General features: G+C 44.3%; 1 protein-coding gene across 1 annotated transcript; it reads right to left on the minus strand.

The window, feature by feature from the left end:
• Positions 1-1,924: 1,924 nt before the first annotated feature.
• ddhd1b (DDHD domain containing 1b) lies at positions 1,925-113,962 on the minus strand. The gene is made up of 13 exons (XM_086003202.1): positions 113,363-113,962; positions 78,981-79,154; positions 60,027-60,128; positions 58,694-58,822; positions 55,798-55,945; positions 43,257-43,369; positions 38,757-38,863; positions 33,333-33,592; positions 21,030-21,105; positions 19,769-19,918; positions 17,692-17,965; positions 8,649-8,834; positions 1,925-2,915 (listed from the first exon to the last, which is right to left on the minus strand). Exons 1-13 carry the CDS (start codon positions 113,904-113,906, stop codon positions 2,740-2,742), a joined length of 2,439 nt encoding a protein of 812 aa, XP_085859328.1. The 5' UTR covers positions 113,907-113,962; the 3' UTR covers positions 1,925-2,739.
• Between the last annotated feature and the right edge of the window lie 30,217 nt (positions 113,963-144,179).

Genomic DNA, 144,179 nt, shown 5'->3' on the forward strand with positions numbered 1-144,179 from the left:
AGCCATTCAAGAAGGCGGCTCACCACCATCTTCTCGAGGGCAATTAGGGATGAGCAATAAATGCTGCCCTTGCCAGCGATGTCCACATTCCATGAATGAATAAAAAAAAAATTAGACAAGTTGGGACATTGAGCAATTAGTTCATTAAGTTCACTCATTGTCTTTATGGTTACTAGAAACACCAAGATAGCAGTTTTTCACATACGTACAGGTAACACGTTTTAAAATTGGATATTAGGAACACGGTAGGGATTCTTTGCTAAGTAATTTTGCAAAGCAACGTGGATAGTTTGGATTTGGCCAGTTTTGAGATTTGAAGTTCTGGTACTATACCGAATCTTCTTGGCAACATTGCCAATCTCCATGCTCTCCAGCACCAGAAAGATTTCCATTTAGAACTTTTGTCATAGAGAGCAAGAAACTAGCAGCCACTCCAATGGCTATTGTCCTTTCCCCACCCCCTCATGATTTTCTACTTGTGCAAATGTGATTTTCTACTTGTACAAATGTTTAACAGATATTGTTCAAAACTAATGTAAAAATTATTGGTGATGCAAACTTAACTCAGGCATACATGATTTTCTTCAACTGACCTACATCTTGCAGTTTCTTAGATGGTGGGTGTAGGAAAAAAATGGATTCATGCACTGATTTGGAATATTTCTTGAGCTTAATCGTGAAAGGAGTCAGTGCTTTATCTTGATCCTTTAGAGATTGCTTGAAATATGATCTGCGGCCTTGGACTGATGGAAGGCACTGAAGATGGCGTTTACTAAAATAGCCAATATACATTTTGAAATCAGATGTGTCAAATTAGAAGGCTTTGAATTAAAAATGGAGCCAGCTAATTATCCAAGAATACTTTTTGTTCTAAACAGGCCACTATTTAGAGAAACTGATCCCTCTCACTTGCCAGATAATGATGGCAGATTAAAAAACAAATTACATGGGAGTGAACGTTGAAGAGTACAAGAAAGAGTAATCGTGCAGTAGGATAAGAGTTAAGATACTTGGGCCTAGAAATTCATTAAGGCGCTGCCAGCTTTGCGCCCAGTTAACGCCTAAAGGGTGATTTTGCGCCAAAAATGAGTTTGCGCAGATATTCAGCGCAGCGGTATTGGCGGCGGTAGCCGTTAGCGCTGCGCCGGCACCGATGACGTCATCGGTGTGCGCAGTGCCCCGGTTCCGCCCCGAAACCGCGCCGATCCCCATATTTAGTTGCGGCCGCCTCCTCCGAAGCGGCCGCAAACAGCGACCAGAAAACGGGGCCGTCCTGCTGCCTTAGTGGGGCGCTTTAAAGCGGAAGGTGCGGCCGGCCGCTTTTGCGGCGGCCGCCTGCCCGCACCTCCTTCCCCGGGCTCCTCCACACCCCCCCCCCCCCCCCCGCGGCATTGCCGGCTGCTTTCCGCGAGCCCGGCACTTCTCCGTGGTGCCGGGCTCATTTGCCGGCACTATCCAGCGGCGATCTCCCCGTTGCCGGCAGCTCCCCCTTAAGAGGAGGAGGAGGCCTGCAGTACCGCAGCCTGCCGCTGCGCAGCGCCTGGCGCAGCGGCGCCAAGAGCGCTGATATTCAGTGTCAGCGCACCAAGCGGAGGCGGGCACACCCTGGTATAGCGCCCGCTTCCGAATTGGGGCGCTAACAATGAATATCTGACGATCGCTATAGGCTTCCTGCCCAGCGCTAACTTTTGGGCGCTAGGCAGCTGGCGGGGCCATAGTGAATTTCTAGGCCTTGGAGTTTTCTGAATTTGTCTGATTTTTATGAATGCAAAAGAAAAAAAAATGTACGGTATACAGAAAACTAAGCTGCTAAATTATAAGATTTTGAGAGCTGAAAATTACACGTTAAAACCCAGAGAGGGAAGTTAGTGGAAGGAGGTTTGAAAGTTTTACTAAGGAAGGCTTGAAAATGATCTCTGCATAGTCCTAATTGGCAGTTTTTTTAATATAAAAAGAGAAACACCCTTCAGCAGCAACATCTTTGAGATTATACAGTATCAACTACATTGTTGTATAAAACCACCAGGGCTTTTACTGACTGAAGAAAACCCACAAAGCACTGAGAAAATGACTTCATGCAGTGCCTCCTGCACTATACAATAGTACAGTGTAGCTTTCCGTTCCAGCACACAATTAAAAAAACCATATTTATACATGAACCAGAACCAAAAAAGTGAAAAAACATTAGTGATATTGAATTAACAATTATAAGCACCAAAAATACATTTTTATACTTCAAATATGTAAACAGTTCATTGTTAGCCACATTGCCTAGTTGTAAGACGAGGACTGGAGGTTGGAAGTATAAAGTGCAAACTTCAAGTCAACATTCATAGTGGGTTATGCTCCTTGTAGAAAACATTTAAGTTTTTGTATATAGTTTGCACATTTGAAACAAATAAAAATCAACAGATTTTAAATTATAAGTTCCACCCTAGGTGTTAGTTGCTGTCAAACCCAGTTTGCTATAAACTTAATGAAGTACTTTACATATCTGAAATACAGTGAATAATGACAAACTGTTAAGGGGTAGGAAAGGAAGGTGTTTGACTTCTCAAATTTGAGTACTTTATTTAGAAATAGGTCGATCATACTTCATCCAGTATTCATTGTGGATTCTAGAAAAAAAATAAAAAACACAAACAAAACCGTGATTCTTAGTTTTTCATTGCACTTTAAGCAGCAGTACCAATAGTTTCTCTATACAGTTCTTCATTTGTACACAGTGTCTCCGGACAATCAGGTGGTTTCTGGGTGGTCTTCACTTCTAGGTGGTCTGTGTGTGTACAAAAACGAGAGGAGGAAAAGAGCGACGTCTAGGGATGACCAATAAGAAGTGTGTGATGTTACTGCAGACCAATACCTGCTTTCTACAAGGCCCTCCCGCAGTTCAAAATCAAGGCGATGTTCTAACTCTACGAACAGAAAAAAAAAAATATTGTCAGCACTTCAGAATTTTCAAGTAAAACATTCAATAATACAAATTTCACATTAATCAGAATGATACCCGGACTTCAAGGGTTAAGTTAAGAGGAGAGATTACACAAATTGGGTTGTATTCCCTAGAATTTACAAGGTTATGGGGTGATCTGATCGAAGTTTTCAAGATATTAAGGGGAACAGATAGAGTAAATAGAGAGAAACTATTTCCGCTGGCTGGGGATTCTAGGACTAGGCGGCATAGTTCAAAAATTAAAGCCAGACCTTTCAAGAGTGAAATTAGGAAACACTTCTACACACAAAGGGTGGTAGAAGTTTGGAACTCTCTTCCGCAAATGGCAATTGATGCTAGATCAATCGTTAATTTTAAATCGGAGATTGATAGCTTTTTGTTAACGAAAGGTATTAAGTGATATGGGCCAAAGGCGGGTATATGGAGTTAGATCGTAGATCAGCCATGATCTCACTGAATGGCAGAACAGGCTCGAGGGGCTGAATGGCCTTCTCCTGTTCCTATGTTCCTAAGCTGACATGATTTCTTTTGACATTCACAAGTTGTGCATTGTACACCCATTTAGGGCTCAATTATACCTCACTGGGCGAGGGGGGTTAAAATCGACTCCATAGAATCAAACCAGGGCTTTTGGTCTTCATGGCTTACTGCTCCACCAAGTGGTGCCCCGTCACAATTTCCTTTCTCCTTTTGCTCCGATACCTACTACTGCTCCTAATTCTTATGTTGATTCTTTAGTGTAGGTCTGAACAGCAAGTTCGATAAGGTGCCACAATAAAAGGTTGTTGTGCAAGATAAGGGCTCATGGGGTTGGGGTTAATATATTCATGGATAGAGGATTGGTTAACGGACAGAAAAAAAGAGTAGGGATAAACGGGTCATTTTCAGGTTGGCAGGCGGTGACTAGTGGGGTGCCGCAAGGATCAGTGCTTGGGCCTCAGCTATTTACAATTTGTATTAATGACTTAGATAAAGGGACCAAGTGTAATATATCCAAGTTTACTGATGATACTAAGCTAAGTGGGAAAGTAAGCTGCGAGGAGGACACAAAGAGCCTGCAAAGGAATATAGACAGGTTAAGTGAGTGACAATAAAGTGGCAGATGGAGTATAATGGGGGGGAAATGTGAGGTTATAGAAAAATATATATTTTTTTAAATGGGGAGAAACTATTAAATGTGGTGTTCAGAGAGATTTAGGTGCCCTCGTACAGGAATCACAGAGTTTGCATGCAGGTACAGCAAACAATTAGGAAGGCAAATGGCATGTTGGCCTTTATTGCAAGGGGGTTGGAGTACAAGCGTAAGGAAGTCTTACTACAATCATACAGGGCTTTGGTGAGACCACACCTGGAGTACTGTGCACAGTTTTGGTCTCCTTATCCGAGGAAGGATATACTTGCCTTTGAGGCGGTGCAACAAAGGTTCAATAGATTGCTTCCTGGGATGAGGGGGCTGTCCTATGAGCAGAGATTGAGTAGATTTGGGCTATACTCTCTGGAGTTTAGAAGAATGAGAGGTGATCTCATTGAAACATATAAGATTCTGAGGAGGATTGACAGGGTAGACGCCGAGAGATTGTTTCCCCTGGCTGGAGAGTCTAGAACTAGGGGGCATAATCTCAGGATAAGGGATTAGCTATTTAGGATTCAGATGAGGAGGAATTTCTTCACTCAGGAGGGTTAGGAATCTTTGGAAATCTCTACCATAAAGGGCTGTAGATGCTGAACTGATGAGTATATTCAAGCCTGAGATAGATAGATTTTTGGACTCTAGGGTATGCAAGGGATATGGCGATCGGGTAGGAAAGTTGAGTTGAGGTCGAAGAACAGCCATGATCTTACTGAATGGCGGAGCAGGCTCATGGGGCAGTATGGCCTACTCCTGCTCCTATTTCTTATGTTCTTAAGAAATAGCTATAACTTTGTGTACTCCAAATCCAGCTGAATTAGTCCCTCCAATGGCAGACTTGTTCTCAACCATATTCAAAGCTGAACTGTGGAGTGCTTCACTTCTGCAGGCCCTGGTTAGCCAAATTGAGATGACACTATGAGCATTTCCTTATCCCCCATAATAATTTCTCCCATCTCAGCTTCTAAGGGACCAATGCTTACTTTTGCTACTCTCTTCCTTTTACATACTTGTAGAAGCTCCAACAATCTGTTTTTATATTTCTTGCTAGTTTACTCTCATTCTATTTTCTTCCTTTTTATCAATTTTTGGCCATCCTTTGCTGGTTTCTAAAGATCTCCCAACCCTCAGGCTTACTACTATTCTTCACAACATTATAAACCTCTTCTTATAATCTAATACTATCCTTAACTTCTTCAGTTAGCCACTTTTCCCGTGGAGTTTTTATTTCTCAGTGGAATGTATATTCGTTGAGAATTTTGGAATATTTCTTTAAATGTGTGCCACTGCTTATTTACTGTCTCACCTTTTAACCTAATTTCCCAATCTACCTTAGCCAACTCGCCCCACATATACTTATGTAATTGGGTTTATTTAAGTTTAAGACACTAATCTCGGACTTGGGTATTTCACTCTCAAACCCGATGTGAATTTCTATCATATTATGATCACTCTTCCCCAGAGGTTCCTTTACTATACTAATTACCCTGTCTCATTACACAATACAAGATCAGGGCAGGGACAAGGATAAGATCAAGGACTTCCCAAAATTAACGTAAGCAAAATAACAGTAATGAAGAAAATAATGGCACTAAGGAGCGACAAATCCCTAGGACCAGATGGTTTCCATCCCAGGGTTTGAAAGGAAGTAGGTGAGAACATTGCAGATGCCCTAACTATAATCTTCAAGAGTTCTCTAGATTTGGGAATCGTTCCTTTAGATTGGAAAACTGCACATCACTCTGCTATTTAAGAAGGGTGAAAGAAGGAAACCAGGGAATTATAGACCAGTTAGCCCAACATCTGTTGTTGGGAAATGACTAGAGTCTATAATTAAGGATATCGTGACTGAACTCTTGGAAATTTTCAGCTGATCAGAGAGAGCCAGCATGGATTTGTAAAGGGTAGGTCATGCCTGACAAACCCGATTGAATTTTTTGAAGAGGTGACTAAAGTAGTGGACAGGAGAATGCCTGTGGATGTTATAAGGACTTCCAGAAGGCATTTGATAAAATCCCTCCTAAGAGACTGTTAGCTAAAGTTGAAGCTCATGGAATTGAAGGCAAACTATTGACCTGGTTAGGAAATTGGCTGAGTGGCAGGAGACAGAGAGTAGGGATAATGGGCTGGTACTCTAATTGGCAGGATGTGACTAGTGATGTCCCGCAAGGATCTGTGTTGGAGCCTCAACTATTCACAGTATTTATTAACGACTTCGATGATGGGATAGAAAGCCATATATCCAAGTTTGCTGATGATACAGATTGTCAGTAGCGTAGATGGAAGTGTAGAATTACAAAGAGATATTAATAGATTAAGTGAATGGGCAAAACTGTGGCAAATGGATTTCAATGTAGGCAAATGTCAAGTCATCCAACTTTGGACCTAAAAAGGATAGAACAGAGTACTTTCTAAGTGGTGAAAAGCTAGAAACAATGGCAGTCCAAAGAAACTTGGGGGTCCAGGTACACAGATCATTAAAATGTCATGAACAGGTGCAGAGAATAATTTAAAAAAAGTTAATGGAATGCTGGCCTTTATATCTAGAGGACTAGAATACAAGGGGGCAGAAGTTATGCTACAGCTGTGCAAAGCCCTGGTTAGACCACACCTGGAGTACTGTGAGCAATTCTGGGCACCACACCTTAGGAAGGATATACTGGCCTTGGAGGGAGTACAACATAGATTTACCAGAATGATGCCTGACTCCAAGGGTTAAATTACGAGGAGAGATTATACAAACTCTAGTTGTATTCCCTGGAATTTAGAAGGTTAAGGGTGACTTGATCGAAGTTTTCAAGACATTAAGGGGAACAGATAGGGTAGACAGAGAGAAACTATTTCTGCTGGTTGGAGGTGTCTAGGACTAGGACTAGTTTAAAAATTAAATATAGACCTTACAGGAGTGAAATTAAGAAACAGTACTACACAAAGGGTGGTAGAAGTTTGGAACTCTCTTCCGCAAATGGCAATTGATGCTAAATCAATTGTTAATTTAAAATCTGAGATCGATAGATTTTTGTTAACCAAAGGTATTAAAGGATATGGAGTTAGGTCACAGATCAGCATGATCTCACTGAATGGCGAACAGGCTCGAGGGGATAACTGACCTACTCATGTTCCTATGTTCCTAAAATAGCCTATTCTCTGGTTGGTTCCATGACGTATTGTTCTAGGAAACTGTCTTGAATACATTCTATGAACTCGTCCTCCAGACTACTTTTGCCAATTTGATTTCCCCAGTCTATATGAAGATTAAACGCCCCCACAATTATTGCATTACCTTTGTTACAAGCTTGATTAATACTCTGTCCAACAGTATAGCTACTGTTAGGGGGCCTATAAACTACTCCCACCAGTGTTTTCTGCCCCTTGTTATTTCTCATCTCCACCCATACTGATTCTACTTTGTAATCTTCCGAGCCAATATCCTTTCTCACTACTGTCCTATGTCATCATTTATAGTTAATTAAGGGCTATTCCCCCTCCTTTTCCATTCTAACTGTCTTTTCGAAACGTCAAGTACTCTGGAGTATTTAGTTCCCAATCTTGGTCACCTTGCATCCACTTCCCTGTAATGGCTATTAGATCAAACCCATTTATCTCTACTTGTGCTACTAATTCGCATATCTTGTTATGAATGCTTCGTGCATTTAGATAAAGAGCCTTTAGTTTTAACTTTACTATTATTCCCTTCTTTCACCTTATTTGCTGACGCACTATTACTGTTAACTCTGTCCCTTCATGTCACACTCTGCTCATCTTTACACTGCTCCATTGCCTTAACTTTTCTCTTCAGATTTCTAAATTTCCCTTCATCTGACTCTTCCCTCCCCCCGCCCACCCCATTTTAGTTTAAAGCTCTATCTACAGCCCAAATTATTCAATTTACCATGAGCCCCTCCCAACGGATTAGCTCCCTCTTTCCCCAGTACTGGTGCCAGTGCCCCATGAATTGAAACCCCTTCCACCTACACTACTGTTTGAGCCACACATTTAACTCTCTGGTCTGCTTATCCCTATGCCAATTTGCATGTGGCTCAAGCAACAATCCAGAGATTATTACCTTTGAGGTTCTGCATTTTAATTTAGACCCTAGCTCCTCAAACTCTCCCAGCAGAACCTCATTCCTAGTTCTACTCATGTTGTTGGTTCCTACGTGGACCACAACAACTGGAACCTACCCCTCCCACTCCAAATTCTTCTCCAGCCATAAGGCGATATCCTTAACCCTGGCAGGCAACACAGCCTTTGGAACTCCCAGTCGTGGCTGCAGAGAACAGTATCTATCCTCCTGACTATACTGTCCCCTACCACTACAACATTCCTTTTGGACCACTATTACTCCAACATCAAATATTGGAAGCCCAGGAGCAAGAGATGACCAATTTTTAAAAATAATTTCCAGTATCCCTTGCAAATTACCAAGTTCATGGAAAAACACAAATTTAGCAACAATAGCAGTTCATTTTATCAAATACATGTAGAAATAACAGTAGGAAAAAAGTATTTGTAAATTTTTTACTCTGCAAGAAACTTTAACAAATAATTCTTGCATATACTAACCTGTACCATACAAAAGACCAGAGTTATTGCGCGACAGCATCTTTGGACTGAGGTGAACTTCAGTTCCCTTCCTCTCTTCTGCATCTGTTACATCCCTGAAATCCTCAACGATTGGACTACTAACAGTAGCACGTGTGAATCTTGCAAACAATATTCCACCAATACCTTTTCCTATGTGTGCAGCTCCTAATAGCAACACAAAAATGAGAATTAAGTAAAGATGGAAAAATGTCTTACTTTCTGAAAGATGTGTAAAACCTCACAAATTAGCTTTTAGTGACCTCGAGAAACTATGCTCACCATTTTGATCAGGAAATAAAGCCGCTTGTAGAATATTTAGTTGTTAGGCTCAAGGAATGGTTTGGAATTACAGATTAAAAGGCTTCAAATTTGAAATGATAGGCAGTGTTTTAATCTGACCTATCAACAGATACAAGGTCACGAACATTGCAAACAATCCATTTGAAGGGTGAGTGTGTCTGGGCCACTTCGAGGTCTGTAGAATTTGGGCAGGTGGATTTAACAGCTGAATTACAGGCACAAAAATTAAATGGTGGATTGAAATAAAAATTAAATTCAATTTTGAAATTTCCCTCAATAGACTGCAGTGCAAAAATTCAAGCTAGTGATGGTAAGGCAGAAGCAGTTGATACAGTCAACCATTTCTTTCTCTGGTTCTTGAATAAAAATTGAGCGGATCCATGAAATATGATGTTGCAAGCTCAAAGACTGAGCACAGATTAACAGCAAAGGTTCTCCCATAAAGTCAACACAGTCATGATTCAAGATCAGTTCCTACAAACCAAATTCTGGGTTCACAGAAACACAGTACTGAGGAAAATTCTTAGCTGGCATGAGCATTTGCTTGGAAATGTCAATGATTTGTGCAACACAGAAATGCTGGAATTGGATATGCAGGGCAGCAGTAAAACTTTCTGATTAGGGCATTTCATAAAATAAACAAAATCCTTTAACATTCACTCCCTTTACTGTCTGGTAACAATTTAGAGCTCACTATTCATTTTAGGTTGCTGTTCAGAAAACTGAGCCTCGTGCTTTTTCCTATGGTGAGTAGAGCAGAGCATTACTGAATTCCGCACCCAAAGCAGGGTGTCAACTGTGAGGTTTATCGGTTTCAAAGTTCTGATCCTTGATTGTGAGAAAAGCAATGCTAATGAAATAGGCTTTTCGCTTTGTGGCACAATAAACCTAGATTAATAGAATTAAATGTTTTAAATCATAAATATAAAATCAGTCAGAATAGTTGCACTACTAGACTTTATGGTCTCCATTCTTTTGAAATAAGAACATAAGAAATAGGAGCAGGAGTAGGCCAATGAACTCATTCAACAAACACCCATGCCTATCATGCCACCTTGTGGACCAAAAGTATTATGGGATCAGATCATTGAAACATGGTTTTAAAAGTTAGTAGCCAATGATAGTATGTGGAATTTGAAAGACTTTATGTGGCTCCATCAATCATACACTGTTTTGTCCCTCCCTATCTCTAACCTGCTTCAGCCCTACAACCCATCTTCCAAACTCTCTGTCCCTCTGACTTCTTATACAACCCCTGGCCCACCCCAAAAAAATTAGAACGATCAGTAAAGCATTCTACAAATATCAGTAAAAAGAGAATTGTTAAACGAGAGATGGGACCCAAGAGAGGATGGAGAGTTAGTAGAGGATAAACAGAAATTGGTGGGGTACTTAACCAGTACTTCACATCAGTGTTTAAAAAAGGATATTGGGTAGGAGATAACTCCTAAATTGGTTAAAAGTGAGATGAGAGATGTCATAATAAGTAAAAGGAAAGTATTGGAGAAGTTAGTTAAGCTAAAAGGAGGATAAAGTGCCAGGATCTGATGATACATCCAAGGATCCAGAGGGAAATGGGAAAGAAATAGCAGAGACCCTAGAAAATATATTTCAGGGTTCTATTGTGTGTGGATGTGTCCCAGAGAACTGGAGAGTGGCCAATGCATATCCATTTTCAAAAAGAGAGGCAGAGCTTACAAAGACAATTACAGACTAATTAGTTTAACATCTTTGGTGGGGAAAATCATGGAATCTTCAATTGAAATTATTAAATACGGAGACGAATACAGAATAATTAGAAGCAACCAATACGGACTACACAGGCAGTGGTGTCCAGATTTGCAAATAATACCAAAATAAGAATCGTAACCAATTCTGAGGACGAAAGGAAGTTGCAAGGAGATATTGATAAGATGGTGGAATGAGCAAAAAGTATCAGATGGAAATCAATGTCAGCAAGTGTGAGGTGGTACATTTTGGTTAAATAAAGAGTAATAATTACACTTCGAATGGGGGAAACTGGCTGATGTGGAAGAGCAGATCGATTTGTGGGTTCAGATTCATCAGATATTAAAAGCAGCACCTCAAGTGGATAAGACTTAAAAAAAAAAAAAGCTATGGAATACTGGATTTCTGGCAAGAGATATGGAATATAAAAGTCAAGATATAATGGTGAATCTATATAAAGCCTTAGTGTGACCACAGTTGCAGGGAATACTGCATACAGGAAGGATGTTTAGGCAATAGAGAGGGTACAATGCATTTTCCCTGGGATAGCGCTTATGAGGAAATACAAATACAAAGGAGAGACTTGGGAAAAAAAAATGAGGCTGGATTTGTTAGGACAGAGGTAATTCAGTGTGAGACGAGAGCCACTTCAGCACTAAGAGGCTCATATATTGAAGTGGAGCAACCAGCCACTTCACATACTCTTGCCATTCAGGTTCTGCTTAAGGAAAACAGTAGATTCAGCATACAAGATGGAAAAGCATAAATTGGCACCAAGGGGAAAGATTGCACTTAGAAAGAGAGAAAATATTGCACTAACATCTGGAGACTTGTGCCAAAATTGGGAGAGATGTCCCACAGATTAGTTAAGCAACAGCCTGACAGTCATACTCACAGCATCATAGCCATCAGCCAACATCCCAGACTCCTCAATCACCATCCCTGGGTATATCCTGTCCCACTAGAGGTGGCGATACAGTCGGGAGGGAGCGGCCCTGGGAATCCTCAACTCCGGACTCCATGAGGTCCCATGGCATCAGGTCAAACATGGGCAAGGAAACCTCCTGCTGATACCACCAACGCCCTCCCTCAGCTGATAAATCAGTACTCCTCCATGTTGGACACCACTTGGAAGAAGTATTGAGGGCAGCAAGGGCACAGATTGTACTCTAGGTGGGGGACTTCAATGTCCATCACAAAGAGTGGCTCTGTAGCACCACTATTGACCGAGCTGGCAGAGTCCTGAAGGACATAGCTGCCAAACTGGGCATGTAGCAGGTGACGAGAGAACCAACACAAGGGGAAAAACCTACTTCACCTCATCCTTACCATCTACCTGTCGCAAATGCATCTGTCTATGACAGTATTGGTAGGAGTGATCACTGCACAGGCCTTGTGGAGATAAAGTCCCGTCTTCAAACTGAGGACACCCTCCATCGTGTTGTGTGGCAGTATTACCCTGCTAAATGGGATAGATTCAGAACAGATCTAGCAGCTCAAAACTGGGCATCCATGAGGCGTTGTGGGCCATCAGCAGCAGCATAATTGTATTCTACCACAATCTGTAACCTCATAGCCCAGCATATCCCTCACTCTACCATTACCTTCAAAGCCAGGGGACAATAGTGGAAGCAGCATACTATAAACAGAGCTAAGCGAACCCACAACCAACGGATCGGATGAAAGCTCTGCAGTCCTGCCACATCCAGTTGTGAATGGTGGTGGACAATTAAACAACTAACGGGAGGAGGAGGCTCCATTGAACATTCCCTTCCTCAATGATGACAGAGCCCAGCACGCGAGTCAAAAAAACAAGGCTTGGGCTGATAAGTGGCAAGTAACATTCGTGCCCCACAAGTGCCAGGGCAATGACTATCTCCAACTAGAGAGAGTCTAACCAGCTCCCCTCGACATTCAATGGCATTACCATTGCCAAGTGCCCCACCATCAACATCCTGGAGGTCACCATTGATCAGAAACTTAACTGGACCAGCCACATAAATACTACAAGAGCAGGTCAGGGGCTGGGTATTCTGCAGCGAGTGACTCATCTCCAGACTCCGCAAAGCCTTTCCACCATCTATAAAGCACAAGTCAGGAGTGTGATGGAATACTCTCCACTTGCCTGGATAAGTGCAGCTCCAACAGCACTCATGAAGCTCAACACCATCCAGGACAAAGCAGCCCGCTTGATTGGCACTCCATCCACCAACTTAAACATTCACTCCCTCCACCACTAGCGTACTGTGGCTGCAGCGTGCACCATCTACAAGATGCACTGCGGCAATTCACCAAGGCTTCTTCAACAGCACCTCCTTCTACCTGCAACTTCTACCACCTAGAAGAACAAGGGCAGCAGGTGCATGGGAACACCACCACCTCCAAGTCACACACCAGACTTGGAAATATATCACCGTTCCTTCATTGTCGCTGGGTCAAAATCTTCAACTCCGTATGTAACAGCACTGTGGGAGTACCTTCACCACACAGACTGCAGCGGTTCAAGGCAATGGCTCACCACCACCTTCTCATGGGCAATTAGGGATGGGCAATAAATGCCGGCCTTGCCAGAGACGTCCACATCCCATGAATGAATTAAAAAAAGTTGGGGAATAGAAGTTATGGTAGCAGTAAAGCGGAGGTGTCTGCAGACATTGCTTGTGGGTAGTATGGGAAAGGGGTTTGTTAAGTGGCTTCAGAGAACAGTCAGTGCATCAATGCATCTTTTCATCGAGAAAGGGGGAGCTGGTCTCAGGGCTGTTCATGGAGTGGACACAATGGCCCAGAAATTCGGGTCTCCACGGGTGAGTACGCACGGGGTACTCACCCGTAAGCCCAATGGAAGTGCCGGTTTCGTGCATGCACTGCGCATGCGCGGGAAACCGGCACTTCCGTTCCCCTGAAAGGGGTTCAGAGGTGGAACGCGTGCGCAGGAGAGGCAGCGCGTGCGCATCGAATATACGTTTTTTTTCCAGGTTTTCCCGGGAGGGTAAGTCTCCAGCAGTTACACTTTTAAAAAGCAGGCGCAAAGCCTGCTTTTTACAAGGTAAGTGGTGAATTAATTAAAATTAAAACATTTTTTCCACAGGTTTATTATTTTTAAATACTTTAAAGAAAGGTAAGCTTATTTTTAGCCCCGTTAGAAAATGTAATTAATGTTTTCAAAAATTTAAATTATTGTTTAAAATAGTTATTTCATGTAATTTATAGTTATTTTAAAAAATGTGATTTAAAAAAAAAAATCTATTTGAAGATTTAGTGATGTTTTGGCACTTATAGTATTTATAGGTCCCTGTCAAACTTATGAATTAAGCATTCCCTGCTACCATTGGCTCTCCATGACCCACGTGATCCCAGGGGACGCTCTGAACTAACTGCGCCCCTGGGATACGCAAGCACTGCGCGCCGGCAGTTGGAGCAGGCCCAGGATCGGAACCCCACGCGGGCCCACAGCACAACGGCTGGCGCGCTAGGTAAGTGCAGGTCGGGGACTTACACCCGCGGGAAGCCCCCGACCCGAATTTCTGGGCCAATAGATATTGAGAGAGATTTTTTGTATGAAATTTGTCAAATTTGTTTGGCCAACTGTTGCCTCATCTTCGTGTTGCTGCTGACTTGCAGGCTGATCACCCTGCTGCACTTGGCCCCCTTTCCTCTTTCTCCCCCTGTACAGGCAGGAGTAGTCTTCTTTAAAAGGCAAAGTTACAAAGCAAGCAGTGCACAACAATACTTAGTACGCTAGCTGGGCTGCATTGTAGAGCTGCCTCCTCCCCACTGACCGACCCAGAATGGACCCGAGAACGCCATTAGTCTGATCTATGATCAGTCTGCTGGTCAGTGGACTGCATTTTACTGCTGCTCAGCTGGAGTTTGTAAAAAATGCACCCATTACAAGTCATTGCTGCAGAGAGTATCTTGGGTCTCCAAGGAGCCACCTAGCATGCAAAAAGTTGGCTGCCTCAAAATAAAAGCATTGTAGGACTCCCAGGAAACCTTGCATGATTCGCTACTGAAAAAAAAGACTTGTATTTATATAGCGCCTTTCATGACCTCAGGATGCCCCAAAGCACTTTTCAGCCAATGAAGTACTTTTGGAGTGCAGTCACTGTTGTAATGTAGGAAATGAGGCAATCAATCTGTACACAGGAAGCTCCCACAAACAGCAATGTGATACTGACCAGATAATCTGTTTTTGATATGTTGATTGAGAGATAAGTATTGGCCAGGGCACCAGGGATAATTCCCCACCTCTTCTTCAAAATAGTGCCATAGGATCTTTTACGTACACCTGAGAGAGCAGACGGGTCTTGTTTTAACTTTTCATCCGAAAGACGGCACCTCCAACAATGCAGCACTCCCTCAGTACTGTATTGGAGTGTCAGCCTAGATTTTTGTGCTCAAGTCTCTGGAGTGGGACTTGAACCCACAATGTTCTGACTCAGAGGCGAGGGTGCTACCCACTGAGCCAAGGCTTCCAGTCAGAAACAAGCTGCACTTTGGGAGAGTGGAATCCTTTTCTGTTGCTGTAGTTTACAGGGTCAAACGGAGCACATATTTCCACTTTTGTGCAATAAATGTTTTCGGTGTACTTTCAGGAATCCTGCAACTCTGTAAAGTTGAAGTGTACTCTCATGCTAGTGCTGGGAGGCCTAATGTAGAGGCTACCTTGAACAATCAATGCATCGTCACCTACTTAATGTATCTATGCAGAGATTTGGATAACTTTACAGGTTACCAGCTGTAGCCAGAAATGCCTCAGTCATACAAAATTCTGGCTGTGGTCCCCATGATGGAGGTGGTCTGCAGGACAGGTCTTGTGGCACAGTTCTTCAATGGCTTTTCTTGATTACTGTAGTCTCTGAAGACATTGCTCCTGGGACAGTTGAACGTTCAAGTGAATTAGTCTGTTTTTCCTGGTGTGAAGATACCAGCAAGTAGGTGCCAAATGCCTCCAGGTCTCCGATCACCCCCACCCCTCCCCAGTCCTCTCATTTCCTCCCACCACAATGAGGAGGCCGGCTCCGATCCTCTTTTCCCCCCCACCCCCGTTGATCCCCGGCCAACCCCTCCCCCCACCCCGTGATCCCTGGCCTACCCCGCCCCCGGCGATCCCCAGCCCCTGGTCGATCCATCCACCTCCCCCACTGTCCAATCCCCGACCCCTGCCGATCCTCTTTCCCACCCTCCACAGCCACCCCCCCCCCCCCCCCCCGACTGCTGTTCTTCCCGCCCCCCCACTCCCAATCTCTGGCCGATTGCCAAGCCCCCTCCCGCGATTCCTCCTCTTCGATTCTGAGGTCTACCCACCAGTCAGCCTCTCAATCAGCTGGCTGCGGGCAGAATCCGAAGTCTCACATTCAAATCAGGCCCAACCGTTAAAAGTCGGCAGGGCCTGCGGGAAACCCGGCCTCCCTGGTTTCCTGCCCACCTCGGAGGCCTCCCGCCCCCAATTCGCCTTTCTTGAGGTAATTCCGGCCATGAAGTAGGATATGCCCAAGGGAATAACCATAATTCACTGTTTCACAGGTCAAAAAGCTAATCCCACAGCAAACAGACACAAAGCTTAATGGTTAGAGAAATGGTTCAGTAATGTATTTTTGTCTTTCCTCTAAGAACGCCTATTTCCACCACCATAACTTCGCCAGACTCCGCCCCTGCCTCAGTTCATCTGCTGTTGAAACCCTCATCCATGACACCTCTAGACTTGACTATTCCAACGCACTCCTGGCTGGCCTCCCATTTTCTACCTTCCATAAATTTGAGGTTGTCCAAAACTTTACTGCCCGTGTCCTAACTTGCACCAAGTCCCGTTCACTCATCACCCTTGTGATTGCTGATCTACATTGGCTCCCGCTTAAGCAACACCTCAATTTTAAAATTCTCATCCTGGTTTTCAAATCCCTCCATGGCCTCGCCCCTCCCTATCTCTGTAATCTCCTTCAGCCCCACAACACCTCCGAGATATCTGTGCTCTTCTAATTCTGCCCTCTTGAGCATCCCTGATTATAATCACTCAACCATTGGTGGCCGTGCCTTCTGTTGCCTCAGCCCTAAGCTCTGGAATTCCCTCCCTAAACCTGTCTGCCTCGCTACCTCGCTTTCCTCCTTTAAGACACTTCTTAAAACCTACCTCTTTAAACCTACCTCTTTGACCAAGCTTTTGGTCACCTGCCCTAATTTCTCTTTATGTGGCTCTGTATCAAATTTTTGTCTTATAACACTCCTGTGAAGTGCCTTGGGAGGTTTTACTACGTTAAAGGTGTTATATAAATACAAGTAGTTGTTGTACTTAAAGACCCTTTGAACAACTTCCACACTGGTGTGCCACCAATGCTGGATGCATGTTTTATAGGAGCAGATTCAAAGTTACATGGCAAACAAGCAATCCAAGTCGCAAAATTGGATGTCTGACATTAGGATCTGATTTCCTTATTATTTAAATTTGCTCTTCTGCCAACTTCCAGCAGAAAATTGCAAATACAATGACCTTGGGTGGGGATGTGGCACAATATGGAGCTGTTCTACTGTGTGTTCCTGCCCTAATACCACAACTCAGAAAATTCAGATCATGGTCTGTACTGCTCCAAAACACACAACTGGTGGACTTACCCACTGTGCTACTAGGGAAATACTAACTTTAAAAAATACCAAAACGGCAAATGCAACAATATGCTTGCTGCTTAGTTTTCTCATTCTAAAATGGTGGTCTTAGCAGTGCCAGAGAACAAACTGGCAAACAGGTTAATATAGCCAATTTTCATAAAAGTACAATTAAAAATATATATATATTTAAAGTCAGGATGTAAAAAAATCATTAGAATTTTAGTCATCTAACTGTTCTACAGGCCCTATAAATTTATGATACAAATACATTAAATGCCAATAATAAATGCCTCACAAGATCCACAATATAAATCTGATTTGTTTCATTGCATCCTCTCCACAGTTATTTAATACAGTTTAAAAATAAACAGATATACTTCTAATTCCTCACCCATTATACTTGCTTTCCCTAGGCTGGTTATTGATTCCCCATAGTTTCGTCGAGGCATGACAGGCGAGGTACTTGGACTTGATACATTTTCCATTTCTGTGTTTGAGGTAGACGCTGAGGGAGCCGTTGAGGGATTTAACGACTCTTTGGCAGGCTTGATGAAGGTTGGCCTTATGTCATCATACTTTGTTAAGACAGTTGTGTTGTACCAATGGATCTGGAGGGGTGCAATATTACTGTAATGTTTCAGGATCAGAGGTTCTAGTCGATAGGCCTACAAGTAAATTAAGATATCACACTTGTCAAGTCTCTGACTCATTTCATTTTTTAGTGCTTTGCACATGTGAAGTGGCAAAATATAGAGAAACTACTGTGCGTGCAAAACTAGTTAAGAAATGAATCAAGTAAGAGGCTAATCAGAAGCATCAAATACCTGTCACCAATAAATAGCACAGAAACCACTGAAGTCAAGAGGGCATACTTTTTCATTCTTTTTTATACTTTGTGCTTATCAAGGTAAGGGATGTCCATTCAAGGGAATTCTTTGAAATAAACATTCTTTCCCTTTCTCTCACCCAGTGCCATGATCAATATTCCGAGTTCAGATGCTGAGGCATGGACCAGATGCAGCATAAAAGTTCCCATAACCACAGTGCATCTAAACCCAACCTTGAAAGGAGCACCCTACTGTAACAGTGTGAATTTCTTCATTTCCCACACCAGACATCCTTACAGTTTGTGACGGATTGTTAATTTAGTGCTAAAATATTGGGCTAGAAATTGCAGTCAGAGGCATACCTCACCCGCAAAAGAATTATGAACCTACCTGCTGGCTGCGAGGCTGCGAAAACATGTGGTCTCAGGCCTCGAGGCGGAGGGCAGCATAATGGCCCACAGATACCAGGAACACAGGCAGTGTGGAAGCGGACCTGGGATCACGTGGGCCTGGTCCTCCAATCACAAAGCAGAATTCCATTTGAATCATTTACGAAGGGAATCCCCTAATGAGATGCAATGGAATCCCAAAATCTAATAATTATACAATTTACAGAATTGAAATTTTATTCGTAATTACCTTAATTCTGCCAACCTCACTTAATATTTTGATAATTTTATACATCATTGAAACTGTAATCTAGGTCAATATTTGCATAAACTCATTTCATACAGTGCATGTGCATAATTTACGATATGGAAATGTTTAATTCATGATTTTGATATCCCATTATGCTGATGTAAACAGGCCCTGCGCCTGCTTGCATCAACCATAAGATTTCTGTCTGCAATCGCTGGCCAGTTGGTAACTCTGCGCCAGCGATTACTTTTTGTGGCCCGCATTGATGGCCTGTCAACTCATACGTTGACAGGCCGCAAGTTCCGGATGCCGAAATCCCGAACTTGCGGTGCATTTCAATGGGAATATGATGGCGTACAGTAAGCCGTCATACACACCGCAATTTCAGGGCCAACGTCAGTATTCTTCTTTTACTTGTGTCCAGCAGGAACTAGGAAGAGAGTGTCTATTATTTCACTCAGAATCCTTACTGGCAACATAGAGGGCCATTAGTCTAGCCTGTATTGTAACCCAGGTCATAAAAGTAAAACAAATGTTTAAATCACTGCATCATCTGGGACACTAGAGTTTCTAATTTTTATTTAACTTTTTTCTATGCGAATCAAAGTAAATAATAGGGGAATGAAATACTTTAAATTTTTGGCACTCTGTATAGTGCACTCCTAAGTTAAATATAGTACAATCATCTATTTCATAGGTCTTCACAGCCACATCAGACAAGATTTTCATCCCATCAACATGTGCCAGATTTGAACCAAGGTCCAAAAGTGAAAGGCCAGCAGTTCTGCAAGTGATTTGTTTTGTTTTAGCATACTGATCATTATGTATCTAATTGTGTGTAGTTATCAATGGTGTTGTGAGGGCCTGGGAGCTTGTCCTCTTTGCTGGGAAGGAGGACACAAAGGGGAGAAATCCACTTTCACTGTTATTCCAATGATTACTTCACAGTTCAAGAGACTGCAAACATGGCTAAAGTGCATTACATATAAAATGAGAACTCACCACAGGGTCAGTTGGGTGAAATATATTGTACAACCGGCCACAGATACTTTTCGGTAGAATGTGATCCTGCTGACCACTATTTTGAGGACGTATGCCACGCAATGCTAGGAAAACAGCTAGAGGGGAACCCATGCAGAAGAAATTTTCAACCTGAAATAAAATGAAATTTTTTTTGGTTTTGACAAATAGTATTTAAAAACAATGGCATAAAAAGCAGAAACATCTCATCTATTAGGGATTCACATCCTGAAAATCATGATCACGATGATCACCAACATTCTGGACTAAAATGAAAATTCAGCTGGTTATTTTTAAACATTGGAAGGGATACCTTATATTTTATTTTATGTATACTCAACATTACTGTGCAACGTTTGTCCAAATCTTAAATTTAAATAATCCCAAGAACCCAAAGCAGTTTTCTTTTTGAACCAGCTATAACAAATGAGTTGCACTGTCCAACAAGTGCAAGGAGCTCATGGACTTTTTGTCACTAAGACGGAGGCCATCCATTCTGCTCCTTCCCCTTGCACATCAAGCCAAACCTTCCCCAAGGCTTCCTCCTACCCTAGCCATGATTATGCATCTTTCTCTAGTTCTCTTAACCCTTGATGGCTGGAATCAGGACTACAACCAGCGTCAGACCAGTAGCTGAAGTATAAACGCACCAGAGGTATTCTGAATGCCATGAATGCCTATGACCAATGTAAAGCTTTAGTGGCAGACGGAGTGAACCTCAAGGATAAAACATTTCAGGTATCGCTGCTGTCTGCAACTGTTATCAGATAGTGTGTAAAATCATCTCCACTGTGTTGTAGCCATCTTGTCTGGTAGATGCATTGTTTGGCTGGTCCTCATTTTTAATTGGCGGATTTTAAAGATTTGTTAAATGCTGCAGTGCCTACCATCTTAATCTGGAGAAGGGAAACATATACACTGCAGATACTTTATCCTTATCTACCACCTTAAACTCAAACTCAGCAGAGCTGAAATTATGATTGAGGGGAAATCATTGCAGGCAGTTTGCTTAACACAAACTATCAAAAAACATACACTGGTATAACACAAAGACATACTGCACCAGTCACCAAAAGTGTAGTATTGTTGAGAGCAATACTGCTAAATTTTCAAGTGAACTTAAATGATGATTTGGTCTATTTTCTTTTGCTAACAAGGGACAGGAGTATAAAGTCCTATCTCAGTGAATTTGAGGGTTACGCAAACTTTAAATCGGAGGTAATGAATCTACTTCTAAACTCACCTTAAATCTCAAAGCAGGTAATCTGAATGGAGCTGAAGCTTTGACTTGAAGTAATTGGTGCTCTAATTTTTTTAATCTGTAAAATGAAATTTAAATATCAATGGATGCCTAGGTAGTAATGTACTGTAAAAATTTATAATTTTTAAAAATAAAATCCGAATTTTATAAAAGCACCTCTGATCTTCAGCTGCATTTTTGTTCTCTGCTGCCAGTTGCTATACCACCAGGAATAGTTACAGTCGGATATTAAAATAAATATATCTGTACCTTTTTCTTAGGAATATCTGACAGTTGGCTAGCAAATACAGTCCAATATTTATATTTAAAAAGTAACACACACACACACACACACACACACACACACACACACACACACACACACACACACACACACACACATACAAACAAACAAACCCACACATCCCTTTCCTAGCCTTCAAGCACCTTCTTGGTAAAATCTAGACTCATAAGAAAATAAGAAATAGGAGCAGGAGTAGGCTATTCGGCGCTTCGAGCCTGCTCCGCCATTCAATAAGATCATGGCTGATCTTCGACCTCAACTCCACCTTCCTGCACTATCCCCATATCCCTCGATTCCCTTAATATCCAAAAATCTATCGATCTCTGTCTTGAATATACTCAACAACTGATAATCCACAGCTTCCAAAGATTGACAACCCTTTGAGTGAAGAAATTTCTCCTCATCTCAGTCCTAACTGGCCAACCCCTTATTCTCAGACTGTGACCCCTGGTTCTAGACTCCCCAGCCAGGGGAAACATCCTCCCAGCATCTACCCTGTCAAGCTCTGTAAGAATGTTATCTGTTTCAATGAGATCACCTCTTAGTCTTCTAAATTCTAGGGAATGTAGGCCTAGTCTCCTCAATCTCTCCTCAAATGACAAGCCCCCCCCATACCAGGAATTAGTCTGGCGAACCTTCATTGCACTCCCTCTAATGCAAGTATATCCTTCGTTAGGTAAGACCAAAACTATATACAGTACTCCAGGTGTGGTCTCACCAAGGCCCTATATAATTGCAGTAAGACTTCTTTACTCTTATACTAGTATTGCAAAAGGCTAACATACCATTTGCTTTCCTAATTGCTTGCTGTACCTGCATGTTAACTTTCAGTGATTTGTGTACAAGGACACCCAGGTCCCTCTGAATACCAACATTTCCCAAGCTCTCACCATTTAAAAAATATTCTGCTTTTCTATTTATCCTACCAAAGTGGATAACATCGCATTTCTCCACATTATAATCCATCTGCCACATTCTTGTCCACTCACTTAACCTGTCTATATCCCTTTGCAGCCTCTTTACAACTTATGTTCCCACCTAGCTTTGTATCGTCAGAAAAAACATTACACTCGGTCCCTTCATCTAAGTCATTGATATAGATTGTAAATAGCTGAAGCCCAAGCACTGATCCTTGCGGCACCCCACTAGTTACAGCCTGCCAACCCAAAAATGACTGTTTTATTCCTACTCTCTGCTTTCTGTCCATTAACTAATCCTCAATCCATGCTAGTATATTACCCCTAATCCCATGAGCCCTAATTTTGTGCAATAACCTCTTGTGTGGCACCTTATAGAATGCTTACTGAAAATCCAAATACACTAGTCACTGGTTTCTCCCTTATCTGCCCTGCTAGATACAACCTCAAAAAACTTTTTCAAACACGATTTCCCTTTCATAAATCCATGTTGACTCTGTCCAATCATATTATGATTTTCTAAGTGCCCTTTTACCACGTCCTTAATAATAGATTCTAGCATTTTCCCTGCTACTGATGTCAGTGATCAGACTCATCGCTGTTGGCTTCCTACCTCTGACTGACATGCTCTGCCACAACATGGTGTGCTTGTATCAACTGCCCGCACAGCAAAGTCATGTTGTCAGGAGAAGAAACTTTGCAGAGCAAGAAAAGTAAAATCAAAGAGCACGTCACTCTGGGTCACTTCAATCACCTTCTAAATGCTGACTCCAGGGCCGTCGAAAAGAAACATCGGAGGTCAGTTGCCAGGAATGGGGTATATGGCAAAGAGACCTAAAGGAGGCAAAGAATTAAAACAAATGGGGGAAGGAGTGGCAATGAGCACCTTTCCCCCCTACAGATAAAGTGCTTCTTTGTGTTACTTATTCTAGATTTGTGACGTAGTACTATCTATTTATTGTAATATATATCCAACTATAACTATTCCAAGTGGCAAAGCAAGTCTCAGGATGAAGCAGGAAGAGGATGAGTTGGGAAAGAGAGGGAGACAAGACGGGGCAAGGGAAATGATGGGAAGCGAAGGTGGAGGAAGGGAGATGAGAATGGAAGAGAAGGAAGGGAGACAAGTATAGGGAAGGAAGGAAGGAGAAAGAGGCTGTAATTCAGGAAGAGTGAAATGCCATGACTAACTTTCTAAGAAAACTTTCTTCACCGTGTGTTTACAGGCCATCCAGAACTTTACAGAACACAATGAGACCATTCAGCTTACAGCATCTATGCTCGCTTTCTGAAAGAACTATCTACTTAGATTCCATGCACTATCCCCATATGCTTTTACATTTTTCTTGTAGAAATATTTATCCATTTCAGTTTAAAAACTTTTATAGATTCGACCTTCACTCCTGCATCTGGTAGGACATTTGGGCCTAGAAATTCACTATAGCCCCGTCTGGGGCGCCAGCCTCGCCAGGGCGCTAAAAGTAGCGCCCCGGAAGCAGTCGCGGCCGCCCGCCGGAAATTCAGTTTGCGCGCCCCAGAGGGAAGCGCGGCGCTACTGGAGGCGCCCCGCATCCCTCTTGGGGCGCTGCAGCTAAATATCGCTGCGCAACGGGCGCGCTGCGGTACTGCAGGCCTTCCTCCCCTTCTTAAAGGGGAGGGGCCTTGTGCAGCGCGGTTGAGGATCGCGAGTGCCGGCAAAAGAGCCCGGCACCGAGGAGAAGTGCCGGGTTCTTGGAACGCAGTCGGCACTCCGCGGGGGGGTAGGGGGCTCAGGAGGCCGGGGACGGCAGCGCTGAGAGGTGCAGGCAGGCGGCCAGCAAAACAAATGGCCGCCCCGTACCTCTCCTTTAATTAGCGCCTCTACCGCCGCAGGTAGGCCCCCCATAACCGGTCGCAAATAGCGCCCGGCGTTAAAGCAGGGGGCGCATCTAAATATCGCGATCGGGGCGCTGCGCACACCGATAACGTCATCGGTAGCAGCGCAGCGCTAACGGCTAGCGCCGCCATTAGCGTCCCGCTGAATTTAGCGGGAGGCGTGGCCAGTGGCTTCCGACCCACTTAGCACCCTCTTAAGGCGCTAATGGGTGGCGCAACCCACTGAATTTCTAGGCCTTGGTGTCCAAACTACCCTGTGTAAAATACTTCTAAACCCCCTCCCCACCATTTCATTATTCTGGTGATCCTCAATTTATGTGCTCTAGTTACCAACTAACTGACCAGTGGAAATAGTTTTCCCACAATGTACCTTATTAATATCCTCTATAATTTTAAACACCTGTATCAGACCTCCTGTTTATCTTTTTGTTTTAATGAGAAGAGCTTCAGTTTCTCTAATCTTTCCTGAAAACTAAAGCCGCTCAACCCTGGTATAATTTTAATAGTAAGTTCTGCACCATCTCCATGGCCGTGACAACTTTCCTAAAGTAACGTACCCAAAACTGGACACAATATTCTAACTTGGCCAATAGGTTACTATCACCTCTTTGCTGCCACTTATAAAACCTCAGATTGCACAAGTTTGCTTTTTGGACAGCTTTATCTACTTGTCCTCCCACTTTTAAATATTTGTGTATCTGAATTCCCAAGTCTCTCCGCTTTTCTAATCCTTTAAAAGTTTTACTGTTTAGTGTACATTTACTCCCTTATTTCCCCCCAAAATTTACCACTGCATAATTCTCTACATTAAATTTCATTCAAATATCTATTTTCCCCAATCGACTAGCCTGTCTACACCCTCCTGAAATCACTTACATGCCTCTTCAGTTATCCATGCTCTCCATTTTTTGGTCTGCAAATTTTGATACCATGTCCCCTATACCAAACACCAGTTCATTTAGATATTGGGAAGAACAACGACATGCAAGCAGTGATCCTGACCAACGGTTCCACCACAGACCCAATTCACATACGAACCGGGGTCAAGCAAGGCTGTGTCATCGCACCAATGCTCTTCTCAATCTTCCTTGCTGCAATGCTCCATCTCACCCTCAGTAAGCTCCCCACTGGAGTGGAGCTAATTTACAGAACAAATGGGAAACTGTTTAACCTCCGTCGCCTCCAGTCCCAATCCAAGATCGTCCCATCCTCTGTCGTCGAATTACAGTATGCAGACGATGCTTGCGTCTGCGCTCACTCGGAGGTCGAACTCCAAACCATCATAAACACCTTCACCGAAGCATACGAGAGCATGGGCCTTACACTAAACATCCGTAAGACAAAGGTCCTCTACCAACCTGCCCCCGCCACACAGTGCTGCCCCCCGATTATCAAAATCCACGACAAGGCCTTGGACAACGTGGACCACTTTCCATACCTCGGGAGCCTACTGTCAACAAGGGCAGACATCGACGATGAAGTTCAACACCGCCTTCAGTGTGCCAGTGCAGCCTTCAGTCGCCTGAGGAAGAGTGTGTTTGAAGACCAGGACCTCGAACCCGGCACTAAGCTCATGGTCTACAGGGCAGCAGTGATACCTGCCCTGCTGTATGCCTCAGAGACATGGACCATGTACAGCAGGCACCTTAAAGCACTGGAGAGGTACCACTTGGCAGGATAGGCGCACCAACATCAGTGTTCTTGCTCAGGCCAACATCCCCAGCATCGAAGCTCTGACCATGCTCAATCAGCTCCGATGGACGGGTCACATTGTCCGCATGCCCGATACGAGACTCCCAAAACAAGCGCTCTACTCGGAGCTCCGGTACGGCAAGAGAGCCCCAGGTGGGCAGAGGAAACGCTTCAAGAACACCCTCAAAGCCTCCTTGAAAAAGTACAACATCCCCACCGACACCTGGGAATCCCTGGCCCAAGACCGCACAAAGTGGAAGAGAAGCATCCGGGAAGGCACCGAACACCTCGAGTCTCTTCGCCGGGAGCAAGCGGAAGCGAAGCGCAAGCAGCGCACGTCAACCCAAGCACCCCACCCACCCGCCCCTTCAACCACCGTCTGCCCCACCTGTGACAGAGACTGCAGGTCCCGCATTGGACTCATCAGCCACCTGCGAGCTCATTTTTAATGTGGAAGCAAGTCATCCTCAGTTCTGAGGGACTGCCTAAGAAGGAAGGATCCCAACACTGGCCCTTGGAGTCAGCACTGCTTACGTTCCTCCAGTCTGAAAAAACATCCATTAACCACTATTCTCTGCTTTCTGTCCTTTAGCCAACTTCCCATCAATGTTGCCACATTCCCTTTAATACTGCAACACCTGAATTTGATCAACAAGCCTTCTATGCAGCATCTAATTAAATGCCTTTTGAAAATTAATACTGCATTTCCTTTATCAAAACAGTTATTTCCTTAAAGAAGTCTATTAAATTTATCATACATCACCTGCCTTTTACAAATTCATGCTGGCTACCCTTAATTAATCCATGTCTTTCTATATGAGTTTTAATTTTATTCCATATTAAGAAGCTGTCCCACTACTGATGTTAAGCTGACTGGTCTATAGTTACCTGGTTTATGGTTACTCCCTTCTTAAATCGAGGCATTACATTGGCAACTCATCAGCCTTCTGGTATAATTTCCATATCCAAGGATATTTGACAGATTCTGGCCAAAGCCTGGTTATTTCCTCTCTGATTTTCTGCAGCATTCCAGTATGCATGCCATCAGGGCCCTGTGCTTTTTCCACTGAGTTCCACAAACTTTTTCAATCCTATTTCCTTAACTATAGTTATTCTATCTAATTTCTCCATCTCCTATTGTATCCTTTCATTCTTCTGTGAAAAACAAGGCAAAGTTCTCATCTAGTATCTCCGCCATTGCTGCACCCTTCATGAAAAGATTTAAAAAAAATCTCTAGTTGGTCTTACCATTTTAGTAACTATTCTTTTAGTTTTATAAAATCCTTTACTATTTCTCTTAATGACACCCACTGCTGGGAGAATGTAGAAGCCAAACCTGTGGCTAAGTGGTAGCACTCTCACCTAAGTCAGAAGGTTGTGGGTTCAAGTCCCACACCAGAGTCTTGAGCATATAATCTAGGCTGACACTCCAATGCAGTACTGAGAGAGTGCTGCATTGTCGGAGGTGCCATCTTTCAGACAAGGCATTAAATTGAAGCCCCGCCTGCCATCTCAGATGGATGCAAAAAATCCCACTTCACTATTCGAGGAAGAGGAAGGGAGTTCTCCTGGCCAACATTTACCCCTCAACCAACACCCAAAAACAGATGATCTGCTCATTTATTTCATTGCTATTTGTGAGAACTTGCTGTGTGCAAATTGGCTGCCGCATTTGCTGCACTACAACAGTGACTATACTTCTAAAATACTTCATTGGTTGTAGAGACCTTTGGGACTTCAAGGTCATGAAAGGAGCTATACAAATGCTTCTTCTTTCTTTCTAACCATTAGAGAAAAATGAAACTCTTCATTCTGCACCTTTTATGTTCGTGCCAATAAAGAAAGGACAGGAAAATGTCAGCAATGATGGCAGATACCAGAGTTGGCAAGATTATCTGAGGAGTTGATCAAGTTTGTCTTTGTATCACATCAGCAGCAGCCTAAGTCACACTAAGGCTGCTTTTTAACTTATTTATTTTATCTGAAAAAAAAAAACCAGGCAATACAGCCTTCAGCTTTACACACTCTAGCTTAAAAGATCAAGGGGGGAAAAACTGGGTATTGCCCATTTTGCGGCGCTAATATCGGCCGGGCGCAAAATTTAGTGCCCGGTGCTAATTATCGCCTCCGACCGCAAAATTCGCCTCTATTTATGATTTAAGCGCTACACACCTCTCTTAAAGCGCTAACGTCGGGGAGCGAGGCGCTACCTCAGAACGATACCGAAGCTCAGGCGATGTTAGTTACCGTGGAAGCCAAACAGACTGGCGCTGTCCAGTTCTTTAAGGGGAGGGGCCATCCTGCTGGCCAGCCACACCCTGCTCATTGCAGCCTTGAATCTCGGCCTGGAGAGACCTCTAAAGCAATTGTGTTGGTGTTGGAAGCACGAATGGATAAGCCCAGGATCAGAGCTCGGCGCTTAGGAACCTCAAAAGTGGTGTTGAGGACCGAAACGCCTTAGGACAGCGTTAAATCTCTCTAGAAGTCTCTCTCCCGCTCAACCTACGTGTAGCAAAAATTCTGCCGACAATAAAAAGCAGGAAGCACATGCCTTTAAATAGCGCTCCCCCAGCCCTTCCCGACTTGAAAACGTCGCCCTCTACCTGTCGTTCCTGGCGGCAGGCGCTAAGGTAGGGGACGCGACTCAATTTCCGGTTCGGGGCACTACCGGGGCGTTACACGCTTGCATGATGTCACGATCTGCGGGCGCAGGAGATTGTGGCGGTATTGTTTAGCGCCAGCGCAAAACGACAAGTCAATTTTGCGAGCAGTGCTAAATTTGCCGCGCTCGGGCACCAAGATGCTAGTGCCCCGTTAGTGCCCCCTGGAGGTGCTAACCAACCGAATTTTTCCCCTAAAATATTTTCTCAGCTCTTCTTGGTCAAATGAAACCAACTGCAGTTAGAAGCCAATAAAAAACAATACAGTGCGGACTTGAGTGGGTGCGGCGGCAGCATAAAGAGAGCTGAGAGGAGACTTAAAACAACAACGAGCGACACCACAGGACAGCAGGCGACGGAGTCTAAATCGAGTGGGAGGCCCAGAGAGAGTACAGACTGGAGCAGTGAGGAGGCAGAGTACCTCCAGCAAAAACAACAACAACAAAAGCAACAACTGCAAAACAGCTAAAGTGACGTCACAACCAGGGAAGGAGCCGATTGGTGAGTAGCTGGTAAGTGTTTCTAGTAAATAGTCTATTAAGCAAAGGCATGGCAGGGCAGCTCAGTCCCGTGGAATACACATCCTGTGCCACGTGGGGACTCCACGACGCTTCCCGTGCCCTGGACAACCACATGAGCAGGAAGTGTCATCAGCTGGAGGAGCTCAAGCTCCGGGTTTTGGAGCTTGAGCAGCAGCTGGCGGCACTGTGGTGCATCCGTGAGGCCGAGAGCTTCGGGATAGCACGTTTCAGGAGGTGGTCACCCCGCAGATAAAGAGTGTGTAGGCAGAACGGGAATGGGTGACCACCAGATAGAAGAGGACCACCAGGCAGGTAGTTCAGGAGTCCCCTGAGTGCATCTCACTCTCCAATGAGTATTCGGTTCTGAGTACTGGTGAGGGTGATGGTTCTTCTGGGGAGTATAGCCTGAGCCAGGTCTGCGGCACCACAGGTGGCTCAGCTGTACGGGGAGCGGGGGGGAGGAAAAAGACTGGGAAAGCAATAGTGGTAGGGGATTCGATAGTTAGGGGAGCAGACAGGCGTTTCTGTGGCCGCAGACGTGACTCCAGAATGGTATGTTGCCTCCCTGGTGCCAGGGTCAAGGATGTCACCGAGTGGCTGCAGAACATTCTGAGGCGGGAGGGTGAACAGCCAGAGGTTGTGGTCCATATCGGTACCAACAGCATAGGTAGAAAGAGGGATGAGGTCCTGCAGGCAGATTTCAGGGAGCTAGGAAAGAGATTATAAAGCAGGACCTCAAAAGATTGCCACGTGCAAGAGAGTATAGAAATAGGAGGATAGAGCAGATGAATGCGTGGCTGGAGAGATGGTGCAGGAGGGAGGGCTTTAGATTCCTGGGGCATTGGGACCAGTTCTGGGGGAGGTGGGACTTGTACAGGCCGGACGGGTTGCACCTCAACAGGGCCGGAACCAATATCCTCGCAGGGAGGTTTGCTAGTGCTGTTGGGGTGGGTTTAAACTCATTTGGCAGGGGGATGGGCACCAGGATGTAACATTAGAAAGGGGAAATAAAGTGCTCAAATGATTGGGAGAGACAGAGAGCACTGAAGTAAGAAATAGTAAGGTATTAGTTGGGGGGGGGGGGGGTCAAACTAAGAGAATACAGGATGGTCTAAGATGAGTTTACAGTGTATGTATGTGAACGCACGAAGCGCAGTAAACAAGGTAAGTGAGCTGTAGGCACAAATAGCCACATGGGAATATGATGTTGTGATAACGGAGACCTGGCTCAAAAAAAGGGCAGGATTGGGTATTAAATATTCCTGGTTATAAAGTGTTCAGGAAAGATAGGGAAGGAAAGCTAGGAGGTGGTGTGGCAGTATTGGTCAAGGAGAGTGTTACAGTGCTGGAGAGGGAGGATGTCCTGGAGGGGTCAAGGACAGAATCTATATGGCTAGAGTTAAGAAATAATGGAGGTGCCATTACACTACTAGGTGTATTCTATAGACCACCAAATAGTGGGAAAGATATGGAGGAGCAAATTTGCAGAGAAATTACAGAGCGGTGCAAGAACTATAGAGTAGTAATAATGGGGGACTTCAACTATCCTAATATAGACTGGGATCATAATAGTGTTAAGGGTAGAGAAGGGGAAGAATTTCTGAAGTGTGTTCAGGAGAACTTTCTTGATCAGTGTGTTTCCTGCCCGACGAGGGAGGAGGCATTGCCGGATCTGGTTCTGGGGAATAAGGTAGGTCAAGTGAAGCAAGTGTCAGTCGGTGAGCATTTAGGGAACAGTGATCATAGTATCATAAGGTTTAGATTAGCTATGGAAAAGGGCAGGCAACAATCTAGAGTAAAAATGTTTAACAAGGGGAAGGCCAATTTCAGTGGGATGAGAATGGATCTGGCCTGGGTAAACTGGAACCAAAGATTGGCAGGCAAAACTGTAATGGAACAATGGGCTGCCTTTAAAGAGGAACTAGTTCAGGTACATTCCCAGGAAAAGGCAGGGCAACTAAAGTCAGGGCTCCCTGGATAACGAAAGAGATAGAGAATATGATGAAGCAGAAAAAGAGCACGTATGACAGATGTCGGGTTGCAAATACATCTGAGAATCAGGCTAAATATAGAAAGGTCAGAGAAGTAAAAAGAAAATAAGCAGGGCAAAGAGAGGGTATGAGAATAGAATGGCAGCCAACATAAAAAGGAATTGAAAAGTCTTCTATATAGGCATATAAATAGTAAAAGGGTAGTAAGAGGGGTGGGACCGATTAGGGAACAAAAAGGAGACCTATGCATGGAGGCAGAGGGTATGGCTGAGGTACTAAACAAGTACTTTGCATCTGTCTTCACCAAGGAAGAGGGATGCTGCCATAGACATAGTAAAGGAGGTGGTAGTGGAGATACTTGGTAGGATAAAAAGGTGGTATTAGAAAGGCTGGCTGTACTTAAAGTAGATAAGTCATTAGGAGCAGAAGGGATGCTGAGGGAATTGAGGGAGGAAATTGCAGAGGTACTGGCCATAATATTCCAATCCTCCTTAGATATGGGGGTGGTGCCAGAGGACTGGAGAATTGCAAATGTTACACCATTGTTCAAAAGGGTGTAAAGATAAACCCAGCAACTACAGGCCAGTCAGTTTGACCTCAGTAGTGGGGATGCTTTTATAAACAATAATCAGAGACAAAATTAACAGTCACTTGGACAAGTGTGGATTAATTAAGGAAAGCCAGCATGGATTTGTTAAAGGCAAATCGTGTTTAACTAATCATCAGTTCTGATGAAGGGTCCCAGACCTGAAACGTTAACTCTGTTCCTCTCTCCACGGATGCTGCCTGGCCTGCTGAGTATTTCCAGCATTTTCTGTTGTTATTTCGTGTTTAACTAACTTGTTTGAGTTCTTTGATGAGGTAACAGAGAGGGTTGATGAGGGTAATGCAGTTGATGTAGTGTACATGGATTTCCAAAAGGCGTTCGACAAAGTGCCACATAATAGACTTGCCAGCAAAGTTGAAGCCCATGCAATAAAAGGGACAGTGGCAGCATGGATACGGAATTGGCTAAGTGATAGGAAACAGAGGGTGGTGGTGAACAGTTGTTTTTCGGACTGGAGGAAGATATACAGTGGTGTTCCCCGGGGGTCAGTTCTAGGACCACTGCTTTTCTTGATATATATTAATGATTTGGACTTGGGTGTACAGGGCACAATTTCAAAATTTGCAGATGACACAAAACTTGGAAGTATAGTGAACAGTGAGGAGGAGAGTGATAGACTTCAAGACAGACAGACAGGCTGGTGAAATGGGTGGACACGTGGCAGATGAAATTTAACGCAGAAAAATGTGAAGTGATACATTTTAGTAGAAAGAATGAGAGGACATATAAACTAAATGGTACAATCCTGAAGGGGGTGCACGAACAGAGACCTGGGGGTATGTGTGCACAAAGCGTTGAAGGTGGCAGGGCACGTTGAGAAAGCAGTTAAAAAGGCTTACGGGATTCTGGGCTTCATGAATAGAGGTATAGAGTACAAAAGTGTGGAAATGATGATGAACCTGTATAAAACACTGGTTCGGCCCCAACTGGAGTACTGTGTCCAATTCTGGGCACCAAACTTTAGGAGGGATATGAAGGCCTTAGAGAGGGGGCAGAAAAGATTTACGAGAATGTTTCCAGGAATGAGAGACTTCAGTTACGTTGATAGACTGGAGAAGCTGGGGTTGTTCTCTTTGGAGCAGAGAAGATCGAGAGGAGATTTGATAGAGGTGTTCAAAATCATGAGGGATCTGGACAGAGTTGATAGAGGGAAACTGTTCCCATTGGCAGAAGGGTCGAGAGCCAGAGGACACAGATTTAAAGTGATTGGCAAAAGAACCAAAGGCGACACAAGGAAAAACTTTTTTAATGCAGCGAGTGGTTAAGATCTGGAATGCACTGCCTGAAAGGGTGGCGGAGGCAGATTCAATCCCGGCTTTCAAAAGGGAGTTGGATAAGTACCTGAAGGAAAGAAATTTGTAGGGCGGGGGGGTGGGACTAGCTGAAGTGCTCTTGCAGAGAGCTGCACGGGCTCAACAGGCCGAATGACCTTCTTTCGTGCTGTAATGATTCTTTGAATAATTTTACATGCATCTGACACAAGTACACGGAGCTCTCAGTCTTCTCTTCCCTCCCACAGTCTAAATTTATGCGCTTTTTGGAAATCTGATCATCTTTACTGCATCCTGACTAAGCAAACATAATAGGAGAGTTTTTTTTCCACATCATCAATGTAATATAAGCCAAAAGTTCAAAATCACCATTGCCAAAAATGATCTGAACTGACTAATCAGTAATATATGTACCTAATTTTGATAAAACCATGGCTAGGCAGCATGATTCTAATTATAAATCCTTACCGTTTTTTAGTCTTGAGAATATCATCCAGAAGCTCACGTTCCTCAAAACTCATGGAATTCTCTGTCATCTCCTCTTCCTCCTGGACCATTTTGTCATAAAATCGCACTGGATACCATCCAGTCATAATATCATAAGTGATGACACAGCCTAGCGAGTGGGCTACTATCGAAACCTTCCCACCATGGATTTCAAAATCTGGGTTCCGAGAACAGAAAAGCGCATATAACCGATTTAGCTCCTGCTGAAGACCTTTCACAATCTGAAGTAAGAAAAATATAAAAGCATATAATGATCTGCCTAGCTTTCACTATAGTATACATAAAGCTGGATTAAAAATACAACCATAGCCACATTATGAATACACATGTAATTGTACACCAATTTGGATAATTCTGAAGAGATATACAACTAGTCAAAGCAATTCCACACGAGACGTAAAAATCAAATCATCCAGCAGTTGAATTTATAATTGAAATTATAACTGGATTCAAAAAAGCAGTGTATAACCATTTCAAAAGATTTTCACAATCCAATAGATTACCAATGCAAGTTTAATTATACACTAGCTAAAAATTTAATTGATACTCAGGGTTACTTTGCCCCAATTAACAGTACTGTAAAATCCACCAGTAGAATTCTAGAAGACTCTATATAAGCTGTTCAATTAAACTATGATCAGTTAGTTACAGGATTCAAAATTGAGACAGAATACCTGCCCTGGTCATCAGTTGCTTAATTGGAATTAATACACCAGTACACATTGTAGTTTACAGCCAGATCTAAATGTGATCAATGGGCAGATTTAAAATCCATCATGGCATTTCTTAATCAGATAATATGATTGCTTGTGTAATGTTTTCTAGCTAGTCTCACTGGCGAGAACGTGTTTTTAATAAGCTACAACCTATAATGATGTTACACTTTGCAAGGGCAGTAGCTTTCCACATTATTGTGTAGAATAATGAAATGGTCAATGTAGCCAATGCTCCCGTCACCACCCTGAGACACAAGAAATGGGGAAAAGAATCATGGTGGCAGGGGATTGCTCTGATTTGAAAGTCTGAATTCTGCATTAAATAAAAGGGCAACTCCTCCAACAAAAATGGTATATTTTATTTAGAACAAAAAGTTGCCACTTGTAATTTTTTTCTTCCCATCTAAACAATTCTTGTCTGATAGGATATCACCTTAAACAGAGATATCAACAGAAAATGCTGGAAATACTCAGCAGGCCAGGCAGCATCCGTGGAGAGAGAAACAGCATTAACGTTTCTGGTCTGGGACCCTCCTTGATCTTACAAGTCTCAAGCTTTTCTTTAATGGGAGGTGCACAAGATGTTAGGATGAACACTTTTCTCCTCCTTCCCACTGCCCCAGCCCTCCAACCAATCTTAAAGGGGTCCCAAAAGATAATTGTGCAAATCTTTTATCTGAATGAACATTGTGGTTCCAAAACAATGTTACAAATCTTACAAAAATTATGGCCTAGGCAAACCAGTAGGAGTTTTGAAGATTAGACATTGTATTAAGTCATTACCATGGACAAAATACAGGAAACTCTCGATTTACCGGCACCTAAACAACTGGAAATCTCGGTTAACCGGCAAAATTCAGGAGTAGGTTCAGTTAAGTTTTTCTTCATATTAGTGGCTGTTCCTGCATCTGTGGCTGTTTAATCGGGGGTTTCTGCACTTGTTGCTAAGCAACAGGGACGTTTGGTCTGTGGCCGGGGTTCCTGCAGCTGTTGCTAAGCAACAGGGAAGCCTGGATTTGTTGCTGCGTATGGAGCTCTCGTACCTTTTAACTATAACTCTCTGTAATCCGGACTTTTTGATAAACCAGCACCACGCTAGTCCCGTCGGTGCCGGATAAAAAAGAGTTTCCTGTAGATGCATTTTACAAGGCAATATTAGAGAGATCTAAATGAATGTGTTACCAGGTGCTACAAGAATCAATGGTTACATCACAGCTGCTGTTGCAAAGTCATGGAGGATTAGAGACCACATAGAAAGCAAATAAAAACCTCACAAATGGGCTTCAGTCCAGCTCCACTCCCATTTACAGTCTAATCCACAAATCCAGCTCCACTCCTATTTACAGTCTAATCCACAAATCCAGCTCCACTCCTATTTACAGTCTAATCCACAAATCCAGCTCCACTCCTATTTACAGTCTAATCCACAAATCCAGCTCCACTCCTATTTACAGTCTAATCCACAAATCCAGCTCCACTCCTATTTACAGTCTAATCCACAAATCCAGCTCCACTCCTATTTACTGTCTAATCCACAAATCCAGCTCAACTCCTATTTACTGTCTAATCCACAAATCCAGCTCAACTCCTATTTACAGTCTAATTCACAAGTCCTAGCTCCACTCACTTCCTTGCACAGGGAATCTCAATTGCGTCCTTCCTTTCCCTCTATGTGCCACATGACCTACTGCAGTTGGCCTCAAATCTACAATAGTACTATCTTAGAACTTTCTGTGAGTCATTATTAGAGTTTTGTTATTATAACAGTATACGAAGGTATTCCAACATTTTATTCAAAAGGTGATTCCCTTACAATTTCCACCCATCTCCCCAGCCTGAACTGGGGAGCAGTTTCCCCTTTAATTTACATTCACTCTGCACGTCACCTTTTCTTACATTGCACAGAAATTATGATAACCCTACATATGCTACAATTGAAATTCCATCAATTTGATGTCAAGATGCTGTTCAAGTGTTTTAATATATTTTAAATACACATAATTTAATTGCTAAATCACAATCATATTTTTATTATGCATTTTTTTTTTTAAAGTTAGGTGTCATCGGCAACATATAGGGGTAGAAATTTGTCTTCGCCAGTAGCATAAAACGGGCAATATCAATGGGCTGCCCGTTACACGCCCCGCCTGATATCTAGTTCCATAGACTTCAATGGAATGGAATATTGGACCATAATAGATGCCTCATGTGATACTGCCTGATTTGTGCTACTGCTTAAGACGAATTTCTACCTGATAGTTCCCTTACCTACAAGAATAAAAAAAAATTAAGGACTAATCTGCCAGAAATGCCTGCAAACAAAAATGCCAGAATTTTCTTCCCAGGTCTGATAAAGAATCACACCAAAAAGTCGCTCTCTCTCAGATGCTGCTTGACCGGACACATCTCCATCATTACCTGCATTCAGCTTTTAAATACATATATATTTTGAATGCTATTAGAAATATACAGATGTACGAAGGAAAAGATAGAATCTTTCAGGCTTCACATTTGAAAAAAAATACACTTCTTCAACCCAATATGAACTCCAGAGGTGCACTTATGAAGCTTCCAACTCGGATCAGTTAACTTTAGAATATGTCTTCACCTTGCACCAAACCAATCCCTACACTGCAATACAAACCTTATTTAAATTCCAGGTCTATATTCTGTATTTTTATAAAATTGGTTGCCGTGTTTCCTACATTACAACAGTGACTACACTCTCAAAAAGCACATCATTGGCTGTAAAGTGCTTTGGGATGTCCTAAGGCCGTGAAAGGCGCTATATAAATGCAAGTCTTTCATTCTTAGGGGTCAACCCTGGGACATTCCTCTTCTATATGGTTCAGCTGCTCACTGTGCTAATTAGAAATGTGCACTGTGCTTGTAGTTCCAGAAGTTGGAATGAGCTTCTGGCTAGGACATGAATAGATTGGCCTTATTGTACAGGAGACCACCGACAGTACTCCAGAGGCAATTATATCAGAGTCATGCAGGGAAGTAGTCCAAACCTCTCTCAGAAGGATGAATATCTTGGTAGCAGATACTTTCGGTGACTGCTTTCACTTGGGTCCTTAAGATTTTTCAAAAAAAAATTAAGTACAAATACAGCTAGAGAATTGTGCCCAATTCTGGGCACCACACTTTAGGAAGGACGTGAAGGCTTTGGAGAGGGTTCAGAAGAGATTTACTAGAATGGTTCCAGGGATGAGGGATTACAGTTATGTGGATAGACAGGAGAAGCTGGGGTTGTTCTCCTTGGAACAGAGAAGGCTAAGAGGAGATTTGATAGAGGTGTTTAAAATCATGAAGGGTTTAGATAGAGTAAAGAAAGAGAAACTGTTTCCAATGGCTGAACAGTCGATAACCAGAGGGCACAGATTTAAGCTGATTGGCAAAAGAACCAGAGGTGACGTGAGGAAAAACTTTTTTTACGCAACGAGTGGTTAGGATTTGGAATGCACTGCCTGATGGGGTGGTGGATACAGATTCAATAGTAGCTTTCAAAAGGGAATTGGATAAATACTTGGAGGAGAAAAAAACAGCAGGGATATGGGGAAATTGCTGGGGCATGGGACTACCTGATTGCTCTTTGAAAGAGCCGGCGCAGATTCAATGGATCGAATGGCCTCCTTCTGTGCTGTACTATTCTATCTTTACCTATATACAGCTTCATTATTTACTGAACTTAATGAGAAAAGGTCTGCTGTAGGATTGTGGAACCTTGAACTTGAAGTGCAAAAGGAATTTTATTTCTTGTGCTTCTAACATATCTATCCAGTTTCAACTGCAGCTGTTTATTCTCCCTTATTGAACGGATACTTACAAGCCCTTAAAATCAAGGCCAAGACATTTCCTAACGCAAATTCCAGAACTTACTGCTCTAGTCCCAACCACCCTGCCAGTATCTGACTTAAATAGTCTTGTATGATGCTTGCCTTAGTCCTGGTTGAAACTCACACCACAATACCTTTTAACTTGGTTTTATATCATCTTTCAAATTTGTTTACTGGCTTAATTTAACACAGGCGCTTGTTATGTACTTGCACTTAAGTTGTGCAATCACTGCTATTGTGCTATGTATGCATGTACTGCAATGTTCTTCTCCCTTATTTCTCTTTATTTGTGTTTTTCCCAATGTTCCTGCTCGGAATGTTGCAGCTTTTGTAGTGTTATTAAAATATTCCACAAGGACAAAAACGACCAGATAAAAACAAGTTACAAGGTAAACAATTAAGATAGCAACAGGAAGGCCATACATCATCCAACTGTTGACTTTCAAGCATCAAATTGACACCTTTATTTTGCCACACTAACTGAGACCTCAGAATTTGTATGCTGTTTACAACAGCTCAAATCATTCAAAGCATCGCAACCTGACAAACAGCTAATAATCAAACAAGGATATATGTAACCTACTAGATATACAGCAAAATATAACTGAAGTGGCATTCTACATCCCCTAGTCATATTAGCAGTGATGCATACTTGCTCAAAGATTAGAATACACATGTTCTTTGTGAAAACTAATCAAATGTAGTGCTGTACTCAAAATATTAATACAAGACCTTACATTATGGTTTAAAGAATAAACTGTTATTGTTACGCCCACTTAAAACTATTTAATGTGCTTCAATATTTATGACAAGACCACAAACGGACTTACCTCATCCCTGTAAAGGGGGCTAGTGTAGTACATGATGTCCATAGCACTGCTGTTTAACATGTCTCGAAGACCACGTACTTTATCTGGGGTAATAGATTCAACAGTATCTAGAAATATAAAAGTTTTAAAAAAGGTCCATTTTCATTAATTCAGCAAGACAACATTTGAAAAAACGTCTGTGACATGAATCTTGTCATTCATGTGGAAATGACTTATGTAATAATACTGGGTGGCCTGCTGGTGGCGCTGTCCAGGGAGAGTATAAATACTCGGGCATGGGCCCAGCTTGCTCAGGACATTCTTTAACAGGAACTAGTGAAGGACACAACTAGATCTCCATGTTGAAAAACAGTTGATTAAAGCCTTGTTTAATATTCATACCAAGTGCCTAGTAGTTTTCTTACGTCAGTCTGCATGGACATTCTATGTGAACATTGATTCCACAGATATAAGGCAACATGTTCGAGTGCTGTCCCCCAGGCAGGGACTTGTACTGTGTGTGGTACCACTGACAGCCTCCAGTACTTGCCCAAGTGGTTATTCTTCATGTGTGATGGGAGTCTATTTGAATGTTTGTGGGGGCGGGAAGAGGAGTATCACAATGAAACCCAGTCTTGTTCTCATCTGACATCGACACACAACTCATTTTCCAGCACACTTCCAGATAGCAATCGGGAGCAGAGCTTGGACTGTATTTTCCCCTTCACTTGCCCAGAGGTTTTAATGCAAGTTCTAGATCCCCCAACGTCACCTCAGCTTAGATCAGCTAACTCAGCACAAATGTGGGACTGCTCTTTCCTGGTATGTGTAGCTCAGTATCACAGCAGTAATTACCCACACTGCTACAAGAGGAGCTATACTATTCCCTTTCAAGATGACAGTTCCCCCCTTTAAACCACTTTTTTTTGTAGGTTCGAGCAAGTATGTAGTCAACAACTATAGTAAAATACTTTGGTTAAACTTTAACAAATCATTTTTAATGATGAAAAATTATGATTTTTAGTCACACAAAAGAACATTCACGTTTGTTAGTACTAAAATAGAAAGCTTCTTCATTTACACTATTATTCAAAGACACAGTCACAATGACAATTCAAATGGCAGCCACTATTTCTCACTGCTTGAAGAGTTCTTTTTGGGCTAAACAATAGTATTGCTGGTAATATCAAAATACATGGGAAACAAGGTCCACAAGCCAAGAAAGTTATCACTGTCTTCTTAGGCATCAGCCATGGTGCAGTGATAGCACTCGCGCCTCTGAGTCAGAAGGCTGTAGGTTCAAACCCCACTCCAGAGACTTGAGCATGTAATCCAGGCTGACACTCAGTGCAGTACTATGGGAGTGATGCACTGTCACAGGTGCCGTCTTTCGGATGAGGCATTAAACACAGAGTTACCGTCTGCTCTCTCAGGTTGGACGTAGAAGATCCCATGGCACTATTTTAAAGAGCAGTGGAGTTCGCCTGGTGTCCTGGCTGACATTTATCCCTCAACTCACATCTAAAACAGATGATCTGGTCGTTTATCTCATTTCGGTTTGTGTGCAAATTGGCTGGCACATTTTCTACATTATACCAGTGACTACACTTCAAAAGTACTTTATTAGCTGTAAATCACTTTGGGAAGTGAAAGGCACTATATAAATGCAAGTCTTTGTTTCACTTGAAATGATTCTTCCCTTGACTTAGATTTGTGTGGATATTCACAAGTTGAAAAATGTTCTAAATACAAGGGCAGGCTACAGTGTAGCTGTCTTAGCATCTTACTCCTGTCCGAGCCAAGAATTGAAAATGAAGCATTTAATCATTGCCAACTGGTCTCCTGAAGTGGTGCTCATGGTCATTAAAAAAAAGTGCGCTTTTCACTATCTTCTTGTAACTGTCTCTCTGTCCATCTCTCCGTCTAATTCTTTGCTTCTCCTTTTCCATCTGTTTCTCCCTTTCCATCTTCTGCTCTGTCTCCCTCTTTTTCTCCCTACATGGTTGAGACACTTTCCCCTGTTGTTGGTATCTGTCTCCCAGTCCTTCTCTCCATTCTTCTGTAAAGCTGTCCTTCCCTCTGACGCCTCTCTATGCCTTCCACTCTTTGTATCCGTCATATTGTTTGCATCTGTGTGTCTGTCAGAGTGGATGCCTGTCATACAATCCCTTCTTCATTTATTAAAAAAAGGTTTTTGAATATTTGCTTCTTTCTTTCTGAATTTTTCCTCCTTTGATTCTCACGCTTTTCCAGCAAATCTTCTAATATTCAAATTCTACTTCTTGGTGAGTTTTATTTCAAGTTGGCTTCTTCTGAGCTAGAACCAGAAATTTACAAGCACCTGCCAATCTGCTAACTTCCCTCACCAACAGAAACTGACTTGTAATTGAGCCAAGGATATGCCTATTTACAATTAGACTTTGTGACCTTAAAGTGGCAGGCCAAGTTAGGCACAGCTACACTGTAGCAGCAGAATATATTGTACATTACAGGATCTAATGCTCATATGGTTATAAAATAGCAAAACAGTCATAACACTCTTGATTTGGGGGACCGGGGTGTTGGTGGAAGGGAGGAAGGAATGAAATCATTGTATGCAAAGTGTTTTGTGATCTCTCTCAGATCAGTTAAGGTGCTATATTATAAATATATAAAAGGGGTAGATTTTGCCGAACCTGTCGGGAAGAAGGCGGGACTTCCCCTTTCGGGTTTTTGACCCGCCTACTTCGACGTCCGGCCAATCCATGCGATTTTCCCTTGATTGACCTTGTTGAGCCCGCCCAGCGGGCTCAGCAGGCCAATTAAGGGCCACCCGGCAACAGGTGATGTCACAGACTGCAATTTCATCAGTCAAGAGTTCTTGACAGATGAAATATCAGTGTCTCACAGCTGTTTGAAGCTGTGAAACACTGACACTCTGAGTTCTGACATGAGTCATTCTGCACAGACTCCGTTAGAACTCTTACCGGCACTCAAAGCTGCAGGCTGTCACTTTTGACAGATCGCAGCCGTTCAGCTTTAAGTGCCGGCTGAGTGATGGGCTCCCGACGGCTACAGGAAGAAAGGCTGTTAAGGTAAGTACAGGTAAGTAAAAGTTCTTTACACACTTTAGACACACCAAACACACTTACCTTTGCACTCATGCACCCATCACTCACCTGAGCGCCGACATCGCAACCCCTCCAACTCCTTCAACCCGACGGCCCGCTGCTCCAACCTGGCGTGGTTTGGAGCCGTCAGGAAACCCACACGAAACCCCTCAAAATAGGGATTAGGCTAAAAACTGCCTGTTAACAGGCAGTTAATTGGCACTAATCCCTTCCCGCCTGGTTTCGGCAGGTCCCAGTGCAGGGCGGGTACCCGCCGCCCCTGAAACTTACGTGGGGCGGGGTTTTGGGCGGGATGGTGTCGGGACCCCCGAATTCGGGATTTCCCCCCCCCCCCCACACGCCTGAAACCCCGCCTGCCCGAAAATCTAGCCCAAAGTCTCTCTTTTTTATTTTTAGCTTTCTATTAATTATTTTTAGTGATTTGTTTCTTTTACCTCACATAGCCTGATCCTGGTCCACTCATCCTCTTTCCTATGCCTGACTCAAATTTCATCTACTCTCATCTTATCTCCTATCGGAGTACAACTGTGCACTGAAATCCCAACTCCTCCGCCATGCCAGACTCAACCCATATCTCTGCAAAGTGTCTGTTTTACTGTGAACAATGCCACTGGAGATGCACTACACTGTTATTTAAATTTACTGTGCTTAAAACTTTGCAGAGATATGGGTTGAATCTGGCATGGCAGAGGAGTTGGAATTTCAGTGCACAGTTGTACTCAGATAGGAGATAAGATGAGATTAGATTAGATGAAATTGAGTTTGGCATAAGAAAGAGGATGAGTGGACTAGCGCCTAGCTGTGTGAGTTAAAAGAAACAAATCACTAAAAATTAATAGAAAGCTGAAAATAAAAATATACATACTTTATTATATTTATATAGCACCTTAACAGATCAGAGAAAGATCACAAAACACTTCACATGCAATGATTTCAATTCCCTCCCCCCCACCAAAAGAGTGCTGTGACGGTTTTGCTCGTCATTTTGTGCACACCAACATCCCCCAAACACCAATAGTATGACTAGCCAATTGGTCTGTTTTGGTAATGTTGTTCGAGAGAGGAATATAAGCTAGAACAAAAGAACTCCCTGGTTCTCTTTAAATAGTGCCAAATGATCGTTAATGACCACCTGAAACCTAGGCAGCCACAGACAGGACCATGATTCCACGCTAATCCCTCTATTCTACACTTGTTCTGTCATTTGAAAACTTAGAAAACTGGCAGGTGCTTGTAAATTTCTCTATTTTCTTGTAAATTCACTAATAATATTAAGAGTAGATTTATGTTTCAGTACTACCCACTTTGACGAGGTACTAGAGTATGTGATAAGATTATACACAAATTCCAGTTCAACCCAGAGCCACAAGAAGCCATTATCCAAATGGTACCCCTGTTTACATTTAATTACCCCCATCCAGGCAGAGCTTCGATCTCCACTCCACAGGCAGAAACTCAACATATTCCAAATTTGTGGCATAAGGAAAGTGCTTTTCTTCAACTTTCCTTGCAGCTTCTCGCATCCTACCAAGTAGAACAGAAATAATATTATGTGAGGGAGAAATACGTGTTAGGAATAAAGCAAACAGGTCATGCTGCCATTACAGTTTTAACTTTGATTTATTTTTAGCCTTTGGCATGTTTGAGAAACAAAAATAAACTGAAGTGTATGGCATTCAACTTCATTGTTTCATCGCTAGTGTAAACATTCACAAAGTGAACTACACAGAGTAGTTGTGCACTGTATTTGAAATGATATGTTTCAATTGGTTACTAATACAAGTCTGCAAAAATTTTATTGAAGTTCCTTCAGGGTGACTATGGTAAAAAGGGATTTTTGCCTGTTTTTTTTAAATATCAAAAACTTGTATAATCTTGTTGCTAGAAACATCATTAGGTTCTGCACCATGCAGAAAATACACATTATATTACGGAAGACAAAGGTTAAATAATATGTTTTGGGGCGGTGGACCCAGAAACAAAGACACTGTCGCATACTAGACATTCAGTTCCAGTCCTCTCGGAAAGATCAGGTGGAGGAAATAAATAGCCCTGCCATTGTCAAAGATTGCCTACATTGTTCCTCAGAAGCACTGTGAGAATCTTGCTGCTTGAGGTGCCATTCTATTCAGTTTGAGACCAGCATAGCACAGACTGTCAAACTACGAGAACCCTGCATTTTCTACTAAAACATTTCAAGCAACTTGCGAGTGGCTGCTGATCTGGGGTAACCAAGATAAGTGCAGCCATCTTTTGCCTTTTTGTAGTATACAGAAACAAGGAGGTCAGAATGCATTTCTATGAAAAGCCTGTTTCAGTCTCAAAGCCAACAACTAGAGAATTGTGGGTTTTTAAAGTCTGTGCCAGTTAGCGAGTACATTAAGCTAGATCGAGTTTTCAATAAGTAAACTTTTGTTTAAAGTTTATGTTTAGTGAAATAGCAAGTGTTGTGTTATGTATCCAGGATAGAGAAATATACATCTTACTGTGTCATACTCCTTACTGTTAACTCTTATCTGTCTCAGGAAAATAAAACCACTTGCTGGTCAAAAGTTGGCATCTCGATTTGTAAGCGAGTGTATATCCAGTTCACCTTCTCAAGGTGTCATAATAAAGTAACCATGGTGTGGAGATGCCGGAGTTGGACTGGGGTGGACAAATGTAAGAAGTCACACAACACCAGGTTATAGTCCAACAGCTTTATTTGAAATCACAAGCTTTCGGAGCGCTGCTCCTTCTTCAGGTGAAGTGGAGAAATGCATAAAGACACAGCTTATATAGTCAGAGAATCATGTCAGATGTTTACAGGTAACCTTTCCAACTGCCATTTATCACACCTCGGCAGAGAGATAATCACAGCAGTCAAAGGTGTGAATGGTGTCCAAACAGGTCAGTCAGGGAAACATTACATCAAAGAACAATGAGGCGGGGTCACAAGGGGTCAAATATTGCAGATGCTGGGGTCTGTATGAAAAACAAAAAAAGACAAAAAACATTTTTTTGGCTGGAAATCACAGCAGGTCCGGCCGCATCTGTGTAGAGAGAACAAGCCAATGTCAACTCGAGTCTGGATGACCCTGCGTCAGGTGGGGTTACATGTAGCGTGACATGAACCCAAGATCTCGGTTGAGGCCGTCCTCATGGGTGCGGAACTTGGCTATCAGTTTCTGCTCGACGATTTTGCGTTGTCGTGTGTCTCGAAGGCCACCTTGGAGAATGCTTACTCGAAGATCGGAGGCTGAATGTCCTTGATTGCTGAAGTGTTCCCCGACTGGGAGGGAACACTCCTGCCTGGTGATTGTTGCGCGGTGTCCGTTCATCCGTTGTCGCAGTGTCTGCATGGTCTCGCCGATGTACCATGCTCCGGGGCATCCTTTCCTGCAACGTATGAGGTAGACAACGTTGGCCGAGTCACATGAGTATGTACCATGTACCTGGTGGGTGGTGTCCTCACGTGTGATGATGGTATCTGTGTTGATGATCTGGCATGTCTTGCAGAGGTTGCTGTGGCAGGGTTGTGTGGTGTCGTGGTCGCTGTTCTCCTGAAAGCTGGGTAATTTGCTGCGAACGATGGTCTGTTTGAGGTTAGGCGGCTGTTTGAAAGCGAGTAGTGGAGGCGTGGGGATGGCCTTAGCGAGGTGTTCGTCGTCATCGATGACATGTTGAAGGCTGCGAAGAACATGGCGTAGTTTCTCCGCTCCGGGGAAGTACTGGACGACGAAGGGTACTCTGTTGGTTGTGTCCCGTGTTTGTCTTCTGAGGAGGTCTATGCGATTTTTCGCTGTGGCCCGTCGGAACTGTCGATCGACGAGTCGAGCGTCATATCCCGTTCTTACAAGGGCGTCTTTCAGTGTCTGTAGGTGTCCATCGCGTTCCTCCTCGTCTGAGCAGATCCTGTGTATTCGCAGGGCTTGTCCATAGGGGATGGCTTCTTTAACGTGGTTAGGGTGGAAGCTGGAGAAGTGAAGCATCGTGAGGTTGTCCGTGGGCTTGCGGTAGAGTGAAGTGCTGAGGCGTCCGTCTTTGATGGAGATTCGTGTGTCCAGGAATGAGACTGATTCTGAGGAGTAGTCCATGGTGAGTTTGATGGTGGGATGGAACTTGTTGATGTTATCGTGTAGTCTTTTCAGTGATTCTTCGCCGTGGGTCCATAGGAAGAAAATGTCGTCGATGTATCTGGTGTATAGCGTTGGTTGGAGATCCTGTGCAGCGAAGAAGTCTTGCTCGAACTTGTGCATGAAGATGTTTGCGTATTGGGGTGCGAATTTGGTCCCCATGGCTGTTCCGTGTGTTTGGGTAAAGAACTGGTTGTCGAAGGTGAAGACATTGTGGTCAAGGATGAAGCGGATGAGTTGTAGGATGGCGTCTGGAGATTGGCTGTTGTTGGTGTTGAGTACTGAGGCTGTCGCAGCGGTGCCGTCATCGCGGGGGATACTGGTGTAGAGTGCCGAGACGTCCATCGTGGCGAGGAGTGTTCCTGGTTCAACTGGTCCGTGGGTGCTGAGCTTCTGTAAGAAGTCTGTAGTGTCGCGACAGAAGCTGGGGGTTCCCTGTACGATGGGTTTCAGGATGCCCTCGACATATCCAGAGAGGTTCTCACACAGGGTTCCGTTGCCTGATGCGATAGGACGTCCAGGTGTGTTGGCTTTGTGTATCTTTGGGAGGCATTAGAAGTCTCCCACGCGGGGAGTACGTGGGATGAGAGCATGTAGGATGCTTTGAAGGTCTGGATCGAAGGTTTTGATCAGTCTGTTGAGTTGGCGGGTGTGTTCTTTGGTCGGATCTGCGGGTAACTGTCTGTAGTGTTCCTGGTTGTCCAGTTGTCGGTATACTTCTTTGCAATAGTCCGTTCTGTTCTGTATGACGATGGCACCTCCTTTGTCTGCTGGTTTGATGACGATGTTGCGGTTGGTCTTGAGAGCGTGGATGGCGTTGCGTTGTGCTCGGGTGACATTCTGGACTGTCTTGTGAGTGCGGCTGATGAATCTGGCGTTGATGCATCTCCTGACAGCTTGAGCATACATGTCAAGCTTAGGGCAGCGACCCTCCGGAGGGGTCCAATTTGACTCTTTCTTCTTCGGTTGCTGCACTGCGGATCCCTCTGTCTGCTGTTCCGGATCATTGATTGTCTCATTGGGTTCGCTGCTGTCATCTTGGGATTTGTGGAAGAATTCCCGGAGCCTCATTCTCCTGATGAATTCCTCTGTGTCTGCCGTGAGACCGATGGGGTCCATTTTGGTGGTGGGGCAGAAATTGAGCCCTCGGCTGAGAACTTCAATTTCGTCTGGTTGAAGGGTGTGGTCGGACAGGTTGACGATGGATTTCCCTGTGGTTTCAACCGTGGTACCGGGGGAGGCTTGGTTGCTGCTGCTGGTGATGCCAAGTTTCTCAAGCTTCCTGTTCTTGGTGTACATGTAGGTAGCGTAGTTCCGTTGCCTTGTTTGTTTGGCGGTGTCTCGTAGCTGGTCTGCTGTGTCCTGAGCACAGGCTGAGAACATGGACTCCATCTCGGTTTTGAGGTTGCGGCGTCTGCTGTAGAGCTGGTGTACGAGATGGTTGAGGAGTGTGCGAGAGGTACGACGGCAGAGTCTCTCAGCGTAGTCTGTGTTGTAGGTCGACTTGAGTGGGTTAGTGATCTGTAGTCCTTTCGGGATCTTGTCTGCTTTCTTGCATCTCTGTAGAAACTTGATGTCTGTGTCGATATGCGCGATCTTCTTGGAGATCCTCTCCACTTTGAGCCGGCAGTTTGTGGTGTCGATAGTAGCCATGGTGTGGAGATGCCGGAGTTGGACTGGGGTGGACAAATGTAAGAAGTCACACAACACCAGGTTATAGTCCAACAGCTATAGACCCCTTGTGACCCCACCTCATTGTTCTTTGATGTAATGTTTCCCTGACTGACCTGTTTGGACACCATTCACACCTTTGACTGCTGTGATTATCTCTCTGCCGAGGTGTGATAAATGGCAGTTGGAAAGGTTACCTGTAAACATCTGACATGATTCTCTGACTATATAAGCTGTGTCTTTATGCATTTCTCCACTTCACCTGAAGAAGGAGCAGTGCTCCGAAAGCTTGTGATTTCAAATAAAGCTGTTGGCCTAGAAATTGGGTTTTGGCTTAGCCAGGGCTTTAGCGCCGGAAGTTAGTGCCGGCGCTAAGTCCCCTGCGCGCGCCAAAAATTCAGTGGCGCCGCGCCCAAACGGCTGCCGGCGCTACTGAAGGGTCTTTGCGGCGGTACATCGGCGCTAACTGCCGTTTCGCGCCGCAATTCCGGCGCTGCGGCACCCGATGCGGTGCGGCAGGCTGGGGACGTGCAGGCCTCCTCCTCCCGTTAAGGAGGAGCTGCCTGCACCCGGCCGCGGCCCGCGCAAATCAGCTTAAAAATGAGCCCGGCACCTCGGACAAGTGCCGGGCTTGCATCTGTTCCGGGGGGGGGGGGGGGGGGGGGGCGGGGAGAAGTCCGGGGAGGGAGCTGCGGGCAGGCGGCCGGCGGGAAAGTGGCCGGCCGCCGCGGGGCCTTTAATGCGCCGGCGCAAACTGGGGTAAGGCACCTCTGCCAGAACGTTGCTTGCGGCTGCCACGGGCGAGGCGGCCGCAACTCAATTTCGGAGTTCGGGCGGGTTACCACGGCAACCGGGACGCTGCGCACACCGATGACGTCATCGGTGCAGCGCTACCGGTGCAACGCCGATTTAGGGCCCCAGGGAATTTTTTAACTGGCCATAACTCTGGCGCTAGTCCCTCTAGCGCCTCAAAAGCGGCGCTAAGGCTAGTGAATTTCTAGGCCGTTGGACTATAACCTGGTGTTGTGTAACTTCTTACATAATAAAGTAAGGGTTCTCTGTTACAACCTCTGAGTCACGCTATCGTTTATCTAAATATTGGGCAGGAAAGGCTGTACTCCAATTGTAGGGGACACAAGGTTCATTTATAGGAGTGGCTGGTGATGCTAAACCTGAGAAAATAATTAATGTAACAACCCAAAAGCACGATATAAACTAGCATGTCTTTATGCTTGCAACAAATGATATTATGCATCTATACATTTTGGCTAAATAAATTTAGATAAAACAATATGTCTGAATGTATTTGGAAAAACTACAAATTTAACATACACATTGAGACTAATGTTTCACAGTTCTCCAACTTACCTCGAAGATGCATTAAATTTTGAGGAATCAAACCTCTGTCTCAAGCAATATAAAACTTATACAATTTCATTATTTTTGACTGCATAGTCAAAAACAGACACTTGTTGGGAGCTCATAGACGATGGTCAGGGCAGTTCAGATAATACTTTCCGTCTGCGCACAACTTACAAAATAGTGTAAAGTAACCACAAAACCGCTTTGAGAAAACAGCTGATGCACTGAATGGATGCCATCAATTCCTCAGGAATTATACCCATTTCTGGAAGAGGAAAGGCACTTTTCAGCAATACAGAGCCATAAAGAAGACTTTAATTGGTCCTAATCAGAGATAACCCAGGTTCATTGACCCAAACAATCCCATCATGGTGGAGAAAATCTGAGCCCCCCTCTCCCTAACTCTTACCGATTTTCCTCAGAGGCTTTGTTTGCTTTCAAAAATCAACTTTTTTTTCCCCAAGTGAGACGTTTTTATGCAGATTTCAAGATTTAAAGTTACTAATTCTTTAACGTTAAATTTCTCACAAAGGCATGGTGACCATTTTGCGACACAGATCAGCAATTAAATAACCATTTACAAGGATTTTTTTTAAATTTTTTTTTTTTTTTATAAACGGCATTACTTCATCAGTATAGTGCTAGGAGCAGACCAAGCATTTAACAATACTGGATAACGTTGTGGCTGCAAAGTTTGGTACAAAAACCACACTGGCGAAATACTTTAGAATAAAAGTGCAAAGATAACACTACAATATGGAAGGGTGGGGGAGACAGTTGGGGTAGGGGTAGAAGGATATGGATTAGAAACCAAAATTATTGTAGCATTTCAAAAGGAAAATCTTGCCGAAAGAAACTGGAGAGTATAATTGTGCAGCTGATCTTTGTTCCAGATAGGCTGTGCAAGCTACAAGTACCCTCCATATATAAACCCTGCGCTAAGAATTGCTGAACTCAAACGCAAGCACATATTTGGAGGAACGAAGAGGGGAGATGAATATGCAAGGTCACAACCTAGAAATGACTATCAAGGTAAAGGATTACCCCATGAGCATAAGGTGCCAGCAAAATTGAGAGTGGTTAGCACACGCTTCCTCATAGTTTACGGCTCTAATTTATATTACTGAAAATAGAAGAATCCTTTACACTACAGCACAAAGTGCACATAGAACTGCAATTGCGCCCATTAATTCAACATTCTTTCTGCCCATATATTTTGGGCATTGGAACTGAGCCTTCATCTCTTGCAGAAGAAATTCCTCATTAAGCAGCTGATTCTGACAGAAGAGATTCTACAGGAAGCACAATGAGGATTACAAGCAGTGCTCCCCTGGCACTGGACTTAGGTAAGAATGATGAGCATGAGCAGAATGGGATGTCAGAAATGCAAAGCAGCACTAAAGACATTCTGTCCAGATCCACTATTTCACTATCCATGAGATGCATCATCCCAGGAACTGCTACCTGAGAATTACTGAAGAACAATGCCCAAGGAAACTATGGTTTAGCAAGGATGCCATGATCAAACTCTGTCATGTCCTACAGAAGCTCTCCAGCCAACATGTGCAATCCAGATAGCACGGTCATCAGCCATCAAGGCTACCATGATCCTCAGTTTCCACTCTTTCCAGGCTAGCACTGGGGACAGCTAGAGTGCCACCCAGTTCAGTGGCCTTGGATGCATTCAGATGATCGATGCTTTATTCAGAAACCAACATTTTCACAATAATCATCATTGAGTAGCAGCAAATTGAGAGGCTGCACAATTTTACTGCACTGCTGGCTTTCCACAGCTAAAAGTGATTGCAGCAGAGTAGCCATGTGGGCCCCTGCCTGTAATACTGTGGTATAAGACAAGGGTTCTACTTTCTCCATGTCCGGCTGGCCTGAGACCACTAGAATCATGCACACCAATGATTAGTTCCCCAGCAGCTCCTATGGTGCCTTTATTTTTCACCAATCATCTGTGCCAGGCTTATTTGAAGAGAAATGACACTTGTGTCAGGTATGAACAGAAGCAGAGCACAGACACAATGAAGTCCATGCAACCAAGATCAATATGAAACATACTACTGATTTTTTAAAGCAGAGCTTCAAGATGTCTGGGCAGATCAGCAGGTGTATTACATTACAAGCCCACGATCTCTAAGATAACCATCAGGTGCTGCAGGCTCCATAACTTTGCTTTACAAAGAGGCTTAACTATGCAGAAAGACCAGAATCCAGAAGGTGTGACAGTGAAAATGAGGAAATAGTTCCTGAAACACTAAAGTAGTCAGGAAGACTAGTATAGCAGGCACTAGTACAAAATATATTTAGCCAAGTACCTGAACTGTCCCTTTTAGGAACTCTCCTTTCCACATGTACCAAAGAAACTGGCCCAAAACAGTCAGCAATACTGTCGTCAGTTCCTTCTCCACCATGATCAGTGCCCATCTTTTGGTGTAATGTTGCATTATTCTGCACAATGACAGACATTCTTAACAGAATGTACAAATCAAGTATATAAAATGCTGAATTGAGTGATGTGCAAATGACGTTTGCTTTGCTACAGCCTTCGAGTTCCAGTGGCATATCTAACCCAGCTGTCCTTCTAAGCAAGTCAAAAGAATGCGGAAAGAGTAAGTGCATCCGTTGGCTGCAGGATTTCTGGTGGTCCTCTCAGGCACTTGGGGATGGGAAAAGGTTCAGTCCTTCAAATTTTGTGTCCTTTCCTCCGCAAGTCTTTGCAGACAGCTTTGAAACCCCTGTTTGGCTCAGTAACAGTCAATTCAACAGCAACCCCCCCCCCCCCCCCCCCAAAGTAAACTGCGAGCTTTCCCTTCCAGTGTTATTTCAGGCACTAAACTAGCTACCAATTACAGTTCACAGCTGATTTAGAGGATTAGTACTGCCCGGTTTTCATTGACTGCGGGAAGAAAGTCCACGTTTCAGCCCAACCAGATCATGTGTAAACCGAACCAGCAGGAGTAAATTCTCCCAGAAAGTTTTAGTAACCCACAATTTACTGATGACACCAACAGCAATTTCTAGGCTCATGCCTGGTATGAAGATGCATTTTTGGAGAAACAGGAATTACTGCTGGGTAAAACTTACTTTTCACGCAGAGTCGTGGATAGACTTTACAGAAGGACTTACTTAGAAGGGCTGCATTGAATATTCGTTTTGCGGAATTGTTCACAATTTTAATAAAATGTTCTTCTTAGGGGTATAGTTGGAGGGATGTAGGTGTGAACTATCATGGTACCTTTGGCTCAGATTTTTACATGCAGAATGTCTTTGGTAGAATGAGATGGAGGACAAATTGTAACTAAAAGTGAGATTTTGTACAATACGATTGGCAAATAATAATGATAGTATACCAAAAAGTAAATTAGAAAGGAGAACAGAAACTTAAATCAATCTGGTAGAAGAAAACGGGCCGTTGGCTCAATGGTCATGACGCAGACATCAGACACAAGAAATATTCTAAAGATATAATACAAGTTTAATACTAGTAGAGTCTGAATTTAAATTTTTTAACGTACTATATAAATGCAAGTTGTTGTTGTTGTATAAATTTAACATATCAATGGGTTTTTGCACGCAGTGTTTGAATAAGAGTTTGAACTACAAGTATCTCCAGCTTCAGCTATAATATTCCATCACAATACTTCAGTGCTAGTATGCTGGAACAGTAGGCATCAAAGATTCAGTAGGGTTAACAAATCAATACCAATATTTTAATCTTTTCCATTTCAGAAACTTCAATCTACTGCAAAACAAGAATGATAGTTACTAATTCATCACAAGCGCGTCTGGATCAGTCACAAAAATAAGCGACAAACAGGACCTCATCACAACTGCTCTTTTCTGCAGTTTACTAGAACAATTAAACAATTCTTTTCACTGAAGGGGTGGTGATCTTTCAAGTCACATGATGTGTAAATGGCAAATGCCCAGAATCCTGCTTTTAAAAAAAAAGCTTTAAATATCAACTAACTGCTACAGTAAAAAAATTGGTACTGTACACTAGACCAAGATAAAAAAATCAATTCTGGTTGATGCGGACTAGCCAGTTATTATGAGCAATAAAGTTCCACATACATATTACTAGAGATGTGCTAATAGGAAAATGAGAATTAAAGTTTGTTTTTTGTTTAAAAAAAACCACTTGTATTTATATAGCCCCTTTAATGACCTTAGGACAACAACTTGCATTTATAGAACGCTTTTAACATAGGATTATGTTCTAAGGCACTTCACAGGAGTGTAATCAGACAAAAATTCACACCGAGGCAAAGAAGGAGACATTAGGATGGGTGACTAAAAGCTTGGTTAAAAAGATAGGTTTTAAGAAGGGTCTTAAAGGAGGAGAGGTTTAGGGAGAGAATTCCAGAACTTAGGGCCCAGAATGCTGAAGGCACAGTCACCAATGGTATTGCGAAGGGAGTTGGGGGTGCTTAAAAGGCCAGAATAGGATGAACACAGAGTTCTCGGAGGGTTGTAGGCAATGTTGCCTGTAAGCCGCGCAGCCGCACAGCACTCCAGGGAACCCATGCAGCCGGCTTTTCAATGTAAAAACCGAGCATGCATGGTATTTTCAAGGGGCCGCGCATGGCCAAAAAACATTACAGGGAACATTGGTTGTAGGGCTGAAGGAGGTTACAGAAATAGGGAGGGTTAGGGTCATAAAGGAATCTGATCCCGAGGTTGGGAATGTTAAATTGGAGGCTTTTGAGGACCATAAGCCAATGTAGGTCAGTGAGCACAAGGGTGATGGGTGAGCGGGATTTGTTGTGGGTTAGGATATGGACAGCAGAATTTTGTATAAGTTGAAGATTATGGAGGATGGAGGATGCAAGGACGGCCAGAAGAGCATTGGAATAGTTGAGTGTGGAGGCAACAAAAGCATGGATGAGGGTTTCAGCAGCAGATAAGCTGAGGCAGAGGCAAAGATGGGCGACGTTACGGAAGTAGTAGTAGGCTGTCCCTGTGATGGAGAGGATGCAGGTTCAGAAGCTCAGCTCCGGGTCAAACAGGACGCTGAGGTTGGGAAAAGTCTGGTTCAATCTGAGACAGGTGCTTGGGAGGGGGATGGAATCTGAACAAGGGAACGGAGTTTGTGGCAGAGGCCGAAGATGATGGCTTCAGTCTTCCCAATATTTCATTGGAGGAAATTGCGGCTCATCTAGGACTGACTGTTAGACATACAATCTGTAAGAGTGGCTGAGTCAGAATTAACATTAAAAAGTAAAAAATGTGAGCCCACAAAGAACAAGAGAAAATTAAAACTAGAAGAGGTATCAAATGAGTAAAAGAAAAAAAAAAAGAAAAAGTAGATGGATCAAGCATAAGAAAATAAATCAAGCGAAGAAATTTAAGCAGGAAAAGCAAAAGGAAAACAGAGAAAAATAAAAATGAGGAAGGAATAAATGTGAAGCATTCTGTGGTTTAGCATTATGTTTCAATTTGTTTGAAAAAGGTACGTGGTTGGAAAGTATAGTTCCTGATAGCAGAGGCACTGCCCATTCTACATTAGGAGTCCATTCTACATATTGATCACTAGGTAAAGAACTTCTTGACATAATTCTGAAGTTTCCCTTCTGCTATTTTGTATCCCTCTGTCCCATAGTCATGGTTTAATTTGAACTAATGTTGCAGATTTATCTTTTCCATTCCTTTTACTACCTTGTATGCCTCAAAGAAGCAGCTTCTCACTCATCTCCTTTCAGGACTAAATACTTCAAGTTTCTTGACGACTCAGATGCTAGGATCAGTTTTCACCTCTAGTACTGGAAAGTCTCCCTGGTGTGTTACTGAGCAGAATTGGACAATGAAGGTATAGCGTGACCAGAGCACAGACAACTTCCTCATACTTGTACTCTACTGCTTTGGTAGGAGATTGCTGTTCTGCTGTGATTGGACATGTTGAACACAGAATCTACTAATCTTCTGGATCTCTTTCAACCTCACCTGTAGCTATTTCAACACCATTCATGGAATGCATAAGCCACCTACTTTTTCTATTTGTGTGCAAAACTTCCACTCCTCTGCATTTAATTTCACCTGCTACTATTCCACCCACTTACATTTTATCTAACTCATTCTGCAAGTGTTTTGCTGCTTCCTCATTCACCTCCAATTATCAGATTGGGATCATCTCTCTCCTCAGATTCTACTATTTCTCTGCCCCTTCTCCCTAGTCTGACATCTACAAATTTGATCAGTATGCATTGAGTTTCTGAATCTAAGCCATTAATGTAAATGAGAAGTTGTTTATATTCTATTGGCATGAATTTCACCTTGAATAACAAAGCCCTGTTGCTTGAATTCCTCCCCCACCCTACTCATCAAAAGAGGAATTGAATGTTCCATATCCAAATCTTGAAGAGATTTAACAAAATAAAATTAGCGTTCTGGTATTCTGACTACAGCAAGTTTCTGAACTCCGCTGTAATCATTTGTTTGAAGCAATTCTGTGGGTATTTGCATAACTCGGGCTCTCCTTTCTGTACGAGCCAAGAGAGAATATTGTTTTGAGAGTTTGAACCTGTATAGCTATAGCATACCACCAAATTAAACAGACCGGCTGGCCAACACTGATCCCAACCAGTGTACAGGTTATCAACCATTTTGGTCACAGGTTAAAGTACACTGCTGAAATAAGTTTACAACAAAACTTCTAAATCAATGTCCATTTGTCAGCAACACACTATACATTACTAAACATATTCTTAATTCCTCTGAATAGTTTACTTCTTCAGTTAATCCATAAATTGTGGTTGCAGTAATGGAAAAAGTGCTTTGTAACATAGTACTTACATGCCTGTGTTTTTGATAATTCGACCTTGGTCCATTTTTTGTCCTACTCCATGTACAACAAAGACAATGTGGGTAGGGAGTGGAGGTTTGTCTTCGAGTGAAGACTCTTCCACATATCCTCTATGAAGTCTAGTCCCACTACTTGATGCTACATTGACAAAAACAGACATTATTTGTTTCAGTACTAAGAAGCTGGCCATTAAAAGCTTCAAGCAGACACATTCTCCTAACTATAAAACTATATGGTAGCTGTAATTTAAGTTTAAGTGGTAAAGTTACTCTACAAATCTGGGGAGTTATACATATTTTTGAAAAGACGACTTCATAGAAATATAATAAAATCACAAACATTTTGCTGTATTTTAATTCTGGAATTTCTTCTCTTCACATTTTAGAACATAAGAACATAGGAAATAGGAGCAGGAGTAGGCCAATCGGCCCCTCGAGCCTGCTCCGCCATTCAATAAGATCATGGTTGATCTGATCCTAACCGCCAATCCACTATCACAGAACCATCTCCTGAATCTAACAGAATTAGACACACGAAATAGGAGCAGGATCAGGCTACACGGCCCCTGGGCCCGCTCCGCTACCCACAGGGCCATGACCGATCCGAACCTCGACTCATGTCCAAATTCCTGCCCGCTCCCCATAACCCTCAATTCCCTTTACTTCTAGGAAACTGTCTATTTCTGTTTTTAAATTTATGTAACGATGTAGCTTCTACAGCTTTTGGGGGCAGCATATTCCATGGACCTACCACCCTCTGAGTGAAGTAGTTCCTCCTCATCTCAGTTTTGAAAGAGCAGCCCCTTATTCTAAGACTATGCCCCCTAGTTCTAGTTTCACCCATCATCGGGAACATCCTCCCCGCATCCACCCGATCCAAACCCTTCACAATCTTATATGTTTCAATAAGATCGCCTCTCATTCTTCTGAACTCCAATGAGTAGAGTCCCAATCTACTCAACCTCGCCTCATATGTCCATCCCCTCATCCCCGGGATTAACCGAGTGAACCTTCTTTGTACTGACTCGAGAGCAAGTATGTCCTTTCTTAAGTATGCACACCAAAACTGTACGCAGTATTCCAGGTGCGGTCTCACCAATACCTTGTACAACTGAAGCAATACCTCCCTATTTTTATATTCTATCCCCCTAGCAATGAAAGCCAACATTCCATTGGCCTTCTTAATCACTTGCTGCACCTGCATACTAACCTTTTGAGTTTCGTGCACCAGGACCCCCAGATCCCTTTGTACTTCAGTACTTTCCAGTTTCTTGCCATTAAGATAATAACTTGCTCTACGATTTTTCCTGCCAAAGTGCATAACCTCACACTTTCCAGTATTGTATTCCATCTGCCAAATCTCTGCCCACTTACTTAGCCTGTCGATGTCCCCTTGCAAGTTTTTAATGTCCTCCTCACTCACTACTTTCCCTCCCATCTTAGTATCATCTGCAAACTTTGATATGTTACACTCGGTCCCCTCCTCCAAATCGTTAATATAGATTGTAAAGAGTTGGGGACCCAGCACTGACCCCTGCGGAACACCACTAGTTACTGATTGCCAGTCTGAGAATGAACCATTTATCCCAACTCTCTGCCTTCTGTTAGATAGCCAATCCTCTATCCATGCCAGAATATTACCCCCAATCCAGTGATTTTTTATCTTGAGCAATAATCTTTTGTGTGGCACCTTGTCAAATGCCTTTTGGAAGTCTAAATACACTACGTCCACTGCTTCCCCTTTATCCACCCTATATGTTACTTCCTCAACAAATTTGTCAAACATGACTTCCCCTTCATAAAACCATGCTGACTTAGTCCTATTAAATTATGATTATCCAAATGTCCTGTTACTGCCTCCTTAATAATTTTCTCAACATCATCTACAACGCTCAGAAAACCTTATGATTTCATGGCAGGCTGGACAATCTGACGTGCCTTTGTGAGAGCCAGCATCTCCTGGATTATGTATTTGGAGGTGTTACGCCAAAGCAAACTAGCTCCCCTTCCTTCAGTCAACGAATATGCCTTTGGCTGTCGTACCAGTAAACCTTACTAAAATTGTAGCAGTCTTGATGCACAAGTCAAAAGAAGTTGGACTCCAACCTGGGTCTCGCCGAGTCCCTGGGGATTTCCAACAATTTATGTTTAATTACAAGAGGCCATTCAGGTCACTGAGGATCAAAACCTCTTTCTCCAATTTGCATGTCCATTCATCAACTCCATCAGAGAAAACCAACAGGTGAGCTGCTCCAATGTCTCCACTGAACTGCTACAAGGCGGTATGCAATAATATCTCACCAATGAAGTCTGCGATAATTTTATCTGGGTAGACCAATCTGTAGTCAGTCACTGAGATGTGTAGGAAAACCATTTGGAAGGTGTGAATTCAGGTACTGAAATCCACTCCCACACTAGGCTGCTTAAAATAGCAACAGCCTAGTAGACGAATGCAGCCAGCTGTTTTTTTTCACAATTTACGTGGGCAAAGCGACATTGCACCAGTGAAAAAATTATTTCAGAAGTAGAATGCAATATTGTGCTAATTTTACAGGCACTGTTTGACTCGGGCTCTTGCTTACAACACACTTGATAAAAATATTGACTGTGACCATGAATTGTGAAATAGTCAGCAGTCATACAATTCCATTCTTCTCTGAAGGTCAAAACCGACTTACATTTCAACAGTTAAAAAACATATTCAACATCATTATTCATTTAAAAATATTTTTAGAAATGAAATTAAAGTTATATTGTGAAGGCTGTGAAGTCTAAAGTATACGCATGTAATTTTAGCTTATTGACCATATACTTACTCTCAAAAAAACAAAAAGACCTTAACATTCAGCAATTAGTAAAGCAAAATATGTTTTTGACCATACTGTACCTTTGGAAAATCCCAATTTCTGGGTAACTGTCCTGGCGATTTTGGATGTGGTTGCGTCGCTGTACAGGTAAACCTCATCCACGCTGTACCAGTCCACATGGTTGCGACTGAGCTTTAAACTATGTATAGCTGTGACCGATAAATATATTTCAAATGTTAATAAAACACAACCTTCCATAAGGCACTACTCTTTATAAAGGTGACATGTAAAACAACAGTTAACTTTGAATAGTGAAAAAGTGTTAAAAATGCATGCAAGAGTGATCAGGGGCAATGCCAAATCTAGAGGTTTATTAGTAAATTAATACAGACCAGAGAAAGCACTTCATGAACTGATAAACAATTCCAGGTTTCTAGTACAATAGGTTATAATTATGTTATAAAAATTGCTTTGCCCTTCAGTAGTTTTTGGGACAGGGCAGGGGGGAAGAGAGAGTAGATAGAACAAGAACACTCTTGTCTGAAAGACTTGTGTCAGAATCGCATAACCCCTCCTTTACGTACATATATAGTTCAGATGGTGGATGTACTTGGAGGTGGTAAGGTATCAAGCAATTAGGATTAAAGTCAAACAAGTCTTTTACAGGTAGTGTTGTAATTTACAGGCAAATAATGAATACGTTGCAAGTCTTAAATTACTGAAGGCAACTCATGCAACGGAAAGTGTGTTTTAGTACACAATAGAGCTAATTGTCCAACTCTGTCAAAGCCTTCATGGTAGCAAACTCTCTAGCTGTTCAGTCATTTCACAATGCCATCCATAAATGACTTCCATCCCAAAAGGACCAGCAATGTGAAGTGACCAAGCACTTATAAACATTTCTTGAAGGGTTCTGTAGAAGGGTTTCGACCCAAAACGTTGACTCTATTTCTCTCTCCACGGATGTTGCCTGGCCTGCTGAGTTTTTCCAGCATTTTCTGTTGTTATAAACATTTCTTGTTGAGCAGTTCATGATGTGCAGCTCTCAGTTTGTAAAATGTTCATGCTAATTCTTAAGGAATTTAATTTGCATTTCCTACTTCTACAATACTATTTACCCTTCCTACAAGATTACTGGTGGAAACATGCACTAAAAGCCAAACAGCATGTAATAATCTATTTGCCAGCCACAATTTCCTAAAAGGTTGCAACTGAAGCACATAATAATGAATTTATAGACCAGGTTTTCTATGGGCACGGGACTGATGTGGGGTAGGAGGGGATAATTTCAAATTCAAGAACAGTCCTACTCTGGGTACCATTGCAGGTTCAGGAGGAAAGGAGGAGTGTAAATACTACTTGAAAAGCTCTTCTAACCAATAGCAAAGCTGTACAGAGTAATCTATACTATACCTTGGCAACGCTTTCTTTTGTTACATGCAGTGTCTGTACTTTCCTTATATCCTCTCCATTTGAACAGAAAGGGAAGGTAGAAGGGAGGGAGTTGGTAGAAAACTAACAAAGTAAAAAAAGTGAGCTTCATGGATTTTGTGATCATTCTACTGATATTCAGAATGCATAGGTCTTGAAATCAAAATACATTCTAGGCTTTCCAACTAAAAGGTTTCTACATAATTAATACTCGTCATACCATATTGCTGCACTTACACTGTAACCCTGAATTATTTCTAAAAAGCTTTTTGAAAATTAAACACAAATTAGATCTTATTCACAATTTGACATTTGCTTCATGACCTATGATATCTGAATCTTTATGCCCATACTAGGGTTGTCACGTTAAGATTTTAATTGTGCAATTTCCAGGTCACCAGCAACTGTCCAGACACTGGTTTCTTGAGAAGTTGTACAATTGTTAAAAGTTGGAGTTCCATTAGTCTCTGCTTTGTACAATAGACTGCAGTCAGATACTTTATGATCAGCACACCAATGGCCCAAATGTAATAGTACATCTTTAGTCATCTCCATTTCAACTTCTGTCAACAGTTTTTGCTTAAAGAAAGGCATTGCATCAACTTACAACTGTCTTGTTTACTGCAAAACCAGAAATATGAAATTATATACACATATATTTCAATATACCAAATACACTATCTCTCATATTAGAGATAAGAATTTGCAAATTTTTTTTAAAGAACCGGGCTCTAGCTACTGGCTGTCGGCATTGCATGAGGTTTTTCTCCTCTTCTTACTACCTCGTCCCTTCATTTTGTCAGGCTCAATGAAAAAAATAATAATTCTGCAAGGTTTTGAATACAACTACATCTGACATGGTCACTGAATTGAGAACGGTCAGTGAAAATGGTTTGGAAAAAAACATACCTATAAGTGTTAAGGGAGACGCTTTTCTCTCCCTCACCCCCAACTTACCTGAAAAAGACAATTCAATTTTAGAGCTTATCTCTTCTCTAGATTCAGGTCATTACTGTAAGATTCCAGTGCAATCAGAAGATAGGCAGCGACTTCAAAAAAGGAACAAAATTCCTTTGAGTAGCATATTAAGTCCATGTAGTAGGCGACGCATCTGAACATTTTGTAGGTGTTGAAGATTACTTACCTCGCTAAGATGTTTTATTCTTCAAATGAAAACATTGGAGAAAAGTCACAGGAACTCTGTCCCTTTAAGATATCATTCCATTAGTGCATAATACAGCTTTGTGTTTTCCCAGGCTACAAAACATTTTTCACCCAAAGCAGAAGGAAAAAAACCTATCTACAAGATACTGCAACTTAGTAATTATCCTCTTGGGCACCAGTAAAGAATTCCATGTGCAGAAGTTCAGAAAGGGAACACAAGTTTGAGAGACCAAATCAAAGAAAAAACTAGATGGAACCAATGGCCCCGATTTTCTGGCCGCCGTCGGGCGGCTTTTCATGCGGCCGTGGTCCGAAAATCGCGGAAAAAGCGGGTCGGGACCCCCCCCCCGCCTGATTCCCCGCCTCGTCCGACTTTCGGACCGCCGTTTCCATGCGCCCCGCTTCAGTCCCGCCCGCCGCTGGCGGGACTGCTCGTCGGAGCACTAATCACCAATGACCACCTTGTTAAGGACGATTTTCCCGTGCCGTTGCAACTTTGGGGCTTTCCCCACCTGAAACCCGCCTGTGGGGAACCCCGCCGATGAGAGCTGGCGTGAAAACAGCTGGCTTGCTTGCTTGCAGCAGCAGGTCGCTGAGGGCTGAAGAGATTTAAAGAGGCAGCATTTGCAGGCTGCAGGACCTTGTTGATCAAGGCTTGGGGGAACTATTTGAAGACTTAGGAGCAGCTGCAGAAAGTTGGAGCCTCACACACTTCTTCAGTGTGAGCTCCTGGGAAGCCCCTCTCACCACCCTAACTCAAGACCTCCTCAACCGAGGCATCTGCTAGAAGCATGGGAGGCCTTTGGCACCTTCCCTTCCTGGCATTAGAGGATCTCCAACAGCAGAGGTGGCAGCAGCAGAACCAGGAACAGCAGGATAATTACCAGGAGCACCAGGCTGCTGCTCACTCACCTGAAGCTGCACAAGCCAGAAGGGGCCAGCGCTTGGAAGTGGCTTGAGAGCACCTTGCTGCGCTTTAGGGGGCCAGTGGGACCCGTTTCTGCACTGGCAGTCCTACTCAGAAGGACTTCCATGAAGATCTGGTTTCTCTGTTCAACCGATGGCCAACGCTCCTTAAGAGATGTCATTTTCTTATGAGCACTCACCATGTTTTCCGTATGCTGGCGAGTTATCTCCTCCATGGAGGTTGCCAACCTTTCCATGGTGCTGCGTTCATGCACCAATTACTCCACAAAGGCTCTGCTCATGGTCGCTATGGACTCCTCCATTCGCTCCACTCGCAGCGACCCTGGAGACAAAACCTGCCAGAGACTCCTGCATCTGTGCATGGAGATCCATCACCTCTTCTCTTGCGGATGGACCCAGAGGCAGAGGGTCGAGATGCAGCGCAGCTGAGCTGAGCTGGCAGAGCCCTGCGCCCTCCGACGAGGACTCTCCACTGCTGTCCCTGTCTCCAGAATCTGCTGAGGCTCACTTGTGAGCTGTGAAACACCAGGTGACAACACTACTCTATGTCCCGAAGGTCCCCCCGAGGTGTTTGTGTTTGCGCTGGTGCTGGGTGCGCTTACTTCTGCTGACGCTGTGACCTCAGGAGGTTGGAGCTTCCTCTGAGGAGTCTGGCTGCACAGCCTCTTCCTCCTCCACAGTGAGGACGGGGGCTCTGGATGGTACTGTGGGGGAGTAAAGGAAGGAGTTAGAGATGTAATGCCAAGGTTCCTCTGGTGACTCCCAGCAAGTTGGCATCTGCTGACACCTGCATCCATGCAGCATTGGTCTCAGTGGGAGGCCTCTTCCTCCTTGACCTAGGGAAGAGGACCTCCTTGTGGGCCCTAACCCCATCCAATAATGCCTGCAGTGAAGCCTCGTCGAATTTGAAGGCAGCTCGGGGTCTGGCACTGGCCACAGCTGCTGCAGGCTCCTCTGCCATCCTGTATGGTTCATTTGGAAGCCTTCAGAGGATGCAGTGCTTGCCATGGACCTTGAAAGCACCACGAATGATGACATCATACTGTGGGGATTTCTGACTTGATTTAGACAATTAGCAAGGCTTCCCACATGCTGGGAATTAATTGGCCAATTGAGGGAAAATTGCGTGGGGCTGGCTGACACTTTTTGTGTGTCAGAAACCCCACATTCGGGGAAATCCGACCATTCCCCACACAAGCCGAAAATCGGGGCCAATGTGTATGTACAAAGTACTCGTCTCGATACATGAATTATTGAAGGTAGTATCTGCAACCTGATATGTATTACTTGTTTAAAAAAGAAATCCTGTGGAGCAGCCTTGAGGAGATTACTGTGGTGATAGAGGTGTAGAAGATAGTAAACAGCATGGAAAAAGGTTAATCTGCAACACAACTTCAAATTAAATCATGATAGTAAGACTAGGTGGACAAGTGCAAACTAGCAAAAAGCTTGTTTGGAACTAATGTCAGGAAGTTCCACTTCACAAGAAATCACAAGATCACAAGAAACCCCACAGTGCAGATAGAGGCCATTTCGGCCCATCGAGCCTACACCGACACATATCCCACCCGATCCCCGTAACCCCTACACCAACACATATCCCACTCTATCCCCGCGTATTTAATCCCCCTAACACTAAGGGTCAATTTATCATAGCCAATCAACCTAACCCGCACATCTTTGGACTGTGGGAGGAAACCGGAGCACCCGGAGGAAACCCACGCAAACACGGGGAGAATGTGCAAACTCCACACAGACAGTCACCCGAGGCCAGATTCGAACCCGGGTCCCTGGCGCTGTGAGGCAACAGTGCTAACCACTATGCCACCGTGCTGCCCTCTTCAGACAAAGAGTGAACATGTGGAATGAATATCAGGCAGAGGAGGGGAAGCAAAAATCCTGGAATCACTAACAGTTGGATGTTGTACTGGGGAACTAGGTTCTTGCTGGATGAATGAACCATGTTGAGTCATTATGACTATTCTCATCTATCTTATGAATAGCTTGAAGAAACTAGACTGCATAACCTGTGACCATTACAGTTGTAGGTAGTTGTGCAGATCTTCTTCATCCCATGGATACCTTCCATATCCAATTGGTTGCAATGTATTATCCCATATTTGCAATAATTTAAGGGTTCCAAGCACTTTGTGTCCACTCTTCCCTAATTAAACAGCTTTGAGGGAGGCTAATACTGAAGTAACCTTGGTAAAGTCTTGGCATTTGTGGAATTATCAATGTTTTTGTAGGGTCGGCTACTTCATTATTTAAAAATGAGCTACCAACAGGATGGGAATTCTAATAGTAGACTGCTTTTCTTCTGCTATGGAAAAACAAAAAGCGGTGTTGGAGTTAGTTCCTCTTTTGGTTTGCCCAATAGGTTTTTTTGACGTCATGTTTATGTTCTGTATACCACCTGGATTAACCTTCCATTGCAGTACCATTTTCTTGTTCAAGCTATTTCAATGGCCTCAGGGCGTTGAGAATTTTAGAAAAAGAGGACCTACTGAATGCAATGTGCGGAAGCTAGCATGGTACATTGGTTATCACAAAAGAAACCAGTAATTAAAAAATCACTTGAATCCAACTCTTTTTTAGCAGCAATTAACACACTTGAATTCCAAGTGATGACAATTTGGATTCCAATTCTCCTAAGCTCATCCTCAGCGAGGAACAGTGCATGCAACGTCTCTGCTTCACTAAGGAGCTGCTCTCTGAAATCTGCCACCTGTTGCAGGCAGACCTGCCGCCTCAGAGTAGGGCGAGGATGGCATTGCCAGTGGCTGTGAAGGTGAGCGTGGCCATGAATTTTTATGCATCGGGCTCCTTCCAGGCTGGAGCAGGCGACATTTTCAACATCTCACAGTTCGCCGTCCACCGTTGCATAATGGAGGTCACTGAGGCTCTGTATGCAAAGAGGTGAATACATTTCATTCCCTCTTGCCAGAGAGAAACAGGCGGAGTGAGCACTCGGCTTCGCCAGGATAGCAGGCTTCCCCATGGTGCAGGGTGCCATTGATTGCACACACATTGCTTTGCGGGCACCACATGTGAACTCTGAGATGTGACAACTGGAAGGGATTCCACTTCCTCAATGTCCAGCTGCGACCATACTCAGCACATCACGCAAGTCTATGCTTGGTATCCTGGCAGCGGCCATGATGCCTTCATTCTGCAGCAGTCCACTATGCCATCCACTTTTCAGACAAACCATAGGGTGGCTACTAGACGCCAAGGGCTATCTGCTGACCATCTGGTTCATGACTCGGGTGTGCAACCCAACCACACATGGGCAGCATGCACATATTGAAAGACATGGTGCCACACGGTATTTCAGCGAGTAGACCATTGGGGTGCTTAAACATGCTTCCGCTGCCTGGACTACTCTGGAGGAGTCCTGCAGTTCTCACCAGAGTGCATCTCAAGATTCGGCGTGGTCTGCTGCACAACTTTGCAATCCTAGTAATTGGAGGACAAATTGCTGGACTACTGTGACACCCTGCAAGCCCCTTTCAACACTGATAACCACAGCCATGATGGCAGCAGTCTACGCTTGCGTGGCAGCAAGTTGAGCTTGCATGACCTCAGTCTGAGCTTCCACTGCAGCACTCAGACATTGGGTGACTTCTGCTTGTGCTACAATGGAACGTGAGACATCGGCCATCAGACGCTGCATCATGGTTGGGATCACAAGTGCGCTAATGCAGAGGACTCCTCCATGCTTTTTAACATTGCACTCAGGCTTTCTGGTAGGCCTGCCAATGCACCAAGCATTTAATTATGCATAGCCATTAGCCTTCTTCTGTAGGCCATCTCATTGAAGTCCTCATCCGAGTCCTATGCAGCAGAACTCGTGTGCGACCTCACCCTCCAGGGAGCTGGCACCTGCGCTACCCTTTCCCCCTACCCTGGCTGCAGGCCACTCGTGCCTGGTGTCTCACCACGTGCAAATCCCACGTCTAACCTATCCTATGCGGAGTGTCAGAGCTGGTGGCTGAGAGTGTGAAATCAGGTGACTGCGTGTCTTCTGCATCACTTCCTTCTTCCTCTTGCACTTCCTGCTTGCAGTTCTTGGCTATGTGAAATGAGAAAGACACAAGGGTAGGGTTGTGGTGAGGGGAGCAGGGAAAGCAGGGAGGTGCATGCTTACACCATCTGCAGCTTGCCAATCAGAAGAGATTGTGGGATGAGGGGGAAGTGAGAAGGAGGATTAGGTAGGAGGATACTGTCATCTTGTATTGTTTCAGCCCCGCCGCTGGCCACAGGCTCAGTGATGGCCGCTCCAATTATCTCCTCCTTGGGGGTCAGTTCATGCAGGCACGCCTGTCCCCCGCCGGTTAGGTCCTGCTGCTGCTGGTTGTGAGCCACCTTGTCCTGCAAGAGAAAAGGGAGTGTGTCAGTGAATGTGGTGCAATGTTTTTGGGTAATATGCCTGTCATGGTTGAATAGCTGGCATTGTGTGCAAGGTGTGAGATGTGGGTGTGAGGCTTGCAGAAGTGGCAAGTGTGTGAAGGTGAGGTGAAGCTATGAATGCGAGGTCTGGGTCGTGTTTGATAGAGATTTTTGGTGAGTGCTGGGGGTGTGGTGCATTGAGCAGTGTGTGAGGCTAGTGGTGCAGATGGTGGAATATGGCATTTGAAGGTGAATTCATTGACCTCGACCACTCCTGTGAGGTCATTAAGCTTCTTCCTGCACTGCAACCAGATCCTTGGGATTACACTGCTTGCATTGACAGTGATGGCTATCTGCTCCCATTCACTTCACAGCACATGTCTGGAGAGGCTCCTGGCCCCCTGTGGATACAGGTCACCTCTCCTCCTGCCCACCTCCTACACCAGGGCCTCGAGTGCTGCATCTGAAAATCTGGGAGCCCTCTTTCTGCCAAGTTGTGCCGTCTTCGCTCTTCCTGTAGGTCACAGTCCTCTACAACGACTTCCAATACCTTCTGCAGCCAGAATGCACCTCCCCATTAAGAAGTGCAGGCTAGCTTTAATTGGTGCTAGCCTCGCATAAACCTGCTGAGGTGTGCTGCCTGCATCGGAAGGAACGGGCATGGGGTAAAGGGGTAAGCTCATTTCCGGGCCTTATCCAATTTCTAGGCCACAGGATCATGGATTTAACTCCAAGAACCTTTAGACTTAGATTTAAAGCACAACGAAGTTTGGTGCAACACACACTTTTCAATAATTATTGAAGTTAATGATTGATGCATTTTGAAAGAAAGACTTGCATATATATAGTGCCTTTCACGCCCATTGGACGTCCCAAAGCATTTTACAGTCAATGAAGTACTTTTTGAAGTGTAATCACTGTTGTAATGTAGGAAAAGCAGCAGCCAATTTGCACACAGCAAGCTCCCACAAACAGCAATGCGATAATGACCAGATACAGGAAACTCTCGATTTACCGGCACCTAATAACCGGAAATCTCTGTTAACCGGCAAAATTCAGGACTAGGTTCAGGTAAGTTTTACTTCATACTAGTGGCCGTTCCTGGATCTGTGGCCGTGTAACCGGGGTTCCTGCACCTGTTGCTATGCAACAGGGACGCCTGGATCTGTGGCCGGGGTTCCTGCACCTGTTGCCATGCAACAGGGACGCCTGGATCTGTGGCCGTGTACGGGACTCTCGTACCTTTCACTATACCTCTCTGTAATCCGGACTTCTTGATAAACCGGCACCACGCCGGTCTTGTCGGTGCCGGATAAAAAAGTTACCTGTAATTGGTTTTAATGATGTTGATTGAGTAATAAGTATTGGCCAGGGCACCAGGGATAACTCCCCTGCTCTTCTTCAAAATAGTGTCATGGGGTCTTTTACGTCCACCTGAGGGGGCAGACGGGGCATAGAAACATAGAAGATAGGAGCAGGAGTAGGCCATTCGGCCCCTCGAGCCTGCTGCGCCATTCAATGCGATCATGGCTGATCATCCAAATTCAGTACCCTGTCCCTGCCTTCTCTCCATATCCCTTGATCCCTTTAGCCTTAAGAAATATATCTAACTCCTTCTTGAATATATTTAATGAATTGGCCTCTACTGCCTTCTGTGGTAGAGGATGCCACAGGTTCACCACTCTCTGGGTGAAAAAATTCCTCATCTCTGTCCTAAATGGTTTACCCCTTATCCTTAGACTGTGATCCCTGGTTCTGGACTCCCCGGCCATCAGGAACATCCTTCCTGCATCTAGTCTGTCTAGTCCTGTTAGAATTTTATAAGTTTCAATGAGATCCCCTCTCATTCTTCTAAACTCCAGTGAGTATAAGCCCAGTCGACCCAATCTCTCCTCATACGTCATTCCTGCCATCCCAGGTATCAGCCTGGTGAATCTTCGCTGCACTCCCTCCATGGCAAGAACATCTTTCCTTAGATAAGGCGACCAAAACTGCACACAATACTCAAGATGTGGTCTCACCAAGGCCCTGTACAACTGCAGCAAGACATCCTTGTTCCTGTACTCAAACACTCTCACTACGAAGGCCAACATACCATTTGCCTTCTTAACCGCCTGCTGCACTTGCATGCTTACCTTCAGCGACTGGTGCACAAGGACACCCAGGTCTCGTTGCACTTCCCCTTCTCCCAATCTATTGCCATTCTGATAATAATCTGCCTTCCTGTTTTTGACACCAAAGTGGATAACCTCGCATTTATCCATGTTATATTGCATCTGCCATGCTTCTGCCCAATCACCCAACCTGTCCAAATCATACTGGAGTTTCTCGGTATCCTCCTCACAGCAAACACGCCCACCCAGCTTTGTGTCGTCTGCAAACTTGGAGATATTACATCTAGTTCCCTCGTCTAGATCATTTATATATATTGTGAATAGCTGGGGTCCTAGGACCGATCCCTGCGGTACCCCACTAGTCACTGCCTGCCACTCGGAGAAAGACCCGTTTATTCCAACTCTTTGCTTTTTGTCTGCCAACCAGCCTCGGTTTAACAGCTCATCCGAAAGATTTGAGTAACAAAATGCAATACATTTGGAGTAACAAAATGTGGAACAGTTATAACATATATTCTCTTTTATTCAAAGGGCTAAATCAAATATCTAGATACATCACATGTGTCTGTGATATAATTGGAATGTTTATTATGCTCATCAGCTGTCATCAAGGAATCACAGCCAAATAGCCTAGGCTTTATTCAGCCGTTAGTAGCTGCCGACTAAAGTGAGCAAGATATTTGTGTTTGATATTGGGCTTGTGGGTCAGTGAGTTAGCCTGATGGAATTTAGAAATGTAAACTAAAAATAGCTTGGGTACAGTGTGATAGTTAACAATGTATTCAGCAGAACCAGTTATGACCTGTTGCATGATTAAGATGAATAGAAACATTAATAAGAACATAAGAAGTAGGAGCAGGAGTAGGCCATACGGCCCCTCGGGCCTGCTCCGCCATTCAATAGGATCATGGCTGATCCGAATCTAGACTCACGTCCACTTCCCTGCCCTCTCCCCGTAACCCCTAATTCCCTTATCTGCTAGGAAACTGTCTATCTCCGTTTTAAATTTATTTAATGTTGCAGCTTCCACAGCTCTCTGGGGTAGCAAATTCCATAGATTTACTACCCTCTGAGTGAAGAAGTTTCTCCTCATCTCAGTTTTGAAAGGGCAGCCCCTTATTCTAAGATTATTCCCCCTAGTTCTAGTCTCAACCTTCAGTGGAAACATCCTCACCGCATCCACCCGATCAAGCCCCGTCGCAATCTTATATGTTTCGATAAGATCGCCTCTCATTCTTCTGAACTCCAATGAGTAGAGGCCCAACCTACTCAACCTTTCCTCATACGTCAACCCCCTCATCTCCGGAATCAACCGAGTAAACCTTCTCTGAACCGCCTCGAGAGCAAGTATATCTTTTCTTAAATATGGAAACCAAAACTGCACGCAGTATTCCAGGTGTGGCCTCACCAATACCCTGTATAACTGCAGCAAGACTTCCCTGTTTTTATACTCCATCCCCCTTGCAATAAAAGCCAAGATTCCATTGGCCTTCCTGATCACCTGCTGCACCTGCATACTAACTTTTTGTGTTTCATGCACCAGGACCCCCAGATCCCTTTGTACTGTAGCACTTTGCAGTTTCTCTCCATTTAGATAATAACTTGCTCTTTGATTTTTTCTGCCAAAGTGCATAACCTCACACTTTCCAATATTATATTCCATCTGCCAAATCTCTGCCCACTCACTTAGCCTGTCTATGTCCTTTTGCAGGTTTTTTATGTCCTCCTCACTCACTGCTTTCCCTCCCATCTTTGTATCGTCGGCAAACTTGGATATGTTGCACTCGGTCCCTTCCTCCAAATCGTTAATATAGATTGTAAAGAGTTGGGGTCCCAGCACTGACCCCTGCGGAGCACCACTAGTTACTGATTGCCAGCCCGAGAACGAACCATTTATCCCAACTCTTTGTTTTCTGTTAGATAGCCAATCTTCCACCCATGCCAGTATATTACCCCCAATCCCGTGATTTTTTATCTTGATCAGTAATCTTTTGTGTGGAACCTTGTCAAATGCCTTTTGGAAGTCCAAATACACTACACCCACTGGTTCCCCTTTATCCACCCTGTATGTTACGTCCTCAAAGAATTCGAGCAAATTTGTCAAACATGACTTCCCGTTCATAAAACCATGCTGACTCTGTCCTATTAAATTATGTTTATCCAAATGTTGTGTTACTGTTTCCTTAATAATGGACTCCAACATTTTGCCAACCACAGATGTTAGGCTAACTGGTCTATAGTTTCCAGCTTTTTGTCTACTTCCCTTCTTAAATAAGGGTGTTACATTAGCAGTTTTCCAATCTGCCAGGACCTTTCCTGAGTCCAGGGAGTTTTGGAAAATAATCACCAATGCATCCACAATCCCTACTGCTACTTCTCTCAAGACCCTAGGATGTAGGCCATCAGGTCCGGGGGATTTATCCGCCTTAAGTCCCATTATTTTACCGAGTACCATCTCCTTAGTGATTTTAATCGTGTTTAGCTCCTCCCCCCCCCCATTGCCCCATTAATCATGTGGCACTGAATGTTTGTATACCAACGCCCTGCGATTAAGAGTTGTGGCGCATTTTGTGCTCAAGATTCCTCACTTGGTATTTCTTTTTCTTACCCCATCCACTACATCCTTCCAAATTTTCTTCCCTAGCTCTTGAAAGTGCCAATTCATGCTGAAGTATAATTCCACTGATGTTTCCTACCCTCCAATACCTCAACCAAGTGGCCAGTCTTTATGTGAATCTAGACAGGCTATACGAGAATTACAGCTGAACCCTTTCTAAACCCAGGAACACTGAGGCTAATTGAAGTATCCCTACCACATCAGCGGAGATCAAGTAATGCAGCACACAGTGGGATTGAACCTGGGCTTTTTCTGTCTGTGTGGTTCATGTCCACATTGGATAGTGTACTTGGCAAGAAATAATAGAATTTTTAAATTCTTAAAACAAAACTGCTTTTTTGCACATAGGGTCTTCAATTCTCTGAGGTAACTATTCTCTTTAAAAAAAAAAGTGCTTTTAGACCTGAGTTATATATCAGTAGATTTGGTCAAAGCTAAATCTACTCACTTATATATAAATAAAAGGTTAAACAATCAACATGTTTTCAACTGTAAAAATCGTAACCCAATTAACATTTTGCTTCATAAAATATGGATTTTTGTTTAAAAGCCAAAATTCTGTGCAAATGTGTAAAACAAATTTAACAGATGACGTGGTATAACATTATGGAGAATTATCCAGAATACCGTTAAAAGAAACAGCAAGGGTATCCTCCCTTGCCACCAATGATAAAAACTGCAACAAGTTGGTTTTCAAAAATTACACAGTAGCAGCAGGGCCTGGAAAACCAAGCTATTAAAAATATATATATACAAGCAACCCTATAATAAGCTAAGTTAAGGCTATTGCTGTGCTGATCATTTGGAATTCCTTTTTATTCAGATGGATAGAAGTTAAATAAATGGTGACAACCCTAGTCTTCTGCAATAAAAATACTTTTACCCATAATCCTGGACATATCTGCAGTTTCCAATTACAGAAAAATCTCCCTCCCATCTTTAAAAGATAGTCGATGGTACAGGCAGGCAATCTTTGCATGCAAACAGCTAGACAAAAATGAATGAAGCATTTATATAAAGCACAATTTCACCAACTATCCTGCATATCTATTGGCAATTTTTAAAAAGGTGATTGGATTCATGCTGTATCCATCTTGTATGTAAGCATATTTCTTCAATTATATGGACCTGCTACTATTTAATCCATATCATGCTGTATATGTAAAACAAATTAATATTGCATGGCAATAGTGCTACCTAGCACTCCCAGAGATACTCCCAGGATACACAGCTCAGGAACTCAAAAGCAGAACAACGCATTTACATAGCACTTTTGGCTTGGTAAAACATCCCAAGGTGCTTCACAGGAGCGATTACCGAGCTAAATTTGACACCAAGCCACATAAGGAGATGTTGGGACAGGTGACCAAAAGTTTGGTCAAAGAGGTAGTTTTTGAGGAGCATCTTAGGGTTCAAAGAATCACAGAAACCCCACAGTGCAGATAGAGGCCATTTCGGCCCATCGAGCCTGCACCGACACATATCCCACCCGATCCCCGTAACCCCTACACCAACACATATCACACCCTATCCCCGTAACCCCACATATTTAATCCCCCTAACACTAAGGATCAATTTTATCATAGCCAATCAACCTAACCCGCACATCTTTGGATTGTGGGAGGAAACCGGAGCACCCGGAGGAAACCCACGTAAACACGGGGAGAATGTGCAAACTCCACACAGACAGTCACCCGAGGCCGGATTCGAACCCGGGTCCCTGGCGCTGTGAGGCAACAGTGCTAACCACTATGCCACCGTGCTGCCCTTGGAGGAAGAGGTGGAGAGGGAATTCCAGAGCTTGGAGCCTTGGCAGCTGATGGCACAGCCGCCAATGGTGGAGCGATTGAAGTCGGGGATATGTGGCAGGCCAGAGTTGGAGGAGCGCAGAGATCTCGGAGGCTTGCGGGGCTGGAGGAGGTTGCAGAGATTGAAAGGAGCAAGGCTATGGAGTGATTTGAAAACAAAGGAAGAGAATTTTAAAATCAAGGTGTTGCCAGACTGGGAACCAGTGTGAATCAGCAAACACAGGGGTGATGGGTGAACGGGACTTGGTGCGAGTTAGGACACGGGCAGCAGAGTTTACTATAAATTCAGAACAGATTTATTACAGTCATTACTCAAAAAAAACTTCTCCTTTAGAAGCATGGCTCATTTTCCTATTTCGAAGTTAGTTATTTCTGTGACCAGGTGGTGCAGTGGGTTCAGACACTGTTCTTTCAACTCTGACTTTGGTTAGAATCCTGAATATCTTTTCTCTCTCCATTGTTTGTGAGAGTCCAAAGTGAGAAATGTTTCAGCAGACTCAAGATAGTTGCTAATGGATACAGGTCGTCAATTAAAGTAACTGGCAAATTTAAGATAATTGGCAAAAGAACCAGAAGCAAAATGAGGAGAATTTTTTTACGCGAGTTGTTGCGATCAGGAATGCACTGTGTGAAAGGGCGGTGGAAGCAGATTGAATAGTAACTTTCAAAAGACAATTGGATAAATACTTGAAGGGGATACATTTGCACGTCTATGGGGAAAGGGCAGGAGAATGAGTCTAATTGGATAGCTCATTTCCATTTGAGTAATCTTAATCATCACGCTGTTTGAAATATCAGAACTCTAAAACACCAGGGGGTCGATTTTAACTCAGGTGTGGGGAATTGTCGGGTTCCCCGAATTTGGCGTTTCCCTCACGAATCTAAATGGGGGTGTGAGATTGATGCAATTTTAACTCAATTGGCCAATTGATTTCCAATGTGTGGGAACCCTTGGCAAATGAGTATTTCCAGTCAGAAAGTCGCATAATATGACGTCATTATTGCTGCTGCATTTAGGGTCTGCAACAAGCCTTGCTTCTTCTGCAGGCTGCCAACCTTTTGGCATTTGCTGATACACTGAGCTGGAAGCAGAATGGCAAGAGATGGAAGCAGAATGGCAAGAGAAAGACCGAGGTCTGCATCCCGTTTTGACGACGTTGCCCTGCAGGCTTTAGTGGCGGGGGCAAGAGCTCACAAGGAGGTGTTCTTCCCTTCTTCAGGGAGGAAGATGCCTCCCCAGCAGACAAAGGCTGCGTGGCTGCAAGTGGCAGAGGAGGTCAACTCCTTATCGGCTACCTGCAGAACCTGGATACAGTACAGGAAGAGATTTCATGACTTTCAGCACACTGGAAAAGTGAGTATGAAGTTCCCATCACTCTCAATCTGATCTCCATTGCCTCTCCTCACCAGCACTCAGCTTTAGCAATCTCTTCCTCCACATCCCACTTGACACTGACATCCATGCACCCTTACCCATTCCCTCTCTCTCTATGCTCACATTCACCTAACTATTCAACTATGCAGCCCTCACACTCCCCATCACTCTGATGCTATGAAAACAACTGACAACACACAGGGAGGGCCCTTGGTCTTGCCACCTCACTCCATCTTTGTCTCCTTCTAAGCACCTATGCTATGGATTCTCTACACACACTCCTTCATTCTCACTCAAACTCCACTTGTCTCCCTCATTGCAGGAAAAGAGAGCTCACAATAAAAGAGAATGAGCGAGGACAGGAGGAGGGCCACCATCAGTAGCCCACCTCACCCCCTGGGAGGAGGCGGTCCTGGAGATCGTAGGACTGGAGGATGAGGCCCAAGTGGGGGACGGACAGACGGGTGCATCACAGCAAGCTGGTGACAGAATCGTTTTCCATCTCTCTCATTGACATTGCATAAGTCGCTGATAATGATTCTGAAGCTATAACAGGTGGACCTATGATCATCTGCAATATGCAATGTGCATGTAACCTTGGCATCACATCTCTGACTCTTACCTTTACTCCCTCCCCCACAGGACCATCGAGAACCCCCGTCCCCACTAGCCAGGAGGAAGAGCCTGAGCTTCCAGACTCCTCAGAGGAATCTGCAACCTCTGAGGGCGCAGCGTCAGCAGAATTCAGCGCACCCAACACCAGCGCAGACACTCACACCTCGGTGGGACCTTCAGGACATAGAGTAGTGTTGTCACCTGGTGTATCACAGCTCACAAGTGAGCATCAGCAGATTGTGGAGGCAGGGACAGCAGTGGAGAGTGCTAGTCGGAGGGCGCAGGAATCTGCCAGCTCGGCTCAGCTGCATGTCGACCCTCTGCCTCTGGGTCCATCCATAAGATCAGCGGGGCTGGAACTCCAGGAACAGATGCAGGAGTCTCTGGCAGGTTTTGTCTCCAGGGTCGATGTGAGTGTGGAGCGAATGGAGGAGTCCATAGCGAACATGAGCAGAGCCTTTGTGGAGTCATTGGCGCATGAACGCATCACCATGGAAAGGATGGCAACCTCCATGGAGGAGATAAGTCGCCAGGGTATGGAAAACATGGTGAGTGTTCATAATAGAATGACATCTCTTGAGGAGCAATGGGCATCTATTGAAGAGAGAAACCAGACCTTCATGGAAGTCCTTCTGAGTAGTACTGCCAGTGCAGATATGGGTCCCCATGGCCCCCTGATGTGCAGCAAGGTACTCTCAAGCCACTTCCAAGCGCTGGCCCCTTCTGGCCTGTGCAGCTTCAGGTGGATGAGCAGCAGCCTGGCGCTCCTGTTGCTGTTGTTCCTGGTTCTGCTGGTGCCGTGGCTGGTGTTTGAGCTCATCCAATGCCCAGAAGGGAAGGAAATAAATGGCTCCCATGCTTCTGGTATATGCCTCCGTTGAGGAAGCGCTGAGTGAAGGTGGCGAGCGGGGTTTCCCAGGAGGTCACACTGGAGATGTGTGTGAGGCTCCAACCTTCCACAGGTGTGGTTAAGCCTGGTAAAAGTTGCCCCAGGCCTGAAACAACAAAGTCCTGCCACCTGCAAATGATGACTGATCAAATCTCGCCAGGTTTCACAGGCGTGATCCCCACCAGGCGTGTTTTACGTGGGAAAAGGGTTAAAAATGCAAGGGCATGTTAAAATGGGATTATAAAGGCCAATTATTGCTGATTAAGGGCCTTAAAGACCAGTCCCACCTGTTGGGAGGCGGGACTGATTTGGGACCATCAGACACGCCTGGGTTAAAATGGCTCGGGGTCGGGAACCAGGCGGGGAGGGGTCCCGACCCCCAGTTTTTGCAATTTTAACCCCCCACACACCTCAAAGCCCGCCTCACGGCTGAGTTAAAATCAACCCCCAGATGTTTTCTATCTTGTCATTCTCCTTCTCCATACCATTCTGCAGCTGAACAGGTAGACAGTCAACTAGTTCCTAGGGCTCTGCTCTAATCTTATGGGATCTTACGCAAAGGTGGGAGTTCTTGCATCTAGTCTTTGATACTGGAGAATATTAGGTCTATTAAGATGATTGATGTGTATCTGATAATTTAACCAAGGACACTACCGCTTCATACATATTAACTTACTTGTGGGCAGCCTTAACGTCAGGGAGAGTGAAGGGGAGTTGGATCGTTAGGAGCTGGGTACAAAGGCATTGAGTAAAGAAGTGGATTGTATTAAGCTCAGCAAACAATAATGCAGGGCAGCTGCATCTGGTAAATGCTCCTATTGTACCCCGGGCAACTACTGAAATGACAGGTACCAGCATTATTATTGTATCTAAAAATAGTAATATTAGTGTAAAATGGGGGAGGGAGAAAGAGAATGGGGAGTTACCCTTATTCCTGATTCAACCATTGTTTCATTCCTGTATATTATGATATCAGTGAGATGGGGTCAAGCGATAGTTAGTGGAAATGAGAAGTCACCACATGCACTGATGGGACATATTAAATGTGACCATCCTCAAAAGTCAGAACACCATCTTTGCTCTTCATTTTGTTTGCACATTTTTTTAAAAATGCCAAATACTGAGGGAGGAGTTTGCTTTCCAAAAAAGGTCAAATTATACAGACGTTAAAGCCATTAAAAATTAACAGTACCTGACTTTGAAATCTTTCACATTAAGACGAGAACTTCAGTTAAAAAGTGTTAAATTATTAAAAACGCAGAATCCAAGCATTGGCATTTGTGATGCAACCTCAAATCCAGCTTCTTAGTGGGTGGGTGGGGCTATTGGTCTATGCCAAATTTAAATAGTTCCCATCTTGCCAGTTTTCTAAATGCAAACTAAGAATCCAATAAGGAGTCACTTTGAAAAATTTGCTTAAAATAAAATAGCTTACGGAGGTCACTAATTAAAAAGGCACCAAATCTGTGACAGAAGGTTAGTGGAAAACCCAACATCTAAAACTCTCTGATTTTCACCAAATTCCACAAGGGACTTTGAGATGACAAGTTAGGATTCAAGTAAGGCATGAACATCCATTCCAATGCACAGTTGAGTTGATTCATAACATTTCAGTTCACAAAAAGAATCCAAGAAAGGAAGTTCCAGTTTAAAAAAAAGCCAAAAAGAAATTTAAAAGTTGATGCATCATTTTTTAAGAGATTCCAGAATAGAACAAGTCGATACTGTAGTTTGAAATGGGCCCTTTTTGATAAGAATTCTGTGTTTGAATGAAATTCAATTAAAACTTATTGAATTGAACACTAATTGACTGACTCCTTTTCCCAGATTTTTCTATGTAGTTATAGAGCTGATAAATTGAAGAACCCCCTTTCATCAGAACTGAAAGTTCATCGACCTGAAACATTAACTCGGTTTCTCCCTCCACAGATGCTGCCTGACCTGCTGAGTATTTCCAGCATTTTCTGTTGAATGTTTTGCCTACTACAGAATATGCCTTATCATACGAATTAAACTGGACATCATCTTACCTAGTGTTAACTCAGTCCAGATTTGGAGAAATTGAAGGAATACACATGCATAAGTCACAAAGACCCAGTCCAGAATGAGGGAGTTTCACTGTTACACTCCCGGGTGCTGTTACCACATCAGTAGATATAGAACAGTGGAAGTCAACTTCTATAAGAAGCAGGCGACCAGACTACTTACAGGAGCGACTGACAGCATGGAACCAGAGTAAAAATACTCAAAGATCACAAGTATTTGTGATCAAATTCCTTTTTAAATGGGGTGCTGATGGTGAGACGCTAGTAAACCAATGGTGTGATTTTGTTTTCCCTACAAGGTCCAATTTAAAACTTCATTTCATTAGTTTCACATTTTAAGAATTCTCTTCTGTGATTGCAAACTTTCTGCATTTTCAAACATTGCTCTAGGCTGTGTGTTAAGATTTCTTAAGCATGCTAGAAAAATTAAAATAAAACTAAATGTATGAATCAACTGGGGCGAGCTAAATGACTGGCTCAGCACTGGCAAAGGCGCCTGGAAGTGTGTGACCCACTTGTCTGCTTGGGTGGGAAAGAAGTAAAGCAAAATTGGAGTGGGAGTTTGAGAATACAAGCTATAACTTTTTTTCTAATCTCGAATTAAGTTTTGCCGGACAGTTACCAAAATATGAGAGGCAAGATTATTTTATTCTATTTGTGTCTGTTAATTTAACATGTTTCTTCAAAATAGTGCTAAAAAATAAAATTATCCTCTTTCGTTACGGTTACTGGATTTTAGAGAGTCACAAGTCACATTTATTGCCCTGCAAAGCTTTTAATGCCTTACATAAAACATGTTAACATCTAACTTCATAGTACATTCAGCAAATGTCAGGGCTGCAGCTCACAAACATGAAATTAGAAATATTATAGTACTGTACACACATAATGAACAGCTATTGTGTATTCAAATAATACACAAGGCTGAAAAATTCCAGAAAGAGTGGGTTGTGAAACTGGAATTAGGATTACAGGTTTTCTTAGTCTTACCGTCTTTACTATCCATAGATTTAGCTACTTCCAGTTCAAATGCATCCTGCATCTGTTGACCCCGAAAACGCTTTAGGTGTTCAGCTTCAATCAGATCACTGTCTTCCTCTTCCAAAGGTTGCCACGTACCATCAACAAACCACTGGCCACGCATGACTATAATCTTATCAGACTCTGCAAAGTCAAAGACAACACAAGCATATTTAATTGCAGAAAGCAAAATCTGGCATGCTGCAAAATCACTGAACTTTTTTCCTGAAATATACTAGTAGAACAAGGAGCAAAATACTGTAGCTGTTTTCACTACAGATGCTGAATGTCCTGCTGGGTGTATTCAAGATTTTCTGTTTTTGTTTCACACTACTGGAACAGTGGAAGGGGGAAAGAGAGAAAGGAGAGGGAGAAAAGGAACAATCTGCAACTAGATTGTACTGTACAGGATGTTAAAAACAAGACACAGGCAGTACAAGTAACTCTTATTTTCTACCCATTTCATTATTTCTAAGAGTTCACTGTTGGGAAGAAAGCTTTCTCTGTCTGCAGGATGCAAGAGTCCTATATGAAATGAGTTTGCACAGTTCCAATCGATATGAACCTAATTGCTAATCTCACTTGGAGATAGCCAACATGGGAGATGAAAAATGTTACCAGTGCAGTTGGAGGTGCGCTTCTCTGGTTGGGGCTCAAACATATTGGTGGGACAAAGTGGTTGGAGCTTTACTAGCATGTTATTGTGCTACGTTTTATCTGGGAGACCTTGATGCTGACATTGGATGCTGACAATGTTCCATTCCCCTGCACTAAGATCTCTCACCATGATGTATATAGAAATTCACCAAAAAAAATTACAATGTTTAAATAAGAAACCATGTGAGGAGCTAGTCGTGTACCAAATGAAGGAGATCAAACTCCTTTACTCCAGACTAGCCATTTCTATTTCCCCCTGCTGTTTGACATCCACTGTTTTGTCTTCCTTAATGTAATATAAAGACCGGAGCTGAGCAGCGGACCTGAGAGAGGCACAGAGTCAGTGAGAGGAGGATAAAAAGAGCGCAGAGAGGAGGCCTGGGACCGGAGCTGAGCGGCAGACCTGCGAGAGGCACAGAGTCAGCGAGAGGAGGATAAAGAGAGCACGGAGAGGAGGCTGGGGACCGGAGCTGAGCGGCAGACCTGCGAGAGGCACAGAGTCAGCGAGGGGAGGATAGAAAGAGCGCGGAGAGGAGGCCTGGGACCAGAACTGAGCGGCGGACCTGCGAGAGGCACAGAGTCAGCGAGAGGAGAGAGAGAGAAGTAAAAAGTAATCGAAGTGTGACATCACCAGAAAGCAGGTAAGTGATTGGTTGGTGAGTATTTCTCTCTTTCTCGCTTTTTTTCAAACTTAAATTTTGTGGTTTATAGTTTCTAGGGTCTCTGTTGTGTAGCAGGGACTGCTGGTAAACAAGGGCCCTGGAGTAGATCATTTAATTGTAGTGTAATTGGTGGGATTGATTTGATTTAATTTAATTTGAATTAATTAAAGAGTAATTCATGGCAGTACAGCTCGGCACCGTGGTATGCTCCTCCTGCACTATGTGGGAAATCAGGGACACTTCCTGTGTCCCTGACGACCATGTGTGCGGAAAGTGTATCCAGCTGCAGCTACTGGCAGACCGCATTGCAGCACTGGAGCTGCGAATGAATACTGGAGCATTTGCAATGCTGAGGACGTCATGGATAGCACGTTTAATGAGTTGGTCACACCGCAGGTAAAGGCTGCACAGGCAGGAAGGGAATGGGTAATTGCCAGGCAGAGTAGTAGGCGCAGGCAGATAGTGCAGGGGTCCCTTGTGGCCAGCCCCTCTCAAACAGATATACTGCTTTGGATATTGTTGAGGGCGATGGCTTATCGGGGGAAGACAGCAGCAGCCAACTTCCTGGCACCGTGGGTGGTTCTGCTGCACAGGACGGGAGGAAAAAGAGTGGGAGAGCTTTAGTAATAGGGGATTCTATTGTAAGGGGAATAGATAGGCGTTTCTGCGGCCGCAAACGAGACTCCAGGATGGTATGTTGCCTCCCTGGTGCAAGGGTCAAGGATGTCTCGGAGTGGCTGCAGAGCATTTTGGAAGGGGAGGGTGAACAGCCAGTTGTCGTGGTGCATATAGGTACCAACGATAGGTAAAAATCAGGATGAGGTCCTAAAAGTTGAATATAGGGAGTTAGCAGGTAAATTAAAAAATAGGACCTCAAAAGGTAGTAATCTCAGGATTGCTACCAGTGCCACGTGCTAGTCAGAGTAGAAATAGAAGGATATTTCAGATGAATACGTGGCTAGAGGAATGGTGCAAGGGAGAGGGATTCAAATTCCTGGGAAATTGGATCCGGTTCTGGGGAAAGTGGTACCAGTAATAACTGGACGGTTTGCACCTGGGCAGGACCGGGACCGATGTCCTAGGGGCAATGCTTGCTAGTGCTGTGGGGGAGGGTGTAAACTAAAATGGCAGGGGGTTGGGAACCTGTGCAGGGGGACAGAGGAAAGGGAAACAAAGATAGAAGCAAAAGACAGGAAGGAGAAAAGCAAAAGTGGCAGTCAGAGAAATCAAGGGTTTAAATCAACATGGCCACAGTAAATAATAATTCTAAAAGGTCTAAGAGTGTTAAAAGCACAAGCCTGAAGGCTTTGTGTCTTAATGCGAGGAGCATTCGTAATAAGGTGGGAATTAGCTGCACAACTAACTGTCTAATTGGACCCACCGAACTGTGAGTATCTGCGCTGGTGCATGACTGTAGGTTCTGTGATGGTGCACCCTCAGAAGGAATTGTGTGCAGTTTTGGTCACCTTACCTGAGGAAGGACGTTCTTGCCATGGAAGGAGTGCAGCGAAGATTCACCAGGCTGATACCTGGGATGGCAGGAATGACGTATGAGGAGAGATTGTGTCGATTGGGCTTATACTCACTGGAGTTTAGAAGATTGAGAGGGGATCTCATCGAAACCTATAAAATTCTGTCAGGCCTGGACAGACTAGATGCAGGAAGGATGTTTATGATGGCCGGGGAGTCCAGAACCAGGGGTCACAGTCTAAGGATAAGGGGTAAGCCATTTAGGACAGAGATGAGGAGGAATTTCTTCACCCAGAGAGTGGTGAACCTGTGGAATGCTCTACCACAGAAGGCAGTTGAGGCCAATTCATTAAGTATATTCAAGGAGTTAGATATATTTCTTTAGGCTAAAGGGATCAAGGGATATGGGGAGAAGGCAGGGACAGGGTACTGAGTTTGGATGATCAGCCATGATCTCATTGAATTGCGGAGCAGGCTCAAGGGGCCGAATGGCCTACTCCTGCTCCTATCTTCTATATTTCTATGTAACTTGGAGCCACCTACCTGTAAATCAGGAACATTTTAGAAATGCAAGTTGTTGTTACAGGTTTCAGGAAAATTCTGCCCTTCATAACGGACATGAAGAGGACCTGTCTGATCAGCATCTGAATCTCACCAAAGATAAAGGCCGCAAAGTTAATCGCGCTGAGGGGGCGGGTTTGGAGGCGGGTCCGCTGTCAAAATAGCAAAGATTGACAGCGGAAATTAGACCCACTGTCAACCAGCCTCCACACGAGTCTCCCAGGTGTCGGGTCTGTCAGCGCAGAATTAACCCGACACCAAGCGGCGGGGGATACAATTCAGGTACTTAACTGGCTTGTTAAGAGCCAATTTAAGAGTATTGAGGTTTAATCTAATTTTACCTTCTCCCCTGCTGTTCGCGGAACACGCCAGCTGAACCTGGTGTGTTTTGAGTCTGCTCTGATGATTGTGAAAAGCTGACAGCTGCAGAAGTGGTGTCAAGGATGCCAGGTTGCAGATGGTGAGTTTCAGAACACAGAAAATGTTGATTACTGCATTTTTAATACATAGGGATTTCTTTAGCTTACAAGTTTTTAGATCAAACTGTATGTCATGTGCCACCTCATTGGGAGAACCTCTCTCTCACCAGTGACAGATCGCTTCTGTCATCTCACCTGCAGCTGCCATCTACTCCAGCAACATTGGAGCTAATGGAACAATCAGACCGTGGTCCTCCGAATACTTCTACGACCAGCCCCAACACCAACATCACCAACCTTCTCTGCCATCACCTCATGCTGTACTGGACACAGGGCATCAGCCCTTGAACAAAATTGCTGGCTGGGAGTCCATAGTCACCATAGCCAGATTTTCTTCACTTGATGCTGTAAACCCTGGCTTCTACATGATGCACCAGGTTGACACCATTCCACACCAGCCATGTGAAACACCCCTTTAATGTCCAAGCCATTCCATGCACACTCATCACTATAGCCAGGGGGAATAGTTAAGACTGAACAATCACTGGAACTCAGTAAGACACTTCTCAAGGTACGCTCAGGTCTGTCCAATAAGGGGCACTTTTTGAAAAAGAGATTTCACTGTATGACAACACATTACCAAAAACTTCACATGGACATTTGCTAAACCTTTCAAGTGCCTACCCTTGTGTGTTGTTAGTTGGTTTGCTTGCAGTAGGATGAGGGCGAGTGTGAGGGGTAGTGAGATGCGGAAGTGATAAAGTAGATAGAGAGGGTTGGGTGGAGGTGCAAGGTAAGTTGGTGTCTTGGGGAGGTCTCTTCCGCCCTTGGAAGGGAAGAGAATCTCCCTGCGTGCTGTGACTCCCTCCATAAGTATATGGAGGGAGTCATTGGAGAGCATGGGTGCAAGCGTTCACCTTTGTGCAGTGATTGTCAGTGTTTGCAGCACCTCAATGCTGTCAAACGCTGACAGATCAACTGTCAAACTCCCTTTAAGGGAACCGGCTGATAACATATCAAATGACATCATCAGACTCACTTCCTGTTAATTGGCCGGTAACAAGGCCAATTAAGGTAAAAATCACGTCTGCAGAGTGGATGCAGCTGGGAGCGGGACCGGAACCTGGAAACCAGCTGTCCCGCCCCCATAATTAAATTTGCGGCCAAAGTGTAGAGTTTTTTTTCTGCCTCTCTCTCAGTTCTAAATGCCGCTTATTAGTTACAGAAATTACAAAGGGGGAAAAACTTCTGTATTCATGTGGTACTTGCATGGGCCGTCATTATTTGTGGGGTGGAGTCCATTTGTTAGTTCATACTTGTCAGACTTCAAGTGCCTCCAAATCTGCCCGCAGGCCGAGACAACTTATTCAGTGACAAACAGAATTCTAAGCAGTTGATTTATCAGCTGTGTGCCGTTATAAATGAAGCACCAAGTGTACTGCCTGCTTTGAATGTCAATGCAAAATGACGTGAGATGATTCCAAATAAAAACTATTCCAATTATAGGTATTCTTTCAAATTTGGCTGTTTCTCCCAGAATGTTGCCTCTGCTTTTTAAGTAATCCTGCACCAGACACAATAGCTTTAGGATGATGCCTTTTTGGTCCTGTCCAGCTTTTCATGTCTCACATCACAATTGTTTCACACTCCTTTCTTGGTTTACAGGATTCTAGGGATATTTTAAGAGAGGTGAGCAGTTCATTTGTCCCCTTTGTTCCAAAAGAATGATCAAGTTTAACATGATGCGGAATCCAACTGAACCCAAGATCAGGAGCCAGGTTTATAACTTTAAAAGGGCTAAATTCAAAGATGAGGAACGATTTAAAACATACAAGTTGGAGGAGGATGTTTAGCAACACTTCAGTAGAAAATAAATGAAACACCTTTACAAGAATAATGCTGGACATGCTAGACAACACACACCCAAGATCAGCAAGCTCAGAGTAGACAAGCATGACCCTAAATGGATTAACAAACTAAAAGTGAACTAAAGAGGAGAAATTACTTCTACAAATCCTGCAGGGAAATCGGACTCACTGGGATGAATACAAGATCATGCAAAAACAAGTTAAATAGGTAATCGAGTGAAAGAGAGACCAAGAAAAAAAAAGCATAGCTGCAGAGGTAAAATACAACAGTAAAAAATTATACAATACTACAATAGCAAGAGGACTACCAGAGAAGAGACACGAACATTAAAAGACATGAATGGGCTTGAAACCGAGGATGAGCACAAGATACAGTAGTAAATCTTCTGTAATGATTACTTCCTCCAAATATTCACAACACAGATGTATAATATGCCCCCCACCCCCCTCGCCCCCGAAAAAAAGTACCAAGACAAAATTTAGGACTTCAACACGAGATGGTGGAAGTCCTATAAAAGCTGAAAGGACTTGAAACAAATAAATCCCCAGAGATAGGCGATACTTATCCCAGGATAATGTAGTACCCATATTCAAAAAGGGCAATAAAACAGACACAAGCAATTAAAGACCACTAATCTTCAACTGTGTAAAATAATGGTATCAATCAGGGGTAAACATGAAGATTATCTGGCTAAAGGGCAGAAAAGAACGGGTACTGGTTTGAGGGGGTAATGTCAAGGTTGGGTGGGATACTGAGTGCCCCAGAACTCAATATTGGAACTACTGCGGTTTCTAATTTACATCAATGCCTTGAATTCAGAAGCTCAATGTAAATCGGTCAAATTTGCAGACAAAACCAAACTCAGCAGGGCAGTGAAATCGAAGGAGGCATCCTAGACATTACAGAATGAGCTAAACAAATTATGCGAGTGGCTGATCACTGGCAGATGGAATTTAATGCAGACAAGTGCAAAGTATTGTACATAGGAAAGAAAAATGGGCATCACAAGTACTCTATGAATGGTGTTGAAATAGTTACGGTTGAAAGAGACCTAGAAGTCCTTATAGTCTCAACATATCCAACCAATGCAGAGCAGCAAATAAAGCCAATAGAATGTTGAACTTTGTAGTGAACACAGTAGAATACTAGTGGGAGGAAGTGGTGATCAAACCGTACAGTGCTCTGGTCAGACCATGCCTCGAGTACTGTGTCCATTTCTGGTCGCTGAGAAACGAGGGAGTCATTCAAGCGCTGGAAGCAATGCAGAAAAGAGCCACAAGGTTGATCCCTAGTATCAGGGGTTTGAGTTACCAGGAAAGACAGGAGATCAATGTTCCCTGTAAGCTGTGCGGTCGCGCAGTGTTCCAGGGACCCCACATAGCCGGCTTTTCAATGAGAAAAACCGCACGTGTGCGGTGTTTTGAATGGCCCGCGCAGCCCCAAACAAAATTATAGGGACACATTGCAGGAGACACTTGGGATTTTCACCTAGGAAAAGAGGCATCGGAAAGGCGATCTTATAGGAAGTATACAAGATAGTAAATAGTACAGAAAAGGTTAATCCACAATACTGCTTTAAAATAAAGAGAGGGAGTAGGATGGGGGGGGGGGGGGTGGTGGGGGAGCATGGGAACACATTTTTGTAAACAAAATTATTCTTGGGATGTGGGCATCGCTGGAAAGATCGCCATTTATTGCCCATTCCCGAGAAGGTGGTGGGCTGCCTCCTTGAACCTCTAGCAGTTTGACACAACTGAGTGGCTTGGTAGGCCACTTCAGAGGGCAGTTAAGAGTCAACAATGTTGGTGTGGGACTGGAGTCATATATAGGCCAGGCTGGGTAAAGACGATAGGAATTCTATTCATTCTCAAGATTTTCCTCCAATTGTTACAATTCAATTTGTTGAATTTAATAGGGTTCATAAAAGCTGAACAGCTTTTAGCATTTGGTTAAATGCATGCACAAGTCTAAAAATTTTCAACATTTAACCCTTGCTGGAAAGTATACATGTAAACATCAGATGAGAAGGGGGGAAAAAAGAGTGGGAGAGCAATAGTGGTAGGGGATTCTATAGTAAGGGGAACAGATAGGCGTTTCTGTGGCCGTAGACGTGAATCCAGGATGGTTTGTTGCCTCCCTGGTGCCAGGGTCAAGGATGTCACTGAGCGGCTGCAGGGCATTCTGGAGGGGGAGGGTGAACAGCCAGTGGTCGTGGTCCACATTGGTACCAACGACATAGGTAAAAAGAGGGATGAGGTCCTGCATCAAGAATTTAGGGAGCTAGGTAACAGATTAAAGAGCAGGACCTCAGAGGTTGTAATCTCTGGATTACTCCCAGTGCCACGTGCTAGTAAGTATAGGAATGGGAGGATAGAGCAGATGAATGCGTGGCTAAAGAGTTGGTGTAGGGGGGAGGGTTTTACTTTCCTGGATCACTGGGCCTGCTTCTGGGAAAGGTGGGACTTGTACAAGTCGGACGGGTTGCACCTGAACCAGAGCGGGACAAATATCCTTGCGGGGAGGTTTGCTAGCACTGTTGCGGGGGGGTTTAAACTAACTTGGCAGGGGGATGGGATACAGAGGGGAGCTGAAATAGGGGGAGGGGGGATGTGCTGCCAATTATAGAGAAAAAAACAAGTCAGCTTGGTAGACAGGGCAAATATATAAGGGCAAGGCTGGATGGCATCTATTTTAATGCAAGGAGTCTTGCAAATAAGGTGGATGAACTGAAGGTGTTGATAAACACATGGGAGTATGGTATTGTTGCTATCACGGAGACATGGTTGAGGGAGGGGCAAGACTGGCAGCTCAATATTCCGGGGTACAGAATCTTCAGGCGAGACAGAGGGGGAGGTATAAGAGGGGGTGTCGCAATATTAATTAAGGAGTCAATTACTGCAGTAAGGAGGGATGATATATTAGCAGGGTCCTCTAATGAGGCCATATGGGTGGAACTTAAAAACAAAAAGGGGGCAAGCACTTTGCTGGGAGTGTACTATAGGCCTCCAAACAGTCAGGGGGAGATAGAGGAACAGATATGTAGGCAAATCTCAGAGAAATGTGCAAATAATAGGGTAATAATAATGGGGGATTTCAACTTCCCCAATATTAACTGGGATAGTCAGAGTGTGAAAGGCTCAGAGGGTGTAGAGTTCTTAAAGTGCATCCAGGAGAGCTTTTTGAGCCAGCATGTAGAAAGTCCTACAAGAGAGGGGGCGGTACTGGACCTAATTCTAGGGAATGTGGCCCGCCAAGTGGAAAAAGTGCTAGTAGGTGAGCACTTTGGTGATAGTGACCATAATATGGTAAGATTTAAGGTGGTCATGGAAAAGGACAGGGATGGGCCGGAAATAAAGGTTCTAAATTGGGGGAAGGCCGATTTTAATAGGATAAGGCAGGATCTGGCCAAAATGGACTGGGATCAGCTACTTGTAGGAAAATCCGCATCGGAGCAATGGGAGGCTTTCAGAAGGGAGATTGAGATCATACAATGGCAACATGTTCCCGTAAAGGTCAAGAGTGGTTCCAAAAACCACAGGGAACCGTGGATGTCAGGGGATATACGAGAATGGATTAGGAAAAAAAGGAGGGCTTTTGGTAGATACAAAAGGCTAAAGACGGAGGAAGCCCTAGAGGAGTACAAAAAGTGCAGGGGGATACTTAAAAAAGAAATTAGGAGATCAAGGAGGGGCCATGAAATAACACTGGCGAGCAAAATAAAGGAAAATCCGAAGATGTTTTATAAGTATATTAAGGGTAAGAGGATAACTAGGGAAAAAATAGGGCCCATTAGGGACAAAAGTGGCAATCTGTGTGTGGAGCCAGAAGATGTAGGAGGGGTTCTAAATGAATTTTTTGCATCTGTTTTCACTATGGAGAAGGATGATGTAGACATAGAAATAGGGCGGGGGGACTGTGATATGCTCGAACATATTAACATCGAGAGGGAGGAGGTATTGGCGGTTTTAGCTGGCCTAAAAATGGATAAATCCCCAGGCCCGGATGAAATGTATCCCAGGCTGCTGTGTGAGGCAAAGGAGGAGATTGCGGGGGCTCTAACACATATATTCAGGACCTCTCTGGCCACAGGGGATGTGCCAGAGGACTGGAGAACCGCTAATGTAGTACCATTATTCAAGAAGGGTAGTAGGGAAAAACCGGGGAACTACAGGCCAGTGAGCCTAACATCAGTGGTAGGAAAATTATTGGAAAAAGTCCTGAGGGACAAAATTTGTCTCCACTTGGAGGGGCAAGGATTAATCAGGAATAGTCAACATGGCTTTGTCAAGGGAAGATCATGTCTGACTAATTTGATTGAATTTTTTGAGGGGGTGACTAGGTGTGTGGATGAGGGTAACGCAGTGGATGTGGTATACATGGATTTCAGTAAGGCCTTCGATAAAGTCCCGCACAGGAGGCTGGTCAAGAATGTAAGAGCCCATGGAATCCAGGGTGCCTTGGCACATTGGATACAAAACTGGCTTAGTGGCAGAAGGCAGAGGGTGATGGTCGAAGGTTGTTTTTGTGACTGGAAGCCTGTGGCCAGTGGGGTACCACAGGGATCGGTGCTGGGTCCCTTGCTGTTTGTGGTCTACATTAATGACTTGGATATGAATGTAAAGGGTATGATCAGTAAGTTCGCAGATGATACAAAAATTGGTAGGGTGGTAAATAGCGAGGAGGGTAGCCTCAGTCTGCAGGACGATATAGATGGGTTGGTCAGATGGGCGGAACAGTGGCAAATGGAATTTAACCCGGAAAAGTGCGAGGTGATGCACTTTGGGGGGGACTAACAAGGCAAGGGAATACACAATGAATGGAAAGACCCTAGGCAAGACGGAGGGTCAGAGGGATCTGGGTGTGCAAGTACACAGATCCCTGAAGGCGGTGGAACAGGTGGATAAGGTGGTAAAAAAGGCATATGGGATACTTGCCTTCATTAGCCGAGGCATTGAATATAAGAGCAAGGAGGTTATGATGGCGCTGTATAAAACACTGGTTAGGCCACAGCTGGAATACTGTGTGCAGTTCTGGTCGCCACACTACAGGAAGGATGTGATCGCGTTAGAGAGGGTGCAGAGGAGGTTCACCAGGATGTTACCAGGGCTGGAGCGCTTCAGCTATGAAGAGAGACTGGGCAGATTGGGTTTGTTTTCCTTGGAGCAGAGGAGGCTGAGGGGGGACATGATTGAGGTGTACAAAATTATGAGGGGCATAGATAGGATGGATGCTGAGGAGCTTTTTCCCTTAGTAGAGGGGTCAATAACTAGGGGGCATAGATTCAAGGTAAAGGGCGGGAGGTTTAGAGGGGATTTGAGAAAGAACTTTTTCACCCAGAGGGTGGTTGGAGTCTGGAACTCACTGCCTGAAAGGGTTGTGGAGGCAGAAACCCTCACAACATTTAAGAAGCATTTGGATGAGCACTTGAAATGCCATAGCATACAAGGCTACGGGCCAAATGCTGGAATATGGGATTAGATTAGACAGGGCTTGATGGCCGGCGCGGACACGATGGGCCGAAGGGCCTCTATCCGTGCTGTATTACTCTATGACACTCTATGACTCTATGAGAATAGGATCAGGTTTAGCTGCGAGTGTTATGCTAACACTCACTGTCTAGACTCATACATGAAGAATAGCTACTTGGGCAAGCTATTGGGAGGCTGCCGATGCCTATAGAACTACAATACATCCCAACAAGAATCAAATCCTTCAGGAAATGTGGGGCAAAACCCATGAAAAATTTGGAGAAAGATCAATTTGTAACACTTGTGTAGAGATAGACTTCTGTTAAGTATTTTGTCAGTGTGATACCTTAAGTGCAGGTTCAACTGATTTTGTCAGGTTACCACTATATACGACTATAAACAGAATGTATCAAGACTTGCGATTACAAGTATACAAAATAAATATGACCAGATAACTGAAACAGGGACTGGTAGTTCTTGAATGATTTTCAGACGGGAGGAATGTAAACAGTTGTGTTCCTCAGGGATCAATGTTGGGATTGTCGATAGGAAGTTTCCTGGGCTGGTCATTCCCGTAAGTGATTGGAGTGTCTTACATTTAGGAGGGTGCCCATACTGCCCAATATCTAATTACATAATAATGTATCCTGAGGGCGTGAACAATAAGACCCCCTTGTCACCTGAAATGGTTGAAGTCTTTCGTATGTGCTCTCATGCGCTTCTCCAGTCTCGTCAAAGGTGGACTGAAACACTTGGTGAGATGAGGCCAGATATGAATCAGTCAGGTACTTTATTTCACAGACAGCAGGTGAACACATAGTAACAGTCAAAATATACTTCACTTACTTAACTCCATCCCACTTCTCTTCTCAAAAATAGGAAAAATATAAGCGACACACCCTGTCCCTTTCATGGGCTGACTGGCTTGTTTTTGGCATTACCTTTCTTTCAGATTACTTCTAACCGCAAAAACTTCAGTGCAGTACTGAGAGAGTGCTGTACTGTTGGAGGTGCCTTCTTTAGGATGAGATGTTAAAGCAAGATCCCGCCTGCCCTCTCGGGTGGGCGTAAAAGATCTCATGGCACTATTCGAAGAAAAGCAACGGAGTTCTCCTGGTGTCCTGGCCAATATCTATCCCTTAACCAAACACCACCAAAAAACATGATCTGATCATGTCTCATTGTTGTTTGTGGGATCTTGCTGTGCGCAAACTGGCTTCCACGTTTTCCCCACATTACAACAGTGACTACACTTCAAAAGTACTTTGAGACATCCCGAAATCATGAAAGGTTCCATATATATGGAAGTCCTTTCTTTCCTTATAGTGCCCTACCAGAAACGGTGGTAGAAGCAGAATCCATAATCAAGAGGGAAATAGATAAATACTTGGATTTTTTTTTGGTTGGGGAATGGCTCCGAGGCATTTTCAGGTGGCCAAAAACAAGCCAGTCAGCCCATGAAAGGGACATGGGATGAATAGCCTCTTTCCGTGCTGTAAAATGCTATCTTTCTTTGCATGGAATTATCATACCACACTACCGACTATGACATGATCATCTTATTGTATAATGTGACAAGCACGATAAACATTTCAACTCGTGAGGCTGAACATAACCCATTCAGTAATTACTGTACTAGATCAGCTCAATTTGTGGATATACTTATCATCGCATACTATTTGCACAACTATATCAACCGATTGTTAAAAAAAACACACACAGAATAGATTTTTCCAGGAAACTTCCAGGATTACCTATAATCCAATTTCCCCACTTCCCCCTGGTATTTTTGGCACCTTTGTGGAATGGAGGAAAAGCAACACTTTTGGGTGGAGTAGGAGGTAAAGGAGGAAAGGGTCAAGAGAACTTACAATTTTGTAAAGTAGATCAGAGGAGTGTACAAGTGGTCAAGAGGTTTGAAGACTAATATTAAAACTCTACAGATCAAACATTGCAGAGACAAATAAATATGATCCCTAAACACTACACATGGTAAGCATTAATAATCTCCCAAAGCAAGCTGCAAAGTCCTATTTCAAAGTAAACAAAATCTTTGAAGATTATGACACATCTGGGAGGTTCCAGCATAACACACCAGTGGGTGAAAAAGCAAATCAATAGCATTATGAAAATTTTTACATTAACTAGACTTAGGAATCCAAATGCAAATCCAATTGGGGAGTTCTTCCCCAAATCTTCTCAAAACAGCAAGTTCCCTTAACTATACATTTAAAAAATGAGGGTTGGAGGAACGTACAAGCTTTTTTCACTTTTGAATGTATTATATGCTTTTCAAAATGAAAGATGTCTCAAGACCAGCACATTTCGATAATCAGTCCATTCATAGGGATACATTTTGCCCGACTGTCCCTTCTATAGCTGGCCCTTTAAATGGTGCAAACAGAGCACTTCATTTTAGATACATTACATCATGTTGGCTCCATTGTTCACTTATAGTTAATTTTCATCTCTCCAGTGTGAGCAAACTTTGTATGCCAATAAGGTTTACATAAACTGAGAATTTCTGTACTTAGTAGGTTGTCATCTGAAAGCAGCTGCATATATTGGTGCCAGTAGAATCACTAATACTGTATCATGATTCTTCCAATTCAAAAACAATGAATGGCAGATAGTACTCCTACTACCCCCTCTCCCCATTCTTGAACTAGACCTTTTCCAACCCAGTGTAAACTTGACTGACAAAACTGGAAACACAATCTTTCGCAGGTATTGTGTTGGTTGCAATATCATAAACATTATATTCAAAATGAGACACCTGGCAATAAAGGTTGAGGACCACCCTACATTGCAGTGTTGAACCAGAGTTGAGATTAATGTAATTGTAGTGCCCATTTACAAGGATGTTTACTAACATCAATTGCTGCATTAAATATACCAGTAACCCACAAATATTTAAAGTCTTAATATATGCAGCAAGAACAATGGCTATGATTTGTAATTACATGTTGACATAAATTATAAATGTCTAAAGTAGCACTTTTCTTTTTTGAATATATGCCAATTTGAATGCTTACAGAAACATCTGATTAGATTTTGTTCTTCCCTACTTTCTGCCTCCTGCCATTTTGAAAGAGCTGTATGCAAGTACAGTGGGTTTATCCAAGTTATATTATAACATTACTGAACATTGCACCTCTTTCTAAGCTCAATAGTGATTAGTACTTTTTTTGCAAGTTTCACCACACGAATGGCAATATTTCAATAAGGCAAGAATCATCTCCACCAGCCACCATTGCTAGCTTGTTTTCTGCCCAAAGAACTTCAACCTCCCAAAACTCCCCCACACATGCACAAACTCCAATTCTAATTTCAAACACCAGCCATCCTTCTGTGTTCTCTCAGATGAGTGCGCCAAATTATGAGTAATTTTCTACAGTGGGCATGCACTCACCAAGAAATGATAGGAGACTAGCCGCAAAAACATTCCCATTTGACTGGGCCAGATTTAACTTCAGGTCACAAAAGGTGAAAAGCTAGTCTTGCAATCATCAAGCCGGCTGGTCTCTCCCAGCTTGTGGAGAACTAGCTTATGTGAGTCTGTCGCCTGCAAGACAGACTGTGACAAACAACAAACAATGGGAATTTTTTTTAAACTCCTTATGTCATAGTGGGTATTATCCAGTAATAGTACTAGGTTCAAACCCAGTCTGTACCGAGTTAGTTGATCTCAGCTGGGTAGCATTTGGAGTGCTACAATTGGCCTCGTAAGTCCCTGAGCTAAAGAGAGGAAAGCGTCAGCCAAGGTTTCCACACCTGACTGCTGTCCAATGACCCACAATGCAAAGTGTGTGTGGAAAGCATTCGGGCCAGTGTGATGCCCCAATGGAGGAATGGACACATAGGGCAGGATTTTCATTGGGCTGTGGAGTCGGGATTGGAGGCGTGTGGGGGGGTTAAAATCCCGTAATCAGGGGTCCCGACCCCATCCCGCACCCAAACCCGCCTCCATGCCAGTTTCAAAGGAGGCGAGTACCCGCCTCGCACTGGGACCCACCTACCCGAAGCGGGAAGGGATTAGTGCCAATTAACTGCCTGTTAACAGGTAGTTAACAGGCAGTTTTTAGCCTAATCCCTATTTTTAAGGTTGAAGTGTGGGATTCCCGACGGCTCCAAACCATGCCAAGTTAGAGGAGGCGGACCGTCGGGATGAAGGGCTTGGAGGGGTCGAGATGTCGGTATTCAGGTGAGTGATGTGTGCATGAGTGCAAAGGTAAGTGTGTTTGGTGTGTCAAAGTGATTAAATAAGTTTTACATACCTTTTCTTACCTTTTCAGCCTTCCTTCCTTTAGGTCTCGGGAGTCCCTCATCTCACTGGCACAGAAAGCAGAATGGCTGCGAACTGTCAAATGTGACAGCCTGCAGCTTTCTGTGCAGGAGAGATTTCTAACTGAGTCTGTGGAGAAGGACTCATGTTAGAAGTAAGACTGTCAGTGTTTGACAGCTTCAAACAGCTGTGAAACGCTGATATTTCATCTGTCAAAACCTCTTGACAGATGAAATTTCAGCCTGTGACATCACCTGTTACCGGGTGGCCCTTAATTGGCCTGCTGAGCCCGCTGGGCGGGCTCAACAAGGTCAATCAAGTTAAAATCGCGTGGCTTGGCCGCATCTCGATGGAGGCAGGACTACAACCCCGAAAGTTGTAGTCCCGCCTCCCACCCGACGCCTGAATGAAAATCCTGCCCATACTGTTATGTTTCTGACAGAAAAAAATGTCTACCTGAGCCAGGCCAGCTCTTTCAAGAGAAAAAAAGAAAATACAAAAAAAACTCACTGTGATACTTCATTTAAATTTTTTTTGCCTAAATAGTAACGTCGGGGTCGAGTTGACACTCATTTACACTAGCAATATTAGTGCAGTCCAGGCTTAATCGGCCAAACCAGCGCAAAAGATCAGGGAATTTTAAACGCAAGCGAGTTATGCCTAATACTACTTAAGTCTGTGTTTTCTATTTTACGCTGGTTCAAGATTCAATTTGCTGGATCAGGCCCCGCCCACAAAACCTGCCAAGCCTCCAGGTCAAAAGTGGCGAGATTTTCCGCCGATTGTGCTGGTTAGGAAGAGCTCATCAAATTGCACTCATATTCGGTGCACAGGCACTAGTGGGCACATTTTAAAAGTTTTTTCATCTCAAAAAGTATTTAATTTACTAAGAAAATACTAGTGTATACTAATGAAACTATTAAATGGTTTAGTATAGTTTGAGTCATTTTCAGTGATGTTAAAATCGGGTTACTCAGGACTGGCAATTCATTAAATGTGCTTATTTTTGGTGAAAAAACAATCAGCTGTATTAATAAAACTGCACCAGGTTACTACTCCTAAATGCATCAAGGAACGCCTTTTAATGGAAAGAAAAAAACAATAACATTCTATTACGTTACCAGATTGCGCTAGTTCATTGATGATTTTATGTTTGTGATTATGCAAATAAAGTTTAGTGGAAACCTGAACTATAACCTAACCGGCGCAATTTTGATCACATTTTCCCAATTGCACCCAAAATGGAAACTCTACCATGTAATTTCCAGCCCGTTCTGTGGAATTGGTTAGGCAATGAATTTGAAAAATTATTTAAAGAGGTTGGCATGAAAGTATGTTGGGCTTTTATTAAAAGATTTAAAAAATTTTTTTTATAGATTATTAATGAAACCTTGTTTGCCCCAGTTTGGAGATATTGGGGCAGATTTTGCCCTCTAAATAACGGTGAGGCTAATGGCGTTCGATGTTATTTATGCACAAATGGTACAGCAACTTCAGGTGAGGGACAGATACGCATTTAATTGTCAATATCCAAAGGTTGCTGTCTGAATTGTGCCGCTCCAGTTAGCTTTGCAAAAAAAGCAACTCGCTGACTGGCTCACCATTGAAATGCGTTGAATGGAGTTATGTTGCTGTATTTGCACTGTAAGTACAAACCACAGAAAGTGAAGTCTTGTCATTTCAAGTGCAAGTACCCTTTAAATGATGTGATAAGTGTTAATTACTGTCAATCTGGCACTGAATATTAACTATTACAAGTGTGGAGTCTCATTCCTTCAGGTATTAATTGTTGTTGGAGAAAAACGTCACATTTTCATTTTTTTTACTTTTCCTTTCTATTTTTTCTCTCTCTCTTAATCCAATCTTTTTTCCTTCCTTTTATTTCTCCTTCTCTGGGGGAGTGCTGCACTGTCGGAGGTGCCGTCTTTCGGATGAGACGTTAAACCGAGGCCCCATCTGCTCTCTTAGGTGGATGCAAAAGATCCCATGGCACCATTTCAAAGTAGAGCAAGGGAGTTATCCCCGGTGTCCTGGTCAATATTTATCCCTCAACCAACATAACAAAAACAGATTATCTGGTCATTATCACATTGCTGTTTGTGGGAGTTTGCTGTGCGCAAATTGGCTGCCGTGTTTCCCACATTACAACACTGACTCCGCTTCCAAAAGTACTTCATTGGCTGTAAAGCGCTTTGAGACGTCCAGTGGTCGTGAAAGGCGCTATATAAATGCAAGACTTTCTTTCTGTACCTGATTTGATATTAAATCCATCCACTCTAATTTACAACAACAACAAAAAATGCTGGAAACACTAGCAGGTCAGGTAGCATCCGTGGAGAGAGAAACAGAGTTCACGGTTCAGGTCTGTGACCCTTCATCAGAACTGGAAAAAGAGAGAGATTTTAAGCAGGTGCAGAGGCAGGGAAAGGGGGGAGGGGAGGAAAGAACAAAAGGGGAAATCTGTGATAGGGTGGAAGGCAGGACTGGTTAAATGCTGCGAATGGGGATGGCAGAATCATCAACAGCTGCCGCCTGAAAAAAATAGGGGCAGAAGCTGTGGTCTGAAATTGTTGATCTCAATGTTGAGTCCAGAAGGCTGTAAAGGCAAAGTAGAAAGATGAGGTGCTGTTCCTCAAGCTTCCATTGAGCTTCATTGGAACAGTGCAAGAGGCCGAGGACAGAGAGGGAGTGGAGCGGAGAATTAAAGTGGCAAACGACCAGAAGCTCGGGGTCACCCTTACGGACTGAACGGAGGTGTCCCGCAGAGCGGTCACCCAATCTGCGTTTGATCTCCCCAATGTAGAGGAGACCACATCGTGAGCAGCGAATACAGTATACTAAATTGCATGAAGTACAAGTAAGTCGCTGTTTCACCTGGAAGGAGTGTTTGGGGCCCTGGACAGTGGGAAGGGAGGAGGTAAAAGGACACTCTAATTTACACTTCCTTCTCAGTCCTTAAAAATCATAGAATAGTACAGCACAGAAGGAGGCCATTTGGCCCATCGAGTCTGCGCTGGCTCTTTCGAAGAGCCATCCAGTTAATGCCCTCCCCCGCTCTTCCCCCATATCACTGTAATTTTTTCTCCTTCAATTATTTATCAAATTTCCTTTTGAAGGCTACTACTGAATCGGTATCCACCACCCTACCAGGTAGTGCATTCCAAATCCTAACCACTCGTTGTGCAAAAAGTCACCTCTGGTTCTTTTGCCAATCACCTTAAATCTGTGCCTTCTCCTTTAGCGACCCTTCAGCCATTGGAAAGTTTCTCTTTATTTACCCTATCTAAACCCTTCGTGATTTTAAACACCTGTATCAACTCTCCTCTTAGACTTCTCTGCTCCAGGGAGAACAACCCCAGCTTCTCTAGTCTATCCACACAACTGCAATCCCTCACCCCAGGAACCATTCTAGTAAATCTCCTCTGTACCCTCTTCAAAGCCTTCACGTCTGTCCTAAAGTGTGGTGCCCAGAATTGGAACAATACTCCAGCAGGGGCCGAACTAGTGTTTTATATAGGTTTAGCATAGCTTCTTAGCTTTTGTACTCTATGCCTCTGCTTATAAAGCCCAGGATCCCATATGCTATATTAACTGCTTTGTTAACCTGTCCTGCCACCTTCAAAGATTTGTGCTGCTTGTTTCTTAATCCTTCAATCTGATTGGTTAAGGAGATACACAGTTGGTTTCCCTGTTCACTCAGGCCCCAGATTCCCTGTTTCCCTCATTGTGCCGTTGTCAGCTCGCACTTTCAGCAACTTGCCACGCAAAAAATTCAAAAACCTAAATGTGCAAGGACAAGTCTAACTAATGCCAGACGCCGTTGGATGCCCTGCTATGCAAAAATCTGGCTCATTAATTTAGTGAACTAATACATTTTATACCACTGCTCAAATGGTTTTGAATTAAAGGGGGGAAAATTGGGTCACACTCCCTTTGGGGCAGCACCCCGACGCCATATATTGAGTGGTAGAGCCCCAAGCAGGAGATGGGGCACTACTGGAAGTGCGCCCCCTCCCTTTTGGAGCGCAACCATTCAATATCGCGGCGCTACGTGCAACAGCGCCACAGGCATCGGCATGTAGCGCCGCGGTATTACAGGCCTCCCTCCCCTGACTGCCCTAGTGCAACGCGCACCGGGGCCCTGCTGGGCCACCGGGGAGCAGGGTGCTGGCATAAGAGCCCGGCACTCAAGAGGAGTGACAGGCTGACCAATCGCAGCCGGCACCCTGAAGGAGGCGGTGAAAGGGAGCAGGTGCTGGCAGACGGCCCAAAAAAAGAGGCTGCCCAACACCTACCCTTTCATTTGCGCTGCCGCGGCCGCAAACATGCCACCCTAACCCTGTCGGACATAGCGTCCGGTTGCAGGTCAGGGGGCGCGAGCGAAGTTTGTGGCCAGGGTGCTGTGCACGGCGATAACATCATCGCCGGAGGCGCTACCGGCTACCGCTGCCGCTAACCTCCCGCTGAATTTCGCGGGAGGCATTAGTGGCGCCGTGCCCGGGCGCTAGGTGCTTTGCGCTCCGTTAGCACCCCCTCGAGGCTACGGAGGCGCAAATCAACCCAATTTTCCCCCCAAAATCTTTGTGTCTTCTGGTTATGTTGCTAAAATATATGAATATCCTTAGTAATGTATGGCTGGTATGTTTGGGTTTTCCAACTTCAGCATTCCTGTTCTTCTGAAGTAGCTCCTGCATTCGATTTCCCCATTTGGAACTATTTGCCACAAAATGCAAAGGTAGCTTGCCGCCAATTTAGTCTGCAACTACAAAATACAAGCTATGGAAACACATGGGTTCAATAACAAAAAATACCTCTAACATGTTACAAAGCAACAATATGTTGAAGATCAGTCTATCGTTTTGTCATTGATGTTTGTTCATAAACCAGAAAATACCGAGTTAATATACCTGTCATTAGTCTTTCATTATAAAACAATACCTGAAGAAGATACTTTCATATTACTACTTTCTGACTTGCAATAATAAATGCAGCAAATGAGAAGGGATTGGTTGGAGCAGTGGGCTGTCACCCTCTAATGCCTCGTTTTGAATCCAAACCCAAAATATGGAAATAATGCAAGTCTCCTACGGCTAGCTACAAGGGAAATGAATGAATGAAGTTATTTTGGGCAGTCAGCCCAAGACCTGGTGAGTCAAGCCCACAGAAACAAAATGTATTCCATTTTCCAACACTGACATCCACCACCTCTACGGCCACCAAAATGCTGCAAAGAATGGATACAAGATTTTTGCTTCTTTTACATCCTCAACATATCCCATCCCTGAGAAAAAAATAAACTACACCAAGCTGCCTGCTTAGTTACACATTCTCCTCCTATATATTGCATTTTCTAAACTAAATATTATTGTACCTTCAATCAGACGATTGTCACAAATTAGGGGGAAAATTACTGTTGCAATTAAAAACCAAAGCAGCGATGATCACTTTTTCCCTAATGGCATGTGCTATAGGTAAACTTGTGTGCTTATATGAAAAATGACAACTGTGTCACCACAGAATCATATAATTCAATCTACAACAATATGTCCCAGAGGGCAACAGGGGGGCATGCCATATTAGATTTAGCAATGAGTAATGAGCCAGATTTAGTTAACAGCCTAACTGTGCGTGAACATCTATCGAATACCGATCATAACATGATCGAGTTCAATGTAGCGTTTGAAAGGGAGAAACGCGAAACAGCTGCTAAGATTCTAGATTTTGGTACGGCCGACTTCAAAGGGATGAGACAGAGACTGTCCACAGTAAACTGGGCAAATCTGTTCATGGGTAAAACGACAGATCATCAGTGGGAGATGTTCAAAAAAGAACCTAAGGTGATACAGAACCAGTTTATACCCCTGAGGGGCAAGAGCTCTACTTGCCAAAAAAACAGCCATGGACGACTAAAGAGGTAAGGGACAGCATAAAACTAAAAGAAAAAACATACAAAAATGCAAAAAATAGCACAGATCCTGGCGAATGGGACAGATAAAGAACAGCAAAAGGTCACAAAACAGATAGTAAGAGCTACAAAAAGGGAGTATGAAAGGAAATTTGCAAGGGATATCAAAATCAACACCATTTTTTTACAATTATATTAGGAAAAAGAGGGCAGTCAGGAGCAATGCTGGCCCCTTAAAAACTGAAAGCGGTGATATTATCAATGATAATAAGGAAGTGGCAGACATGCTGAATAATTACTTTGCGTCAGTATTTACAGTAGAGGAAGAGGATGGCATGCCAGAAATCCCAAGGAAACTAAATCAGGGACAGGGACTCAATAAAATTAATGAAAGTAAAATAACAGTAATGAAGAAACTAATGGCACTACAGAGTGACAAATCCCCAGGACCAGATGGTTTCCATCCCAGGGTTTTAAAGGAAGTAGGTGAGCACATTGCAGATGCTCTAACTATAATCTTCTAAAGTTCTCTCGATTCAGGAACTGTTCCTTTAGATTAGAAAATTGCGCATGTCACTCCACTATTTAAAAATGGTGAGAGAGGAAAAACAGGGAATTATAGACCAGTTAGCCTAACCTCTGTTGTCGGGAAATTGCTAGAGTCTATAATTAAGGACCCGGGTGACCGAACACCTCGAAAATTTTCAGTTGATCAGAGAGAACCAGCATGGATTTGTGAAAGGTAGGTCATGCCTGACAAACTTGATTGAATTTTTTGAAGAGGTGACTAAAGTAGTGGACAGGGGAATGTCTGTGGATGTTATTTATATGGACTTCCAGAAGGCATTTGATAAAGTCCCTCATAAGAGACTGTTAACTAAGGTAGAAGCCCACGGAATTGAGGGCAAATTATTGACCTGATTAGGAAATTGGCTGAGCAGCAGGAGACAGGCAATGTACTCAAATTGGCAGGAGGCGACTAGTGGTGTCCTGCAGGGATCTGTGTTGGGGCCTCAACTATTCACAGTATTTAATAACGACTTAGATGATGGCATAGAAAGTTATATATCCAAATTTACCGATGGAATTGTAGGCAGTGTAGATGGAAGGATAAAATTACAAAGGGATATCGACAGATGAAGTGAATGAGCAAAACAATGGCAAATGAATTTCAATGTAGGCAAATGTGAGGTCATCTACTTTGGACCTAAAAAAGGATAGAACAGGGTACTTTCTAAATAGTGAAAGGCTAAAAACAGTCGAGGTCCAACGAGACCTGGGGGTCCAGGCACATAGATCAGTAAAATGTCATAAACAGGTACAGAAAATAATCAAAAAGGCAAATGGGATGCTGGCCTTTATATTTAGAGGACTAGAGTACAAGGGGGTAGAAGTTATGTTGCAGCTGTACAAAACCCTGGTTAGACCACACCTGGAGTACTGTGAGCAGTTCTGGGCACCACACCGTAGGAAATATATATTGGCCTTGGAGGGAGTGCAGCGTAGGTTTACCAGAATGATACCCGGACTTCAAGAGTTAAGTTATGAAGAGAGATTACACAAATTAGGGTTGTAGTCCCTAGAATTTAGAAGGTTATGGGGTGATCTGATCGAAGCTTTCAAGATATTAAGGGGAACAGATACGGTAGATAAAACTATTTCCACAGGTTGCGGATTCTAGGACTAGGGGGGGCATAGTCTAAAAATTAGAGCCAGACCCTTCACGAGTGAAATTAGGAAACACTTCTACATGCAAAAGGTGGTAGAAGTTTCGAACTCTCTTTCGCAAATGGCAATTGATGCCAGATCAATTGTTAATTTTAAATCAGAGATTGATAGTGTTCTGTTATTCAAAGGTATTAAGGGATATGGGCCAAAGGCAGGTATATGGAGTTAGGTCGCAGATCAGCCATGATCTCATTGAATGGCGGAGCAGGCTCGAGGGGCTGAATGGCCTACTCCTGTTCCTAAGTTCCTATGCTGATTTTATCATGACTCACTGTATGCATTCTGGTTTTCCCATAGTACGTTTTACAACTTTCATTTGACACCAATTTTGCTCAACCATGTAGCGCAGCAAGAAAGAGAGAAAAGGAAATACTTTTGAGAGCGGGCTACAAGGTTATAACCTAATTGATGGGGGTTCAGATGACAAAGCACAAGTGTTCAATTCTGAAAATCTGAATCCAAAGTTCACAGCCCTGTAATCATTCCATGTTATGTATTTTTGTATAATATGCACTATAGTTGGATTGTGAAATTCAAAGTATCAATGCTATTACTTACTATGACATAACTGGATTCATTTCAATTTCTACATCAGATTTTCAAAATTATTGAGTCAAAGAGGAAAAAAAATCCTCTGATTTCCCACCGCAGATGTCTTCAGCATGACAGATCATCAGTGGGCCCTGGTTTAGTTTAGTAATGTGTTTAATTTTAACAGAAGGGCTGCTAGAAAACCTATTTATCCAATATGCCAAATAGAGCACTTTCTGCATCTAATTCTAAGAAGTGACATTGTTGCTGTATAGGGGAGTTTGGAGCAGGCCACATACTCTTTAAATAGCTGACTGTCATTTTGGACAATACATTAGGTTTGCACTACAGCATGTAGACTGTACGATAGCACATTTTTACCATGCATGTGTTTCAATTATTTATTTGAGTGATGCAAATTTCTTCTGACAGACTGAAGTAGGACACCATCCATCTCATGGATGCATCACTGAACCCACCTGTTTACTAATTTTAACAAATGTTATGCAGGACAATTAATGTGACAATGCCCAGTTAAACACAGTTGGTGCATGACAGGAAGAAACATATGGTTGATTGTATAAATGACAATGGGAAAAACAATTCTTCTCTTATACACACACATTTAAAAAAATTAATCTTCTCTGGTCCATAATGAAAGTTGTAACTCAGTATACCCATACAATTCAATGGAGTGCCTTTACACAAGGTTCACAGAATGTCATTTTTACCTAAAGTCCAAGTTAAAAACTGCTGAGGCAACAAGTGATGTATTTGCTCATTTCTTGCTGCAATTACCAATCAAGAGAAAACAGTCCTGAACTTGTAGGTGAAGTACAAAAACACCCAGTGGAAGTGTTTTTTATATTGTTAGAAAGCCAATTTATTAAAGCAAAAAATCCTATTTACATGAGCACTAACTTTTAAGATAACATATGCTTTATATCTCATCTTGGCCTATCCTCACACTGCTCCGATACTTTCTTCATGTTCAGGCATTTCACTCTCTACCACCCTCTCACTGCTCCTTCAAGATCTTTATCGTTGAAACTGTTGAGTCTGTGTTCCAGATATACTTATTTTAAATAACTGGACACAGACAACAGGAAAAACTTAAACAGGTCTTTACTACTTGAAGGTCAGGGCTGAACTGCTTTACAAATTACTACACAGAGCTTATATACGGGTGTGGTCACCACCGGTACTACAATATACAGTAGCAAGAGAAAGTAGTCCATCTTCTTAAGGTAGTTCTCTTAAGGTGGTACAGGTTACATACACAATTCCTCCCTTTTTAGCTTAACAGTGTACACCCCAATTTAAACATAACATGGATAACATATATACAACTTTCATGCAACTGTTCAAAGATTCAGTCTCTGAGGAGGCCTCCTGATCCGAGTTGGAGAACGCCTTTCAGGGGTCTCTGATTCTGGTTGCTGGGGTGACTCCTCTAATTGATCTCTTATGGATTGAACATCCTCATGTACGTTCGCGTTTGAGGTAGATGCTACAGGTTCAATAATTTCTTCCACTGGTGTCTCTGCCGTAGCCATGGGTTCGACCCTTGTTCTCGATTCTACAAGTTGGTCAGCATGACGTCGTATTACGTTTTCACCCATCTCTACCGTGTACATCAGGGGTCCTTGTCTGGCACGAATTGTTCCAGATTGCCGTTTCTCATTCTTATAGTCCCGGGCTAACACTGGTTGTCCTATTTCGAAACTCCGAGTGGTCTTGTTATTTACATGCTGGAACTGTTTGTTTTCGACTTCCCTACACACATTTGGTTTTAACAAATCCAACCTGGACCGCAACCTCCTGTTATAAAACATCATGGCAGGACTTTGATTTGTCACTGCATGTGTGGCGTTTCGATATGCCATTAGGAAATTGTCCACCTTGTGTTGTAGTGGAATATGGTCTTCGCTCATGGCCTTTATCGCCTTTTTGAACGTTTGTACAAATCTCTCGGCCAACCCATTTGTAGCCGGATGATATGGGGCAGATGTATAGTGTTTCACCCCATTCTTCATGAATTTCTGGAATTCTTCTGACACGAACTGCGGTCCGTTGTCTGAACATATCTGTTCTGGCAATCCATTTCTTGCAAATATGGTTCTTAGAACTGCGATCGTCTTTTCCGAGGTAGTGGTCGCCATCTTAATCACTTCTGGCCATTTAGAATGTGCGTCTACCGCTATCAAAAACATGGAATCCATGAATGGACTGGCAAAGTCGATATGTACACGCTGCCATGGGGTTGAAGGCCATTCCCATGGATGCAGCGGTGCAATTGGAGGTGCATTTTGAACTTTTTGGCACCCTGAGCAGCTTTTAGTCAGATCCTCTATTTGTTTGTCGATACCTGGCCACCACACATAAGCCCTAGCAAGGCTTTTCATCTTGACTCCCCCAAGATGACCTTCATGCAGTTCCTTTAGAACTCTCTTCCTTAATTTAGGAGGAATAATCACCCTTGTTCCATACATCAATGTTCCTTGACAAACGGACAGCTGTTCTCGTCTGGCTGAGAATGCCGGTAACAGTGGTTCGCCATGTGCTGGCCATCCCTTCACTGTCAATTCGTAGACCCGAGACGGTGTCGGGTCGTTCCTGGTCTCTCTCTCAATACTCGCATTGGTGACTGGTAAACATTCGATGATGGTCGAGTGAAATAACTCAACAGGGTCAACTGTCGGTGCCTCTTCCGCTGTAGGTAGTGGCAGGCGCGACAGCCCATCAGCATTACCATGTTGCTTTGTACCTTTGAATTCGATCTCATATTGATGTGCCCCTAGGAAAAGGGACCATCTCTGGAGCCTCTGCGCTGTCATCACCGAAACACCCTTCTTAGGGTTAAAAATGGAAACCAACGGCTGGTGGTCTGTCAGCAGTGTAAACTTTTGGCCTTGCAGGTAATGATTAATTTTTTTTACTCCCCACACGAGGCTGAGAGCCTCCCTATCTATCTGAGCATAGTTGCGCTCAGCGGAGGTCAATGATCTGGATGCGAACGCGACTGGTCTTTCCAAGCCATTTGGCAACTTATGTGATAGCACTGCCCCAATACCATATGGAGAAGCATCACAAGCTAAACGAATAGGCAGCGTTGGGTTAAAGTGAGCCAACACTTCCTTAGAGGTGATCAATGCCTTGCTTTTGTGAAAAGCCCGCTTACAGTCCTCGCTCCACTTCCATGGCACTCCCTTTTGTAAAAGAGCGTTCAGCGGGTGTAGCACCGTGGATAAATTTGGCAGAAACTTATGGTAATAGTTAATCAACCCTAGGAACGACCTCAACTGGGATACATTTTCCGGAGCGGGAGCCTTCACAACAGCTTCGATCTTGTCAGGTGACTTGTGAAGCCCCTCCTGGTCAATGACGTGACCACAGTACGAGATTCGCTTCTGAAAGAACTCACATTTCTGGCGATTAACTCGAAGGCCATACTCTTTCAATCTGGTGAGCACCTGTTCCAAATTAGCAAGGTGTTCCTCATCATCATCTCCTGTAATAAGAATGTCGTCCAGATAGCATTGTGTGCCAGGAATTCCCTGTAATACCTGCTCCATGGCCCTTTGCCAAATCACTGGAGCCGATGCCACTCCAAAAACCAGTCTATTATACCGATATAAGCCCTTATGAGTGTTGATCGTGAGATACTGGCTTGACGCTTCATCAACTTCCATCTGTAAGTACGCCTGCGCCAGGTCTATCTTGGTGAAGTGTTTCCCGCCAGACAACGAAGCGAAGATATCCTCAATCCGCAGAAGCGGATATTGCACCGTGTGAAGAACTGGATTAACAGTGATCTTGAAATCGCCACAGATGCGAACCTTCCCCGGTTCCCCCAGCTTGTTGCTCACTGAACGCTTCATGACGGGAACAATGGGCGTGGCCCATTCGCTCCAGTCCACCTTTGACAGTACTCCTGAACGTTCTAGCCCTTCCAGCTCAGCTTCCACAGCAGGTCGTATCGCATAAGGTACCGGTCTGGCTTTGAAAGATTTTGGGTTTGCATGTTCTTCAACCTTGATGTTTGCCGTAATTCCTTTCAGTGTTCCCAGTCCCTGTTGGAACACCTCCTTAGCATCGTCCAATATTCTGGACAGTCGTTTAGGTTTGACATCGTCCTTTTTACCGGAATCTACAGTTAGTGCTTTTAAGGAATGCCAGTCCATATTTATTCTCCTGATCCATTCCCGTCCCAGTAGTGGTGGACCTCCCTCAAGTAACACATACAAGTCCATTCCTTCGCTTTCTTTACCCTTGTGGACCACCTTTACTTTTATCTTTCCGATGGGGTACACTCTTTGCCCCGTGTATGTTTTTAATACAATCTCCGTATCCCTTAGGGGAATGTGTGAGAATAACCTTTTGTAATCTTGCTTATTCATGACCGTCAATGCCGATCCCGTGTCCAATTCCATCTTCACTTGGACTCCTGCTATCTGGAGTGTAACCCAAATAGTTTGGTGGTCTGCTGTGTTACCCACATTATGTATTCTTAGACAACCCAGTTCGTTACTGCTGGAGTCTGAATCCGTCTTCTGTTCATCTGAACTGTTCTCTGTCACCTTGTGTACTTTTTTGTACTTCTTCTGTGGTGACTTTTTGTTGCTGGTCTTCTTTCCTGACCGGCATACTTTTGCTATGTGACCGAGTCTGCCACATTTTCTGCATTCTTGATCTTTGAACCAGCACTGGTTCTGATCGTGCGTTGTCCTTCCGCAACGATAGCACTTTACTGCACCCAATGCCATTTGATTGGTGCTGAGTTCCGATGGCCTTAGCTGCATTTCCGCGGTGCCTCGTGCTGCCGCCTCGTGCGATGCTGCAATGGTGACAGCTTTATCTAGCGTAAGGTCCTTTTCCTCTAGCAGTCGCTTCTGAGTTCCTTCTTTTAATAGTCCACACACGAACTTATCTCTCAGAGCATCTACTAGTCCTGTACCAAACTGACAGTACTTTGATAGCTTGCGCAGTTCAATTAAGAATTCAGCGTTGCTTTCCTCTTTCAGCTGCGTTCTTCTGTAAAATTTAAATCGTTCCGCTATCAGCAGCGGCGTGGGGTTTAAATGCTCTTGCAGGATAGTAACAATATTCACGAAAGTCTTATCCGCCAGTTTATCTGGTGTTACAAGGTGCCTTAATAACCCGTACGTCTTCGCACCCATCGAGTTTAATAGGGTTATTGCTTTCTTTTCAGCCGGTATCTCATTTGCTGTACAATAAACTTCAATACGCTCCACATAAGTGGCCCAATCTTCGACATCGCTATCAAAAGCAGTGATGTTACCGTTTTTAGGCATCCTTGTAAGTTTCTTTAAGTATTTTATTTATTTACTTTTTTCTTTTTTCAAAATGGTGGCTTCCCGCGCTTGGCGGCTTTTCCCGCGCTTGTCTTCTTCCTGTGCCGACTAAAATGGCGGCTTCCCGCGCTTGGCTTCTTCCCCCGCTGGCTACAATGGCGATTACTGCGCTGTTGCCGTTCTCGCCTCCCAGCGGTCCTTAATTTCCCCCGACGCTGCTGCTTTTACTCCCCGCTGTCCTCGTGGGTATTAGCGCTTCCTTTCTTGCTGCGCGTCTGTTCCGATTGCAGCCCAGCCCCTTACACCGGCTGTGGTCGAGTTCTCCGCCCTTTTTCCTCCGGTCTCGCCCCCCTTCTCCACTGACAACGCGGCCGACTTTCTGCCCGTGTCGCTAGATCGGCTTACCCACCGCCGTGGAAGAAGGATGATCACTGCCTGTCGCTGATGGTGGACTTCGCGGTCAGCAATTCCAACCCGGGTTCTCGATGCCTCCCGTGCGAATGCGGCGCTCAGCAGGATGATGAGGGCGGATGCCTCTTCTCGACGCCCGTTCTGGGGACGAAGCTGCCTTGGATGCAATTGCCGCTGGGTAAGATCGACTCGTCGCCACTGTTGAGTCTGTGTGTTCCAGATATACTTATTTTAAATAACTGGACACAGACAACAGAAAAAACTTAAACAGGTCTTTACTACTTGAAGGTCAGGGCTGAACTGCTTTACAAATTACTACACAGAGCTTATATACCGGTGTGGTCACCACCGGTACTACAATATACAGTAGCAAGAGAAAGTAGTCCATCTTCTTAAGGTAGTTCTCTTAAGGTGGTACAGGTTACATACACCACAGAAACCCTACTCCTTCAACAAAATCTCTTCTGTCCTAACTCAATCATCTCATCCTCAGTGGCTTCAACTTTCATTTGAACTCTCACTGCCCTGTCTCCTCCCAGTCTCCGACCCTCCTTGCACCCTTCAACTTATCCATCACAAACTACCACAGCCATGGCCACCCCCCTCAATTCCTTCATCACAAGATCTTGCCACCTCCATCACTAGCAGAGCTATTTCCAATCACACTCTCATATCTTACACATTATCTTATCCACCCTTAACTCCTCCACCCTCATCTTCTGTAGCTGGAAAAAGCTAACCCCCAGATCTCTCAAATTGCCTGTTTGAACTACCTCTCCTCTGATATGTCATGTGTCCTGAGAGTGACACCTCTTAATTGGATCCACAAATGTCTGTCCACCACTTTCAATGCCTCGATTCCCCAGTAGACCCCAGATGATCTCCCAACCCCATCTTTCCTCTTCTAAAAAAAATACCCAGTGTCTGTAAGCTGTGGACTGCAGAACACAATCTCATAGAACTGGCACACATCACTAGATCAAGTTTCACAAGCTTAATCAGCAACATCAATCCCTCTCTGTTAAAGTCCTTGTATTACTCCCCAAACCTCCTCCGACTGATCTCCCTCTGTCTCCCATTTAATCTTCACCTCTGATATTAAATGCAAGAAGCTCATGTACCTTTATTTCCTAAATAAGGGCCATCCACATGGCTGCCTCTGCCTCTCCACCTCCCTCCTCGCCCCTCACTCTTCCCAAGTCAGTACTCAGATATCCTGCACTCAAACTCATTGGGCCAGATTTTGCTGTAGCAGGGAATCGAACGACGTCTGCCGTTAGTTAGATTTGCCCTTGTTTAGGTTTTTAAACTTATTGCGTGGCATGTTGCTGAAAGTGTGAGATGATAACAGCACAGCGAGAGAAACAGAGCATCTGGGGCCTGAGTGAACAGAGCAAGCAACGGTGCACCTCCTTAACCAATCAGACTGAAAGATTGTGAAATTAACAGCAGAAAGTCTGAGAAGGAAGTGTAAATTAGAATGGGTGAATTCAATGTCAAATCAGTACAGAAGGAGAAATAGAGGTGAAAAAAAGATTGGATTGAGAGGGAAAAAAAAGAGAAGTAAAAAACATTTTTTCCAATTTGAAATTGTATTTTTAAAATCTCCAACAACAATTAAAACCTGAAGGAATGAGACTCCACATCCGGAAATGATTAATTTTCACTGCCAGAGAGATTGATTGGCAGTAATTAACACTTAACACGTCATTAAAGGGGTACTTTACTGGAATGGACCAGACTTCTGTGGCAAGTTTAGTTTGTATCTACCACGCAAATACAGCAACCTCATACCATTCAATGCATTTCAATGCCGCGCCGGATGGCGAGATGCTGTTTTCGTGACGTTAACAGCAGAGCGGCGCAACTCAGACAGCAACTTTTGGATATTTGAGTTTTACCGCACATCTGCCCCTGACCTGAAGTTGCTGTATCATTTGCACATAAATAACAGCAAGAGCCATTGGCCTCACTGTTATTTTGACAGCAAAATCTGGGCCATTCTCTCTCAACCCCCTCCCAACTTCCTAATTACCCAGCTTCCACTAACATGGCATCATTAATTTCTCCCTCTCCTCTCACACTGTGTGCATCATTTCTCACACTGTGTGCATCATTTTTTAAAACTGACTTCATCACCCTTCTTTTTAAGAAACCCATACTTTATCATTCTATACAAGAACATAAGAGCACAAGAATTAGGAGTCGGCCATACAGCCCCTCAAGCCTGCTCCGCCATTCAATAAGATCATGACTGATCTTCGACCTCAACTCCACTTTCCTGCCCAATCTCCATATCCCTTGATTCCCCTAGAGTCCAAAAATCTATCAGTCTCAGCCTTGAATATACTCAATGATTCAGCATCCACAGCCCTTTCTGGGGTAGAGAATTCCAAAGATTCACAACCCTCTGAGTGAAAAAATTCCTCCTCATCTCATGGCCGACCCCTTATCCTGAGAGCACGTCCCCAAGTTCTAGGCTCTCCAGCCAGGGGAAACAACTTCTCAGCATCTACCCTGTCAATCCCCCTCAGGATCTTACATGTTTCAATGAGATCACCTCTCATTCTTCTAAACTCCAGAAAGTACAGACCCAATCTACTCAATCTCACCTCACAGGACAATCCTCTCATCCCAGGAATCAATCTAGTGAACCTACGTTGCACTAAGGCAAGTAAATCCTTTCTCGGATAAGGAGACCAAAACTGTGCAGTTCTCCAGGTGTGGTCTCACCAATTGTAGCAGGACTTCCTTGCTCTTGTACTCCAACCCCTTTGCAATAAAGGCCAACATGCCATTTGCCTTCCTAATTGCTTGCTGTACCTGCATGCTAACTCTGTGTTTCCTGTACGAGGACACCTAATTCTTTCTGAACACCAACATTTAATAGTTTCTCACCGTTTAAAAAATATTCTGTTTTTCTACTCTTCCTACCAAAGTGAATAACCTCACATTTGCCCACATTGTACTCCATCTGCCACCTTATTGCACACTCACATAACCTGTCTATATCCCTTTGCAGGCTATTTGTGTCCTCCTCACAGCTTACTTTTCCACCTAGCTTTGTATCATCAACAAACTTCGATACATTACACACTGTCCTTTCATCTAAGTCATTATTTACATTGTAAATAGCTGAGGTCCAAGCACTGATGCTTGTGGCACCCCATTAGTTACAGCCTGTCAACCTGAAAATGACCCGTTTATTCCTACTCTCCTTTCTGTCTGTTAACCAATCCTCTATCCATGCAAATTTCTTTCATTCTCACACCATGGGCATAAAAGAAAAAGACTTGCGCCTATATAGCGCCTTTCACGACCACCGGACATCTCAAAGCGCTTTACAGCCAAGGAAGTACTTTTTGAAGTGGAGTCACTGTTGTAATGCGAGTAATATTCAACTTCACTGCCTGGGTGGTAACTGACGGAGTGAATCACCTACCAGTTGTAGAACCTGCCCGATTTTCATTTCCATTGAAAATAATGGGATGAAAGTAGGGCAGGTTCCACAGTGGGCAGGCTATCTTCGCCATCAGGTTACCACTCAGATAGCAAAGTTGGAAATGTCTCCAATCTCTTCAAAATCTGAATGCTTTGTTGCCACCCAAATTTCTGCCTCACCCACTGCACCGAGACTACTTTCATTGCACCTCCTTGTGAAGTGCCTTGGGGCACTTTATTATTCTGTTAAAGGTGTTAAATAAATGCAAGTTGTTGTTGCCTTAGTCAATGTCACTAACGTCTTGTGTAACGGTGATGAGGCTCCATGGTCCCTTTTGCCCTCCTCATGTTCTCTACCGTATTCAACACGTTCTTCACCACCTCTCTTCTGTGATCCTTCTCCACCACACTATGCTCTTATAGCTCCACATACCGATTTCAATGTAGCCACTACATCTCAACTAGATTCTCATTCTGTTCCTGTACTGTCACCTGTACTATGCCCACAGCTTCACCTTTGGTACCATCCTGTCAATCATTTACATTACCCCTCTGCAACATCATCCACAAGTATGGAGTCAGCTTTCACATGTATGCTAATGACACAACTCTTTCTACCACCATCACAACTGATTCAATGTTGCTATATGGTCCATTCAAGAGCTGTCCTACCAAAATCATTGTTTATGCCTCCTACCACCAACGCACTTTTGATCTCGACTTGGTCTGCCTCTCCATGGTCCTCTCAGACTAAGGCATGCGATGCACAACCGTGAGCTTAGTTTGATCCTGAGCTGTGCTTTTAAACTTCACATCTGACCTGTTGTCAGGGCCTCATTCTTCCACCTCCAGAACATTGCCTGTTTATGCTTCTACTTTTCATCCCAATTTGATTGATTTCCCCAATCGCCTCCTCACTAGCCTTCCCCACCTCTAAGTTCCATATAGTTCAACTAATCCAGAATCCCTGAACCTCAACAAATCTACTGTAAGATCTTGTCAGTGTTCAAATCCCACCTTGCTTTACTATCTGGAAGAGCTTCTGCAGCTTTCTCTGCTCCTCTGACTCTAGACTGCTGTTTGTTGCCTACCCCTGCTACAGCAGCATTGCTGATCATTAGACCCTTGCACCCTGGGATTCACTAAACCACTTTGCTGCCTTTGATCATGCATTCAGTTTCCCTTCTATTATTTTTCTCCTGGATACAGAGGAGCATAATATAAATGTGCCTGAACATGTGATAGTTATCTCCACTTTGTATTACCCAAAAACGATACTCGGCTGATTTAAAGCTTCATCGTTGATCTAAGTGGCAACTTAAAGGGGGAAGTTGTGCACAGCATCCTATAGCAGTGTTCATTTAAACTTGGAACCTCACTAAAACAGATCTGGGAAATTAGGGGTGTGAAATATAACAGCGGTGCACGAACAACGTAAATGGTTTTCTAAAGAATAAATGGTGCGTTTATATCGCAGAACCTCTTCTAGAAGCAAACAAGCAACTTAGCGACAGCGGGTCGGTCTTAGTTCACCGGTTTGACAGGAGCCCTAGATCCTGATAGTTGTATATTTGAGCGACGATCGTCCGTGATAAAATGGGAAAAGTTAAAGCAGGGAAGCGACACTTACGATACCAATACACGGGGTAGCACTCCTTGTCCACCACGTTCACTTCATAGAGTCCCCCGCGGACACACACGGTCTGCACGGTGTCCTGCTCGGAGATGGCCGCATGCAGCGAGCCGGCCTTGGCCGTGATTTTGCCGTACTCCCGGTACATGAGCTCGATGCGCAGCGAGTCGTAGCCGATGAAAGGCTTCCACGTCTTTCGGTCCTCCTTGTAGAACCAGCGCACCTCCTCGGAGCCCAGCTCGCCCACCACGGCGTAGCGGTGCCGGATGCTGCTGGAGTGGCTGCGCTTGCGGCCCACCGAGGTGTCGCTCTCGCTGAAGTCCACCTCCTCGGGGTCGGCGTACGGCAGCGAGCCTTCCGAGTCGGCCGTGAACAGGTCGAAGCTGTCGTCGCTCAGCGAGTGGTACATCTCCAAGCCGAGGCGGCCCGAGCGCCGGCGGCGGTGGTGCTGGTAGTGGGGCGGTGAGGAGCCCGGCGAGGAGCGGGGAGAGGACGGCCTGTCGTCGCTGGGCGCCGCGGCCACCGGCTGCTCTTGCTCCATCCTGCGTTGCCTCTCCTCCTGTCTGCTGGGCTGGCCCGGCTTCCACTCGGGAAGCTACTCCTGCTCCGACTCCGCCTTCCTGCCGCTCATAACGCGACGGGGAAGCCGGGGAGGGGCAGGAGGACCGGGGCGGGGAGGATGGGGAGGGGCGGCTCGGCTCTCCCCCGCCCGGAGTTTCCCTTTCACACGGAAGATGCTGCTTCTCTCCTCAGGCTCCGCACCGCTCGGTTCGGCCCGCCTGTAACTCGCACACTGCCGGCAACGAGTCGGTCACCCGCCCGGCTCGGCCCTAGGCCCCGACCGCTCGCGTCACAACGCGCCGCACGTCAGCCCCTGGAGACCACAAACAGCCCAGCAAAGGCCGGGCTCGCTGTCAAGATCTTCCCACTTAACTGAGCGGCCTTAGGGGCAGAGTAGGAGCTGGAGCTTGGCGAACGCTGAAGAGGCCGCGTCGGCCGGCAGGCTAAATGGACCGAGCGAATGGCCTGGCCGGTGAGTGAGTGACCAGGCGGGCCTGGCCAGTGAGTGAGCGGGGTAGGGGGGAAAAACATATAATGTAATTAAATCAATGTATACAAACAACAAATGTGCAGTTAAAATTGGAGACAAACAAAATACTTCCCACAGGGGCGGGGGGTGACGCAGGGCTCGCCCATCTCACCGACACTCTTTTTAATATTTACATAAATGAATTGGCAAAACTACTTGAACAATCTACAGCACCCGGCCTCACCCTATATGAAGCCAAGGTTAAATTCCTCCTCTATGCAGATGACCTGGTTCTGCTGTCACCAACTAAGGAGGGTCTACAGCAGAACCTGGATCTGCTGGAGTCGTTCTGCCAGACCTGGGCCCTGACAATAAATCCCCAAAAAACCAAAGTCCTTGTGTTCCAGCAAAGATCCAGACATCAGGGACCCAAAATAAATTTCACACTAGGAACAACCAAAATTGAACAAACCACTAACTACACATACTTGGGCTTAAAAATCAGTTCTACGGGAAATTTTCATCTGGCTGTGAATGAACTGAAAGAGAAAGGAAGAAGGGCTTTCTATGCCATTAAAAAATCAATCCAAATAGAAATCCCAATGAGCATTTGGCTCAAAATTTTCAAATCAGTAATTGAACCAATTGCACTCTATGGCAGTGAGGTGTGGGGACCGCTAACACAACAAGAATTTGCAAAATGGGACAAACATCCAATTGAGATCCTACATGCAGAAGTCTGTAAAAGTATCCTCCGGACTCAAAGGAAAACCGTAAACAATGCATGCAGGGCAGAACTAGGCCAATACCCATTAATAATCACTATCCAAAAAAGAGCCACCAAATTTTGGAAACACCTAGAAATGAGCAACCCCCAATGCTATCATTACGAAGCCCTGAAATGCCAAGAGAGGACCATAAAGAAGAATACCCTCAGTCAACTAGTCCTGGGACTCAGTGAAGTAACTACTAACACTACTAACAATAACCAGCCCCAGGACAGTGACAGCGTAACACAAAGAATTCGACCCAACACAATCGTCGCTAAGCAAAAGGAAAAATATCTGTCATATTGGGCAGAAACAACAAAAACCCAAAGCAAACTCAATTGCTGCTTGACCCTAAACAGACAATACAACATGGCTGAATACCTGACCAGGGTAAAGGATAGCAAAATGAGAAAAACCTTGACAATGTACAGACTTAGTGAACATAGCCTGGCAATCGAGAAAGGTAGACACAGGCAGACCCGGCTACCAAGAGAGGACAGGATATGCTCTCACTGCAGTCAGGGAGTGGTGGAGACAGAGATGCACTTCCTCACAGCGTGTAGAAAATATCAGGGCATAAGGGAGAATTTCTACCCAAAATTCACAAAAATATGCCCGGAATTCAGAAATTTGAATGACGACCAAAAACTCCCATACCTACTAGGGGAAGAGAGAAATTGTGTAACCTTAGCGGCACACTATGTTACAGCTTGCCATAAACAGAGGGACAACCACTAAATATAAGAAAAGAGTATATAGAAATTATATGAATGTATATTTATACACTCAGGGATATATCTGTTTGTACACTGTATGGATAGATCTGTATTTTTGTGTACAACCATGAATGTTTTTCGATGCTTTGGCAACATAAGATGTACCTTGTCATGCCAATAAAGCGATTTGAATTGAATTGAATTGAGTGACCAGGCGGACCGGGCCGGTGAGTGAGTGACCAGGCGGGCCCGGCCAGTGAGTGAGTGACCAGGCGGGCCGGTCAGTGAGTGAGTGACCAGGCGGGCTGGGCCGGTCAGTGAGTGAGTGACCAGGCGGGCCGGGCCGGTGGGTGAGTGACCAGGCGGGCCGGGCCGGTGAGTGAGTGACCAGGCGGGCCGGGCCGGTGAGTGAGTGAGTGACCAGGCGGGCCGGGCCGGTCAGTGAGTGAGTGACCAGGCGGGCCGGGCCGGGCCGGTCAGTGAGTGAGTGACCAGGCGGGCCGGGCCGGTCAGTGAGTGAGTGACCGGCTGGGCCGGTCAGTGAGTGAGTGACCAGGCGGGCCGGGCCGGTCAGTGAGTGAGTGACCAGGCGGGCTGGGCCGGTCAGTGAGTGAGTGACCAGGCGGGCCGGTCAGTGAGTGAGTGACCAGGCAGGCCGGTCAGTGAGTGAGTGACCAGGCGGGCCGGTCAGTGAGTGAGTGACCAGGCAGGCCGGTCAGTGAGTGAGTGAGTGACCAGCCGGGCCGGTCAGTCAGTGAGTGAGTGACCAGGCGGGCCGGTGAGTGAGTGACCAGGTGGGCTGGGCCGGTGAGTGAGTGAGTGACCAGGCGGGCCGGGCCGGTGAGTGAGTGACCAGGCGGGCCGGTGAGTGAGTGAGTGACCAGGCGGGCCGGGCCGGGCCGGTGAGTGAGTGACCAGGCGGGCCGGCGGCTTTCTCCGATTGTTGTGAGCCCGCCATCACATTGCCAGTTGTCGGCTTCCCCGCCGGCTGTGGGCTCGGTCAGGTAGCAGAAGGCGATTTAGTCTGAGCTGAGGCGGATGCAATGGGAGGAGGCTCGTGTGGAGTATAAACCCAGCACAGACTAGTTGGGCCAAATGGCCGCTCTCTGCTGTGTGTTCCAGTTAATGTAATGGCCCGGTAAATGTGGACAGGATGCTACTGTTTCTGTCATTTCTGCTGCTGATGAGACTGGCAGAATTGCTGACTAAATATCATCTCTACCGCCCAAACCCAGGAGGAACTAATTGAACTTCATCTACATGTTGCCCCTCCGCGACATCATCCGAAAGCAGTGTCAGTTTCCACATCTATGCTGAGGACACCCAGCTCTACTGCACTACCTCTTCTCTCTACCCCTCTACGGTCTCTAAATTGTCAGACTGCTTGTCCGACATACAGTTCTGGATGAGCAAAGTTTTTCTCCAATTAAATATTGGGAAGACCAAAGCCATTGTTTTTGGTCCCTGCCACAAACTCCGTTCCCTAGCCACTGACTCCATCCTTCTCCCTAACATCTATCTGAGGCTGAACCACACTGTTCGCAACCTTGGTGTCATATTTGACCCTGAAATGAACTTCCGACCACATATCCACAGCATAACAAAGACCGCCTACTTCTACCTCCGTAACATTGCCTGTCTCCACCCTTGCCTCACCTCATCTGCTGCTGAAACCCTCATCCATGCCTTTGTTACCTCTAGACTTGACTATTCCAACGCACTCCTGGCTGGCCTCCCACATTTACCCCTACGTAAACTTGAGGTCATCCAAAACTCAGCTGTCTGTGTCCTAACTTGCACCAAGTCCTGTTCGCCCATCTCCCCTGTGCTCGCTGACACAGAAACATAGAAGATAGGAGCAGGAGTAGGCCATTCGGCCCTTCGAGCCTGCTCCGCCATTCAATGAGATCATGGCTGCTCATCCAAATTCAGTACCCTGTCCCTGCCTTCTCCCCATATCCCTTGATCCCTTTAGCCTTAAGAAATATATCCAACTCTTTTTTGAATATATTTAATGAACTGGCCTCCACCGCCCTCTGTGACAGAGAATTCCACAGGTTCACCACTCTCTGGGTGAAGAAATTCCTCCTCATTTCAGTCCTAAATGGCTTACCCCTTATCCTTAGACTATGACCCCTGGTTCTGGACTCCCCGGCCATCATAAACATCCTTCCTGCATCTAGTCTGTCCAGGCCTGACAGAATTTTATAAGTTTCGATGAGATCCCCTCTCAATCTTCTAAACTCCAGTGAGTAATAGCCCAATCGACACAATCTCTCCTCATAGTCATTCCTGCCATCCCAGGTATCAGCCTGGTGAATCTTCGCTGCACTCCTTCCATGGCAAGAACGTCCTTCCTCAGGTAAGGCGACCAAAACTGCACACAGTACTCAAGGTGCGGTCTCACCAAGGCCCTGTACAACTGTAGCAAGACATCCTTGTTCCTGTACTCGAACCCTCTTGCTACGAAGGCCAACATACCATTTGCCTTCTTAACCGCCTGCTGCACCTGCATGCTTACCTTCAGCGACTGGTGCACAAGAACACCCAGGTCTCTTTGCACTTCCCCTTCTCCCAATCTATTGCCATTCAAATAATAATCTGCCTTCCTGTTTTTGCCACCAAAGTGGATAACCTCACATTTATCCACATTATATTGCATTTGCCATGTTTCTGCCCAATCACCCAATCTGTCCAAATCGTACTGGAGTTTCACGACATCCTCACAGCTTACCCTCCCACCCAGCTTTGTGTCGTCTGCAAATTTGGAGATATTACATCCAATTCCCTTGTCCAGATCATTAATATATATTGTGAACAGCTGGGGTCCTAGGACCGATCCTTGGGGTACCCCACTAGTCACTACCTGCCACTCGGAAAACGACCCGTTTATTCCAACTCTTTGCTTTCTGTCCGCCAACCAGTTCTCTATCCAAGTCAATACCTTGCCCCCAATCCCATGTGCCTTAATTTTGCACACTAATCTCTTATGTGGGACCTTATCGAAAGCCTTCTGAAAGTCCAAATACACCACATCCACTGGTTCTCCCTTATCTATTTTACCAGTTACATCCTCAAAAAATTCCAGTAGATTAGTCAAGCATGATTTACCTTTTGTAAATCCATGTTGACTTTGTCCGATCCTGTCACTGCTTACCAAGTGCTCTGCTATTACATCTTTTATAATAGATTCTAGCATTTTCCCCACTACCGATGTCAGGCTTACCGGTCTATAATTCCCCGCTTTTTCTCGACCACCTTTTTTGAATAGTGGGGTAACATTAGCTACCCTCCAATCCATGGGTACTGTTCCAGAGTCTACATTGGCTCCCGGTTAAGCACCACCTCGATTTCAAAATTCTCATCCTTGTTTTCAAATCCCTCATGGCCTCACCCCTTTCTATCTCTGTAATCTCCTTCAGCCCCCCCCCCCGAAATATCTGCACTCCTTTAATTCTGCCCTCTTGAGCATCCCTGATTATAATCGCTCAACCTTTGGTAGCTGTGCCTTCTGTTGCCTAGGTCCTAAGCTCTGGAATTCCCTGCCTAAACCGGTCCGCCTCGTTACCTCTCTTTCCTCCTTTAAGACGCTCCTTAAAACCTACCTCTTTGACCAAGCTTTTGGTCACCTGCCCTAATTTATCCTTCTGTGGCTTGGTGTCAAATTATTTGTCTTAAAATACTCCTGTTCAGCACCTTGGGACGTTTCACTATGTTAAAGGTGCTATATAAATACAAGTTGTTGTTGTTGTTGAGACATTGCCATGTAAAACAAGTGCAGGGGGCTGGCTCAGTAGATTAATTTCTGAAAATCTTGCCGTTGATGGACGATTAATGATCTGGTTACGAAATTTAATTTGCCAAACCTGTGTGTTTACAAATACCTGGAAAGATATTGGCACAGATTTTGTGGTCGGCGGTGTAATTAAGGATTACGCTGCTATTAAGGATTACGCTGCTGGCATCCGAACCGAATACGCACTTCCCTGTTGCGAGGCACCAAATGAAAAGTTGCTGTCGGACGCTGCAGAGTTGAGCGCAGCGTAGCGGCCCAAGGAACCCAGGGGTGCACCATGTGCGTAAGCGTATCTGGGATCACGTGGGCCGGTGCTCCAATCAGCAAACAGAGGGTCTAGCAGAACTTGTGTATTAACATCGCTAGTACAGTGCTTTCTGCTGCTTAAAGTATTTAAGAGCTGCAAGAATGACTTTCATGCTGACATCTAAGAGTTATAAATGCAGAAACATGCAGAATTGCACATTATTTCTCTTGATATTTGTTGAGTTAATCCCCAACTAAATTAACCTTTAAATCATGACAAGTAGTGGACACTATTAAAATGAGGCTGAAAAGTTTTTAAATTACTCTCAAGTTAGAGATTGTTAATCCTTGTGGTCTGGGTGTGTGCAGAATGCATTTTGTAAGTCATCTACATTTTCATTTTTTTCCTCCCAGCAAAAATATTTATAAAAAACTGATGCTTTCTTCAAAAATCTATTGGAAGACAGTTCTTTACTTTTCATGGACAGCCTCATATAGCTTTCAAAATTACTTGGATTTGTCTGGAGGTATTCCCTTACGCTGTGCAAACAGGCCTGTTTGCACCAGCAATACAATTTTCATACACAATTGCTGGGCAGTTGTTGGGCAATTAGCCTAACTCTGTGCCAGCAATTAGGATTTCAGTGTCGGAATGGATCATCTGCCAAGCGTGCGGAATTTCAAAGGCGGTATGACGCCGTAGTCTGAGAGTACGCCATCATATGAACTGCAAATTCTGACCTGATTTGAATCCTGTTAGAATGTACGATAGCAAAATACTGCGGAAGCTGGAAATCCGAAATAACAACAGAAAACGTTGGAAAAACTCAGCAGGCCAGGCAACATCCGTGGAGAGAGAAACAGAGTCAACGTTTCAGGTCGAAACCCTTCTACAGAACGTAACCTGTTAGAATGTAACCTGTCACTTGACCATGATATTGTGATGAAAATGGCACCTGGTGCTTCTATCTCCCAAACATAAAAAAGCTTTCCAACTGTGCTTTATAATGAACACTGTCTTTTAAGTTAATATAATCACACAAAAATACATTACAATAATTTGTGTTTCATCAGCTGGCATGTCAAGGATGCCTGATTCTTCATCTATTTCATTACTAAATAACTTCCCAGCTGGTGAAGATTTTTAACAGACCTCAGCTTTATAGGTCATCCAATTTACTTCACACTGTAGAGACTCTTAAATTTATGCTGGAATGGATTAAAGTTCATCCAACATTAATGGCTCTTCAGCACTTCTCCCAAGATCTATCTTCATGTATAAGCCTACACAGTGAGTGTCAGCAACCTATTTAACCAATGGCAGGCCCAATGTTTTACAGTGACTGAATAAGTCAAATTTCATTTTTACTAGACGGTGTTTTGGGGTTGACAATCTGGGATTCTATCTGTTTAAAATTAGCCCATTGGTTTATGGTAACTAAATAAATCAAATTCAACTCTTATTAGATGTGATTATCTTGGATTTTAACCGGTGTATTCTCCATTCCTCCCATTTTTGATCCTCTGTGTCCAACTGTCTTTTTTGGGGTGCATTCAACATCAACAATTTACATTTATATTGATAGTATTTCTAATGTAGAAAATGTTCCAAAGTGCTTCACAGAGGTGTCATCAAAAATAAAACCAGAAAATGTTGGAAATAGCAGGTTAGACAGTAGCCATAGAAAAACAATAGCAGTCAATGGTTCAGGCATCTGACCTTTCCTCAAGATGAAAAAATGGATGCTGTGCCAAAGAAGGAGACATTAGGGGGTGCGAGGTGGATTTTAAGAAGGGTCTAGAAGGAGGTTGAGAGGCAGAGAGGTTTAGGGAGGAAATTCCAGAGCATGGGTTTAGGCAGCTGGAGGCACAACTGCCAATGGTGGGACAATGGGAGGGACATGCACAAGAGGCCAGAGTCAAAGGATTAGAGGGTTCGGGGTGGGGGAAAGGGGGAATGTTATAAGGTTGAAGGGACTTAAACAAACAACATTTGAGGTGTTTTGAGATTGGGAGCCAATGTAAGTCAGCAAGGACAGAGGTGATGGATGAGCAAGACTTGCAGGATAGGACATGGGCAGCTGAGTTTTGAATGAGTGGAGGATGGGAGGCCATTGGAACAGTTCTAAATTTGCTGACTTCATTCTTGACTGTTTGATACAAGCTGGTTTGAATCACCTATTTGCTATTATTCTGGGTGTGTGAACACTAAGCATAAAGGAACCTTGTACTGCCATTGTACTTGGTGCTTGTTTCCACAGTTAATGGGTGCCTCTGTCAGCACCTTGATACGGCAACATTTAATGGTGCCGTGCATGAGCATGCCTGTGCATTTAGAAAAGTGAATATTTGGCAATGTGCACTGCATTCTCCTGTGATGATGCACCAAGTTTACAGTGAAAAACAAGAAGTATGCTTAACAATTAAGATGTTATATGTTTGCATACTTACCTCAGCAACTGTAGGTAGCCCATCAAATTTCTTAATCACTATCTTCCAGGTAAGACTCCATTGATGTGCTCTACTATGTCCATCCACGCTGTTCTGGCTGTATTTTCTATAACAAGATGGCTTTCTCCTGCAAATGGGGGCATCTTTTTCTACAGAACATCCCGTAGTCGAACCATCAATGCCTGATTGTTGGAGTGGGGTTATTCTGTCCTTCAGCTATTTTTGAGATCTTTAAGAAACACAGCTTTAAGGGCAGCCAGCAACCTGGTGTCAGAAATCCTACTCCGGACCACTGAGGGCTCCCAGTACATCATGTGCTAAGTGCAATCAAAATATTTACATTTGCTGATCTTGCATTATCAGTCAAAGTCAACTTGTTGCCCCACAATGCGTGTGCAATGCTTGATGTGCAGCACATTATTGGCTCCAATATTTTTCTCCAGAGCTATCATCTGTCAGCTGATGGAGATGTTGCAGTCTGAGCACGTGGTGTGCACAATTTCCCAGCTTGCATCTGTATGATTCTCGCTGCAAGTGAAAGCCTGTATGTCCTGTGAATGATTTCCAAACAATGTGGAGAATTAATTTTCAGTTTTTTTCCGGTAATTTTCACATTTTAACTATTACCAACTGTTCAATCTATTACATCGGCTTAATTTCACTCAGAGAGAGAACCAAATCAGCGATTAACATCACTTGTGTTTTCTGTTGTCTATTAGAATTCCAAATCAATTATTGTTTAAAAGCTATTTATTTATTTTACTCAGCGGCAATCATTGTCAGCCTTTTCATTTTGGCTCCAACTATAGTGAAGCATCTTTTTCTTCTGAAGTGAATGAACATTCACAGTGGCTGTAGTTGAGTAGAAACCCAGACATATGTGAGGTAATTGAATATTTTCCTGATTAAAAACACTAAAACAACATAAACCATGAACGCTGGGACTTTTTTCTCAGGCAGATTACCCTTTGCGGTAAATTTTTAGAATGATTTATTAGAGTGACAGTGACTCTCCATTCACAAAGCACTTCATGGCTTCAAGTTACTGCTCCGGTGAAATCCCAAGTGGAAAAATTTTGGACAATGATTCATGTTTACACAATGAGAAGTGGGCTGCCCTCACCACTATTTGCGGTCAGCCTAATTTCCATATTGGCTGTAAACCCACAGCATTGGAATGACAGTCATTCGGAGCTTACCATTTGGGGGTCTAAACTGGCCAATATTTATCCCTCAATCAACATTACTAAAAAACATTATCTGGTCATTATCATGTTGCTGTGTGTGGGAGCTTGCTGTGCGCAAATTGGCTACCGCGTTTCCTATATTACAACAGTGACTACATTTTTTTAAAAAAGTACTTCATTGGCTGTAAATGGCTTTGGGATGTCTGGTGGTCATGAAAGGTGCTATATAAATGCAAGTATTTTTTCTGAACAAGCCAGCTTGTGCAGGCCTGCAGCAGCTTAAAGGAGCCACACATTGATGCAGAATAAAACGTTTGCCTATGTGCAGTTAGCAATATCTGGAAGAAAGCCCAGAGGCCCCAGGTTCAAAGATAAAGTTGTGGAAGTGCTTCCCTATGAAGTCCTGCAGAAGGGAAGGCATTGTTTGGCACCAATGCCCTCCTCTCACATTCTGTTTAAGTGCTTGAATTGCTGACCATCAATGTCAAGGAGGCTGCGCAGTGCATTTTACACCCTCAGCCTTCACCTGGAAGTGTTCCTTCATTCACCGCCTTACATACATTCATCCCACCAAAAGTCTCTCACGATATGTAATTGCATCTGTCCTCACCCCCATTATAGTCTGCATGCTGACACCTTTTATTACATCTCATGGCAGCCAAATGGCATTATCACTTAATGCATTTTTTTAAAAGACAAGACAGCTCAATAGCAGCAGAGAGAGACTAGCAACAGGTGGTCGACCCCAAACCTAAGATCTCTCGCTTCTTACAAGAAAGAAGCTTTTCAGATTCTGGGGAGGGTGGCATTAGAGGGAGTTGGAGATAGTGAAATAGAAGGGCAGGTGCCAGCTACAGGTTTGTGCTGAACCTTCTCCTACTGTAACCTACATTACTTGTCAGCAGACTATATCATGGGATTGTCATTTCTACTGAAATAAATTCTAGTATCACTTCCTCCTTTCCTCCTCTATATGTGCCCAAGGAAGAAGCAGAGGAAGATGAACTAGGCCACTCTGCATCAAGCCCTGTCAGTACTCCAGAGCACATGTCATCACTTTCCATCCCAAGCAGTCAGATCATGATAAATGACCACCTCTCTTGTGCAGTGCTACACCAATGACAGCTTCACTAAAAACTACAAACCTCCTGGGGGGGAAATCTTTTATAATCATATAAATAACTGATTACAAAATAGGTTTGGGAGGGAGGAAGGAAAAGTAAAAAGGGAAATAAAAATACTTTCATCTGAAGAGAATATTGCAAATCCACTATGAGATGTAGGACAAAAATAACTCACTAAATGGTTTTAGGGAAGAAAAAAATATTTGTATCTTTAATAAGTTTTGTAAAATTATAGGTAAATCCTATTGCAAATATTTTATTTGTGAGATCTGTATCTTTCAGTTTAATTAATTTTTAAAGTTATATCATACAAATCCTTTCTATTGAAACACTTTGGGATATTCTGAGAGACGTGCTAAGGCAGCTTACAAATGTGAGGCTTTTTCACTTGTGCGTCATGTGGTCCATTCTATTGCTTAAGTAAATGTGCACTATTACACCCATGGACAAATACTGTCGCATTTAGGCTGCTGCAGCAAGCATCAGAAACTAGGATTGATATTAACACCTCCCACCCCACGATGGGCGGGAGTGGAGACAAAGTCCCATCTTCACACTAAGGACACCCTCCATCATGTTGTGTGGCACTGAGCTAAATGGGATAGATTGAGAACAGATCTAGCAGCTCAAAACTGGGCATCCATGAGGCGCTGTGGGCCATCAGCAGCAGCAGATTTGTATTCCACCATAATCTGTAACCTCATGGCCTGGCATATCCCTCACTCTACCATTACCATCAAGTCAGGGGACCAACCTTGGTTCAATGAGGAGTGCAGAAGAGCATGCCAGGAGCAGCACCAGGCACACCTGAATATCAGGTGCCAACCTGGGGATGCTGCAACACAGGACTACATGCATGCTAAAAAGCGGAAGCAGCATGCTATTGACAGGGCTAAGCGATTCCACAACCAATGGATCAGATCAAAGCTCATAGTCCTGCCACATCCAGTTGTGAATGGTGGTGGACCATTAAACAACTAACGGGAGGAGGAGGCTCCATAAACATCCCCATCCTCAATGATGGTGGAGCCCAGCATGCGAGGGCAAAAGATTAGCTTGAAGCGTTTGCAACCATCTTCAGCCAGAAGTGCTGAGTGGATGATCCATCTCAGCCTCCTCCTGAGGTCCCCACCATCACAGCAGCCAGTCTTCGGACAATTTGATTCACTCCACGTGCTATCAAGAAATGGCTAAACGCACTGGATAAAGTAAAGGGCCCCAACAACATCCCGGCTGCAGTGCTGAAGACTTGCGCTCCAGAACTAGCCATGCCTCTAGCCAAGCTGTTTCAGTACAGCTACAATAATGGCATCTACCTGACAATGTGGAAAACTGCCCAGGTATGTCCTGTCCACAAAAAGCATATCAAATCCAATCCAGCCAATTACCGCCCATCAGCCTACTCTCAATCATCAGCAAAGTGATGGAAGGTGTCATCGACAGTGCTATCAAGCGGCACTTACCAGTAACCTGCTCACCGATGCTCAGTTTGAGTTACGCCAGGACCAGTTGGCGTCAGACCTCATTTCAGCCTTGGTCCAAACATGGACAAAAGAGCTGAATTCCAGAAGTGAGGTGAGAGTGACGGCCCGTGACATCAAGGCAGCATTTGACTGAGTGTGGCATCAAGGAGCCCTAGTAAAATTGAAGTTAATGGGAATCGGGGAAAACTCTCCACTGCCTGGAGTCATAGCTAGCACAAAGGAAGATGGTTGTAGTTGTTGGCGGCCAATCATCACAGCCCCAGGACATCGCTGTAGGAGTTACGGCAGTGTTCTAGGCCCAACCATCTTCAGCTGCTTCATCAATGACCTTCCCTCCATCATAAGGTCAGAAATGGGAATGTTCGCTGATGATTGCACAGTGTTCAGTTCCATCCATAACTCCTCAGATAATGAAGCAGTCCATGACCGCATGCAGCAAGACCTGGGCAGCATTCAGGCTTGAGTTGATAAGTGGCAAGTAACATTCACGCCATACAAATGCCAGGCAATAACTATCTCCAACAAGCAGTCTTGAGTCTAAACACGCCCCTTGACATTCAACAGCATTACCATCGCCGAATTCCCCACCATCAACATCTTGGGGGTCACCATTGACCAGAAACTTAACTGGACCAGCCACATAAATACTGTAGCTGCAAGAGCAGGTCAGAGGCTGGGTATTCTGTGACGAGTGTCTCACCTCCTGACTCCCCAAAGCCTTTCCACCATCTACAAGGCACAAGTCAGGAGTGTGATGGAATATTCTCCACTTGCCTGGACAAGTGCAGCTCCAACAACACTCAAGAAGGTCGTCGTCATCTAGGACAAAGCAGCCCACTTGATTGGCACCCCATCAACCACCTTAAACATTTACACCCTCCACCACCGGTATACCGTGTATGCAGTGTGTACCATTTACAAGCAACTCGCCAAATCTTCGGCAGCACCTCCCAAACCCACGACCTCTACTACCTAGAAGGACAAGGACAGCAGGCATATGGGAACACCACCACTTTCAAGTTCATCTCAAAGTCATACACCATCCTCATTTGGAAATATATCGCCGTTCCTTCATCATCGCTGGGTCAAAATCCTGGAACTCCCTCCCTAACAGCACTATGGAAGTACCTGCAGTGGTTCAAGAAGGCGGCTCACCACCACCTTCTGAAGAGCAATTAGGTATGGGCAATAAATGCTGGTTTTGCCAGCGACACCCATATCTCAGGAACAAATATTTTAAAAATGTGGGTCAGGGGAGGGGATAAAAATTTAAAATTTCAAAATGCGGCCCAAATCCGCCGTATACATGCCTGCAGCCGTTAGTACGGCAGCAGGTTGCATGGCATGTCTGTGTCCCGCTCTCGAGAGGCGGACCGGCTGGCTGACTGGCCAGGTGCAGCAGCCAGATCCAACATTTTCCAGCACTGCTTGTGAGCCAGAAGGAGCAAGAATGCTTCCCCTAGCCTTTCAAGCAAACCTTCTTCTGATTGTGGTCTCTCCTCGCTGCCGCGATTGGCTGAACCCCTCATCGTACCTCAATCATTGACTCCCTCCCTCCCGATTGCTGTGCTCTGCCCCCCCCACCGTGCCTTAATCCTTGCCTCCCTCCCTCCCGATTGCCGTGCTCTGCCCCCCCACAGTGCCCCGATCCTTGCCTCCCTCCCAATTGTCGTGCTCCGCCCCCCCACCGTGCCCCAATCCCTCCCTCCCGATTGCCGTGCTCTGCCCCCCTACTGTGCCCCAAAAGTTGCGTCCCTATTGTCGTGCTCTGCCCCCCCACCATGCCCCCAATCCTTGCCTCCCTATTGCCGTGCTCCGCCCCCTACTGTGCCCCAACCATTGCGTCCCTATTGCCGTGCTCCGCCCCCAATCCTTGCCTCCCGATTGCCGTGCTCCGCCCCCCCACCATGCCCCCAATCCTTGCCTCCCTATTGCCGTGCTCCGCCCCCCCACCGTGCCCCGATTCTTGACTCCCTCCCTCTCGATTGCCATGCTCCGAGCCCCCACCGTGCCCTGATCCTTGCCTCACAATTGCCATGCTCTGCCCCCCAACCCCCCGCCACCATGCCCCAATCTTTGCCTCCCGATTGCTATGCTCCACAGGAGTAACACCACAGAAAATCTATTAGCTTTACTTAAGGCTCTGACAGCCATGAGAGAAAGCTTTCAAGCATCCTTCATTTGTGTGTAACTAATTAAAAAGAGCTCAACAGCATTCATGCCAAATAGGAACCACACAAAGGCTGACAAACAACTCCAAAAAATGTTGACACAGCTGCAAAAAGCTGATAATTCAAAGCCAGTCTGAAAGGTATACGACATGCAAAAATCACATTGCCAAGTTGATGTTGGTCCCAAATATTAGGTAGTAACCAATAGTTAAATTATTGTTATATTGTAAGTATTAGTGAATTGTGGACTTACTTTTATCATACAAAACTACTGAAATGAAAATATACATAACAAAATTAACCAAGTTACATATTCGTGTAAAGAATGTAAGGGTTGATTCTGTGATCAGGCAATTCTAGCAATGAGTGACGCTCTCAAGAACCGCAAGTCAGGAAATCACAAGTCCACAGCCATTGTTTTCCATCCATCTGCAGTCCTGCTGCTCGCTGGGAGTACCTGATTGTGGAATTAGGCATATAATAAGTCAATAAATTATGTCTAAGGGAAATTTTAGAAATTTTTGATACAGTTCTAACCTTAATACCAGATCAAATAGCTATTTTATTTTGGTACAGACTAGCTCTATGATAACTCACTCACACAATCTAAACATTAATTCAACATCCCCCACTTAATTTAATTTCTGTGCACAATTCCTGCTTTTCCTCACTTCTCAAACATGATGTAAAATAATTAAATCAAACAGAAAGACGAATGTACCACTAGTCAGCCCCACCCTCCAACTTGTTTGACAATTTCCCGCTTTATGCTAGTCCCTGGGTTGCAGATCAGTCTCTGCACCAAACTCCTGAGCCTGATTAGTCTTTCTGTGCCAGGCAATACAATAAGTGAATGATCCCCCTCTGCCCTACATCTTATCCCCAGTCCAGTTTCTCTCCCAAACCTAATTCAGTGCTTAGCCACAACTTGATAACCTTGAACCTGTTGTTGGCTGCCTGCTTAATCCTGAGCTACTGTCGGTCCCCAAGTGACTGCAACTGCGCATGTGCTTGAGCTCCAGTGTACATATGCACAACAGAAAAAGGTAAGACCCTATCACAGACCTTCCCCTTTGTTCTTTCCTCTCCCCGCCGCCCCTCCCACACCTTTTTCCCTGGCTCTGCTCTTACTTAAAAATTGTTAAATCTCTAACTTCTTCCAGTTCTGATGAAAGGACATCGACCTGAAACTTTAACTCTGTTTTTGTTGTGTCTGTGTATAATAAGACACAGACTGCAGGAGAACGGTACAACAGGTGTTTACTCAACGTGGCTCACACGGGAACTGATCTGTACAGATTACTACTCAGTGCTATATACAGGTGTGGTCACTGCCGGTACTGCAGTATACATGAGCTGTAAAAGATAGTTCCCCCCTTAAAGGTATATACATTACAATTCCTCCCCTTTTAGATTAACAGTACCATAACACTCATTTAACAATTAAATATCAAACTAATTACAATTAACACTTTTAACATGCAACATTAGCTGAAAATAGTCTATTTATATAGTCAGTCTTTGGGGAGGCTTCCTGATCCTTTCTGGATAGCGCCTTTCCCGAGTGTCTTGCTCTTGGTGCGGAGGCGATTCTGGCCCCCTGTTGTTGGTTGGTTCATCAGCTTCTGCTGCTACTGTTTCTGGGGTAGATGCGACCTGTACGTCGGGTTCATCACCAGGTACGAATGGGCGAGGCATGGGGTTGACTTGTTCCTGTAACTCTAGGATCTGGTCAGCATGGCGTCTCACGATGCTCTCCCCAACATCCACTGTGTACATTAGTGGGCCCTGCCGTGTGCATATCGTTCCTCGCTGTCATTTTTCTGTTCGGCAGTCGCGGGCCAAGACTGGTTGCCCTACATTGAAGCTCCTTGTTGGCTTCTCATGGATGTGCTGGAATTGCTTACTCTCAACATCTCTTCGTACGTTTGGTCTGAGCAAATCCAGGCGAGATCTTAACCTTCGGTTAAAGAACATCATGGCTGGGGCCTGGTTGGTGACTGCATGTGTCGCATTCCGGTAGGCAAACAGGAAATTGTCCACCTTGTGCTGCAGCGGAATGTTGTCATTGTACATAGCCTTTATTGCCTTCTTAAAGGTTTGTATGAACCTCTCAGCCAATCCATTTGTGGCTGGATGATACGGGGCGGATGTGTAATGCCTTACCCCATTCTTTTTCAAGAACCTCCGGAACTCTTCGGACACAAACTGTGGTCCGTTGTTGGAGCAAATCTGTTCTGGCAAGCCATTCCTGGCAAAAATGGTCCGTAGGACTGCAATAGTTTTCTCCGTGGTGGTGGAGGACATTTTGATGACCTCAGGCCATTTCGAGTGCACATCCACGGCTATTAAAAACATTGAGTCCATGAATGGACCAGCAAAATCAATATGCACCCGTTGCCATGGAGATGAGGGCCACTCCCATGGATGTAGGGGGGCCTGTGGTGGTGCATTTTGGACTTTCTGGCATCCTGAGCAGCTATTGGTCAGGTCCTCGATTTGTTTATCGATTCCCGGCCACCACACATAAGCCCTGGCTAGGCTTTTCATTTTTACCCCTCCCAGATGACCCTCATGAAGCTCATTGAGCACTCTATCCCTTAACTTGGGTGGAATTACCACTCGGGATCCACACATCAAGGTCCCCCGGCACACTGACAGCTGTTCTCTCCTTGTCGAGAATGCTGGCAACAGTGAGTCGCCATGTGCTGGCCAACCCTTCACCGTCAAATCATATACCCGAGACAGTGTCGGGTCATTTCGGGTTTCCTTTTCGATACAAGCGTTAGTTATCGGTAGGTATTTAACTATAGTCGAATGGAATATTTCGACAGGATCCACTGCTGGTGCTTCCTCCGCAGTAGGCAGTGGCAGGCGCGATAGCCCATCAGCATTTCCATGCTGTTTCGTGCCCTTATATTCAATCTCATAGTGGTGCGCCCCTAGAAAAAGTGACCATCTTTGTAGTCGTTGTGCAGTCATCACCGGAACGCCCTTCTTCGGATTAAAAATGGAGACAAGAGGCTGGTGATCAGTCAGCAAGGTGAATTTCTGCCCGTGCAGATAGTGATTGAACTTTTTCACCCCCCACACTAGGCTGAGGGCCTCCCTGTCAATCTGGGCGTAGTTACGCTCGGCTGAGGTTAGTGATCGTGACGCAAAGGCTATTGGCCTCTCTGAGCCGTCCGAGAATTTGTGCGACAGCACCGCTCCAATGCCGTAGGGTGACGCATCACATGCCAACCGAATTGGTAATGCCGGGTTGTAATGGGCCAATACCTCTTTCGATTTGATTAGTGTTTTGCTCTTCTGGAAAGCTCATCTACATTCGTCACTCCACTTCCATGGCACCCCAGTTTGCAGTCGGGTGTTCAGTGGGTGTAGTATTGCAGACAAATTTGGCAAGAACTTATGGTAGTAGTTTACCAGCCCGAGGAACGACCTCAGTTGTAACACATTTTCCGGTGCTGGAGCCTTGACTAGTGCCTCAGTCTTCTCTGGGGACTTATGTAACCCCTCTTTAATCGATAACGTGGCCACAATACGAGATCTGTTTTCTAAAAAACTCGCATTTGGGGCGGTTAGCTCGGAGCCCATATTCCTGCAATCTAGTGAGCACCTGCTCCAGGTTGGCAAGGTGATCACTTTCATTTTCGCCCGTGACCAGGATGTCGTCCAAATAACACTGGGTCCCTGGCATCCCTTGCAGGACTTGTTCCATTGCCCTCTGCCAAATAGCCGGAGCTGATCCTACCCCGAACACCAGCCGGTTGTATTGGTAGAGACCTTTATGGGTGTTGATTGTGAGGTATTTTTTTGATGCTTCTTCTACCTCCATTTGCAGATACGCCTGGGCCAGATCAATCTTAGTGAAGCGTTTCCCTCCAGATAGCGAGGCGAAAATATCTTCAATCCGTGGAAGTGGATATTGTACGGTGTGAAGGACCGGGTTCACTGTTACCTTAAAGTCCCCACAGATGCGAACCTTCCTTGGTTCCCCAGGCATGCTGCTTAACGACTTTTTCATCACAGGGACGATGGGTGTAGCCCACTCGCTCCAGTCTACCTTGGACAGTACACCTGAACGTTCCAGACTCTCCAGCTCTGCTTCGACGGCTGGGCGGATCGCATAAGTTACTGGTCTGGCCTTAAAGAATTTTGGGCTTGCGTTTTCTTCAATTTTAATTGCCGCTGTCATGCCTTTTAGTGTTCCAAGTCCTTGCTGGAACACTTCTTTCACGTCAGTTAGGATCTTTGACAGTCGCCCCGGTGTGACGTCGTCATCCTTTTTGTCAGCCACAGTCAGTGCCTGTATGGAATGCCAATCCAGTTGTATTTTCCGGATCCATTCACGTCCCAGTAATGGTGGTCCTCCATCTTGCATACATAGATACATAGATACATAGAAGATAGGAGCAGGAGTAGGCCATTCGGCCCTTCGTGCCTGCTCCGCCATTTAATGAGATCATGGCTGATCCTTTAATTCAGTATCCCGTCCCCGCCTTCTCTCCGTAACCCTTAACCCCTTTTGCCCGTAGAAATATATCTAATTCCCTCTTAAATATATTTAATGAGCTGGCGTACACTGCCCTCTGTGGCAATGAGTTCCACAGGTTCACCACTCTCTGAGTGAAGAAATTCCCCCTCATCTCTGTCCTAAATGGTTTAGCCCTTATCCTTAAATTATGTCCTCTAGTTCTGTTCTCACCCGCCAAGGGAAACATTCCTTCTGCATCCAGTCTGTCTAGACCTGTCAGAATTTTATACACTTCTATGAGGTCCCCTCTCAATCTTCTAAACTCCAGTGTGTACATCCCTAAACTACATAGTCTCTCCTCATAGGTCATTCCCGCCATTCCTGGTATCAGCCTGGTGAATCGCCGCTGCACCCCCTCCATGGCAAGAACATCCTTCCTCAGATGAGGCGACCAAAACTGTACACAGTACTCGAGGTGTGGTCTCACCAGTGCCCTGTACAGCTGCAGCAAGGTATCCCTGTTCCTGTATTCTAACCCTTTTGCTATGAAGGCCAGCATACCGTTTGCCTTCTTGACCGCCTGTTGCACCTGCATGCTCGCCTTCAGTGACTGGTGTACAAGAACACCCAGGTCTCTCTGTACTTCCCCCTCTCCCAATCTATTGCCATTTAAATAATAATTTGCCCTCCCGTTCCTGCACCCAAGGTGGATAACTTCGCACTTGTCCACATTATAGTGCATCTGCCATTTATCCGCCCAATCGCCCAGTCTGTCCAAATCGCTCTGGAGCTTCCTGGTCTCTTCCTCTGAGCCCACCCCACCTCCTAGTTTAGTGTCGTCTGCAAATTTGGAAATGCTGCATCCGACTCCCTGATCCAGGTCATTAATGTAAATTGTGAACAGCTGGGGGCCCAGGACAGATCCCTGTGGTACCCCACTTGTTACTGCCTGCCATTCAGAAAATGAGCCGTTTATTCCAACTCTCTGTTTTCTATCTGACAGCCAGTTCCCTATCCACGCCAAAACTTTCCCCTTTATCCCATGAGCCTCAATTTTCCATGCTAATCTTTTATGTGGGACCTTATCGAAGGCCTTTTGGAAGTCCAGGTACACCACATCTACTGGCTCTCCCCCATCTATTCTACCAGTTACTCCCTCAAAAAATTCCAATAGATTAGTCAAGCACGATTTACCCTTTGTAAATCCATGTTGACTCTGTCCTATCCTGTCCCCATTTGCTAAGTGCTCCGCTATTTCATCCTTAATGATGGACTCCAGCATTTTGCCCACAACTGATGTAAGGCTTACAGGTCTGTAATTACCTGCTTTTTCCCTACCCCCCTTTTTGAATAGTGGGGTAACGTTAGCTACCCTCCAATCCATCGGCACTGTTCCCGAGTCTAATGAATTCTGAAAAATCATCCTTAGTGCATCCGCTATCTCTAGGGCCACCTCCTTCAGTACCCTAGGATGCATGTTATCAGGCCCTGGGGATTTGTCCACCTTCAATCCCTTTAGCTTCCTTAACACCATATCCTTAGAGATATTGATTTGCGTCAGTTCCTCCTTTGCCAATGTCCCTATTTTTCCCGATATCCCAGGGAGGTTTTTTGTGTCTTCCTTCGTAAAGACTGACCCAAAGTATGCATTTAGTTGATCTGCCATTTCCTTATTTCCCATTATATATTCCCCCGTATCTGACTGCAATGGACCAACTTTGGTTTTCACCAGTCTTTTCCTTTTGATATATTTATAAAAGCTTTTGGAGTTAGTTTTTATATTTTCCGCCAGCTTGTTTTCGTAAGCTATTTTGCCCCTCTTGATCATGCCCTTTGCCCTCCTTTGCTCTATCTTAAACTGTTCCCAATCTTCCGCTCTGGCGCTTTTTTTGGCTATTTTATACGCCCTATCTTTGGATTTTATGCTGTCTCTAATTTCCCCTGTTATCCACGGTTGAGTCACCTTTTTAGATTTCCTTTTATGCCAGATTGGTATAAACAATTTTTGCAATTTTGTCATTCTATCTTTAAATGTTTGCCATTGTTTATCTACCTCCAGTCCTCTCAGGAACGTTGTCCAATCAGACCTACTCAGTTCCCGTCTCATGGCATCATAATTCCCCTTGTTTAAATTCAGGACCTTAGTCTCTGAGTCAATTTCTTCGCTCTCCATTTCGAGTGAGAAATCGATCATGTTATGATCGCTCTGACCCAAGGGTCCCCGTACAACAAGATTACTGATTAGTCCCTTCTCATTGCACAGTACCCAGTCCAATATAGCCTGTTCCCGAGTTGGTTCCTCGACATATTGATCCAGATAACCATCCCTTAAACACTCAAGGAATTCCTCCTCCTCATTATTTTTACTGATTAGGCTAGTCCAATCTATATGTAAGTTAAAGTCACCTATGATGACAGCTGTGCTCTTATTGCACGCTTCTCTAATTTCCCTCGTGATGCCCTCCCTAACCTCTATTTTACTATTTGGAGGCCTATATACCACTCCTATTAATGTTTTTCGCCCCTCGCTATTTCTTAGCTCCACCCATATAGATTCTGTATTAACTGAGTTAATATCCTTCCTTTCAATTGCATTTATCCCCTCTTTTACTAGCAATGCTACCCCTCCTCCCTTTCTTTTTTGTCGATCCTTCCTAAATACTGAATACCCCTGTATGTTAAGCTCCCAGCCCTGCTCACCCTGCAACCATGTTTCCGTAATCCCAATTAGATCATAATTATTAACCTCTATTTCCACAGCTAATTCATCTACCTTGTTCCTGATGCTTCTCGCATTAAGGTATAAAACCCTCAGGCTTTTTTTATGCTCACATTTTTTATGAATTAGTTTGGCCCTTTGTTTTTTGTTCCTCACCCTTTTACCATTTATTTCTGTCTGCCTTTCACTTTCCTCTATTTCACTACATAGGTTTCTAGCCCCCTGCCATACTAGTTTAAATGCTCCCGAACTGCTTTATCAAAAATTACCCCGAGAACATCAGTTCCATCTCTGCACAGGTGTAGACCGTCCCTTTTGTATAGGTCACACCTACCACAAAACTGGTTCCAATGCCTCAAAAATTTAAAACCCTCCCTCTTACACCACTGCTCAAGCCACGTATTTAGCCTAACTATCCTGTTCTCTGTACTCTTACTAGCACGTGGCACTGGTAGTAATCCAGAGATTACTACCTTCGAGGTCCTACTTTTTAGCTTGGCTCCTAACTCCCTAAATTCTACTTGTAGGACCTCTTCCCTTTTTTTAGCTACGTCGTTGCAATACATACAGGTCTAGTTTTGTTGTTTCCTTACCGTTATATATAACGGTCACCCTTATTTTTCCTTTGGGGTAGACCTTTTGCCCTGTGTACGTCTTCAAAATAATTTTTGTGTCTCTCAAGGGTATGTGTGAGAATAACCGCTCGTAGTCCCATCGGTTTATGACTGTTAGGGCTGATCCTGTGTCCAATTCCATCTTTACCTGGACTCCTGCTATATTGAGAGTGACCCAAATGGTTCGGTGATCCTCCGTTGTGATCACATTATGTAGTTTCAGACAACTCAGTTCCCTGCTTTCGGAGTCATTATCACTCTTTTGTTCGTCTGAACTATTCTCCGTCATCTTATGTACCTTCTTGTACTTTTCTTTGGTAGGTTTCTTATTGCTGGTTTTCTTTCCCGACCTGCAGACTTGTGCTATGTGTCCTACTTTTCCACACTGTCTGCACACTTTGTCTTTGAACCAGCAATCATTCTGGTCGTGTGTTGTTCTGCCGCAGCGATAGCACTTCTCTGTTCTATGTGACATTTCGTTTGTGCCATATTCTTGCGGTCTCTGTTGTTTCTCTGCAGCGCCCCGTGCTGCTGCTTCATATGATACTGCAATGCTGAAATCCTTTTCCAGCGTAAGGTCCTTTTCAGATAAAAGCTGTTTCTGGGTTCCTTCACTTTGAAGCCCACACACAAACTTGTCCCTTAAGGTATCTGCCAGTCCCGCTCCAAACTGGCAGTGTTTCGATAGTTTGCGCAGTTTTGTTAAATAATCAGCATTGCTTTCATCCTTATGCTGGTTCCGTTTGTGAAACTTGAATCTTTCTGCTATCAGCAGCGGTGTGGGGTTTAAATGATCCTGTAGTATCGTTACTATGTCTTCAAAACTCTTTTCCATTGGCTTCGTTGGGGTTACTAGATTTCGTAATAAACCATACGTCTTTGCACCCATTAAATTTAACAATACCGACGCTTTCTTGTCATCTGACACCTCATTTGCCTTGCAGTGTACCTCTATTCGTTCGACATATGTAGTCCAATCTTCGACTTCATTGTCAAACGCGGTGATACTGCCACTCTTCGGCATTTTGGGTGTGGTTTAAAATGGCGTCTCCCAATGGCTTAAAATGGCGTCTCCCGCGCTTTCCTTCCTCCCCCGCTGCTGCCAACACCGCTCCCGGCGGTTCTCGTGGCAATGGCGGCGCCCTGTAGGTTTCGCGCGCTTCTCCTGCGCTGCTGCCAACGCCGCTCTCGGCGGTCCTCGTGGCAATGGCGGCACCTCGTGGGTTTCTGCTCGTCTCTCTCTCCCTCTCTTTGACGCTGCTCGGCCCCTGAACACCGGCTGCGCCCTGTGCGCTCTGCCCTCTCTCTCTCTCCCCCGTCGACGCTGCTCGGCCTGTTGCTGTGCCGCTCGGTCGGGCTCTTACCCGCCGCTGTCTGGGAAGGGTCTGCGCACCACCTGTTGCCAGCCCGTTTCGCTGGACCACCTCGACTGGAAAGCCAAGCCTGGCTCTCGACAGCCTCCCCCACAATTCTCGAGTCTCTGCTGGATGACTGGGCGGCTGCCCGTGGTCGACGCCCGAGTCTCTGGCCTTGACCTCCAATCCACTGATCTCCAGGAACGAATCCCCGGGAGGTGATGCAGAGTTGCAGGTAGGTTCGAACTTGCCTTGTCGCCAATGTTGTGTCTGTGTATAATAAGACACAGACTGCAGGAGAACGGTACAACAGGTGTTTACTCAACGTGGCTCACACGGGAACTGATCTGTACAGATTACTACTCAGTGCTATATACAGGTGTGGACACTGCCGGTACTGCAGTATACATGAGCTGTAAAAGATAGTTCCCCCCTTAAAGGTATATACATTACAGTTTTCTTTCCACAGATGCTGCCTGACCTGCTGAGTGGTTCCAGCATTTCCTGTACAATGGGAAGATACCCCAGCAGCACTCAATATTCTTTGGCTTCTAAACTCTTAACACTTTAAGATGACCCTTTATGTTCTGTGAGCTGCCAACCCTCTCCGGAGGCAAAAAGCTGCCATCTTGAATATTGTTACGGTGGAGATTAAAGGGGAACATAATATTAAAAACCATGGAACAAGAAAAGGTCGTTTAGTCCATTAAATCTGCACCTTCCACAGTCTACCATTTAATTTCCTGAAAGTTCTTGGTAGATATTATCTAATCATCAAAGGTTCAAGCAAAACTCCAGAATATTCATCTATCCTCATATCTCTCCTTTTCCACCCCCTAGCTTGCTGCCTTCTACAGGTAATTAAGATGATGTCCATGTAAATTCACTCAAAAATAATGCTGTGAGAAAAACAATGAGGAGTATAAAGCAAGTATCCATATCATTCTTGAAGAACAGCTCAAAACAGAGCTACTAACAAAGACACTAAGTTAGAGTAAGCAACTGCTCCCCCGGTGCTAATATTGCAATGCCCTTTTATTTTGAGATGAGCTAGACCCAATTTGCAGTCTCCTATAGTCTCCATGAGATAGCATAAGGGAGACTGATATAGAGGAAGTAGCAAGACTGGGGTGTGTGGAATGCTTAGGAATTAACAGTCTTTCAAAGCCATCACGTGTGTGCATTTAAATCAGAAGACTCCCACATTTTGGGGAGCTGTGGTGACTGATGGGGCAGGAAATATGAATCCGCCAATTTTACTGGCTGCAAACACAGGGTCCCATATGCAGTTGTAAACAGTCTGATTATGCTCAGTGCAATAACAACATATCTATAGCGCTCCTTGTGAGATGGAAGATGTCTCAAAGTGCTTTATATTATGGAGGAAAAAAGCAGTGAATACTAAGCCAGAGTGGAAAAGGGAAAATAAGAGTTACAGTGCAGGGCTGAAGGCATGGTCAAAGAGAAGGGTTCTGAATAGGTTTTTGAAATCTGGTAGGGAGGCTGCAATGTGGAGAGAATTAGGCAGGAAATTCCAAAGGAGAGTTGCCTAGTGGCTGAACAAATGGCAACAACAGTAGAGTGGATGAGGAAGTAGTTAGAGAAGCAGTGAGTGCATATGGGAAGATATGATTGGAGGAGATCAGATAGGGAGGGACCAGATCATGGATGTATTTGAAAGTGAGCAGAAGAATATTGGGATATAAGGAGTTATTGGAATTGCTGAGAATGGAGGCAATGGGAGTATGGGACTTAATGTACCTGAAGGCTTGGGCTGCAGCTTTTTGAATGAATTGTAATTTCCAGCCAGGAGATCATTGAAGAAATTGAGCCTGAAGATGATGAAAGCATGAATTAACATTAGCGACTGGTAGGAATGGAAACAGGCACTATTACCAAAGTAGAAAAAAGTGGTCTTGGTAACAGAGCCGATGGCAGGGGGCGGAAGCTGTGCCCTTTGTTGCTGAAAGAATGGCAGAATGTAGGATAGGGTGAGCACAACCCCTTCAGGATAGAAGGCTGAGTATGTGTGGTGCTGCGGAAGGCTAGCAAGGCAATATTATAGGAGCTCAGTATACTAACCAGGTACCAGCAAGATGCCACTGACCTCAGTATCTGCCACCACAATAGCTGTGTGCATGCCCGTGACCTGCATGGCCCTCTCCTTGTAGGGGTGATGGGTTTGAGGATTGGGACCGGTGGCCTGTCTTTGCTGGGTACTGTATACTAACTTCTGAAAAGTAAATGAGGGTAATGCTGAGAGTTAAGAAATCCATGGCAAATAGCATGGGAGAGGCAAAGAAAGAGATGTGGGGTGTTAGGATGTTACAGTGGAGGAAGGTGTTTGGGTTGTGGAAGGCAGTTGCTGTGTGTTAGAGGAGCTGTGTAGCCATAGTGCAGGATAGGAAGGTAGAGGTGCCATTAACCAGGGTGCAGTGTGAAGGGTTAGTTATGTAAGTGTTGCTTTAAGGGGGTGAAGAGTGTGGTGGTGCCCAGGGTGGGCAAAGACAAAAGGGAGAGAGTGGTAAATTTGTTACCTTGCCAGCCCTGAACAAGTCATTGAATTTCTTTCAGCGCTGTTCTGCAGTCCTGGGAGAGAGGAAGTTAGCAGCCAGTGCCAACGTCATCTCCCTACAGGCAGCACAACTGGCTGGCTTGGTGGATTGCAGACCCAGGAGTCTGTGCCTCCTGCCTTCAATCTAGTGCAGGAGGAATTGGAGATCTTCATCAGAGAGGTTCTGGGTCCTTCTTCTGGTTGTAGCCCTACCCTGCTGCCCTCTGGCCACAGATGACACTTGACTGCTCATAAAGCTGCCAACATATGATTAAGATGTTGGGGAGACATGCTTTGAAGTAATTTGAGAAAGAAATAAAAAGAGAGAAGCGGTGTTTGTGACATAGCCTGCTTGTTCCCCAGGTTGCTGCTGAAGAGTGCAGACTAAACAGCGCTTTTAAAAGGCTGCATAGAAATTTCTGGAGGCTACGCTGTTTACACCGGTTTTACATAGGTTTTTGACCAATGCTTGTACCAACAGATATGCAAATGAGCATACTCAGGAAATTCTGTGTATCTAGGGGGACAGATTTGTCCCCTTAGCACCACCTGTCAGTACCAGTAGATGGTGCTAAAGCGGCTTTGAGAGCTGTAATGACAGCTCCTGTCGAATCCAGCATCAAATGCCAAATCAACACCCCCCCCCCCCATAGTGCTGCCGGTAACAGCGATCGCCGGGGACTTCAACGCCAGGGAGATTGTGACATCAGTGTGTGTGCAACGCTCACTGAATGCCCAATCTGCCAAATTGCTTCTCGCCACTTACATCACTGCCTGGAGTTAACAATGACAGGGAGAGCTGGCGTGCAGTACAAGGAAGCTGGCTCCAGGGAAGTTATTTAAAGGGATCAGCCCCAATCACTCGTACCTGACTGGTTAGTGAAGTTTCAGTGCCTGTGTGTTAGTTACTGATACGGCAACAGTTTTATCTAGTGACTTGAAAGTTCTTTGGTATCGGGAGTGTTGTGGCAAGTAGAAAAGTGTAAAATTTATTCTTGAAAGATTCAACCTACAACACTTGCTGTACTGGCAGTCCACCTCGCCCTCCAGGATCTACGGTGGAGGGAGCGGAAGCAACGAGGAAGATGGGAACATGTGCACAGAGGGAGGAGGAAGAAGACGAGGAGAAAGAAGATGAGGAACAGGAGGGAGGGAGGAGGCAGCCAGACAATTGGGCTTCCAGATGTGCGGCCTGTGACCAGCTCATCAGACTCCGATTTGAATGAATGAAACCTCAGATCCCTGTTGCTCACCACATCCCCATCATAACATCCCTGTGCCATGCCGTATCATAGCGTCCTCCTGTGAGAGGCCACAAAATATTCCAAACTCTATTAATAAATTTATGTATAAGCATATCACACATATCACATGCATCCTAATAACTAATGACCCTTGTGCCTGCAAATTGTTGACTAGCTGTCATTGTGTACAAGGTCTGAAGTGTGAGTGTGAGTTTTGCTAGTTAGAGATGGTGAGTGCTGGGGGTGTGGTGCATTGAGCAGTGTGTGAAGCTTGTGGTATAGATGGTGGTATGTAGCATTTGTTGAAGCCTTCAGTCACCCTGCTCACCCATGTGAGCTTGTTAAAGTTAACCCTGCACTGGGTGTGGGTCCTGGGGACCATAGTGCTGTCCGTGATATGATGTGCCACCTCCCTCCACATAGTCCGGCAGACTTGTGGCGAGGGCCTCCTGCCAGTTGGTGGGCACAGGACCCTCCACTACTAAAACCAATGCCTCCAAAGTTTCACGGGAAAACCTGTGGGCTCTCTCCCTGGGGTGGTAATCTGCCATCAGGATTTGTAAATAAGTGCTCCATCTCCTTGTCCTTATGGTTGTTGAGGCAGCTGCACAGCCAACAATGCTGAGAATGAGGTGCTGCAGCATCAATGGGCCTCCCCATTAAGCAGTGAAAAAAGCCTGTGGCAATCATTACTTGTGTTTAGACTGCACCCAATATTGGTCCATCTTTTCAGTATAATTTTCAGTGCCAATGAGCTTGGGTTTTTAGACTAAATTTATGGCTCCAATCATTTTAATGAGGAGTGAGGACGAATTTTGTGTGCAGTATACATGATTTTCATCTGGCGCTAATTCACCATTTTTAGTCTAAACACTGCCCATTCCTTGGCTATAATGAATTTCTAGCCCTCTGAGTCCAGTGACTGATGTAACACTTTTTTAAAGGTGCAATAGCAATTAAATTCTGAGCCAAAGGTAAGGGCATGTGAGTGGCATACACAGTTCTCCCATATATGTAGATGCATCCCATGATGATGAGATGTGGAGCTATATTGTTCCTTTAAATGAAGTGTCCTTAAGACTAACAGTAATCCTTGTGTTAGACAATATGAATTTGTAGAATAGTTTTGAGTAAAGAAAATAATTGGGTGTCTGCAGATGTTGTCCTTTGTGTTCCCCTGATACCCAGATGCTGAGACAGAAAGAGTATGAGAAGAAACGAGGTGAATGGAGACTGTCTGAGTAGTAGAGAATGTGTATTGACAAGAATGCCTAATCTTAACTTATCTACTGTTGTGAGGTTTTGAAAGAGTTGGCTATAGAGATAGTGGATGCATTGGTTGTCATTTTCCAAAATTCAATAGATTCTAGAATGGTTCCCATGGATTGGAAGGTAGCAAATGTAACCCCACTATTTAAGAAAGGAGGGAGAGAGAAAACAGGAAACTACAGGCCAGTTACCCTCACATCAGTAGTAGGGAAAATGCTAGAATCTATTATTAAGGACGTGGTAACAGGGCACTTAGAAAATAATAATAGTATTGGGCAGAGCCAACACGGATTTATGAAAGGGAAATCGCGTTTGACAAATCTGTTAGAATTTTTTGAGGTTGTAACTAGCAGAATAGATAAAGGGGAACCAGTGGATGTGGTGTATTTGGATTTTCAGAAGGCATTCAATAAGGTGCCACACAAGAGGTTATTAAACAAAATTAGGGCTCATGGGATTGGGGGTAATATACCATGAATTGAGGATTGGTTAATGAACAGAAAACAGAGAGTAGGAATAAACGGGTCATTTTCAGGTTGGCAGGCTGTAACTAGTGGGGTACCGCAAGGATCAGGGCTTGGGCCTCAGCTATTCACAAGCTACATGAATGATTTGGATGAGGGGACCAAATGTAATATATCCAAGTTTGCTGATGACACAAAGCTGGGTGGGAATAAGTTGTGAGGAGGATGCAAGGAGGCTTCAAGGGGACATAGACAGGCTAAGTGAGTGGGCAAGGACATGGCAAATAATAATAATAATAATAATTCAACTTTATTGTCATTGTACAATGCACAAGTACATGAACAACGAAATGTGATCTTGCAAGCTCCCATGAGTCCCGTACAAATAACATTAACATTAAACGTAAATAGCACCGTCCTGGGAGAAGCAAAGCCGCTGCGTCTGTGCGCGCCGCCATTCCATTTCCACCATTCCTCCTGTCCGACAATCTTCAGCCCAACGCCTGGGCCTGCTCACCAGCCGCCCCTCCCATGGAGAAATGTGAAGTTATCCACTTTGGTAGGAAAAATAGAAAAACAGAGTATTTTTTAAATGGTGAGAGATTGGGAAATGCTGGTGTTCAGAGGGACCTGGTGTCCTTGTACACGAATCACTGAAAGTTAACATGCAGGTACAGCAAGCAATTAGAAAAGCAAATGGTATGTTGGCCTTTATTACAAGAGGATTTGAGTATAAGAGTAAAGACATCTTACTGCATTTATATAGGGCCCTGGTGAGACCACAGCTGGAGTATTATGTACAGTTTTGGTCTCCTTGCCTAAGGAAGGATATACTTGCCATAGAGGGAGTGCAACGAAGGTTCACCAGACTGGCTTCTGGGATGGGGGGGATTGTCCTATGAGGAAAGATTGAGTAGACTAGGCCTATATTCTCTAGAGTTTAGAAGAATGAGAGATTATCTCATTGAACCATTCAAAATTCTTACAGGGCTTGACAGGGTAGATGCAGGGAGGATGTTTCCCCTGACTGGGGAATCTAGAACTCGGGGTCACAATCTCAGAATAAGGGGTCGGCCATTTAGGACTGAGATGAGGAGAAATTTCTTCACTCAGGGGGTGGTGAATCTTTGGAATTCTCTACCC

Source organism: Somniosus microcephalus, chromosome 12, assembly GCF_052327205.1.
Source record: "Somniosus microcephalus isolate GS21.2 chromosome 12, FLI_Smic_1.0, whole genome shotgun sequence".
Taxonomy (NCBI): domain Eukaryota; kingdom Metazoa; phylum Chordata; class Chondrichthyes; order Squaliformes; family Somniosidae; genus Somniosus; species Somniosus microcephalus.

Coding starts and splice junctions, on each gene's coding strand:
- ddhd1b (XM_086003202.1), bottom strand. CDS start 113,906: ATGGAGCAAGAGCAGCCGGTGGCCGCGGCGCCCAGCGACGACAGGCCG. Junction 38,864..43,256: donor GAAGCTCTGCCTGGATGGGG/GTAATTAAATGT, acceptor TTATATTTCTAG/ATACTGTTGAATCTATTACC. Junction 33,593..38,756: donor GCCCCCTTTACAGGGATGAG/GTAAGTCCGTTT, acceptor TTCTTACTTCAG/ATTGTGAAAGGTCTTCAGCA.